The 130,962-nt window shown below is 42.8% G+C and overlaps 2 protein-coding genes across 3 annotated transcripts; one reads left to right on the top strand and one right to left on the bottom strand.

The window, feature by feature from the left end:
- Window positions 1-30,541: 30,541 nt before the first annotated feature.
- DHRS7 (dehydrogenase/reductase 7) lies at window positions 30,542-67,190 on the top strand. Its single transcript, XM_060754016.2, has 7 exons — window positions 30,542-30,752; window positions 46,122-46,274; window positions 55,844-55,950; window positions 57,044-57,283; window positions 59,665-59,787; window positions 61,040-61,255; window positions 63,943-67,190. Exons 1-7 carry the CDS (start codon window positions 30,623-30,625, stop codon window positions 63,976-63,978), a joined length of 1,005 nt encoding a protein of 334 aa, XP_060609999.2. The 5' UTR covers window positions 30,542-30,622; the 3' UTR covers window positions 63,979-67,190.
- On the bottom strand, window positions 67,182-102,713 carry PCNX4 (pecanex 4). Of its 2 annotated transcripts, XM_060753993.2 has the most exons (13): window positions 102,572-102,713; window positions 96,554-96,647; window positions 94,203-94,386; window positions 91,469-92,197; window positions 90,387-90,566; window positions 86,371-86,885; window positions 85,227-85,327; window positions 83,886-84,008; window positions 81,889-82,252; window positions 76,560-76,663; window positions 70,684-71,735; window positions 69,924-70,110; window positions 67,182-67,796 (listed from the first exon to the last, which is right to left on the bottom strand). In XM_060753993.2, the coding sequence occupies exons 4-13, from the start codon at window positions 92,158-92,160 to the stop codon at window positions 67,545-67,547; spliced, it is 3,570 nt and encodes a 1,189-aa protein (XP_060609976.2). In that variant the 5' UTR covers window positions 92,161-92,197; window positions 94,203-94,386; window positions 96,554-96,647; window positions 102,572-102,713; the 3' UTR covers window positions 67,182-67,544. The 2 variants fall into 2 exon arrangements, with proteins under 2 accessions (XP_060609976.2, XP_060609986.2); XM_060754003.2 differs by lacking the exon at window positions 96,554-96,647 and having other exon boundaries at window positions 102,572-102,638.
- Between the last annotated feature and the right edge of the window lie 28,249 nt (window positions 102,714-130,962).

Genomic DNA, 130,962 nt, shown 5'->3' on the forward strand with positions numbered 1-130,962 from the left:
TTCACAGTTTCTACGAAGGTCAAATCGTTTACAGGAGAAACAGGCCCAGGCTTCAAAGTCAAGGGGCGTTTCAAAGAATAGCTTCTTTGGTTTAAGGGGCCTCCTGCCGGGTGCCTCTTTAGATCAAGCAACGTTTGGGACTGTGGCTGTGCCTTGGCAGAATTCCTGTGTTCCATGGCCAGTAATCCCAGAGGCTTCTAGTTATCAAATTCATGGTCAGTAAAAGGCTAACAGGTTCCTGGTTCTTGTATTGTGGCTTTTGAAATTTTGCTCAAGTTCAGAGATTCTACTGACTGCTGTGTTTTTTCTGTGGCTTTTTGACTTTGCATTTACCTTTCTTTTGTAACCAATTTTTCATCAATAAACAAGGATTGCTTTTCCTACAGTCCAGTGTGATGGATTTAATCTTATGGTCTCGTTTCTTGATCTGGGATGCAACAATATAATATAAAGGAAGAAGGAGAAAAGAAAGAAGGGGATAATGGTTCAACCAGCAATTAAACCGGCGTCAACCGTAACATAACTAGTCAACAAACGTTGTTGTTCATTTGTTCAGTCGTCTCCGACTCTTCGTGACCTCATGGACCAGCCCATGCCAGAGCTCCCTGTCGACCGTCACCACCCCCAGCTCCTTCAAGATCAGTCCAGTCACTTCAAGGATGCCATCCATCCATCTTGCCCTTGGTCGGCCCCTCTTCCTTTTACCTTCCACTTTCCCCAGCATAATTATCTTCTCTAGGCTTTCCTGTCTCCTCAACAAACATACCAGTTGTATACCAGCTGTAATTATCTTTTGTAACAATCTGGAAAGGAAGAGGAAAGACAATGTTATTTTGCAATTGATAGATGCTTTTGAACTGTGGTGCTGGAGGAAAGTTCTGAGAGTGCCTTGGACAGCGAGAAGATCCAACTAGTCCATACTTCAGGAAAGAAAGCCTAACTGCTCACTGGAGGGAAGAATAGTAGAAGCCAATCTGAAGTACTTTGGCCACATCATGAGAAGGAAGGAAAGCTTAGAGAAGACAATGATGCTATGGCAGCATTAAGAGCAAACCCATCAGAGATTTGTGTTTCCTGAAAACAGTCCCAAGTTGCTAAGATGGTCAATAAAACATTATAAAAAGTCAGTCACAAAGTCTAGAAAGCATAAAGCCAAAAGACAAAACAATGTATACATGTATTGTATTGTCAAAGGCTTTCATGGTCGGGATCACTGGGTTGTTGTAAGTTTTCCCGGGCTATATGGCCATGTTCTGGAGGCAATTTTTCTCCTGATGTTTTGCCTGCATCTATGGCAAGCATCCTCAGAGGTAGTGAGGTATGTTGGAAGTAGGAAAAATGGGTTTATATATCTGTGGAATGACCAGGGTAATGTTTCACCTGATCACCTTGGTTTGCATTCAGTGGCCTGGAAGCGCCTGGGGGGGATCTCTTGTTGAGAGTGATTTTATGTGCCTGTAGGTTTCCCCTCTGTTGTTTTGCTGTTGTAATTTTTGAGTTTTTTAATACTTAATGTTTTATTGACCATTTTTCCTACTTCCAACAGACCTCACTACCTCTGAGGATGCTTGCCATAGATGCAGGCGAAACGTCAGGAGAAAAATTGCCTCCAGAACATGGCCATATATACATGTATTGTCAGAAGACAAAATACTAATAAGGGTTATAAACCCATTATCAACTAGTTTTATATATTATGGTGGAAAAGTGGATTTTAATGTCTCTAACCCCACCATTGTATGTGAGAAAGATTAGCAAACTGAAAAAATGCAAAATGAGCAAAAAGTATTGTCTTCCACCTTTTCGACTTATTAAAGATGAAACTGTGCAGCATCCAAGCTGGCAGTTTTGGAGACTCTGTTTCCAGCATACTTTAGTGGATGATGGGATTATCCTTTAGGTTGAGGTCCTATAGTCTTAAAGTCTTAAATTAATAAAGCCACTAATTCTTCCTTTTGTCCCAAATGCCCAAAGGCCACGGCACCTCAATACCAAACACGAGCCAATTAGACTGATGTTTCAAGTTGTAATGCCTGGTTGTTTCTGGTCGGGATTGTAGACTTGGAGCTCCTAAAATGTGTTCACAGGTCTGATGACATTTTGTATTTTTGATGACATTTTGCATTTCCGCATTTGATCACATAAGATTGCAGGACTGGCAAGTGATAGTTATAGTATGCCTTGCTAGTGATTGTTCTCCTAAAAGTGACACTATGCTTAAAATATTTACAGAGTTATATATACAGAGGAACAAATGATAAACCTGTTTCCTTCACAAGTCTGGTCTAATAAGAAATAACAATAGATTTCAGGCCACAGACTGAAGTCTGTGAAAATGAAATCCTTGCACACAGAAAACTAGTAACTGAGGAAATTGCTAGTCTAGGCTCCTTTTACCCAAACTCCAGTTTTGTATGCAGAGAAAAATGTTGTGTATAACAATGTCTGAAAATCAGATCAGTCTTGCTTAGGGCTATGCACCTAAAGAGGTTTAGCACCTTAATGTGAATGTGTTCTCAATTCCATCAGGCTGCAGGACAGGGAGAGAGAGAGCCAGGAAGCACGAGTTGGATTACTTAACTGGATTATCTGAGAGGTTTGAGAATTTTCCTGATTCATCCTTGTCACATCCCGTGTTCCAGCTACATCCATTGTGCAGCTTCAGTTTTTTTTTTCTTTCATTTCAGAGCGTATCAGCAGCTGAATGGTCTTTCATACTGACTCCCGTTACATCATTAGACCCAGCACTACTCATACTTGTCCTCTGCTCTTCTCATCTTCCAGCATTATCTGCTTCATTTTGGATGAGCTCATCATAGGGTTCTCAAGGTAAAAGCAATTCAGAGTGGCTTACAACTCCGCAATACTATCTCCTTTAGAGTAAGTTATGGTGCCGTTGCTGTTGTCTCCCAGAGATTGTCTAGCAGTTTCACACCAAGACAGACACATTTCGTCTGAGAAAGTCTGGAACTTTTTTTATTACGTTTTCATTGCAACAGTGATGGGGGGAAATGTCAATTGTGGAATTTATGAACTAGTAGAGAGTTACCAAAAGTAGTGTGTTATATAATATTGCTTATAGAGAGTAATGTTACATTAGATATTAAGGTTTGTATAATTATTTTCCTGATTGTTTGCTTGTTGGTTTGGTTTGTATGTGTGTGTTTTACTTTATGTTATGTGTAAATGGTAAATTTGTAGTTGTCAGTGGTAGGTAGATTGTAGGTGGGCAGTTTTAGTATTTATACACACACACACACACACACTATATATATATATATATATATATACACACACACACACACACACACACACATATACACACACACACACACACACACACACGATATTTATATGCCGCCCTTCTCACCCCGAAGGGGACTCAGAGCAGCTTACAAGGTATATATACATACAATATATTATTAGCATAGTATAATATCAGTTTTAAATATTGCTTTATTGTACTGTATCAATTATATTGTAATATTATTAGTAATATTACATGTAATATAAGTATATAATTATAATATATTATTATTATTATTATCATTATTAGTATTATATTGCATTACATTATAATATTATAAATATTCTATGTATGTACAATATATTATATATTATATTATTACAATACCACAGGAGACAAGATGGTGCTGATCCCTGGCCTCCCCTCTCTTCACTCTGGCCCAGAGTAAAATCATGCTTGTTTGTATTACTATTGCGTTCTTCTTTTCTCAAATAAAAAAATGCATTTTAAAAAGCCTTCCTGGCTTGAAAGGTTTTACCAGCAGCAGTGCTATCCCCACCACAGCTTCTTATTTCACTGGAGAATGAAGACCAATATGGGTGACAATATAAGGTAGGTTTAATTAATTGTTATTGTTGCATACCTTCAAGTTATTTCTGATCTATGATGACTCATAGGTGAGTGCATCACAGGGTTTTCAGGGCTAGATTTGTTCAGAAGAGGTTCACCTCTGAGGCTGTGGGAGTGTGACCCACCCAAAGTGATGCAATGGATTTTATGATTGAGTGTTGCACCCCAGCCAGAATTCACCTTGCACTCAACACCAGCCCGGAATCCAAAAGTAATAATAAAACAGTTTATTGAGAAATGTACATATAAAAAGGAAATGTCACCAAAGGAAATAAAAAAGGCAAAAACTAATAGGTAATGGGGAAAATAGTCAACAAGTAATAAGCCAAACCAAACTGGCAATAGGAAACACACTCCAAAGATGATAATCCAAATCTGTTCCATAAAACAAGGTACAAGAAAACCAGAATGAAAACATGAGCATAAATCCAGGTAAAGAAGAATCAAAACATGAACATGAATCCAAAAGCAAGACTATAGAAACTTCTCAAAACATGGATCCAAACTCTCAAGATCTTGGACTCAAAACATGAACTGGAAACAAGGTTCGAGATCCTCACTGCTTTGCAGCATTGCCTGATCTGAATTCTAAAGGGAACAATTCTCTGATTTGAGATACACAAGTCATGAAGTCATGCCTCTAACCTTGACTGCCTTGCCTGTGAAATTTTTCAGACTGCTATTTCTCATGGGGTCTCTGTGACTGTCTTCATTTGTTTACTTCTTCCCTAAGATAAAGTATGAGATTTCTCGCCCATCCAACTCCTTACCTGGGGTTGTTATGAGACAACTACCATATATTCTGACGTATAAGACTACTTTTTGACACAAGAAAATCTTCTCAAAAGTCAGGGGTCATCTTATACGCAGGGTCGTCTTATACACAGGAGTGGTCTTATACACGGGAGTAGACTTATACACGGGAGTAGTCTTATACGCGGGAGTAGTCTTATACACAGGAGTAGTCTTATACACAGGAGTAGTCTTCTAACGGCGCTCCATGCAGTCATGCCGGCCACATGACCTTAGAGGTGTCTACGGACAACGCTGGCTCTTCGGCTTATTTATTTATTTATTTATTTATTTGATGCACTTATTAACCGCCATTCTCAGCCCTTACGGGCGACTCATGGCGGTGTACAGTACACATAAAAAGACAGTTACAAAGGCCAGTATCAACAACATATAACTATACGACAAATACAAACTACATAAAAATCCGCTTCGTCTCTTAGTAGAATCATAGCCAGTCTCATCTTCCTTATACCATTCCAGTTCTCATTACCGGCTTAGAAATGGAGATGAGCACCACACCCCAGAATCAGACATGAATGGACATAACGTCAGGGGACTACCTTTACCTACCTTTACCTTAGTCTTCTATGCGGGAGTAGTCTTATACACTGGAGTGGTCTTATATGCGGGGATTAGTCTTATAGAATGGGAGTAGTCTTATACGCCGGGAGTTGTCTAGTAGAGCGGGTGCTGAAACTTCCAATCGGATTGGAGAATCTGTGGTTGTCGCATATGGTGGGGGGAGCTCAAAAATGGCAATGGCCACATCCCTGCCATATGCAGCTACTCTATGAAAGCATTGAGTGTAGCAGAAGAAAATCCATTTATCAGGATTTGTGGACTTAATGTGGTCCCGATGGTGAGGTGAAGGGACACCTCACCAGGAAGGTGTAAGTGAAGGGTGCAGCAAGCTGCAGGCGTCCGGGGCGCCCGGGGTATGGAAAAAAGAGATAGAGTGGCTCTGGGCCCAGAAAAACACAACTTTTTTACCTGTCTGGCGCACCCTTGTATCTTATTACCATACCTCCTCCTCTGTCTCTCCGATCTTGCTCCTGAAGACTGCAGTGAAGTGGTGCAGGTGCACAGGTGTGACATCTGAAAGCCAGGGAAGGAGGCACAGTAATAGGAAAATTACCATATTGAAATCAAATCTGATACTTTAAAAAAAATTATTTGGTGTGCATTGGAAGGGGGGTAGTCTTATATGTCGAATATATCCCAAACTCTATATTTTAACTGGAAAAGTTGGGGGTCGTCTTATACGCCCACTCCTCTTATATGCCAGAATATACGGTAGGCAAAAAGCCTTCAGCAACTGGTGCATCTCCCTATCTGCTGGACTCTGAGGCAGTTTCACTTTCAAGCCCATTCTTACAGACAGGATCTAAACTCCTCTCATTTCCCTTATTTCCCTCATTGAAAAACCTATCCACTCTCCCAGGCCCTGGAATAACAATCCCCTCATCATCATCAGCAGCTGGCAGAACCACGACACTGAGTGAGGAATTGAGTCGTGGTCCCTAGAGGTAATGCTTGGGACCAGAAGTGTTTGGGATTTGGGGGAGGGAAATGGATTTTGGAATGCCTGTATTTGCATTTACATACATAATGAGGTATCCTGGAGATAGGACCCAAATCTATATGTTAAATTCATTCATTTTCCATATACATCTTATACACATAAGCTATGGGTAATTTTATGCAATATTTCTAAATAATCTTGTGCATGACACCAGGTTTGTGGACCATCAAAAAGCAAAGGTATCACTCCTGTGGATAATTTTACAATTTTTGTGGGTTATTGTGGATTTGAGATTTAACATTTAACAGTAGGATTTTAAAACATTCACAGAGAGATAGATATGGCTACCATTCCACAGTTATATTAACTCTGAAATATTTTAATTTCCCCACTAATCTCAAATTATCAATGTTCTGTTTTGGAAATGGGTATAGTTCAGGCCTCTCCAAGAGTAATCCTTCTCAACCTTATCAAAGTACACAAGTATAACCTATCTCTTACTGAAGTCTGAGGGTGCATCTACACCAGTGGTTCCAAAACCTGTGGTCCGTGGACCACCAGTAGTCCACCAGAACTAAAATATGGTCCACAGCCTCACCATTACTACATTGTTGCAATGAGAGTGACTCTTAAATGGATGAGGCTTATTAAATATGGTTTTCTGTGGTGACTACTGAATGATATATATTCTGTATCAGAAACTAGAGCTGATGCAGTCTATCCAGTTCAATTTAAATGCAAGATACTCCACTTTGGCAGAAAAAAATGAAATGCAAAGATACAGAATGGGGGACAATGCCTGGCTCGAGAGCAGTACGTGTGAAAAAGATCTTGGAGTCCTCGTGGACAACAAGTTAAACATGAGCCAACAATGTGATGTGGCGGCAAAAAAAGCCAATGGGATTTTGGCCTGCATCAATAGGAGCATAGTGTCTAGATCTAGGGAAGTAATGCTACCCCTCTATTCTGCTTTGGTTAGACCACATCTGGAATATTGTGTCCAATTCTGGGCACCACAATTCAAGAGAGATATTGACAAGCTGGAATGTGTCCAGAGGAGGGCGACTAAAATGATCAAGGGTCTGGAGAACAAGCCCTATGAGGAGCGGCTTAGGGAACTGGGCATGTTTAGCCTGAAGAAGAGAAGGCTGAGAGGAGATATGATAGCCATGTATAAATATGTGAGAGGAAGCCACAGGGAGGAGGGAGCAAGCTTGTTTTCTGCTTCCTTGGAGACTAGGACACGGAACAATGGCTTCAAACTACAAGAGAGGAGATTCCATCTGAACATTAGGAAGAACTTCCTGACTGTGAGAGCCGTTCAGCAGTGGAACTCTCTGCCCCGGAGTGTGGTGGAGGCTCCTTCTTTGGAAGCTTTTAAGCAGAGGCTGGATGGCCATTTGTCAGGGGTGATTTGAATGCAATATTCCTGCTTCTTGGCAGAATGGGGTTGGACTGGATGGCCCATGAGATCTCTTCCAACTCTTTGATTCTATGATTCTATGATTCTAAATCAGCACCCCAAATAACCAAACCAAAACTAAAATTGACCAAAAGCTGATTTGTAACCCTTTTGGTACTAATGTTGGAAGTGGTCTCTGGTCAAAGTGGTCCCTGGTTTAAAAAAAAGTTGGGAACCACTGATCTACACTGTTGTATGAATGCAGTTTGATACCACTTTAACTTCCATGGAATCCTGGGAGTTGCGGTTTTACTAGGTCTTTAGCCATTTCTGCCAAAGAGTACTGGCATCCCAGAATTCCATTGCACTGAGCCATGGCAATTAAAGTGGTATCAAAGTACATAAACCTTTCAATGTAGATGGAAACTAAGTTAACTGAGGAAAATTCAGCAAACTAAGTTAACTGAGCCTTGCCTGTTGGGCTCATTCAAAGTACCAGGGAAGTTGGAGCCATTTAGTTGTGACATTGAGGACATGCAGAGTTCCCAGGTCTCAGGGCCTTGGCCCTTCTCCAGTCCTTAGGACAAAGAAGAGATCCACCCTTCAGTGCAATTGACCCTGAGCAATCATTAACAATAATTAATAATTGACCTGAGTAATTCTGGTCCTACAAGAAAAATACTGTTGCTATATCTACTACGTAAACTAGTGTGAGTATTTTTCTCAAGAAGTTAACTGCTACCGACATTTTGGATCCCCTTTATGGTTGTGGCAATGGGTAAAGGTTGCAATGAGTACTTCTGCTTCAAAATTTACCTTTACATCACTGTGAGAGATCCTTGTTAATGGCACTAAGACCACCCTCATAGTAGAACCGGAAATTGTTTCTCTGTCTAATTTAAGCCAGAATGGTAAGATTTTTTAACACATATTTAAGATTGCCACATTTCTTTTAACTGAGAGCCAGAAAACGTGTTCCTTGTCGGGCTGGAAGGTATCTCCTATTCTAAGGAATGTCCTCTATTTGAGATTTGGAATTATAGAACTGAAAGAGGTGACAAAAGCCATCCAGTTCAACTCCATTCTGCCAACTTTAGTACAACAGCGGCAGTAAATCTTGCCAAGCAAAAGGTTGACAGTTTGAAGCCAGGTCAGGGTGAGCTGCTGACCTTCAGCCCAATTCCCTGCCCACCTAGCAGATCGAGAACAGAAGTGTGAGTAGATGTATAGGAACCGCATTAAGCGAGGAGGTATTTCGGAGGAAGGTTTACACGCAAAGAAAGTTCTTCGGCAAGGAGATAGAGCAACAGCACCTCCCTGTGGCCAGAACCGAGCACAGCTTCCAACAAATGTTGAACGATGAGAAAAAGCCTATATCTACCTCTATTTGTTTTCATCTTGTCATTGTACAATCGGCATTGAATGTTTGCCATATATGTGTTCTGTGACCCACCCTGAGTCCCCTTTGAGATGAGAAGGGTAGAATATAAGTACTGTAAATAAAAAAATGTACGAATACCCTGTCAAAACACTCCTGAAAGATGGTCATCTAGCCTGTTTAAAAACCTCTAAAGAAGGAGACTCCATCACACTCCAAAACAGCATATTTCACAACTGAATAGCTTTTACCACCAGAAAGATTTTTCTAATGTTTAGGTGGAATCCCCTTTTCTGTAGCTTGAATCCATTGCTCTGTCCATGTTTCCGGAACAGCAGAAAACAAGGTTGCTCTATCTTCATTGTGACATCCTTTCAAATATTCAAACAGAGCTATAATATGTCCTTTCAGCCTTCTCTTCTCCAGGTTTAACATTCACAACTCCTTAAGCCACTCCTCATATAGGGACTCATGATTTCCGGACATTGCGTCATTTTGGTCGCCCTCCTCTTGAAACATCCCAGTTTGTCAATATCTTTATTGAATTATGACACCCAAAAGTGGGCAGAGTATTCCAGGTGATGTCTGATCAAATCAGAAAAGAGTGGGACTATTTGCTCTGTCGTGCGCTGGGCCTGTAACAGCTGTCTTTTCAATAGGACGTATACTTTAAGCCCAGCGGGAAGCCATTGCGCCTCAAAGAGAGGTTCTCAGGGATTTTTCTGAAGTAATGGTCTTTAGAGTCTTTAATGATACAACAAAGTCTTTATTATGGAACAAACAACAAATCTTAAATGGTTCAAACAACACTTCAAGGCTTTCTTAGTCTAGGGTTCAATGGACTGGTACCTGACTTTAATTAACTGTGCTTTCTCTGTAGGAAAAAACCCTATTTAACCTCTCCCAGGCTGTTTACTATCTATGCCTCATCGGTGTGGGTCCTACTACTGATTCCAAATGCATCTGGGTATCGAGTAGACCTACCAGCCGAAGATTGTAGACATTTCAGATGGAGTTCCGTGGATCTGTAGTGCTGTCCTCCTTCAGAGAAATCTTTGAAAACCTCAGGGTTGTTTTCCCTCTGATTGCTGTGAGGCTGAGAGGCTGTGAGCTCTCAGCCAGAGCCTTGGGACCTTTTCCCTGGAATTTCTGTTTCTGTTTCCCAGGATGTTCTTGAGAAAAGAAGCTTTTCTACGGGACAAGCTGGTCAATGTCCTATAGTTAGCTTTCTTATGTGAGACTAACCAAAAAAATGGCTCCTTTCCCTCCCAGAGCCCTGAACAAGGGGTGGAGCCAAAGCTTAATTATGATGGACAGGTGGCCTGCCCTATGACTGCAAACAGATAACGGAAAAAAAACAAAGTTGGAGCTCCTGGTACAGCCGTACCAGCACACTATTACTTCCCTCAATCTAGACACTATATTCCGATTGATGCAAAAAATGATGGCACTGGCTTTTTAAAGATGCTGCAAGCAACACACAGTCGGTGCATGTTCAGTTTGTATGCTACTAAGACTCCTAAATTCCTTGAGAGAAAAGCATTTCCTTTCGTATATATTGAACAAGATGCCAACTATTCATGTCATTTGGGTGTGGGCCCTTCCTAGAGACAGAAATAAATGCATCGTGTAATTTGTGAATGCAGACAATGTGTTCATTTCACAGAGACATACATGACTAGGCTGAAAGCAAAGCTTTCATTTGGTATTTAAGTAGAACACATTCTTGTTAAGAGCTACTTCCTGATTGTCAACTTTGCTTGTCATGTATTCTGACTCTCTTTTTGCTGTTTTGAAAACTTGTCAATTCCTAGTCCTAGGGGAACCTGTTGGTTAAGGTAAGACTTTATACTTCAATTCACACCTCAGTTCTTGTGTGGGGGAAAATGGCATGAAACAGGCATCAATGTGTGATAGGCTTCCATCAGAGGTTAATGTACACACTTTGCAAGGGAAAGTTGTGTGAGTGCCACTTTCACCTGGAAGTTGCAGTGCCGGCACTTTAAGGCTCCATCGACACTGTCTATTTTGAACTGCATTATAATGGTCAGCATAGACCACTTCTACACTGCCATATATCCCATGTTATCAAAGCAGATAATTCACATTATCTGCTTTGAACTGGATTATTTGAGTCTGCGCTACCATATTATTTATTTATTTATTTGCAGTCTATATATTCCACCCTTCTCGCCCCGCAGGGGACTCAGAGTGGATTACAATGCACATATACATGGTAAACATTCAATGCCATAGACACACAACATATATAGACAGAGACACAGAGGCTATTTAACTGTCCATCTTCATGAGGGCATGCTTTTTGGTGGAGCTGTCGCTTCAGCGTCCACTTGTGACACCAAGTCCTTGATGGATACTTCTTCATTTTTACGCACTCTGCTGAAAAGTTTTATGGTGTCATACATTAGTTAAATTAGCCTCGCCGCATAAAGCAGTGCCTTAATTTCCTACTTGAGAGATGCAACTGTCTTTCCAGCTGCATAGGTCAAGCTGGACAATTAATGGTCAGGAGCTTACTCCGATCTGGACTGGCTTTGAACTCATTACCTCTCTGTCAGTAGTGACTTAATGCAGCTGGCTATTAACTAGCTGTACCACAGTCCAGTTCAGTTCAAAGTAGATAATCTGGATTTTAGGAGCTGTGGTGGTGCAATGTGTTGAACCCTTGTGCCAGCTAAACTGCTGACCTGAAGGTTGGTGGTTCAAATCTGTGAGACGGGTGAGATCCCATCTGTCAGCTCTGCAAATGGCCAATTCTCTCACATGAGAAGCGACTTGCAATCTCTCAAGTCCCCTCTGACATGATAAAAAGTGGATCTGGATTTTATATGACAGTGCAGAGGGGGTTGTACTCATATCATGTAGATCGAACTGCATTGAACTGAATTATATGAGTGAGTTGTTGTAGGTTTTTTCGGGCTGTATGGCCATGGTCTAAAGGCATTCTCTCCTGACGTTTTGCCTGCATCTATGCATGCAGGCTAAATGTCAGGAGAGAATGCCTCTACTAGACCATGGCCATACAGCCCGAAAAAACCTACAACAACCCAGTGATTTTGGCCATGAAAGCCTTCGACAATACATTGAATTATATGAGTTTACACTGCCATATAATCCAGTTCAATGCAGTCAATCTGCATTCTGAAACTGGATTATATGGCGGTGTGGATGGAGCCACATTTGACCAAGGGTGCATCTACACTTTAGAATTAACTGCAGTTTGACACCATTTTAGCTGTGATGACACAATGCTACGAAATCCTGAGAGTTGTAATTTGGGAAGGCACCAATACTATTTAGCAGAGAATGCTAAAAACCTTGTAAAATTACAACTCCCAAGGTTATGAAGCATTGAATTATGGCAATTAAAATGATGTCAAACTTGCAATTAATTCTGCAGTGTAGATGTACCTTAAACAAGGCTTTCGTGGAAGTCTGAAAGTAGTAAAAGAACAGTCAAGGTGACTTCTCCCACTTGGTTCAGGTTCATCTTCACGCACAAGCATGAAGATTACTGTGCAGGTGACGCAAAATACCATTTACTCAGCTGTTTGTTATCTAAACAAAGGACTATCTTTTTTCTGTTTTTCCCAAACAAAACTCTGTTCTCACATCAAGAAGAAAAGGTTCTGTTTTCTTTCTCTTTTTCCTTCCTTTCTAGATGAATTATCCCACCAGTCATCAAAGTTTTCACCTTCCTGAGTTAAAATCTATACTTGTTTGTGTTGTTTCATTTAACACTGTCTAAAATGAATTGTAACTGAATTAAGAGGCATTATATTTATAATTACTGCATTTATTTCTGTATGTGAACCACTTTCAGTGTCCTAGGAAATGCACTGCACAAATAAAGGAACTACGTATGACTTAAAAATCTTTGAAACCATGCAAGGTCGCAATAACATGTTTCAAAAATGTTAAAAACATTTTTATAACCCAATTATAGAGTGAAATGTACAAGTATGATTACTAATTCAGGATCATTCCACTACCTGTAGTATCTGAGTCACGATCTGAAACTAGGGACAGCCTCTGGTAATGTCAATAAGCAATTTGTCTTAAATGCTAGACATTGATGTTTACATCTTGTCATTCAAACATGCTCTCAGATTGAGAGAAGCAGCATATTTTCCTGTTCGGGAGGTGCATGAATAGGACAAGAATGCTATATCGCCAAATTAACTGCTTTGAGTCCCTTTTGTGAATTCCAATGCACAAATCATCCTGTATTGTAATAAAAGCAGAAATGAATGCTTTAAACCACACAATTCTCAATAATAATAATAATAATTGTTATTATTATTCCAAATTCATACTGACAAAGTTTTGGAGCACAATACTCCTGACCTCACAATCGTGTTAAAAAACAAAGTATGGATCTAGGTTTTAGGATTTTTCGGGCTATATGACCGTGTTCTAGAGGCATTCTCTCCTGACGTTTCGCCTGCATCTATGGCAAGCATCCTCAGAATGGATCATCAATGTTGCAATCCCAGGTGACAGCAGGATTGAAGAGAAACAAATGGAAAAGCTGACATGATATGAGGATTTAAAGATCGAACTGCAAAGACTCTGGCACAAGCCAGTAAAGGTGGTCCCAATGGTGATCGGCACACTAAAGACCTTGGCCTGCACTTAAACATAATCGGCACTGACAAAATTACCATCTGCAGAAGGCCACCTTACTGGGATCTGCACGCATTATTCACCGATACATCACATATTCCTAGACACTTGGGAAGTGTACGACATGCAGAGGCGACCCTAGGTAATTTTCAACGGTAAGCAAACAGTATTTTGGCGCCTCCCCCCCCCCCCCCAACCAATCATTGATATATATTTTCTGTTTGTCGTGGGAGTTCTGTGTGCCATATTTGGTTCAATTCCATCATTGGTGGAGTTCAGAATGCTCTTTGATTGTAGGTGAACTATACATCCCAGTAACTACACTTGCCGCATTTGCTCCATTGCCTGGCCCGCTTTGGGTTCAGAGGCGTGCCTGAAGACCCTGGCGTGTGCACCAAAAATCACCTCTTCTCCTGACTTTCTCCTCAGCCATTGGGACCGAGAGAGAGAGAGAGAGAGAGAGAGGTGGAGATGCCCACCTTTCCTGAAGGCAGGCGCAAAAACAAAGGAGGGAGCGGAGGTGGGAGATACCTCCAGCCGGAAGGGCTCTCTCTCTCTCTCTCTCTCTCTCTCTCTCTTGGTCCCAATGGCTGAAGAGAAAGTCAGGAGAAGACGCGACTTTTGGTGCGCACGCTGGGGTCTTCAGACACGCCTCTGGACCCGAAGCAGGCCAGGCGCGGCAGCTCCGTCCCTTGGCCCACCCGCGGATTGGGGAGAGGAGAGGAGACAGGTGGAGCACCGGGAGATCGGGAAAGGGGAAGGGATCGAACGCGGAGAACGATTGAGCGCCGGCTCTGCTCACGCACCCGGTGGCCGGGTGGAGCAGGAACGAGAGGGGCTAGGCAAGGTTCAAGGGCCCGGCCCCTTTGGGAAGAGGATCGCCCGGCAGCGAGGCAAGAAAGCCGAGGCTCCCCCCGGACTGCTAGGGCTGTTGTGAGCTGAGGGGACGCTCCTCAAGTGGCGCTCGAGGGGCATTTACAGAGGTGCCTCTGCGCCCCTGGCAAAAAAAAGTGTTCTGCGATCGCTTACTTCGCGTAATGGATGAGCCGCCCCTGACGACATGTGATCCAGCCAGCAGAGTGATCTTGTCTGCTGTGGACTCATCTTGTTGTGTTAACACTAATAATAATAATAATTATAAAAAACCAAAGATGGAATTCAACCAAACTTGGCACACAGAACTCCCATGACCAACAGAAAATACTGGAAGGGTTTGGTGGACATTGACCTTGAGTTTTGGAGTTGTAGTTCACCTACATCCAGAGAGACTCGAACAATGATGGAACTGGACCAAGCTTGGCACGAATTCTCAATATGCCCAAATGTGAACACCAGTAGAGTTTGGGGAAAATAGACCTTGCCATATGGGAGTTGTAGTTGCTGGTATTTATAGTTCACCTACAATCAAAGAGCATTCTGAACCCCACCAATGATAGAATTGGGCCAAATTTCTCACATAGATCGCCCATGACCAATGGAAAATCCTATTTTCTGATGGTCTTTGTGAACCTCTCTGACACCCCTCTCATGCCCCCCCCCCAGGGGTCCTGACCCTCGGATTGAGAAACACTGGTCTAGATGCTATACTCCTATTGATTACTCTTTGAATCGCATTGGCTTTGTAAACTGCCACACCATATAGTTAATTCATGTTCAACTTGTGGTCTACTAAGGTCCCTTCTGCATTGCCATATAAAATCCAGATTATTTGGTTTGAACTGGATTATATGGCAATGTAAAAGGGACCTAAGACTCCTAGACACCTCTCACCCTGGTGGCGCAGTGGGCTAAACCCCTGTGCTGGCAGGACTGAAGACCCGACAGGTCGCTAGTTCGAATCCGGGGAGAACGCGGATGAACTCCCTCTGTCAGCTCCAGCTCCTCATGCGGGGACATGAGAGAAGCCTCCCACAAGGATGGTAAAACATCAAAAAAACAAACAAAACAAAACATCCAGGCGTCCCCTGAGCAACGTCCTTGCAGATGGCCAATTCTCTCACACCAGAAGCGACTTGCAGTTTCTGACACGACAAAAAACAAACAAAACAACCTCTCACATGGACTGTTTTCAAGCCAGGTGTCACCCATCTTCATTTTTTCTCACTGTAGTCCAAAATGTACTTTTCTGAAACTCTTATCAAAGACTAGGCAACAAGTGGTAGCTTGCTTTATTCCTCTTTTGCTTGCCTGCCTTCGGTCTCTTTTGGCATAGGAAACAGTGATAGCATGGGGTGCGTATGTATGTGTAGGAGACAGGATGCAATGAATTTTCACTTCTAGTGGTATTTGAAAGCAGGCATGTATTGCTTGCATTCCATCCGTGCTCCTCAACCCACATGTTGGCTGTTGCCCTTCCTGTTTTTGACTCATCTGTAAAATGTCCTAAGAATGGCCTCCAGATGTGAGTATAGCATTTCAAGAAATCTACTTACCTTGGAATTTTGGGCATGTGATCGCCTTCAGGTGAGTCAGTAGAGGGCGCAAAAGCTAACCAGTAAATCATGTTCCCTCAAACCAACAGGATGGCCTAAGGCTGGATCCATACCTCCCTATAATTCCAGTTCTAATCAGAAAATGTGTGATTTTATTCCGCTGTGAGGAAGGGGCCTAAGGATACATCTACACTGAAAAATAAATGCAGTTTGACATCACTTTAAATGCCAAGGCTCAATGCTGTGGAAAAATGGGAGTTGTGGTTTTACAAGCCTTCTAGAGCAGTGTTTCTCAACCTGGGGGTCGGGACCCCTGGGGGGGTCACAAGGGGGTGTCAGAGGGGTCGCCTTATACCATCAGAAAACACAGTATCATGGGGATCTGTTTGGGAAGTTTGGCCCAATTCTATCGTTGGTGGGGTTCAGAACACTCTTTGATTGTAGGTGAACTATAAATCCCAGCAACTACAACTCCCAAATGACAAGTCTATTTTCCCCAAACTCCACTAGTGTTCACATTTGTGCATATTGAGTATTTGTGCCAAGTTTGGTCCAGATCTATCATTGTTTGAGGCCACAGTGCTTTCTGGATGTAGGTAAACTATAACTTCCAAACTCAAGGTCAATGCCCACCAAACCCTTCCAGTATTTCTGTTGGTTATGCGAGTCCTGTGTGCCAAGTTTGGTTCAATTCCACCATTGGTGGAATTCAGAATGTTCTTTGATTGTAGGTGAACTATAAATCCCAAAAACTACAACTCCGAAATGACAAAATCACACACGCACACCCAAACCCACTAGTATATAAATTTGGGTGAATCAGGTATTTGTGCCAAATCTGAATTTATTTTTATTTTTTGGTCATGTCAGGAGCGACTTGAGAAACTGCAAGTCGCTTCTGGTGTGAGAGAATTGCCCGTCTGCAAGGACATTGCCCAGGGGACACCCGGATGGTTTGATGTTTTTATCATCCTTGTGGGAGGCTTCTCTCATGTCCCCGCATGAGAAGCTGGAGCTGATAGAGGGAGCTCATCCGCCTCTTCCCGGATTCAAACATGCGATCTGTTGGTCTTCAGTCCTGCCAGTACAGAGTTTAACCCACTGCACCGCCGGGGGCTCCTAAGTCTGAAATGACTTGAAAGCACACAACAACAACAACAACAACAACAACAATCCTATCTCCTAAGCCAAAAGCAGGCCCACACTTCCCATTGAAATATTAATAAGTTTATATTTGTTAAAAATGGTCTTAATTTTAATTATTGCATTGTTTTAAAGTGTTTTTTGCACTACAAATAAAGTATGTACACTGTGCATAGGAATTCATTCATGGTTTGTTTGTTTTTTTCAAATTATAATCCGGCCCTCCAACAGTTTGAGCGACTGTGACCTGGCCCTTTGTTTAAAAAGTTTGAGGATTCCTGGTGTAGATGAACCCTAAGAGAGCTTCTCTCCTGTAAATCAAAGCAAGACTGAAAAACAGAGCACTGCTTGCCTATTCTTAGCTGTAGATACAATATTTACATGTCAGTCGCAAAATGAAAAATAAACAGGAAATCTATATTTGTGTAATCTTCCAACAAAACCAAAGGGAGGCAATTCAGCACTGTAATGGTGGGTGTGGATGCTTATATAGTGCAATATTAGAGTGTTATAATGTATCACTTCCTGACTGTGAGAGCTGTTCAGCAGTGGAACTCTCTGCGCCGGGATGTGGTGGAGGCTCCTTTTATGGAGGTTTTTAAACAGAGGCTGGATGGCCATCTGTCTGGGGTGCTTTGAATGTGATTTTCCTGTTTCTTGGTGGGGGTTGGACTGGATGGCCCATGAGGTCTCTTCCAATTCTATGATTCTATGGTTCCAAGCAGCCATATAATACGGAATACCAGGGCAGATAATCCACAATAGTGGATTATGAGGTCTCTTCCAACTCTATGATTCTATGATCATAATGTTTTTGAACTGTTTGTTGAAAAATAAATGCCATCCTTTTCAAACAAATCAGCAGTAAATACATACAAGACAGGGAATTGCACTTTATGTCTCCTTCTACACTGCTATATAACCCAGATTATAAATGCAAATAATCTGCATTATCTACTTTGAACTGGATTATATGAGTCTACACTGCCATATAAGTGCGTCGCCCGAGGGCTGAGAAAAGTGGTGTATAAATATAGTAAATATGTTCTGTTGCCACTGGACCTGAAATGAAGTGCCTTTAAGAGAGGATGTATGGCTTGGATCCAGCGGGAAGCCAGGGCCCCTGAAAAGTAGCCTTAGGGAAATTTCCCTTATTAAACAGTCTTTATGAGGCTTGAGCTTAAATACAACAGTCTTTTATTGATGAACAAACAGGAATTGTAAAGCTTTCTTAACAGTCTCTTGGCTCTTGCAATCTTGTTCACAGGGAACAGGCACTATCTTCAAAAATCTTGTTCAAAGGAAAATTCCCCTTTCTAGCTCCTCCCAGGCTGCTGTGAACCTAAACCTGACTGATTTGAATCCACTACCGGCTGAACTGCATCTCAGAACCGAGCAGACGAACCAACAGGCCTGTAATCACTTAGCTGCTTTGATGGTTAGAGCTGTTATTCCCTCTGGAATTCCTCAGGGCTGTAAGACTGTTTCCCCAGAACCTTTGGGAATCTTTAGAGGCTCTCATAACTGTTCTCCCCCAGAAAGTCTTAAGAGACGAAGCCTTTGCACAGGAGGACGTCTGTATACATCCTCTGCATTGATTTCCTTTGCTGAGACTAACTGAAAGATGGTCCCTTCCCTCCAAAAAACCCAGAGAGGGGCGGGACCAGGGATCCTAACTATAATAGACAGGTGGCTTGCCCTATGATTGCAAACTATAACAGGAAGCCACCCTGCTAAAAAAACCCCAAGCCTGGGATTGCAAACCAACATTTAATTCAAAGCAAATAAAATTGGAGCTCCTGAAACAGCTGTTCCAGAACAAAATAAATAAATATAATCCAGTTCCAAGCAGATGATCTGGATTTTATATGGCAATGTAGAAGAGCCTGAGACATTTAAAAAGAATTGATGGGGATTGTCTCTCCAAAATTAGAGAGCAGTTAGAGAGTATGCAACATAGAGAGTATGTTTAATGCATCATGTTTAATTTTCAAGCCAACTCTTTCTGCCTCCATTCGCTCCCTTGATGGGAATGGAGTAGGAGTAGGAACACATATCTGCATTATTTTTGCATTTGTTGCAGAAGTAATTTAAATGCAGTTCGGATGAGAACAGCACAGGGCAAAATAGGCGAAAGATCCATCACATGTCATAACAATGTGTAATTTATTCCAAGGTCAGAGAAAAGTCTTGCCAAAAGAGTACTTCTTTGTACCTCTTTGTAGCCAAACATTACTGCCATTAACCTCTTAGGCTTCAAACTACAAGAAAGAAGATTACATCTGAACATTAGGAAGAACTTCCTGACTGGCTTGTTGTAGGTTTTTCGGACTATATGTCCATGTTATGGCATGACTGCATGGAATGGCGCTCCATGCAGTCATGCCGGCCATATGACCTTGGAGGTGTCTACGGACAACGCTGGCTCTTCGGCTTAGAAATGGAGATGAGCACCACATCCCAGAGTCAGACATGACTGGACTTAATGTCAGGGGACTACTTTTACCTTTACTTTTATGGCCATGTTCTAGAGGCATTCTCTCCTGACATTTCGTCTCACAACCTCTGAGGATGCTTGCCATAGATGCAGGTGAAATGTCAGGAGAGAATGCTTCTAAAACATGGCCATATACCCCGAAAAACCTACAACAGCCCATTGATTCCAGCCATGAAAGCCTTTGACAACTTCCTGACTGTGAGAGCTGTTCAGCAGTGGAACTCTCATAGATGCGGGTGAAATGTCAGGAGAGAATGCTTCTAGAACATGGCAATATAGCCTGAGAAACCTACAACAGCCCAGTGATTCCAGCCATGAAAGCCTTTGACAACTTCCTGCGAGAGCTGTTCAGCAGTGGAACTCTCTGCCCTGGAGTGTGGTGGAGGCTCTTTCTTTGGAGGCTTTTAAACAGAGGCTGGATGGCCATCTGTTGGGGGTGCTTTCAATGCAATTTTCCTGCTTCCTGGCCGAATGGGGTTGTACTGGATGGCCCATGAGGTCTCTTCCAAATCTATGAGTCTATGATTCTACAGTGGTTGTAGAGATATTGACAAGCTGGAACTTCCTGACTGTGAGAGCCGTTCAGCAGTGGAACTCTCTGCTCCAGAGTGTAGTGGAGGCTCCTTCTTTGGAAGTTTTGAAACAGAGTGTGGATGGCCATCTGTCGGGAGTGCTTTGAATGCAATATTCCTGCTTCTTGGCAAAATGGGCTTGGACTGTATTGCCCATGAGGTCTCTTCCAAATCTATGAGTCTATGATTCTACAGTGTTTGTAGAGATATTGACAAGCTGGAATGTGTCCAGAAGAGGGCGACTCAAATGATCAAGGGTTTGGAGAACAAGCCCTGTGAGGAGAGGCTTAAAGAGCTGGACATGTTTAGCCTGGAGAAGGCTGAGAAGAGACATGATAGCCATGTATAAATATGTGAGGGGAAGTCATAGGGAGGAGGGAGCAAGCTTGTTTTCTGCTGCCCTGGAAACTAGGACACAATGGAGCAATGGCTTCAAACTACAAGAAAGGAGATTCCATCTGCACATGAGGAAGAACTTCCTAACTGTGAAAGCTGTTCAGCAGTGGAACTCTCTGCTGGAGTGTGGTGGGGGCTCCTTCTTTGGAGGCTTTTAAACAGAGGCTGGATGGCCATCTGTCGGGGGTGCTTTGAATGCAATTTTCTTGCTTCTTGGCAGAATGGGGTTGGACTGGATGGCCCATGAGGTCTCTTCCAACTCTTATGATTCTATGATTCCAAACAGCCATATAATCCAGAATATCAGGGCAGATAATGCACAATATCTGCTTTGGACTGGGTTATCTGAGTCCAAACTGCCATATAATCCAGTTCAATTTTATACATCTGCGTGGAAGGGGCCATATATTTCAACAGAAATAAAATAAACTGGAGTGGGATAGAAAAGTAGTATTGAGACAGAGTTCCCCTTCCACCATTTCTTCCTATTCATTAACATTCCTTTTAATGAACTCCTGTGCACATATAAGGATATATACAGGGATTTCTCCATGCATGAGGCAATATAGGAAGTTGCTGTATGCTAGGTTAGGTTATTTGCTGAAGCTGGACCTTCTTTTTCTTCCCTCCTCTGCTTGCAAAATGTGTGCTCTGCTATTCAGGTTTTGCTGCTACAAGGCCAATGAAGCCTTTGGGTAAACTTTCTAATGCCAACACCCCTCAGCACAATCGGTTTGCATCTGTAAGGAACTTTTCCTTATCTGTGAAAGGCAGGCGACCAGACGCAAAGAGGCAGACGTTCTGTCTCATGATGTGTGTGTGTGTGTGTGTGTGTGTGTGTGTATAGTAAAGGTAAAGGTTTCCCCCTGACATTAAGTCCAGTCGTGTCCGACTCTGGGGTTGGTGCTCATCTCCATTTCTAAGCCGAAGAGCTGGCATTGTCCGTAGACACCACCAAGGTCATGTGGCCAGCATGATTGCAAAGAGTGCCATTACCTTCCTGCCAAAGCCGTACCTATTGATCTACTCACATTTGCAAGTTTTCGAACTGCTAGGTTGACAGAAGCTGGGGCTGACAGTGGAAGCTCATGCTGCTCCCTAGATTCAAACCTGCGACCTTTCGGTCAACAAGTTTAGCAGCTCAGCGGTTTAACCTACTGTGCCACTGGGGCTCCCATACAGATATATGTATAGCTTGTTGGAGCATGATAGGTGTGTGTGTCAACTGTAAAATAAGATGCATGAAGCTGATTGGTCGCAGAATGCCCGGGGAGCAGGCTGAGCCTGGGACTTGTGGATACTGTTACATTTTTGTTCAGGCTTGAGCTATGCAAGTGCAGGGAGAAGAAGAATAAAACAGAGAAAGACTGATTTTGGAGTGTGCTGTCACTTCATGAACTCCTGAAGGCAGGCATATAGCGGGGGGGGGGGGGGGGGGCTTCATGGTGGTCTGCGAGAAGGCCTTATTGGTGCATTATTTAAACTGTTCTGTTTATTCATATCATAATCTGATCACCATACTCAATATCCCATAAGCATGGGGGTATTGGGGTAATGATACAAAAGGTTTGCTATCCACATGGACAGAGAAAGACCATTTTAAATCCCTGATAAAAGGACATTATGTGAATTGATGCAACTGACCACATTGTTCATATGTTGCTCTGAACTACGAAGATCAAACTACTTGTTCTTTATTGTTCACCTGCGTGGCACATTTTCTTTCTCTGGGAAGATAGTGTGTGGACTGATCAAATGTGGTTTATTTTACATCACGCCGCAAAGGTGATGTACAAAGAAAAACAGGAAAATCAACAGGGTGATCTTAGAGAAGATTAATATTTCCACTTTTCTCTCAGCCTGACTTTCAGCACAGGTTTGTTGTTGCATGTGAAAAAGAAGCGGGTAAAGTATGCCACCTTAAGCTCATTGGCTGAAAGAAACAATATACATATAAGTAATAATAATCAGTATTTCATAAATAAATAATAGGTTCAGGGGCTCGGTGCTATTTGCTGGTCTTGGCTCTGCAAATGAATTGACAAGAAGGAGCAGAACAGAGAGCTCTCTGTTTTAGTCTTTCTTAGCAATCGGCAGGAATAGGTGAAAGGGTACGTTCCATCCCCAATGTCAATACCAGCCCTGTCATTAGGAAAAGTGAAGGGTTGCGTAATATTGCCTAATAATATTGCATAATACAGGTAAATCACAATTTTGTCTGGATAACTGCAATTTCTGTTCAGGCTTACAAGCGGATGCTGATGCTCTCTTATTGCCTTGTTTGAGACTGCTTTAAAACTATTACATTTACTAATACAAAAAGAAGCGATGCTCCTACGCCATCAACTTCGCTGGACTAGCCACATTGTCCGAATGCCCGATCACCGTCTCCCAAAGCAGTTACTATACTCAGGGGCGGCTCAAACCATTACTCAAAGTAACCATTTGCAGTATAGTTGATTTTGCCCAGGGGCACTCTTGGGGGGAAATAGACCTTGACATATGCGAGTTGTAGTTACTGGGATGTATAGTTCACCTACAATCAAAGAGCATTCTGAACTCCACCAATGATGGAATTGAACCAAATATGGCACAGAGAACTCCCACAACAAACAGTAAATATATATCAGTGATTGGTTGGTTGGGGGGAGGGGCGGGGGGACACACCAAAAATACTGTTTGCTTACTGTTGAAAATTACCTAGGGCCGTCTCTGAATATACTCCAAACTCAAAAACGGAAAACAGAATGTTAGAGGACAGGAAAAGAGATTTAAAGATGGGCTCCAAGTCAATTTTAAAAACTGTGGCATAGACACCGAGAACTGGGAAGCCCTGGCCCTTGAGCACTCTAACTAGAGGTCAGCTGTGACCAGCAGTGCTGCAGAATTCGAAGAGGCACGAAGGCAGGGCGAAAGGGAGAAACGTGCCAAGAGGAAGGTGTATCAAGCCAACCCTGACCGGGACTGCCTTCCACCTGGAAACCGATGTCCTCACTGTGGAAGAACATGCAGGTCAAGACTAGGGCTGTACAGTCACCTACATTTCTACGGCCAAGACACTACACTTGGAAGGCCATCATACTTGGACAATGATGGTGGCGCAGTGGGTTAAACCCCTGTGCCGGCAGGACTGAAGACCGACAGGTCGCAGGTTCGAATCCGGGGAGAAGCAGATGAGCTCCCTCTATCAGCTCCAGCTCCTCATGCGGGGACATGAGAGAAGCCTCCCATAAGGATGATAAAACATCAAATCATCCAGGCGTCCCCTGGGTAATGTCCTTGCAGATGGCCAATTCTCTCACACCAGAAGTGACTTGCGGATTCTCAAGTCTCTCCTGACATGACAAAAAAAAAAAAAAAAAAAAGAGGGATCACCTAAGTAAGTAAGTAAATAAGTATCAGAGAGGATCTGGTGCTTTAAGAGAAAGAAATTATTGAGCTAGGTAAAGTATATGGGGAAAGTATACGGAGCTACGCTATATACTCATTTATAACAGTTTGGAAGAGCTAGAAAGACAAACCAGTAATCTCGGGTCATTCCTCCACTCTCGAGGTTTTGGCTTTTGCAGATTTGACTAAAAATACTCTCTCTAGGAAGCTGTAGGTCCTTCTGTGTGACCCTATGGCCATCTTCCTCCATTATGCTGGAGGCCTGAGAGATTTCTAGAGAGAAGACCTCTTTAGGAATCTCTAGATCAGGCATGGGCAAACTTCGGCCCTCCAGGTGTTTTGGACTTCAACTCCCACAGGAATTGTGGGAGTTGAAGTTCAAAACACCTGGAGGGCCGAAGTTTGCCCATGCCTGCCCAAATCTTCCAATGTGATTCTATGTTCAGCTTCCAGCAGACATTGACCACAGAGTAATGGTGGGAGACCTTGGAATTCCTTGAGAGATGTTCTCTAAGGTAAACAAAATAGCAATTTATTTATTTGTGATTTTTCACTTTCATGTGCGACCTGTGACTCTAACTCTGGCAAATGTGAGGTGACTATAAATAATCAGACATGGATTGCACCCATATTATACAAGATGGTTTCAATGAGGCGGAAGAATAAGGTACATTTTAATCTCTGCACCATATGTCACCCAATTTGGCCTCTGGTATCTTTCTGTTACTTCTTTCATGATGCCCTTAATCCACCAGATTAAGTTTTAGTATTGGTTTCTAGAATAAAATACTCCTACACTTTTATATAATACTTATTTTGTGCAGTGGGGAAATAGGAAGAAATGCAAGTGTTGCAATAGTGGCCTTTCAAAAAGAATGGTGAAAATGCACGTAAATCTCTGCTGTTTCACAACTCCATTGTGGGATACATGAAAAAAGAATAGCTTTTAAAGTCAATTCTTAATTTAATGTTCCAGTGTTGTGTTTATCAGTGAAATGAGGAATGAGGAGGAATGTACATTTGCCTTGGGCAAAACAAAACAAAAACTGGTTGAACCTGAAACTGATCACATACAGTTATCGTGTGGCAGACCACAGGGAACCAAAGCCAAGACAATCATGATCCTTGGAGTAAAATACGAAGGGTGTTCATTAAAGATTTCCCCGACCCACTTCCTGTGGACTGAGAGTAATGAAACTTGGCAGAGTTATTAGTCCTTCTCTCCCTCGGTGCCACCTACAGACCCACACTTCTCCCATCTTTTTAAGCAACTGTATTTGGCCACATCATGAGGAGACAGCAAAGCCTAGAGAAGACAATTATGCTGGGGAAAGTGGAAGGTAAAAGGAAGAGGGGCCGACCAAGAGCAAGATGAATGGATGGCATCCTTGAAGTGACTGGACTGACCTTGAAGGAGCTGGGGGTGGTGACGGCCGACAGGGAGCTCTGGCGTGGGCTGGTCCATGAGACCACAAAGAGTCGGAGACGACTGAACGAATGAACAACAACAAACACCTCACTTGTAGAAGTCGACAGGTTGTTCCAAAAGCTTTGGAAATCAGAGTCCCGTCATCTGAAAAATGCTTGCCCTTCAAAAATAACTTCATCATTGGAAAGAGATGGAAGTCTGATGGTGCAAGGTCGGTGAGTAAGGGGGATGTGGTAGAATTTCCAAGCCACATGAGCATGCTTCCATTTGGGCAACATGTGAGTTGTGAATGGGTGCATTGTCTTGCAGAAGGCGGGCACCTTTGGTGAGCATGCCACGTCTCTTGGTTTTGATGGCCTCTCACAATGAAGCACAATATGCCCCAGTGATCATGGTACCCTTTGCTAGGAAATCCATCCATACTACTCTGTGCTGGTCCCAAAATACTGTGAGCATGGCCTTGCCTGCCGAGAGTTGGGCACGTGCCTTCTTTGGAGGCAGCAAGTCATGATGCTTCCATTGAATTGGATGGACTTGAGTCTCAGGATCATAGAGAAGGACTCAGTTTTCATCCTGTGTGATCAGTCTGTTGAAAAAGTCCTCCTGGTTTCCATGGTATATTGTCAAGAGAGCCTGAGTGCATTCAACTTTTTGCTGTAAAGATGTTAGTGAAAAATGCTGGAGATGTGAAAAACAAAAAGGAACATTTCACCATATGTGGTGGGGTTGTGAAGGAGCCAGTAAGTATTGGAAAGAAATACATAAGGCGGCACAAGAAATTCTCCAATCTAAGTTCCCAATTAAACCAGAGTACTTCTTGCTAGGGATTATAGATTTTAATCTGGACAAAAGCAAAGATATCCTTTTAGTTACATTTTATTTATTTATTTATTATTTAAACTTATATGCCACCACTCCCCTGGGGCTCGGAGCGGCTTACATAACATCTGCAGCCAGAATAGTCTTCGCCCGATATTGGAAGGGGAAAGAAATCCCAACTAGAAAAGAATGGTTAGTTAAACTGTTGGAAATCAGAAATATAGACAATCTGACACATCAACTTAGACACAAACAAATCAAAAGAACAGCAGATTGGAGTTTATTGATCAGATTTTTAGAAAAAGGGAAAATGTTAATTTGGATATAAATATTAAGAGGGGAAAATTATAATCATTTAATTGAACAAGAAAAAGAGGATCATACTAAGAAGGAGAGATAAAAGAAAATGAAACCTCCCAGGAATGAGAAGACGGGAAGTCAACAAACTTAACCTAACCCCTCTACCCTGAAACCTATCCGCCCCCTCAAACCCTAACCTACTTCCCATGCCCTCCCCTCCCATCCCCCATTCCTTACCTAGTTTCTCCCTCCCTGAAAATCCCCATTATTTTATGTAAACAGAAAATTTTTCAATAAAGAAATTAAAAAAAACCTCGTTGCTGTTTCTGGAAAGGTTTGAGCAGCCAGGAAACCCAGCGAGCGGATACTTTATGCATGGGAAGATGGTCTTGAATGATTTTTTCCACGGACCCCACACTAATATTGACATTTTGGACTAGGTGGCAAATACTTATGCGGCGATTTTCCAAAATGGCGACCTCCACTTGCGGGATAGTGTGTTCAACGGACCACCTTAATTACCATACAATGGGCTGACTGTGCCTATAGCAAACTTTTGTTGAGAGGTAATTAGATGTCCCTGCCTGCTTCCTCTCTGTTGTTTTGCTGTTGTAATTTTTGAGTTTTTAAATACTGGTAGCCAGATTTTGTTCATTTTCAGGGTTTCCTCCTTTCTGTTGAAATTGTCTACATGCTCACCCTGGTCATTCCACAGATATATAAACCCTTTTTCCTAGTTCCAACAGACCTCACTACCTCTGAGGATGCTTGCCATAGATGGAGGTGAAATGTCAGGAGAGAATGCCTCTAGACCATGGCCATACAGCCCAAAAAAACCTACAACAACCCAGTGATTCCGGTCATGAAAGCCTTCGACAATACATTCCAGCATGGTTAATTTCGTAATGGATGACTGGCCTCCAAACATCTACTAATGACAAGCAGCTGGCCCTAAAAAGTTAAAGATTAACATTTTTTTTCAGGGCAAATATTACTAATAGCTAGAAAAAGGGCGGAGAAGAAGTCATTCACCTTTTCTACTGAAAGTGCAGTGGTATGGTTTAGTACAAGCAGTCCCCAAGTTACAAACATCCGACTCAGAAATGGTTCATAGTCAAGAATGGGGGTGAGACAACAGGAAGAGAGGGAAATTCACTCCTGAATGAGTTATTATCATGGGGAAAAGATGTCTCCACTGAAGCTTTCTCACCTCCTTGTTTTCACAACAAACCAATTTTTTTCAAAATCTAATTATGACAGGGACAGAAAGTAGGTGAAATCTTCTGAAAAGGGGCACAGACACTACAGGGCTGTTAACCTTTCCCTGTGCTACCCATGCATGTGTCTATCTGTCTGTCTGTCTGTCTGTCTATCTATAGTTCCCAACCTGTGGTCCTGACTACTCATGAAGGATTACTACTACCACATCAACTCCAGATTTTTAAATATGGTTTTCTGTGGGCAAGCAGATGGTGACTACTGGATGGCATGTGTTCTGTATCAGAAACTAGAACTGATGTGGTTTATCCAATGCAATTTTCTGAATCAGCACCTCAAACAACCAAAGTTGACCAAAAACTGATTAGTAACCCTTTTAGTATTAATGTTGGAGAGTGGTCCCTGGTCAAAGTGATCCCTGCAGTTTGACACTACTTTAACTGCAATGGCTTAATACTGTAGAATAATGGGGTTTGTAGTATGGTGAGGCACCAACACTCTTTGACACATTCCCATAATCTATGGCTTTGAGCTGTAGCAATTAAAGTGGTCTCGAAACTGCATTCATTCTACAGTCTAGATCAGGGGTCCTCAAACTAAGGCCCGGGGGCCGGATGCGGCCCTCCAAGGTCATTTACCCGGCCCTCGCTCAGGGTCAACCTAAGTATGAAACTACTTGAAATGCACACAATAACAACAACAACCCTCTCTCATCAGCCAAAAGTAGGCCCACACTTTCCATTGAAATACTAATATATTTATATTTGTTAAAATTGTTCTTAATTTTAATTATTGTATTGTTTTAAAATGTTTTTGCACTATAAATAAGATATGTGCAGTGTGCATAGGAATTCATTCATTTATTTTTTTAATTCTAATCCAGCCCGCCAACAGTTTGAGGGACTGTGACCTGGCCCTCTGTTTAAAAAGTTTGTGGACCCCTGGTCTAGATGTACCCTTAGAGTCAAGATCTGTACCATGGTTAATCTTACATTGTATAAAAAGGCATGTTTTTGCATCCTTGCATGCAAAATGAGTACAGAAATATAGCATGATTTTGCTTTCAGACATGCCACATCTCTGCCAGAAGTCACAAAAATCATTGGTGGATGGAAAAATAAAGTCTCTTTGTGGAAGGAAACCTATACTCCAACTGGGGAAAATGCAAGGGGCTGTGTGTGTGTGTGTGTGTGCATGCGCAAGGAAAACCTGAATAATCCAGTCGTAATAAAAAAATGTAGAGACAGCAAACCAAGGGCTTTATCACATGAGGATGGTAAAACGCAATTACAGCAATGGATTAGATGACGCCATGTCTCTTCTGTCGCTGCTTTTGATTTCAATCATTAGTGGAACACACTTCAATGACTTGAAAAACACGTAAATGGCAATTGCTGCATTTTCATTATTGCCTCAGATGCAATGGGTTTCTTAGGCTGTTGTTCCAGTATTCTGGCAGTGACATAGTGTGAGTAAGGATGTGTATTCTCCTATTTCCAAGCAGGATGAGGTTGGTTTTACTCGGTTTTCTACCTTACTTTAATTTTTTTTATTGTGCCGGAATTGCATAATAATCAAAGTTGGGGTTAATAATAATAATAACAACAACAACTAAAGGACAACTCACCAAAGGACAACTTAGAACCCAAGTTTGCCCATGTCCAAAAAATTTGGGCATGGGCAAACTTGGGAGTTGAAGTCCAAAGCACCTGGAGGGAGGGCCCAAGTTTGCCCATGCCCGGGAAATGGCTCTGTGCATTGGAATTATATGAGTTGTGGTATGGCAAGAGAGATATTGACAAGCTGCAATGTGTCCAGAGGAGGGCGACTAAAATGATCAACAGTCTGAAGAACAAGCCCTATGAGGAGTGGCTTAAGGAGCTGGGCATGTTTAGCCTGAAAAAGAGAAGGCTGAGAAGAGATATGATAGCCATGTATAAATATGTGAGAGGAAGCCACAGGGAGGAGGGGGCAAGCTTGTTTTCTGCTTCCCTGGAGACTAGGACGCGGAACAATGGCTTCAAACTACAAGAGAGGAGATTCCATCTGAACATGAGGAAGAACTTCCTAACTGTGAGAGACGTTCAGCAGTGGAACTCTCTGCCCCGGAGTGTGGTGGAGGCTCCTTCTTTGGAAGCTTTTAAACAGAGGCTGGATGGCCATCTGTCAGGAGTTATTTGAATGCAATATTCCGGCTTCTTGGCAGGGGGTTGGACTGGATGGCCCATGAGGTCTCTTCCAACTCTTTGATTCTATGATTCTTAGCCTTCTCTGCTAAAGAGTGCTGGTGGGGCTTCACCAAAGGACAACTCTTAGAACCCAATAGCATACAGGAGTTGTAGTCCAGCATCAGGTGCAGGCATGGGCAAACTTTGGCGTTGAATCCAAAACACCTGGAGGGAGGGCCCAAGTTTGCCTATGCCCGAAAAATGGCTCTGTGCATCGGAATTATGGGAGTTGCAGTTTGTGAAGGCCTTCTTAGCCTTCTCTGCTAAAGAGTGCTGGTGGGGCTTCACCAAAGGGTAACTCCTTGAATTCCATAGCCTTGAGACAAGGCAGGTCGGGTGGGTGGGATTCCACTGCAGAGAGAAAGAGGGAGGAAGCTTTGGAGGCAGAGGCGGAGGCCAAGAGAGGGAGGGGAGGGGAGGAAAGGCTGGGGAAGGCAAGGGGAGGGGGTCCCAGGCTCCACCCCACCGCCTCCCTTCCTCCCTCCCTCCCTCCGACGAGGTGGGGCCAAGTCCGCCCCACTTTGCCAAGCGAAGGGGAAGAAAGAAAAGCCTCCGCCGGGCTCGCCTAGGTTTTGCCATGGCCTGCCTCCTCTGCCTGGCACTCGGGTTCCTCGCCTTGGTCATCATGGCCCTCCTGGTCAAGCGCTGGATCCGAGCAGATGCTGACTTGACCTTGCTGTGGGCCGAATGGAGGGGCAAGAAGCCCGGTAAGGAAAGCCCCCTTTCCCTCCTCCCCCTTTCCGCTCTCCACTGTGGACTTGGTGGGCACCCCTTTCTCTGCCACAATAAGATCTTGTTTCCAAAGCTTAGATACATATGTGTCGCCTTCTCTGAAGCATAGAAATCCCAGGAATCCAGAGCATGAAAGGGATTCTCAACTCAATCTGCATTATTTCCACTACAACCACTTCTGCTTTCCTTCTTTTCTCCTCCTCCTCCTTGGCATGAAACGTGGCGCTTCAACTTCCTATGGGGTGCATCTCCACTGGAGAATTGATGCAGTTTGACACTGCATTAACTGCCAGGTCTCAGTTCTATGGAAGCCCAGGAAAGGTAGTTTTGCAAGGTAGCCAACACAATGCCCAAGACCGCACAGCCTTGAGAAATGCTTCTAGTGTAGACCAGACATGGGGCAACTTGGGCCCTCCAGGTGTTTTGGACTTCAACTCCCACAATTCTATGAAAGCCCAGGAAATGTAGTTTTGCCAGGTATTTGTAGTTTTGCAAGGTGGTTTTGCAAGGCAGTAGGACACCCAAAAAGTGCATCTTCAAGGATGGATGGCATCCTTGAAGTGACTAGACTGACCTTGAAGGAGCTGGGGGTGGCGACGGCCAACAGGGAGCTCTGGCGTGGGCTGGTCCGTGAGGTCACAAAGAGTCGGAGACGACTGAACGAATGAACAACAACAACAGGACACCCAAAAGTGCATCTACACCAGGCTGTTAGGAAGTGTGGAAGTGGGGGGGGGGGGGTCCAAAACATCTGGAGGGCCCAAGTTGGTCTATGCCTGGTGTAGATGTACCCTTGGGCATCCTATTGCCTTGCAAAACTACAGATACCTTGCAAAACTATCTTTCCTGAACTTAGCCCTGGCAATTAATACAGTGGCAAACTGCATTCGTTCTAGTGTAGACCAGGCATGGGGCAACTTGGGCCCTCCAGGTGTTTTGGACTTCAACTCCCACAATTCTATGGAACCCCAGGAAAGGTAGTTTTGCTAGGTAGTTTTGCAAAGCAGTAGGACACCCAAGGGTGCATCTACACCATGCATGGACCAACTTGGGCCTTCAAGGTGTTTTGGACTCCCAACTCCCACAATTCCTAACAGCCTGGTGTAGATACACCTTTGGGTGTCCTACTGCCTTGCAAAACTACAGATACATACGGATACCTTTGCAATATATCTGTAGTTTTGCAAGGTAATAGGACATTTAAGGATGCATCTACACCATGCATGGGCCATCTGGGGCCCTCCAGGCGTTTTGGACTTCAGCTCCCACAATTCCAGACAGCCTGGTGTAGATACACCTTTGGGTGTCCTACTGCCTTGCAAAATTATAGATACCTTTGCAATGTATCGGTAGTTTTGCAAGGTAGTTTTGCAAGGCAGTAGGACACTCAAGGGTGCATCTACACCAGGCATGGGCCAGCTTGGGCCCTCCAGGTGTTTTGCACTCCAACTCCCATAATTCCTAACAGCCTGGTGTGGATACACCTTTGGGTGTCCTACTGCCTTGCAAAACCACCTTGCAAAACTATAGATACATACAGATACCTTTGCAATGTATCTGTAGTTTTGCAAGGTAGTTTTGCAAGGCAGTAGGACACCCCAGGGTGCATCTACACCAGGCATGGACCAGCTTGGGCCTTCAAGGTGTTTTGGACTCCCAACTCCTACAATTCCTAACAGCCTGGTGTAGAAGCACCTTTGGGTGTCCTACTGCCTTGCAAAACTACAGATACATACGGATACCTTTGCAATATATCTGTAGTTTTGCAAGGTAGTAGGACACTCAAGGGTGCATCTACAACATGCATGGGCCAGCTTGGGCCCTCCTGGTGTTTTGGACTCCAACTCCCATAATTCCTAACAGCCTGGTGTGGATACACCTTTGGGTGTCCTACTGCCTTGCAAAACCACCTTGCAAAACTATAGATACATACAGATACCTTTGCAATGTATCTGTAGTTTTGCAAGGTAGTTTTGCAAGGCAGTAGGACACCCAAGGATACATCTACACCAGGCATGGGCCTTTCAGGTGTTTTGCACTCCCAACTCCCACAATTCCTAACAGCCTGGTGTAGATGCGTCCTACTGCCTTGCACAACCACCTCACAAAACTACAGATACCTCGCAAAACTACCTTTCCTGGGCTTCCATAGAATTGTGGGAGTTGAAGTCCAAAACACCTGGAGGGCCCATGTTGCCCCATGTCTGGTCTGCACTAGAACGAATGCAGTTTGACACCGCATTAATTGCCAGGGCTGAGTTCGATGGAAGCCCAGGAAAGGTAGTTTTGCAAGGTATCTGTAGTTTTGCAAGGCAGTAGGACACCCAAGGGTGCATCTACACCAGGCATGGACCAACTTGGGCCCCCCTAGGTGCTTTGGACTCTCAACTACCACACTTCCTAACAGCCTGGTGTAGATGCACCTTTGGGTGTCCTACTACCTTGCAAAACCACCTCACAAAACTACAGATACCTTGCAAAACTACCTCTCCTGGGGTTCCATAGAATTGTAAGAGTTGAAGTCCAAAGCACCTGGAGGGACCAAGTTGCCCTGTCTACACTGTAGAATGAATGCCGTTTGACACCACTTTCACTACCATTTCTCAATGCTGTGCGGTCTTGGGAGTTGTGTTGTTTACAAGGTCTTTAGATTTCTCTACCAAAGAATGCTGGGATGTCACCAAACTATGACTCTCAGGATTCCCTAGCATTGAGCCATAGCAATGAAAGTGGTGTCAAACTGCATTCAGTCTACATCAGCGTTTCTCAACCTGGGGGTCGGGAGGGGTGTCAGAGGGGTTACCAAAGACCATCAGAAAACACAGTATTTTCTGTTGGTCATGAGGGTCCCATGTGGGAAGTTTGGTCCAATTCTATCATTGGTGGGGTTCAGAACGCTCTTTGATTGTAGGTGAACTATAAATCCAAGCAACTACAACTCCCAAATGTCAAGATCTATTTTTCCCAAACTCCGCCAGTGTACACATCTGGGCATATTGAGTATCCATGTGAAGTTTGGTCCAGATCCATCATTGTTTTGAGTCCACAGTGCTCTCTGGATGTAGGTGAACTACAACTCCAAAACTCAATATTAATGCCCACCAAACCCTTCCAATATTTTCTGTTGGTCATGGGAGTTTTGTGTGCCAAGTTTGCATCAATTCCTTTGTTGGTGGAGTTTGGAATGCTCTGGTTAACTATAAATCCCAGCAACTACAACTCCCAAATGTCAAGGTCTATTTTCCCCAAACTCCACCAGTGTTCACTTTTGGGCACATTGAGTATTTGTGCCAAATTTGGTCCAGCGAATGAAAATACATCCTGCATATCAGATATTTACATTACGATTCATAACAGTAGCAAAATGACAGTTATGAAGTAGCAACTAAAATAATGTTATGGTTGGGGGTCACCACAACATGAGGGACTGTATTAAGGGATTGCAGCATTAGGAAGGTCAAGAAACACTCTTCCACATGGAATTTACCTTTCTGCCTTCTTCTCAGGATTCCTGATGGGAGTCACAAGACTTCCAGGAATTTGAGGCAGCTGCTTCATTGGGGAGGGAGGATTGGAGGGGAAGAATGAAGGGGCCTCTCCATCTGCAGCCTGTGTGCTTATATTGAAGGATCACTGTTGATGGTTGAATTGAAGTTACAAACACTTAAAAATGTATACACTCAGGGCCCTTCCACACAGCCAGATAACCCAGAATGTAAAGGCAGAAAATCCCACAAGATCACTCTGTTGGCTGTTGTACTGGATCACACTTCAGACACTTGTGTGATGTATTGGCAAATAATACATGCAGATCCCAGTAAGGTGGCCTTCTGCAGCTGGCAGATGGTAATTTTGTCAATGCCGATCATGTTTAAGTGCAGGCCAAGGTCTTTAGGCACTACACCCAGTGTGCCGATCACCACTGGGACCACCTTGACTGGCTTGTGCCAGAGTCTATTATTATTATTATTATTATTATTATTATCATTATTATTTAATTCACTTCAAAGCAGATAATCTGGATTTTGTATGGCAGTGTAGGTCCCTTCTACTCAGCTGAATAACATCTCACATTTTCTGCTTTGAACTGAAATATATTTGAACCCAGTTCAAAGCAGATATTATGGGATTTTCTTCCTTGATTTTCTGGGTTATATGGCTGTGTGGAAGGGCCCGTACAAAGGGCCTCAATGTGCCTGTTGCTGTGTTATCTCCCGTCATTTATTTCCCCCAAGCACCTTGGGGGGGAAACAAATTGTGGGGACAACCGAATAAATCTGAGCAATTTTGATTGTGAAAAATGATTATCTTGGCTAATTTAGCGGTGAGGGAAGAGGTGTTATTCAACAGTGGAATTCAACTTCTGGAGGCATCTAAGAAATGCAATTAACTTTAACTGTATTTGGACCAGAAAATAGGATTGGTGGGTTGGGCACTTGAAAAACAGAGTTTTGGGTGGAGACGCATGTGAGCCCAGGCCTGTATTTTGCCCACATCTGTTTTATTGAATCATTAAAATGTCACAAGGAAAAACCTTGTATATATGTTCAGAGGGCAAAAGTTTGCCAAGGTCTGATATATATGTTCAGAGGCCTGATATATATGTTCAGGGGCAGTGGGCTGTATTTTAGAGGACTTGGAAGACACATACACACACGTACACGTAACAGCTGTGCAGCATGTTGGTTTTTCATCTTATTTTTATGGGCAGCAAGTGTCCCAGTGGATGCCAAAAACAGGCATTTAGAACTGGACAACTTACTTTACAGCTACAACTTTGCTAGTGCAACAAGGGTGTTGTTGTTTTTTGCAAGCCAAAGAAACATTTCCCAGATGTTCTGGAGCAGTCCTGATTTCTGTGTTGGAACTATAAAGTGGCCCCAGGCCATACACGTTTTTTGATCTGTGTTTTTGTCTATCTTGCCCTCTATAATCATAATCCTTATAGAAATCCCTCAATTATCTGACAAAATATTTCCAGACTTAGGCCCCTTCTACACTGCCATATAAAATCCTGATTATCTGCTTTAAACTGGATTCTGTGGCAGTGCAAATTCGTATAATCCAAAGTGGATAATGTGGATTATTTGGCAATGTAGAGAGTTGTTTTTATCAGAGCTCTAGCATTTGCTTTTATAACTGGTGGAGCACATATGTCAACAGACATGTGTAATCTCATGTTTCTCCTAAGTACTGTGCCAGGTGACTCATAGCAATAAGCTTAATCTCAGGTAATAAAGTCAAGCAATACAACCTGATTATTACTGTTGCTATAACAATGCTTTTAATTTATTTAAGCATTTTGTGGTTGTGTTTCATCATAATTGTTTCAAGAATTAGTTCGCAGTCAGCTCTCCCCATTTGTTTTGGCATAGCCCCCCTTCCATGAAAGTGAAAAAAAAACCATAGTAATAATATTAATATTTATTTATTTATTTACAGCATTTTTATCCCGCCTTTCTCAGCCCGAAGGCAACTCAAGGCAGCCTACAGCCGTGATGGTAAACCTATGACACGCGTGTCAGCACTGACATGCATGGCTATTTTTGATGACACACGGCCACATGTGGCCACATACAGAGAAGTACACCTTATAAGAGCCAATCTAATTCCATCCTTAAATTTGTAAAAGGCTCTACAGATTTAACATCTGCAAATTTGAGCATTGTTCACTCCATAACTCAGCATGGAATATACATTTTTCTTACTTAAACTATAAATATTGCAATATTATGGTTTTTTTTCTTGAAGTTGACACCCCACCCAAGTTATGCTCAGGTTTTTGGCAAATTCTGACACACCAAGCTCAAAAGGTTGCCCATCACTGGCCTACAGATTGGCAACAATTTGACACCACAACATACATACATACATATCAATTAAAAACATTTAATATAATAATCTATATAAATAAAAATGTAATGTTCGTTTGTGGGATTAACATAACTCCAAAACCACTGGAAGAATTGACATCAAATTTGGACACAATACACCTATCAGGCCAACAAGTGACCATCACTCATAAAAACACTGAAAAACACAGCAGAAGACACTTAAAAAGCCAAAAAATTCAAAATACATTACAATGCATTCACAAAACCACATATATATACCTATATACATATACAAAACACATATACACAGACTGGGCCACAGCAGTGCGTGGCAGGGGACGGCTAGTAATCGATATAAATAAAAATGTAATGATAGTTTGTGGGATTAACATAACTCAAAAACCACTGTTCGAATTGACACTGAATTTGGACACAAGACACCTATCAGGCCAACGAGTGACCACCACTCATAAAAACACTGAAAAACACAGCAGAAGAGACTTAAAAAGTCCAAAAACAAAAACAAAATACATTGCAACACATGGTCAAAACCACATATATACACAAACACATATATACACAAATAATATACACATATATACAAACACAAAACACATATACACAGACTGGGCCACAGCAACACGTGGCAGGGGACAGCTAGTATTAAATATAATACACTATATTTATATGCCGCTCTATCTCCTCAAAGGGATTTAGAGCGAATTACAGTATATACATATATAAGCAAACATTCAATGCCTTTTATACAGTAAACAACAACATGCAATACACAAACAAAGGCGAAGGTTTCCCATTCCATCTCCAGCGTCTTGGATGCGGTGCTCAACTTTGGCCATGGGGAGGTGCTCTTGTTCCATTTCCATGCCGAGGAGCCTTGTTGTCTGTAGACTCCTCTTTTGCCGGTATGGCTACATGGGCGCATTTTACCATCCGACTGAGGCGGTACCTATTGATCTACTCACATTACATGTTTTTGCACTGCTAGGTTAGAAGAAGCTAAGGCTTTGAGAAATGACCTCTCTGTGGGAATCTCTGTGGGAATCCAGTGCCAGCAATGTTCAAAGTCTTCATGTGAAACTTCTGGAGGATACCACATTGAGAATGCTTGAATTTACAGATCACTGTGGTTAATGATGCTGTGTGTCACGGTTTTGCCTCGGTGTCGCAAAACAGCAAGGATGTTGCCTCAGTGTAGCAGCCCAGAGTTGCACAAGTGGGATAAAGTCATAAGGGTTGGAACATGGAAGTAACATTGTATACCCAATCTGATCTGTGCTCAAAATGCCAAGGACATATCCTGCGTCTTCCCTGTTTCCACCTCCCCATGTCACAGACTTTGTATTTTTGCACAATGCGTGCCTAGTGGATGTTTGTGTTTGTGTTCTATAATAAGCTGCTTTGAGTCTCCTCGTGGAGAGAAAAAGCAGGCTATAAGTAAACATAATAATCTATATAAATAAAAATGTAATGTTCGTTTGTGGGATTAACATAACTCAAAAACCACTGGACGAATAGACACGAAATTTGGACACTACACCCCTAACGGACCAGTGAGTGACCATCACTCATAAGCCCCTCCCAAAATATAGCGGAAAGGACTTAAAACCCCCCAAAAGCTAAATGACAATACAGTGCATGTGTGGAAATGACAGTTTCCAGCATCCCCTAGACCAGGCCCTTTAGGGGAGGAGGATGCTTCGAATGCACTGCTTCCAAGCTGCAAGCTTGCTTCTCCTTGGATTTCTTTGAGAGCATTCCAATCCATACATATTTTCTATTTCCTATTCCTGGACTGCAACTCCCAGCAATCCTCCAGACAAATAAGATTTATAGATTAGGCAGAGATAGATAGTAGGTAGGTAGATCAATCAGGAGGACTGCTGGGAGTTACAGTCCAAGAATAGGTAGAGAAGGAAGAAAGGAGAGAAAGAAAAAGGGAGGAGAAGGAAGGAAAGAGAGAATGAAGAAAGGAAGGAGAGAAAGAAAGAAAAAAAGCGGAACGAAGGAAGGAAGGAAGGAAGGAAGGAAGGAAGGAAGGAAGGAAGGAAGGAGAGAAAGAGGGAGAGAAGGTTGGCCACAGCAACGCGTGACAGGTATAGCTAATAATAATAATAATAATAATAATAATAATAATAATAGTAATAATCCTAGTAATAATAATAATAATAGTCCTAGATGCTTGGGAAGTGTTTGACTTGTGATTTTGTGATATGAAATCCAGCATATAGATCTCGTTTGCTGTGACATGCTGTGTTTTTGTGTCAGTAAAATGATGATGATGATGATGATGATGATGATGATGATATAATAATAATAATAATAATAATAATAGACTCTGGCACAAGCCAATCAAGGTGGTCCCAGTGGTGATATGAAATCCAGCATATAGATCTCGTTTGCTGTGACATACTGTGCTTTTGTGTCAGTAAAATAATAATAATAATAAATTATTATTATAATAATAACAGCAACAATAACAACAACAACAACTGGTAACTGCAAGGACTCTGGCACAAACCAGTAAAGGTGGTCCCAGTGGTGATCGGCACACTGAGTGCAGTGCCTCAAGACCTTGGCCTGCACTTAAACACAATTGGCGCTGACAAAATTACCATCTATCAGCTGCAAAAGGCCACCCTACTGGGATCTGCACGCATTATTTGCAGATACATCACACAGTCCTAGACACTTGGGAAGTGTAATCCAATACAACAGCCAGCAGAGTGATCTTGTCTGCTGTGGACTTATCTTGTTGTGTTTATAATAATAATAATAATAATAATAATAATAATAATAATAATAATAGGTTGTTGTAAGTTTTTTCGGGCTATTTGGCCATGGTCTAGTGGCATTCTCTCCTGACATTTCACCTGCATCCATGGCAAGCATCCTCAGAAGTTGTGAGGTCTGATGGAACTAGGAAAAAGGGTTTATATATCTGTGGAATGACCAGGGTGAGACAAAGGGTGTTTTCTGCTTCCTTGGATACTAGGATGCAGAACAATGGCTTCAAACTACAAGAGAGGAGATTCCATCTGAACATGAGGAAGAACTTCCTGACTGTGAGAGCCGTTCAGCAGTGGAACTCTCTGCCCCGGAGTGTGGTGGAGGCTCCTTCTTTGGAAGCTTTTAAACAGAGGCCGTATGGCCATCTGTCAGGGGTGATTTGAATGCAATATTTCTGCTTCTTGGCAGAATGGGGTTGGACTGGATGGCCCATGAGGTCTCTTCCAACTCTTTGATTCTATGATTCTATGAAAGGGCTCTTGTCTGCTGGAGCTAGGTGTGAATGTTTCAACTGACCACCTTGATTAGCATATAATAGGGTTTGCGCACTCGGTTACTTTTGCATCCCTTTTAAATTAGGCCAAGATCAGACTATGAGAAGAGCAATTGTGCACCTACACTTCAGTTTGATACCTCTTGAATTGCAATTGCTCAATGTTATGGAATCGTGGGAATTGTAGTTTTGCAAAGTTTTTAAACAAATTCAATTTTGGGAAAATGCAAGGAAAAAGGAAGAGGGGCCGACCAAGGGCAAGATGGATGGATGGTATCCTTGAAGTGACTGGCTTGACTCTGAAGGAGCTGGGGGTGGTTACTGCCGACAGGGAGCTCTGGCGTGGGCAAGTTGTGTCGAATTGTATTAATTCCACTGTGTAGTCATTCAGTAAGAGTAATAGCTACTCTCGCCCTACTCTTTTTAAAGCCGTGGCCATTGTTAAATGAATTTTCAAAATTGGACGTAACCAGTAGCAACATAACAGAGTGTCCTTCCTCCCCCAAAAACTTGCTGACACAGAAAATAGAACATTTTCTGCTGACACAGAAAACAGAACATACAGTGCCGGACTTGGTACACAGTAGACTAGCCTGGGTTGGCACACTGTTCTCTAATTGTGTTGGGATACAAAGCTTATCATTGCGGTCAACATACTCAGTGGAGGTCCTGATTGTTAATCATGGAAGTTGTAGTCCAATGTCCCCAAGGGTGCAAAGTTGGGGGAAGTTGCTGTGGAGGATTATTAGTACTAGTGGATGAAAATTCTTCATGCTAAGGGAATTATAGAATTATAGAGTTGGAAGAGACCACAAGAGCCATCCAGTCCAACCCCCCTGCTATATAGGAACACCCAATCAAAGCACTCCCGGCAGATGGCCATCCAGGCTCTAATTAAAACTTCCAAAGGAGAGTCAATCATGCTCTCATGCAGCAACATATCCCATTGCAAAATAGCCCTTTACTATCTGGAAGTTCTTCCTAATGTTTAGGTGGAATATCCTTTCCTGTAATTTGAATCCATTGCTTCTGGCTTCATAGAATCATAGAATCAAAGAGTCGGAAGAGACCTCATGGGCCATCCAGTCCAACCCCATTCTGCCAAGAAGTAGGAATATTGCATTCAAATCACCCCTGACAGATGGCCATCCAGCCTCTGTTTAAAAGCTTCCAAAGAAGGAGCCTCCACCACACTCCGGGGCAGAGAGTTCCACTGCTGAACGGCTCTCACAGTCAGGAAGTTCTTCCTCATGTTCAGATGGAATCTCCTTTATTGTAGTTTGAAGACATTGTTTCGCGTCCTAGTCTCCAGGGAAGCAGAAAACAAGCTTGCTCCCTCCTCCCTGTGGCTTCCTCTCACATATTTATGCATGGCTATCATATCCCCTCTCAGCCTTCTCTTCTTCAGGCTAAACATGCCCAGCTCCTTAAGCCGCTCCTCATAGGGCTTGTTCTCCAGACCCTTTATCATTTTAGTCGCTCTCCTCTGGACACATTCCAGCTTGTCAATATCTCTCTTGAATTGTGGTGCCCAGAATTGGACACAATATTCCAGATGTGGTCTAACCAAAACAGAATAGAGCAGTAGCAAACAACATGATAGGTTGTTGTAGGATTTTGGGCTGTGTGGCCATGTTCTAGAGGCATTTTCTCCTGACGTTTCGCCTGCATCTATGGCAAGCATCCTCAGAGGTTGTGAGGTCTGTTGGAAATTAGGAAAATTGAGTTTACGTATATATCTGTGGAAAGTCCAGGGTGGGAGAAAGAACTCTTGTCTGTTGGACGTAGGTGTGAATGTTTCAATTGGCCACCTTGATTAGCATTTGATGGTCTGAAACATCAGGAGAAAATGCTTCTGGAACATAGCCATACAACCCAAAAAACCTACAGCAACCCAGTGATTCCGGCCATGAAAGCCTTTAACAGTCACGAATCACTGGGTTGTTGTAGGTTTTTTTGGGCTATATGGCCATGTTCTAGAAGCATTCTCTCCTGATGTTTCGCCTGCATCTATGGCAAGCATCCTCAGAGGTTGTGAGGTCTGTTGGAAATTAGGAAAATTGGGTTTATATATCTGTGGAATAATGTCCAGGGTGGGAGAAAGAGCTCTTGTGTGTTGGAAGTAGCTGTGAATATTTCAGCTGACCATCCTGATTAGCATTTGATGGCCTGACAGTTTTTAGATGTGACTTGTTACTGCCTGGGGGAATCCTTTGTTGAGAGGTGATTAGTTGTCCCGGATTGTTTCTTGTCTGGAGTTCCCCAGTGTTTGAGTGTTGTTCTTTATTTACAACCACTGAAATCCACAAGAAACATGTGGATAATTTCAACAGAAAGGAAGAAGCAATGAAAATGAACAAAGTATTGTCGAAGGCTTTCATGGCCGGAATCACTGGGTTGTTGTAGGTTTTTTTGGGCTATATGGCCATGTTCTAGAGGCATTCTCTCCTGATGTTTCGCCTGCATCTATGGCAAGCATCTTCAGAGGCAGTGAGGTCTGTTGGAACTAGGAAAATGAGTTTATATATCTGTGGAATGACCGGGGTGGGAAAAAGAACTCTTGTCTGTTGGAGCTAGATGTGAATGTTTCAACTGACCATCTTGATTAGCATTTGATCTGGCTATCAGTATTAAAAAAACTCTAAAATTACAACAGCAAAGCAGCAGAGGGGAAACAATCAGGGACATCTAATCGTTTCTCTACAAAAGATTGCCCCAGGCACTGCCAGGCCATCAAATGCTAATCAAGGTGGTCAGTTGAAACATTCACCCATAGCTCCAACAGGCAAGAGTTCTTTGTCCCACCCTGGTCATTCCACAGATATATAAATTCACTTTCCTAGTTCCAACAGACCTCACTACCTCTGAGAATGCTTGCCATAGATGCAGGCGAAACGACAGGTGAGAATGCCTCTAGAATCATAGAATCATAGAATCAAAGAGTTGGAAGACACCTCATGGGCCATCCAGTCCAACCCCCTGCCAAGAAGCAGGAATATTGCATTCAAATCACTCCTAACAGATGGCCATCCAGCCTCTGTTTAAAAGCTTCCAAAGAAGGAGCCTCCACCACACTCCGGGACAGAGAGTTCCACTGCTGAACGGCTCTCCCAGTCAGGAAGTTCTTCCTCATGTTCATATGGAATCTCCTTTCTTGTAGTTTGAAGCCATTGTTTCGTGTCCTAGTCTCCAGGAAAGCAAAAAACTGGAGAACATGGCCATATAGCCCGAAAAAACCTACAACAACCCAGAAAATGAACAAAGTCTGGTTACCAGTATTTTAAAACTTTAAAATTATAACTGTAAATAAAGAACAAAACTCAAACACAGAGGAACTCCAGACAAGAAACAATCAGGGACAGCTAATCTCTCAACAAAGGATTCCCTCAGGCAAAAACAAGCCACACCTACAAACTGTCAGGCAATTAAATGCTAATTGCCGTGGCCAATTGCAACATTCACACCTAGCTCCAACACACAAGAGTTCTTTCTCCCACCGTGGACATTATTCCACAGATATATAAACCCAATTTTCCTAGTTTCTAACAGACTTCACAACCTCTGAGGATGCTTGCCATAGATGCAGGTGAAACGTCAGAAGAGAATGCTTCTAGAACATGGCTATACAACCCGAAAAACTTACAACAACCCAGTGATTCCAGCTATGAAAAGGAGGATAGTCTAAAGCAGGCAATGGCAAACTTTGGCCCTCCAGGTGTTTTGGACTTCAACTCCCACAATGCCTAACAGCCTACCGGCTGTTAGGCATTGTGGGAGTTGAAGTCCAAAACACCTGGAGGGCCGAAGTTTGCCCATACCTGCTCTATAAGATATTGCACTCATTCAGCAATGATTCTTTGCTTTCCCTTGTTGTCTATAAATTCTGGAAACACATTGACTACAGAAATCTTTGTGTTTCTTTTTACACCACAAAGTCCTATGAGAGCCCAGTTTGCGCAAAACGCAGTTAAAGTTAACGGTTGGATTTCGGAGGTAAACATGAAGCAATCCCGCACCGTTCACTTGTGTACAGACTGAAGTTTGCTTTCTTTTTCTTGTCTAATGATCTACGTTTTGCCCTTGAAGCATCAAAACAATAAGGTGGATTTAAAAAGTAGTAAACTTGTAATAATTTTACTCTCCTGGAATTTTATGCTACAATAAATGTGCTATTTGTTCTTTGAAGATGCCTCAAAATTCTTTGTTGGTTTTGTGCAATTATTAACCAGGCTAAAAAGAGTCATTGCATGTCATCCGTTGCGTAAATACAGCTGACCTTCCACCTTTGTGGGTTTAACTTCTGCAGAATTGATTAATACGTTGTTTTTAGCTTTGGATAGGTTTTAATGGTTTTTAACTGGGATTTTTTTCAATACTGTTTACGTTTAATCCTGTCTCAATGTTTGCATATTTGCATATTTTGAATTGTAGGCTAATACAATTTAAAATATGCAAATATTAAGCAGCTTTGAGTCTCCTTTGGGAGAGATAAAGCGGGGTGTAAATAATAATAAGGGCTGCTGCTGGTGCACCAGCGGGGTAAACCGCTGAGCCTCTGAACTTGCTGACCGAAAGGTTGGCGGTTCGAATCCAAGGAGCAGGGTGAACTCCAGCTGTTAGTCCCAGCTTCTGCCAACCTAGCAGTGCAAAAACATGCAAATGTGAGTATATCAATAGGTACTGCTTCTACAGGAGGGTAGCGGCGCTCCATGCAGTCATGCTGGCCACATGACCTTGGAGGCGTCTATGGACAACGCCGGCTCTTCGACTTAGTAATGGAGATGAGCACCGCCCCCCCGCCCCCAAGCCTTTCTCTTTACTAAATAATAATAATGGGTTGCTGTGAGTTTTCCAGGCTGCATGGCCATGTTCCAGAAGCATTCTCTCCTCACGTTTTGCCCACATCTGTGGCAGGCATCCTCAGAGGTTGTGAGGTCTGTTGGAAACTAGGCAAAAATGGGTTTATATATCTGTGGAATAATGTCCAGGGTGGGAGAAAGAACTCTTGTTTGTTGGAGGCAAGTGTGAATGTTGCAATTGGCCAGCTTGATTAGTATTGAATAGCCTTGCAGCCCCAAAGCCCGACTGCTTTCTGCCTGGGGGAATATTGTGTCCAATTCTGGGCACCACAATTCAAGAGAGATATTGACAAGCTGGAATGTGTCCAGAAAAGGGCGACTAAAATGATCAAGGGTCTGGGGAACAAGCCCTATGAGGAGCGGCTTAAGGAGCTGGGCATGTTTAGCCTGAAGAAGAGAAGGCTGAGAGGAGATATGATAGCCATGTATAAATATGTGAGAGGAAGCCTCAGGGAGGAGGGAGCAAGCTTCCTTTCTGCTTCCCTGGAGACTAGGACGCAATGGAGCAATGGCTTCAAACTACAAGAAAGAAAATTCCATCTGAACATGAGGAAGAACTTCCTGACTGTGAGAGCCGTTCAGCAGTGGAACTCTCTGCCCCGGAGTGTGGTGGAGGCTCCTTCTTTGGAAGCTTTTAAGCAGAGGCTGGATGGCCATCTGTCGGGGGTGATTTGAATGCAATATTCCTGCTTCTTGTCAGGGGGTTGGACTGGATGGCCCATGAGGTCTCTTCCAACTCTTTGATTCTATGATTCAAGGTGGCCAATTGCAACATTCACACTTGCCTCCAACAGATAGTTCTTTCTCCCACCTTGGACATCATTCCACAGATATATAATCCCTACTTGCCTTGTTTCCAACCGACCTCACAACCTCTGAGGATGTCTGCCGTAGATGCAGGAGAAATGTCAGGAGAGAATGCTTCTGGAGCATGGCCAGACAGCCTGGAAATCTCACAGCAGCCCAGTGATTTCGACCATGAAAGTCTTCAACAACATAATAATAATAATCATCATGTCTAGATAAATAAAATAAATTATTATTATTATTATTATTATTATTATTATTATTATTCGACAGCATAATCATCATCATGTCTAGATATCTCTAGACCCTTCTTTAAGCATTGGTAGGTCCTCCATGGCCACTCTTATGGTCAGTTTCCAGGGTCTTGCTGGAGAATTTTGAGCTTCCTAGACTTCTAGAGAGACTTTTTGCTCAGGTTGTGGTGGTCCTTCAACTTAGGGACATATTGTAAAACCAGCCACAAAGTGTTCTGACATTTGTACACACAAATTACCTTTGAAAACAGATTTCTTTAACTGGTTCTTGTTTTCCATCTCCCAACAGAGAAGGTGCTCCCTGGGAAGGTGGTCTGGGTGACTGGTGCGTCCAGCGGCATCGGAGAAGAGCTGTCTTACCAGCTTGCCAAGATTGGGTCGCCGCTCGCCCTCTCGGCAAGAAGGGAGAACGAACTGGAGCGAGTGAAGACGAAGTGCCTGGGTAAAATATTATTTCTAAAGCTTGTCTTTAACATCTATCAAAACATCTATGTTATGTGTGTACATGTAGACAGAAACCCATATCTACCATCAATCCCATGTATCAGTCAACAAGTCGAAGGCAGGTTTGGGCCCTAAATCTTATGGATTTTGAGTCAAAAGGTCAATCTGTGGAGAGTGGAATAACAACAACAACAACAACAACAACATTTCTTATCTCCTCTCCTTGTGGCTTGAGATGCATTACCACATCGCTAAAAACACTTAATAATCTAAAAACATTGTATAAAATACACATATTTATTTGTCGTGTCAGGGCAACCAGTCAATTGTATTACATTTCTAACAGAACAAAATAAACAAACCGACAAAACACAAAGTTTGCAAGCTTGGTAGTTGATTAAATGTCCTTTGACCAGTATCTGGCCACGTGGAGTGCCTCTGGTGTTGCCGCAAGAAGGTCCTCCATTGTGCATGTGGGCTCAGGGTTCATTGCAGCAGTGGTCAGTGGTTTGCTCTTCTCCACACTCGCATGTTGAGGATTCCACCCTGTAGCCCCATTTCTTGAGGTTGGCTCTGCATCTTGTGGTGCCAGAGCACAATCTGTTCAGCGCCTTCCAAGTCGCCCAGTCTTCTGTGTGCCCAGGGGGGAGTCTCTCATTTGGTATCAGCCATTGGTTGAGGTTATGGATTTGAGCCTGCCATTTTTGGACTCTCGCTTGCTAAGGTGTTCCAGCGAGTGTCTCTTTAGCAAGCGAGAGTCCAAAAGTGGCAGGCTCAAACCCAGAACCTCAACCAATGGCTGATACCAATAGCTGATACACATAGTAAAGGATATTTCTCCAAGGTACATATTAAAATACACAGAAACATAAGATGCGGGTTTAAAATTTGTGATTAGAACTGGCCGTTTGGGCCTGCCGGAAGAGATAGGTCTTCAAATATGTTTTGAATTCCAACAGCTCATTTACACTTGAGTATTTACACTAATCAGTTGGGAGGTGAAACTGGATTTATATTAGGTTATAGATAGTTGTCTGTTTTTCCCAGTGTCCAGTGATGTCTTCGAATAATAGAATCATAGAGTGTCAAGAGACCTCATGGGTCATCCAGTCCAACCTCATTTTGCGAAGAAGCAGGAAAATTGCATTCAAAGCAACCCCGACAGATGATCATCCGGCCTCTGCTTAAAAGCCTCCAAAGAAGGAACCTCCAGGGGCAGAGAGTTCCACTGCTGAACAACTCTCACATAAAATAGTAATCATCATCATCATCACAGAATCATAGAGTTGGAAGAGACCTCATAGGCCATCCAATCCAACCTCATTCTGCCAAGAAGCAGGAAAATTGCATTCAAAGCAACCCTGGCAGATGACCATCCAGCCTCTGCTTAAAAGCCTCCAAAGAAGGAACTTCCAGGGGCAGAGAGTTCTACTGCTGAACAGCTCTCACATAAAATAGTAATCATCATCATCACAGAATCATAGAGTTGGAAGAGACCTCATGGGCCATCCAGTCCAACCTTATTCTGCCAAGAAGCAGGAAAATTGCATTCAAAGCACCCCCAACAGATGGCCATCCAGCCTCTGCTCAAAAGCCTCCAAAGAAGTAACCTCCAGGGGCAGAGAGTTCCACTGCTGAACAGCTCTCACAGTTAGGAAGTTCTTCCTCATGTTCACATCTTCTTTCCTGTAGTTTGAAGCCATTGTTCCATTGCATCCTAGTCTCCAGGGCAGCAGAAAACAAGTTTGCGCCCTCCTCCCTATGATTCATTTTGCTTTCTCATTCTGAAGTTGGAGAAAAAAAGGAATGTATACTGCCCTAAATCTCCATTTACAACTTAAATACCATATTGTCATCCCCCACCATTTCAATGGCTTAGAAATAGCAGAACCACAATGGGATTTGCAAAACCAGCCTTGGAAAAAAGCCAACTATTAGGCCTTGCTTAGCTGTTTATCCAGGTAGAGACCAGTGCTGATAATGGAACATAACTTGATTGGCCAATAGGACAAACTCCAAAGTCTGTATTAGGGCAGCACTCTTAATTATGCGAAGCAAAAATTGTGCAAAAGGGTGAGCAGGCTTTCAAGCAAGCAAACACTTCATCAGATCGTTTAGATCTGTTGAATAAATCAACCAAAAAAGAGATTAGTTAGATGTTCATGGAGACACGTTCAGGAATAACACATTAAAGCTTGTGCGCCAGCTGTGCCCGTACCTTGGGAACTCTGACTTGGCCACGGTGGTCCACGCTCTGGTTACATCACGTATTGACTACTGCAATGCTCTCTACGTGGGGTTGCCTCTGAAGACTGCCCGGAAGCTGCAATTAGTCCAACATTCGGCTGCCAGATTACTAACAGGAGCAGGGTACAGGGAGCACACAACTCCTTTGTTGCGCCAGCTCCACTGGGTGCCATTTAGCTTCTGAGCACAATTCAAAGTGCTGGTTTTAACCTACAAAACCCTATATAGTTCCGGCCCAGTTTACCTGTCCGAATGTATTCTCCCCTATGAACCATCAAGACAGTTAAGATCTTCTGGTGGGGCCCTGCTCTCGGTCCCACCACTTTCGCAATCGCGTCTGGCGAGAACGAGAGACAGGGCCTTTTCTGTGGTGGCCCCTCGGCTATGGAACTCTCTCCCGATTGAGATCAGATCTGCCCTTTCCCTCCTGTCCTTCAGGAGGCTGGTGAAATCCTGGCTATGGAAGGCAGCATTCCCAGAGTAATGGTTGAAACCGCTACAGAACAAAGTTATCGACTACACATACAGACTGAGTTGGACATGATTTTATCTTGGTGATTTGGCTTATTTGTAATTTTAATTGATATGCATTTTAACTCATTATTATATGATGTTTTTAGATTGTACTATTAGCATTGAATCCTTGCTGTAAGCCGGTCTGAGTCCCTCTACAGAGGTTGAGAAGATCGGGATATAAAAGTTATAAATAAATAAATAAATAACAATAGCTTTGCAAGGGGCAAACAACTTTGCTTTTAACCTAACTTGCTTTTGAACTTAATGTGATCATGATGAATTCACTATTTTATCATTGTTCTTGGTTAACTTGTGATTGGAATTAAGGAACTACCTGAAGCCTGGGCAGGTTTACCAGTGCGGTGAGCTCTCATTTGCAGCCTTGGAAGGTTTTGCATGGAACAGGGGCTCTTATTTGCAGGCTGCCTTTGGTTTCTTTACAAAGTCAACATAATTAACTCATTTCTTCAATTCGAAGATGCACACTAATTTTAGTATTACCAACAGAAAAAAGCTATGTACAGTATGTGTATCTGTAATTGGTTAACTGAACCAAACCCAAATGGTGATTCTCCCCAATGCTTCCTCTTCATCCTGGAAAGAAGTGATGCGGAGAGTGCCATCAACAGGGTTCCGTCCTGGGCCCGGTCCTGTTCAACATCTTTATTAATGACTTAGATGAAGGGTTAGAAGGCAGGATCATCAAGTTGCAGACGACACCAAATTGGGAGGGATAGCCAATACTCCAGAGGACAGGAGCAGGATTCAAAACGATCTTAACAGATTAGAGAGATGATTGGCCAAAACTAACAAAATGAAGTTCAACAGGGACAAATGCAAGGTACTCCACTTAGGCAGAAAAAACTTATACTTTCCCCAGTATAAGTGTCTTCTCTAGGCTTTGGTGTCTCCTCATGATGTGGCCAAAGTACTTCAACTTTGTCTCTAGTCCCCTTCCCTCCAGTGAGCAGTCGGGCTTTATTTCCTGGAGGATGGACTGGTTGGATCTTCTCGCAGTCCAAGGCACTCTCAGAACTTTCCTCCAACACCACAGCTCAAAAGCATCGATCTTCCTTCGCTCAGGCTTCCCTAAGGTCCAGCTCTCACATCCATAGGTGACTACAGGGAAGACCATGGCTTGGACTAGGCAATGGATCTTTGTTGCCAGTCTGATGTCTCTACTCTTTACTATTTTATTGAGATTGGACATTGCTCTCCTCCCAAGAAGTAAGCGTCTTGGGGAGATGGTAGCGGGGTACAAATAAAGTGCTATTATTATTATTATTATTATTATTATTATTATTATTAGATCCAGGGACGACGTCATGCTATCCCTCTATTCTGCCTTGGTCAGACCACTTTACCTGGAATCACGCTGTGTCCAATTCCACTCACCACAATTGAAGGGAGATGTTGACAAGCTGGAATGTGTCCAGAGGAGGGTCTGGAGAACAAGTCCTATGAGGAGTGGCTTAAGAAGCTGGGCATGTTTAGCCTGCAGAAGACAAGGCTGAGAGGAGACATGATGAGTGCCATGTATAAATATGTGAGAAGAAGTCATAGGGAGGAGGGAGGACGTTTGTTTTCTGCTGCTCTGGAGACTAGGATGCAATGGAACAATGGCTTCAAACTACAAGAGAGGAGATTCCATCTGAACATGAGGAAGAACTTCCTGACTGTGAGAGCCGTTCAGCAGTGGAACTCTCTGCCCCGGAGTGTGGTGGAGGCTCCTTCTTTGGAAGCTTCTAAACAGAGGCTGGATGGCCATCTGTCAGGGGTGATTTGAATGCCATTTTCCTGCTTCTTGGCAGGGAGTTGGACTGGTTGGCCATGAGGTCTCTTCCAACTCTTTGATTTTATGATTCTAAGAACGTCCTAACGGTAAGGAGAGTTGTTCAGCAGTGGAACTCTCTGCCCCGGAGTGTGGTGGAGGCTCCTTCTTTGGAGGCTTTTAAACAGGCTGGATGGCCATCTGTCAGGGATGCTTTGAATGCCATTTTCCTGTTTCTTGGCAGGGAGTTGGACTGGATGGCCCATGAGGTCTCTTCCAACTCTATGATTTTATGATCCCACCATTCTTCTGTCTATACTTTTCATTGTCAACCCAGTTATTTCATATTATAGGGTTAAAGAAATCCAGCCAAACAGTGGTATAGCACAGACAGACGTTCCTTTGACTTCTCACCCACTTTTCTGAAAGCCCTGCCAAGTGGGGCAGAGGGGAGAACAAAACGCAGCATGGGCAGTTTTGGCAACAAAGAAAATCTGGGCGGCTCTCTGTCCAAAGCCTGTGCGATAAAGCAAACGTCCTCCGTCATGTTTGCTCAACATCAGAAGCAAGCGGGATTTGTGTTTCTCTTATGGAAAGAGGCGTAATTATTAACTAATCCGCTATACGTTGTTCAGGAATGGTTTGTACTCAAAGTAAAGGGAAGGAAGGTCAGGGTCAGATGGATTGAATTTGCTTTGAAGACACGGCTGTAGTTTACTTAGGGAAAGAGAAACCCAAGGAAAACAAGACGATGTTGTAATTGGCACATTGTGATGTAGCATTAGGTTTTAGGGCTGTCGGTTATTCATTCACAGTTGATTTGGCTCTGTAGTTTAGTTGAATGCGTGTTACTAAGTTCAGTGGCAATACAAAATCCAGACCTCAGTGTGCTATGCAGGATGTATTTTCGTTCACTGGACCAAATTTGGCACAAATACCCAATACACCCAAATTTGAATACTGGTGGGAATGATTTTGTCATTTGGGAGTTGTAGTTGCTGGGATTTATAGTTCACCTACAATCAAAGAGTATTCTGAACTCCATCAACGATGGAATTGAACCAAACTTGGCACACAGAACTCCCATGACCAACAGTAAATACTGGAAGGGTTTGGTAGGCATTGACCTTGAGTTTTGGAGTTGTAGTTCACCTACATCCCGAGAGCACTGTGGACTCAAACAAGGATGGATCTGGACCAAGCTTAGCACAAATACTCAATACGCCCAAATGTCAACACTGGAGTAGTTTGGGGAAAATAGACCTTGACATTTGGGAGTTGTAGTTTCTGGGATTTATAGTTCACCTACAGTCAAAGCATTCTGAATTCTACCAACAATGGAATTGAACCAAACTTGGCACACAGAACTCCCATGTCCAACAGAAAATACTGGAAGGGTTTGGTGAGCATTAACATTGAGTTTTGGAGTTGTAGTTCACCTACATCCAGAGAGCACTGTAGACTCAAACAATGATGGATCTGGACCAAACTTGGCATGAGTACTCAATATGCCCAAATGTGAACACTGGTGGAGTTTGGGAAAATTGACCTTGAACTCCAGAAATGATGGAACTGATCCAAACTTCCAACACAGAAGGGTTTGGTAGACATTGATCTTGAGTTTTGGAGTTGTAGTTCACTTACTTCTAGATAGTACTGTGGACTCAAACAATGATGGATCTGGACCAAGCTTGGCACAAATCCTCAATATGTCCAAATGTGAAGAGTGGTGGAGTTTGGGGAAAATAGACCTTGACATTTGGGAGTTGTTGTTCCTGGGATTTAGAGGTCACCTACAATCAAAGAACACTCTGAACTTAGCCCACAATGGATCTGCACTAAACTGCCACACTACCTACATGGCCAAGATTGAATACTGGTGTGGTGGGGGGGGCTGTTTTTTAATTTTGGGAGTTGTAGTTCACCAACACCAAAAAGAAAGAGAAGGACAGGCAGAGATATCTTCAAAGGGGTTCCTAAGACCATTAGAAATATATGTTTTGTGATGGTCTTTGGTGACTCCTCTGAGACCCCCTTCGCGACCCCCTCAAGGGATCCCGACCCCCAGGTTTAGAAACACTGCTATATAGTATCTGATATTTATTTATAGTCACCTACCAATGAACAGGCTTACTATGGTTCACTTCCAAGATTAGATGGGATCTTGTCCTTCTGGAAATATATTACACACACACTTCTTTTGTGTTATTGTTAGTCCCGGCCTTGTTTGGTACACGACAAACTAACCTTGAATGTGTAGCATGGTGTCTCTTACACCCAGATAATGCCAATATTGTTCTGAATGTTCTTAACTCTTGTCATGGGACTTGATGAATCAGCCGGGGAAAATGTGACACGGCACAGCAGTTGGGTCTCCCTCCTTTTTTCCTGGCTTAGGCTGAAGTCCCAATTACGTATGGAAAAAGAAGTTCTGTCAGACTAATGGGGCTTAATTACACACAAACCTGGAATCATTTGGTAATCGAAATACATATTTTGTTCCTAATGACTTAACGGGCATCCTTGTGTAAGGAGATGTGATAGTGCATGTGATGTTGTACACTATGCTCCTTGTGATGGGACTTGTATATGGTCGTGATGATTTTAGATGTTGGTGTTCTTTATGAAGCTTGGCCTCCCACAACCCGGCCTCCTCCAGATGCTTCATACTACAATCCCCATCTTCCCTAGTTAGCAATAGCAATCCTAGCTGGAAATTATTGCAGTAGTAGTCTAAAATCTTGGGTTATATTAGGCTAAATACCTGGGAGTCACTCTGGACTGTGCTCTGACCTACAAGAAGCACTGCCTAAACATCAAGCAAAAAAAGTGGGTGCAAGAAACAATATCATACGAAAGCTGACTGGCACAACCTGGGGGTCACAACCAGACACAGTGAAGACATCTGCCCTTGCGCTATGCTACTCTGCTGCTGAGTACGCATGTCCAGTGTGGAACACATCTCACCACGCTAAAACAGTGGATGTGGCTCTCAATGAGACATTCCGCATTATCACGGGGTGCCTGCGCCCTACACCACTGGAGAAATTACACTGCTTACATTGCACCACCTGATATCCGCTGGGAAGTAGCAGCCAATAGTGAAAGGGCCAAGGCAGAAACATCTCCAGCTCATCCCCTGTTTGGGTATCAGCCAGCACATCAACAACTTAAATCTAGAAATAGTTTTCTAAGATCTACAGAGACACTCGCTGGAACACCTCAGCAAGCGAGAGTCCAAAAGTGGCAGGCTCAAACCCAGAACCTCAACCAATGGCTGATACCAGATGAGAGACTCCCCCCTGGGCACACAGAGGACTGGGCGACCTGGAAGGCACTGAACAGACTGCGCTCTGGCACCACGAGATGCAGAGCCAACCTCAAGAAATGGGGCTACAAAGTGGAATCCTCGACATGCGAGTGTGGAGAAGAGCAAACCACAGACCACCTGCTGCAATGCTCCCTGAGCCCCGCTACATGCACAACAGAGGACCTTCTTCCAGCAACACCAGAGGCACTCCAAGTGGCCAGCTTCTGGTCAAAGGACATTTAACCAACTACCAGACTCACAAGTTTTGTATTTTGTCTGTTTGTTTGCTTTGTTCTGTTAGAAATGTAATATAATGGACTGGTTGCTCTGACATGACAAATAAATGCCCAAAATCAATCAATCAATCAATAAATAGGTAGTGTTATACTACACCTTCCATTGGTGACCAAGGTGAACTTTTCACAGGGTTTCTGAGGCTGAGAGTGTGTGACTTGCTGAAGGTCAAGGGCTAGATGGCACATGGTGGATCTTCTGCTACTCTGAAAGATACAAACCTGAACTAGTGTTTTCAAATTATAAGGAAATAATAAATAAATAAATAAATAATAATTATTATTCAGTTCTTGTGGGTTTTTTCGGGCTATATGGCCATGTTCTAGAGGCATTTCTCATGTTCTAGAGGCATTTCTCTAGAGGTCCTCACCTCTGAGGAAGCTTGCCATAGATGCAGGCGAAACGTCAGGAGAAATGCCTCTAGAACATGGCCATATAGCCCGAAAAAACCCACAAGAACTGAGTGATTCCGGCCATGAAAGCCTTCGACAATATATTATTATTATTATTATTATTATTATTATTATTATTATTACAGAGATTCTGGCATACTGGGTGCAGTGCCTAAAGACCTTGGCCTGCACTTAAACACAATCTGCACTAACAAAATTACCATCTGCCAGCTGCAAAAGGCGACCTTACTGGGATCTGCGCGCATTATTCACCAATCCAGCACACAGTCCTAGACACTTGGGAAGTGTCTGACGTGTGATCCAATACAACATCCAGCAGAGTGCCAGCCAGCCAGCCAGCCTCTGTGTATGTCTGTATATGTTGTATGTCAAATTGGCATTGAATGTTTGCCATATATGTGTACACTGTAATCCGCCCTGAGTCCCCTGCGGGCTGAGAAGGGCGGAATATAAATACTGTAACTAACTAAATAAATAAATCCACCACTTGAGAACACAGAAATGCTGGACCACTCCAACAACCACCATGTCAGACTACACAGAGAAGCCATTGAAATCCACAAGCATGTGGACAATTTCAACAGAAAGGAGGAGACCATGAAAATGAACAAAATCTGGCTACCAGTATTAAAAAACTCTAAAATTACAACAGCAAAACAACAGAGGGGAAACAACCAGGCACATCTTAACACCTCTCAACAAAACATTTTCCCAGGCTCAGCCAGGCCTTCAAATGCTAATGAAGGTGGTCAGCTGAAACGTTCACACCTAGCTCCAGCAGAGAGCTCTTTGCCCCACCCCAGTCATTCCACAGATATATAAACCCATTTTCCTGCTTCCAACAGACCTCACTACCTCTGAGGATGCTTGCCATAGATGCAGGCGAAACGTCAGGAAAAATGCCTCTAGAACATGGCCATATAGCCTGAAAAAACCCACAAGAACCTAGTGATTCCAGCCATGAAAGCCTGCGAAAATACATTAAATCCACCACTGTTTGTTTTTTTTTAATTTAGAGATCAGCAGCCTAAGTGACAAAGATATCCTCATTGTGCCGCTGGATTTGACAAATAGGAGCACCCACGAATCTGCAACACAAAGTGTTCTGAAGCATTTTGGAAAGGTAAGTGGGGGACCAGTATTCTTGGGTTTGAGCTCTAAGGGACTGGACATGAGGGTGGGGTAGCCAAAGTCCTATGTTGTATAGACATCTTGAAATAATAGCACGTTATACAATCTGGTATTTTTCAAGATGGCAAATGAAATATCTATTGTGGCTTAGTAGCCCTCCAGGACATACTAGAAGCTGAATCATAGAATCAAAGAATCAAAGAGTTGGAAGAGACCTCATGGGCCATCCAGTCCAACCCCCTGCCAAGAAGCAGGAATATTGCATTCAAATCACCCCTGACAGATGGCCATCCAGCCTCTGTTTAAAAGCTTCCAAAGAAGGGGCCTCCACCACACTCCGGTGCAGAGAGTTCCGCTGCTGAACGGCTCTCACAGACAGGAAGGTCTTCCTCATGTTCAGATGGAAGCTCCTCTCTTGTAGTTTGAAGCCATTGTTCCGCGTCCTAGTCTCCAAGGAAGCAGAAAACAAGCTTGCTCCCTCCTCCCTGTGGCTTCCTCTCACATATTTACACATGGCTAACATATCCTCTTAGCCTTCTCTTCTTCAGGCTAAACATGCCCAGCTCCTTAAGCCGCTCCTCATAGGGCTTGTTCTCCAGACCTTTTATCATTTTAGTCGCTCTCCTCTGGACACATTCCAGCTTGTCAATATCTCTCTTGAATTGTGGTGCCCAGAATTGGACACAATATTCCAGATGTGGTCTAACCAAAGCAGAATAGAGGGGTAACATTACTTCCCTAGATCTAGACACTATGCTCCTATTGATGCAGGCCAAAATCCCATTGGCTTTTTTTGCCGCCACATCACATTGTTGGCTCATGTTTAACTTGTTGTCCACGAGGACTCCAAGATCTTTTTCACACGTACTGCTCTCGAGCCAGGCATGGAACCCCGGAATCAAAAGCTGTTTGTGAAACAGGTCATGAAACTGCTGGTTGCAGTTGGGCTTTCCTTGCATTCCTTGCCCCCTGTGTTTACAGCTTCATGAGCATTTTAGTTGCCCATTGCTATTTCTTCCCCAAATGTTTTTAAAATCTTCAATAGCAATGTCACCGTTGTCTTTTCCTTCCCTCGCTTGCCAAAGATTGATATCTTGGTGAACAACGGCGGACGTTCCCAGCGCTCCCTCTTTGTGGATACGAGCATCGATGTCTACAACGCTATCATGGAACTCAACTACCTGGGCACCATCTCCCTTACGAAGTATGTCCTGGACCATATGATTCAGAGGAAGACAGGGAAGATTGTCACTATGAACAGCGTGATGGGCATCATGGGAGCTCCCTTGGCTACTGGCTATTGTGCCAGCAAGCATGCTCTGCAGGTAAGGGATTGGTTTTCTAGCTTGCTATTTCCTAGCCTTAGAGCGGTGAGATGGTGATCCTACTGTGCCCGGTGTTGAGTGAGACTGTTCTGGTATGGCTGTACCAGGAGCTCCAGCTCCTTTTTCTTTCTTTGAGTGTTTGCATGTATTTCAAAGTTCCATGCATTTTGCAATAAGGTGGCTTCCCTTGGTTTGCAATTATAGGGCCAATGACCCATCAATCATCATTAGGTTCTTTAGTTCTGCCCCTTTTTCTGAGTTTAGGAGGGGAAAAGGGGACCTCTATTTCAGTTCTCACAGAGAAGCCTTTCGTACAGGACGTGAGTCAGTTCCACCTGTAGAAAGCGTCGTCTTTTACAGCTTTTGCTGGGGGGAATTCAGTCCCACAGCTCTACAGAGAAGCATAGCTTTTGCTGTGGAAATCCAGTCCCACAGCTTTACAGCCAGGTCTTTGCTGGGAATTGAAGACCTTCTTTCCTCTTGGAAATCTACAAAAGGACTCTGTTTGGTAAGGACCACTCGCGGGAGCCATAACACAATTTGGACCAGGTGTAGGGGCCCACGCCAGCAGAGCCTAAGACAGATTGCCCAGGTAGAGGTCACGGATTTCCCTGATAGAGAAGAAACAGTTTATGAAGATAGTTGCCTGTCCCTTGTGGACAAGATTAAGAAAGGCACCAGTTGATTCAAAGCCTTGAAGTATTTGTTTGATTTATTGGAGACCTAAGCACTAATAAAGAACTTTGTTAAACTTTCCAAGTTTCTAAAGACTTTGTTTAGGGAAATCCAAAAGGCCTCTAATCCAAGGCACCCCCGGCATCCCGTTGGGCATACAGAGCACGTCCTGTCTACAGACCCTTTCACAGGCCCAGCATGTGACAGCACAGAGACAAACTTACACTAATTCCAATTTCTCTCTCAATTTTCTTTCCAATATCTAGTGGGTTTTTTTTAGTAAGATGATTTTCTGGAACCCTAGGGCTCTGCAGAACATGGTTTGGGAATCACTGCCATAGGCATATGTACCCTGATGGGATCTTCCATTGCATCCAGTGGGGTTCAGTAGATGATACCATGATAGTCTGTATCTGGCTGTGAAACATAACCAGGCACACTCTCCACCAGTCAAAGTATTAGTTGCTGGAATAAGAAGCCAGAGGTTGCTATTGAATCTGTATCCTTCTGTGTGTCTTCCCAGGAACATACAATCACACAATTTCACTCCCACAGGCCACTGCGACCCTCACAAATGACGGACCAGAACCAAACTTGGCACACAGACCCCCCTTCCCCATATCCCATTTTGTGTCCTGGTGCAGTTTGGGTGAAAGATGGGCCATGGATGATGGGATTTGCACTACTTTCTCCTGATTCAGTTCCCATAAAGCATTGCAACCAACACGAATGACAGACCTGGACCAAACTTGGCATACATAACACCCATGACCCACTTTATGTCCTGGTGTAGTTTGGGGGAAGATGGGCCATAGATGATGAGATTTGAAATACCTTCATTCACTCCCAGAGATCACTGCGACCCCCATGAATGACGGATCTGAAATAAACTTGCCGCATAGACCCCCTCCTCATGACCCACTTTACATTTTGGTGTGGTTTGGGAGAGGATGGACTATGGATGATGGGATTTGATATACCTTCATTCACTCCCAGAGGCCACTGTGGCCTCCATGAATGATGGGTCTGAAATAAACTTGGCACATTCATGGGGGTTGCAGTGGTCTCTGGGAGTGAATGAAGGTATATTCCCATCATCCATAGTCCATCCTCTCCCAAACCACACCAAAACGTAAAGTGGGTCATGGGAGTGAATGAAGGTATATCAAATCCCATCATCCATAGTCCATCCTCTCCCAAACCACACCAAAACGTAAAGTGGGTCATGGGAGTGAATGAAGGTATATCAAATCCCATCATCCATAGTCCATCCTCTCCCAAACCACACCAAAACGTAAAGTGGGTCATGGGAGTGAATGAAGGTATATCAAATCCCATCATCCATAGTCCATCCTCTCCCAAACCACACCAAAACGTAAAGTGGGTCATGGGAGTGAATGAAGGTATATCAAATCCCATCATCCATAGTCCATCCTCTCCCAAACCACACCAAAACGTAAAGTGGGTCATGGGAGTGAATGAAGGTATATCAAATCCCATCATCCATAGTCCATTCTCTCCCAAACTACACCAAAACGTAAAGTGGGTCATGCAACCCAGTGATTCCGGCCATGAAAGCCTTCGACAATGACTTGAAGGCACACAACGACAACAATAGAGATTAGTTCCTCTTGGATGTCTAGTAAAGAAACTACGACCGAAGTGTGCTCTGTTGCTTTTTAACTGATGGCTTCCTTTCTTTCCAGGGTTTCTTTAATTCTCTTCGGCCTGAGGTTGCAGAGTATCCTGAAATAAGTATAATTAACCTCTGCCCGGGGCCGGTCCAATCCCAGATCATACAAAATGTCTTCACTGAAGACATCTCAAAGGTAAGGATGGTTGAAAAGATGCAAAGAACAAAATAAACTAAAGTTATACAAATGCTAAATGAATAAAATGTAATACAGATAAGTTCCATCATTGCTTTTGCCATTTGTTTTGATAGTGGCAATCATAGAGTTGGAAGAGACCTCGTGGGCCATCCAGTCCAACGCCCTGCCAAGTTGGAAAATCACATTCAAAGCACCCCAGACAGATGGTCATTCAGCCTCTGTTTAAAAGCCTCCATAGGAGGAACCTCCACCACACTTTGGAGCAGAGAGTTCCACTGCTGAATGGCTCTCACAGTTAGGAAGTCCTTCCTAATGTTCAGGTGGAATCTACTTTCCTGTAGTTTGAAGCTATTGCTCCATGTCTTAGTTTCCAAGGCATCGGAAAACAAGTTTGCTCCCTCCTCTCTATGACTTCTCACATATTTATACATGGCCATCATGTCTTCTTTCAGACTTCTCTTCTGCAGGCTAAACATGCTCAGCTCTTTAAGCCGCTCCTCATAGGGCTTGTTCTCCAGAACTGTGATTATTTTAGTCGCCCTCCTCTGGACACATTCCAGCTTGTCAATATCTCTCTTCAATTGTGGTGCCTCCAGTGGCGCAGTGGGTTAAACCCCTGTGCCAGCAGGACTGAAGACCGACAGGTCGCAAGTTCGAATCCAGAGAGAGGCGGATGAGCTCCCTCTATCAGCTCCAGCTCCTCATGCGGGGACATGAGAGAAGCCTCCAACAAGGATGATAAAATCATCAAATCGTCCAGGCATCCCCTGTCTTTGCAGACGGCCAATTCTCTCATACCAGAAGTGACTTGCAGTTTCTCAGGTCACTCCTGACACAACAAAAAAAATTGTGGTGCCCAGAACTGGACACAATATTCCAGGTGTGGTCTAACCAAGGCAGAATAGAGGCGAAGCATAACTTCCCTGGATTTAGACACTATACTCCTATTTATGCACGCCAAAATCCCATTAGCTTTGTTAGCTGCAGCATCACAATGTTGCCTCATGTTTAACTTGTTGTCCACGAGGACTCAAATTCCCATTGTTGGTTTCCCCCCTTCATGGAAAAGTCATCTAGTTGTGATTCCCTGCATGTAGTAAACCAGCATGTTGCGAAAAAGCCTTTATCTATGACGTCTAATTCTTTTGTGTACACTAAAGCAATATAACCCAGACACAGGTGTATCCGTATCTGTACTGCACAAAGTTCGCTTTGCTGCACACTCTCACATTTTTTCCCCTTCATGTAGGTGAATGCCAACATTGGGGATCAGTCTCACAAAATGGCAACTGACCGCTGTGTTCGGCTAGGTCTGGTTAGCATGGCAAACGATATAAAGGAAGCCTGGATCAGTGACAACCCATACCTGGCAGTATGTTACCTCTGGCAGTACGCTCCTACCTGGGCCTGGTGGCTGCTGAACCGCATTGGAAAGACCAGGATAAAGAATTTTAAGAGCGGAGTGGTATGTAATTTACCTACTGAATTGGGAGATAATGTGTGTACTCGATTAGCTACGACCATACTTCCCCACTTACCAAATCTATTTTATTGAGGACTAGCCGTCCCCTGCCACGCATTGCTGTGGCCCAGTCTGTGTATATGTGTTTTGTGTGTGTATGTATGTGTATATGTGCATATATGTGGTTTTGCAAATGCATTGTAATGTATTTTTTATTATTTTGGCTTTTTAAGTCCCTTCCGCTGTGTTTTTCAGTGTTTTTATGAGTAATGGTCACTCATTGGCCTGATAGGTGTAGTGTCTAAATTTGATGTCATTTCGCCCAGTGGTTTTTGAGTTCTGTTAATCCTACAAACGAACATTACATTTTCATTTATATAGATGAGTTGCATGATGAGGAGGCCCGTTCTGCCAGTGATAGGTGGGATGATGTTTTCATCAGGTTCTTTTGATAAGGGATCAGGTTAGAAGGGTTAATTAATGATTGTTGTTGTTGTTGTTCATTCGTTCAGTCGTTTCCAACTCTTCGTGACTTCATGGACCAGTCCACGCCAGAGCTCCCTGTCGGCCGTCACCACCCCCAGCTCCTTCAAGGTCAATCCAGTCACTTCAAGGATACCATCCATCCATCTTGCCCTTGGTCGGCTCCTCTTCCTTTTTCCTTCCATTTTCCCCACCATCATTGTCTTCTATAAGCTTTCCTTTCTTCTCATGATGTGGCCAAAGTACTTCATCTTGGCCTCTACTATTCTTCCCTCCAATGAGCAGTCAGGCTTTATTTCTTGAAGTATGGAGTGGTCTTCTCGCGGTCCAAGGCACTCTCAGCACTTTCCTCCAGCACAACAGTTCAAAAGCATCTCTCTTCCTTCGCTCAGCCTTCCGTATGGTCCAGTTCTCACATCCGTAGGTGACTATGGGGAATACCATTGCTTTAACTATGCGGATCTTGGTTGCCAGTGTGATGTCTCTACTCTTCACTATCTTATCAAGATTGGTCCTTGCTCTCCTCCCAAGAATTAAGCGTCTCCCGATTTCCTGGCTGCAGTCATCTTTGCACCTAGAAATACAAAGTCTGTCACGGCCTCCACATTTTCTCCCTCTATTTCCCAGTTGTCAATCATTCTTGTTGCCATAATCTTGGTTTTTTTGATGTTTAACTGCAACCCTGCTTTTTTCACCTTGATTAGAAGGCTCCTCAGCTCCTCCTCGCTTTCGGCCATCAAAGTAGTGTCATCTGCATATCTAAGGTTGTTAATGTTTCTTCCAGCAGTTTTCACTCTAGCCTTGCATTTGTCAAGCCCTGCACATCGCATCATGTGTTCTGCATACAAGTTGAATAGGTTGGGGGAGAGTAGACAACCCTACCGTGTGCCTTTCCCAATCTTGAACCAGTCTATTGTTCCATAGTCAGTTCTGACTGTTGCCATTTGGTCCTTATACAGATTCCTCAGGAGAGATAAGGCCAATTGGTATGCCCATCCCACCAAGAACATGCCACAATTCATTATGATCTACACAGTCAAAGGCTTTAGAATAGTCAATAAAACAGAAATAGATGTTTTTCTGAAACTCCCTGCTTTCTCCATTATCCAGCACATATTGGCAATTTGGTCTCTCATTCCTCCGCCTTTTCTAAACCCAGCTTGTACATCTGGTAACTCCCTTTTCATGTATTGTTGGAGTCTTCATTGCAGGATCTTGAGCATTACCTTACTGGTATTAGAAATAAGGGCCACTGTACGGAAGTTTGAGCAGTCTTTAGCATTTCCCTTTTTTGGTATGGGAATATAAATTGATATTTTCCAGTCTGATGGCCATTCTTGTGTTTTCCATATTTGCTGGCATATGGCATGTATCACCTTGACAGTTTAGCTGGGATCCCGTCATCTCCTGCTGCCTTGTTGTTAGCAATGCTTCTTAAGGCCCATTCAACCTCACTCCACAGGATGTCTGGTTCTAATTCATTCACCACACCGTCAAAACTATCCTCGTTATTATTATCCTATATTATAAAGATCTTCTGTATAGTCTCGCCACCTTCTGTTGATCTTTTCAGCTTCTGTTGGGTCCCTGCCATCTTAATGATTATATTCAGCTAAGTACCTGATACAGGACACCAGGGTTTATTTGTAGGGTTCGTTTGATTTACAAATGAGCAACTTGATGGTAGGGAATTAGGGAATGATGGAGTCCTTTCATAGAAACATTGAACTGGAAGAGACCTCGTAGGCCATCCAGTCCAATCCCCTACCAAAAAGCAGGAAAATCGCATTCAAAGCACCCCCGACAGATAGCCATCCAGCCTCTGTATAAAAGCTTCCAAAGAAGGAGCCTCCACCACACTCCAGGGCAGAGAGTTCCACTGCTAAACAACTTTCTCTTTCAGGAAGTTCTTCCTTCCTCTGCTCTAGATTAATTTCTTTAAGAGGAAATAATAAAATATGAATTTAGTTTGGGATGGGTGGGTAAATCCGAGTCAAGATTGTGTGGCCAAATGCAATAGTCCATGGAATTTAATGATGTTCCATGACTCCACGCTGTCTGCTCTTGACTAGTTTCTAAACCTAGAGTTTGTATTTTATTTATTTGCTATATTTATATACCGCCCTTCTCAGCCCGCAGGTGATTTTCCATCTGAGGGTTAAGTAAGGAAAATTCACTGACTAAATTTTGTGTTTTGTTCGTTGCAGGATGCTGACGTTTCTTATTACAAAAAGTCTTCCTAAGAAGATGCGTGTTTTTAACCTTTCTTCACAACTATGCCTGCAAATGGAAGGAATCAGAGAAGATTGAATTATGGTGTTTTTAAATAGCTACTTAAACTGTAACGTAGAACCTGAGTTAATTTCTGTGACTCAAAAAGACATTAGCCGCAAGCGTAGAAATGTATTACTTTCACATGGTGCTATATTCTATTGCTTATGTTAATATTAGGATGACTATTATTTCCCCCCCAGCATCTTTTTACAATGCCTTAAAGCCTTTAGACCAGGCGTTGGCAAACTTTGGCCCTCCAGGTGTTTTGGACTTCAACTCCCACAATGCCTAACAGCCTACCGGCTGTTAGGCATTGTGGGAGTTGAAGTCCAAAACACCTGGAGGGCCAAAGTTTGCCAATGCCTGCTTTAGACTATCCTTTCCTAGAACCCACTGAATTCAATGGGGCTTGCTTCTGAGTAGACGCATATTCTCACTATCTACCTTGCTCTATCTGGAGCTCTCAGGGCAGTTTTTATTACTATTTGTAGGAGACGCACGCTTACATCTACTACCTCTAGAAGGATTATTCTGTGACACCGTGAGAGTACCATTGATGCCTTCTTACCAGCCTCAAGTGGGAACGTTCTCCTATGTGTTGACAAGAGTAAAACCTCCAAACTTTCGTTCTGTGTCAGGGATCTGAAATGTAACCCACAGATCCCAGCCATTTCAGAGGTCCATGGGCTTTTCTTGGGCTTACTTACTTAGGCGATCCCTCGTTGGCCGAGTAGGATAGTCTTCCAAGATCAGAATTCTTGTAGGTGCCCTATTCTTGACCTGCATCTTCTCCCACAGTGAGGGCATTGGTTTCCAGGTGGAAGGCGATCCCACTCGGGGTTGGCTTGACGTGCCTTCCTCTTGGCACGTTTCTCTCTTTTACCCTCCATTCGTGCCTCTTCAAATTCTGCAGCACTGCTGGTCACAGCTGACCTCCAGCTGGAGCGCTCAAGGGCCAGGGTCCCAGTTCTCAGTGTCTTTGCCAGAGTTTTTAAGGTTGGCTTTGAGCCCATCTTTAAATCTCTTTTCCTGCCCACCGACATTCCATTTTCCGTTCTTGAGTTCGGAGTAGAGCAACTGCTTTGGGAGATGGTGGTCAGGCATCTGGACAACGTAGCCGGTCCAGTGGAGGTGATGGCGGAGGACCATCGCTTCAATGCTGGTGGTCTTTGCTTCTTCCAGCACGCTGACATTTGTCCGCCTGTCTTCCCAAGAGATTTGCAGGATTTTCTTGGGCACCTACTCATTATCAGGTCAAGTTTATGTGTGTGTGAGTTTTGAGGGGGAGAGGATCAATTGCCATTACAGGAAGCCTCCAAAAGTAGAGATCTGGCCAGAAAACAAATCCCAAAATATTCAAAGATAGATCAGCATGTAAAACAGTCTATGTGACGTCTTTGAGATAAAGAAGATGGTAGTCTGAGCTTTCACAGACTTAAGTCCCCTTCCTCAAAAGACAAGGGGAGTGAGGGGTTGGGGTCTTAGAATTATAGAATTGGGTTGGAAGAGACCTCGTGGACCACCCAGTCCAACCCTCGCCAAGAAGCAGGAAAATTGCATTTAAAATAGCAGCCTTAAACAAGTCTATCAGTCTCAAAGGTACTTTAAGATCCCTCTGCTTATTCCAAACTGAACAGAAAGCGAACTTCCAGCTTTGGGTTTCCCCCATTTTTCAATTTTTCCAGGCATAGTGCAGTCTAGGTGGGTCCTCAGAGCCCAAAATTGGAGTGTTGCTTAGCATTTTTCTGTGTGGAAAATAGTAAAGGGACAAGCGATTCTAATACCTCCATCCCTTTAGCCTGCTCTACCAAACAGTAGGAAATTTCTCAAATCACAGTGTTATATATCCCAAATTTGTTTTACAAACATTACTTTTATGTCAAAGGCTTTCATGGCCGGAATCACTGGATTGTTGTAGGTTTTTTTGGGCTATATGGCTATGTTCTAGAGGCATTTTCTCCTGACGTTTCACCTCCATCTATGGCAAGAACCCTCAGAGGTAGTGAGGTCTGTTGGAACTAGGAAAATGGGTTTATATATCTGTGGAATGAACAGGGTGGGACAAAGAAATCTTGTCTGTTGGAGCTAGGTGTGAATGTTTCAACTGACCACCTTGATTAGCATTTGATGCCCTGGCAGTTGTTTGGTGTGGCTTGTTGGTGCCTGGGGCAATCTTTTGTTAAGAGGTGATTAGGTGTGCCTCTGTTGTTTTGCTGTTGTAATTTTAGAGTTTTTTAATACTGGTAGCCAGATTTTGTTCATTTTCATGGTTTCAGCTTTGGTTTTCATGGTTTCCTCTTTTCTGTTGAAATTGTCCACATGCTTGTGGATTTCAATGGCCACAAGCATATATCTCATTCCACAGATATATAAACCAATTTTCCTAGTTCCAACAGACCTCACTACCTCTGAGGATGCTTGCCATAGATGCAGGCGAAACGTCAGGAGAAAATGCCTCTAGAACATGGCAACATGTTCTACAACAACTCATTACTTTTATGCCTCTAATGAAAACACATTTGCCTTCATTACTTGTAAATAGGACACCTAGCGAATATTATTTGATTGGCATCTAATTGGAAGGTTGAGATGGCAAAATACTGGAAGCTATAGACAGTTTAGTGTCGAAGGCTTTTATGGCCGGAATTCACTGGGTTGTTGTAGGTTTTTCGGGCTATATGACCATGTTCTAGAAGCATTCTCTCCTGATGTTTCACCTGCATCTATGGCAGGCATCCTCACAACCTCTGAGGATGCCTGACATAGATGCAGGCGAAATGTCAGGAGAGAATACTTCTAGAACATGGTCATATAGCCCGAAAAAACTACAACAACCTATAGACAGTTTGATTAACAAACTGGTAATAATGAAATGCTTTCCCAGAGATTCTTTCAGCAAATCCAAGGGAGAAATAACAAATGATTTTTTTCCCTCCAGAAAAAAGTAAACACATTCTACATATGGGAATTGAAATCCCAATCTGAATTTTACCTCTAAACAGCACAATTGTGCAACAAACTTTTCCACTTGTCAACCTTACTGTACTAGATAGACTGCTTTTCCCAAACTACTAGCGTCCAGTTTGCTGTATTTAATAAAAAATCTGTTTTTATAATCTGTTTGTTAAAGTATTCCTTTGACAGCGCAAAATAAAGTACACAGTGGAACAAGTGAAAAAAATGTCTGTTGTATCAAAATCTTGCATATCATATATACATTATGTAGCAATCTGTGGTTTAAAATATACAAGCTGTGACCAACATCCTGGTGCAAGTCACCTGTCAAAATGCAGTTTTTTTCAGGATTTTTCAAAAAATGAAAACATTATTGAGCTTATTGCCTGCATTACATCTTCTCCCAGTGTGTAGTGTCTCTGATTAGCAGCTTTGCAGGATCTGAAAGTTGTAGTACTGAAAGAGACGTATTCGAGGATTCGTACCAGAACCTGGCCTTCATAGCCATCATCTTCCAGTTGACTGGTTCAACAACGAGAAGGAAAAAGCCTCATTTTCCTGCCCAGGAAATGGCCCAGTACTAGAGCAAAGGCACATGGAGAGGTTCAGAGGAATAAACCGGATAGCCCAAGGGAGGGTCTGCTGCTTGTATGGTCAGGTTCCTCAAGAGGACAGGATGGGCTTGGATGCTGTAGCGTTCCTCGTCGTCGTTTGTGGCATAAAGCAGCTCCCATGAGAGATTTGCCCACTGTCCTCTGACAGCTTCGCCATTCAGTTTTCCCACCTGCACCAGGAAATCCTGGAGGGTAAGGACTCTGCTCGTATAAACTCCCTGGAAGGTGTAAAACACATACAGAAAGGTCAGCATGTATTAGAGCACTATGCAGGGCAAGTTCAATTAATTCACTGGTGCTGTATTGAGAAAGAAGCACCATGAGGCCTCTCTCTGCCTCAAGAGGCCTGACACATGAATGTCAGAATTAGGGGCTCTTCTATCAAACTTGGGTAACTTTCTTTTGCCTATCTCCTCTTTTATCTTTTATCTTAAAAATTAACTAGGAATTTTTAATTACAAAAATGTGAGTCATTTTTGTAATTAAAAATAGGCTAAATGGGTGCAATGACTCAGAAAAAGCTGTAGTTCTATATACACAGGTGTAATTGTAGCTTAGTAGGCCTCAGTGCTCTGACCTACAAGAAGCACTGCCTGAACATCAAGCAAAAAGTGGGCACTAGAAACAATATCATACAAAAGCTGACTGGCACAACCTGGGGATCACAACCAGACATAGTGAAGACATCTGCCCTTGCGCTGTGCTACTCTGCTGCTGAGTACGCATGCCCAGTGTGGAGCACATCTCACCACACTAAAGCAGTGGATGTGGCTCTTAATGAGACATGCCGCATTATCACAGGGTGTCTGCGCCCTACACCATTGGAGAAATTTCACTGCTTAGCTGGCATTGCACCACCTGACATCCGCCGGGAAGTAGCAGCCAATAGTGAAAGGAGCAAGGCAGTGACATCTCCAGCTTATCCCTTGTTTGGGTATCAGCCAGCACGTCAACGACTTAAATCAAGAAATAGTTTTCTAAGATCTATAGAGACACTCGCTGGAACACCTAAGCAAGCGAGAGTCCAAAAGTGGCAGGCTCAAACCCAGCACCTCAATCCGTGGGTGATACCAGATGAGAGACTCCCCCTGGGCACACAGAAGACTGGGCGACTTGGAAGACATTGAACAGACTGCGCTCTGGCACCACGAGATGCAGAGCCAACCTCAAGAAATGGGGCCACAAAGTTGAATCCACGACATGCGAGTGCGGAGAAGAGCAAACCACAGACCACCTACTTCAATGCAACCTGAGCCCTGCTACATGCACAATGGAGGACCTTCTTGCGGCAACACCAGAGGCACTCCAAGTAACCAGATACTGGTCAAAGGACATTTAATCAACTATCAAGTTTGCAAAATTTGTGCTTTTTTAATCTGTTTGTTTGTTTTGTTCTGTTAGAAATGTAATACAATGGTATGGTTGCTGATGACACGATAAATAAAAAATACCCTATACAAAAATGTGCGTTAAGCACTGAAAGGGTTAAATAGGTGCAATGACTCAAAAAATGATGTAGTTCACTATACGCAGGGGTGCCTGTAGCTTAGTAGGCCTCAATGTGAGAGAGGTGTCAGTCTGAGAGAGCCCTCAGTGGGAGAAATGCCTCAGTGTGAGGACCTCAGTCTTAGTAGGCCTCAATGTGAGGTAGGCCTCAGTGTTAGTTTGTCTCAGTGTGACAGAAGATCCAGGTTGAAGGCCTTGTGTGTGCAGCTCCTGTGTGCAAAAAGCTACTATGTGAAGTGCCTGTGTAAGGCTGGTATGAGAAGAGGCTGTGTGAGAGTTAAGCTGTTTGTCTGCATGAGTAAGAAGCCCAGCGTTGAAGCAAAAAAGAAAGTATAAAGAACTTTATTTGTGTTATGGAAACCTTGTTCTTGTAAATAGTGCAACCATACTACTTTGCTATAAAGACAAGCCTAAGGAAGATATAACATTAGTCTTTATGTTTTTGTTCTTTTTATCACTTGTGGCTATTATTTATTTGTTTAATTTATTTATATACCGCTTTTCTCAGCCCTCAGGCGACTATTGGTGCTGGATGATGTTGCTGCTAATAAGTTACTCTGCTATACATTCATGGAGAGGGTATTTTGCTAATAAGCCTACTCGCCTAGCATATGCTACATTCTACTCGGTTATAATGCCAAATATTCCTACATCTTTAAACCTCCAAAAATTCACCAGGCGCAACCAGAAATTGCACTGAATTCCATTTGGCATTTTTAGCTACAAACTTAGCTATGTGCCTTCCTGCAGGGACTAAACCCTCTCACACTCATGAATGTTGCTATGAGAGATCTAGAAAATCAGTGACATCAACTTTATTTGTGTTTCTTGTCACTTACCATATTAGGGTCGTGCCCCAAAGAAAAAAGATACGGCTTTTCTTGGAGAACAGCTTGCTGCCATTCCTTTTCACACACGAGTCCAACGTACCAGTCGTTATGGTATTCTTCAAGACAGTTTAGCAGCTCTTTAAAATTTTCAGTTGGACCCAGGCTTGCTTTATCAACCATAAGCTTAACTGAGTACCTGAAAGATGCACGGCAAAAGAATAAACACCTATGGGTTAACGTAGGTAAAAAGGTAAAGGTAGTCCTCTGACATTAAGTCCAGTCATGTCTGACTCTGGGGTGTGGTGCTCATCTCCATTTCTAAGCCGAAGAGCCAGCGTTGTCCGTAGACACCTCCAAAGTCATGTGGCCGGCATGACTGTATGGAGCGCCGTTATCTTCCCGCCGGAGCGGTACCTATTGATCTACTCACATTTGCATGTTTTCGAACTGCTAGGTTGGCAGAAGCTAGGGCTGACAGCGGAAGCTCACGCCACTCCCCGGAATCGAACCTGCGACCTTTCGATCAACAAGCTCAGCAGCTCAGTGCTTTAACCCACTGCGCCACCGGGGGCTCCTTTGGGTTAACGTAACAAATCATATTTCTAATAAAGCCACCCTGGAGATACTCAAACCCAAACTTCTTTTATACCACAAACCATGTAGGAATGTTTGTGGTACAAACAAACCAACATACATACATATTTTGATTTTTATATACAAGTATATACAGCGTATCTTCATTGTGTCTAGAATACTACTTATCAGTTACCTGAATGCTTGGAGGACAAGTTGAAATAGCTCTTGCTTTGCTGTCAGCCAGTCCAAACAGACAGACCAAGGGAGGCCTCCATTGTAAGCCCTGAATATGTGACCAGGAGAAGGAACCGTGTCCTCTATTCCAAAGATTGAAACGCAACAAGGCAAGATACCCTGGATGTACAAGTCCTTCAAAGCAGAGTCTTTCACAAGGTCTCCGTGCAGGCTTGGAGGCTTTCCTTTCAAATGAAAGAAATCTAATTGGTGGAGTACAAAGTGATACCAGTCTTCTGGAAACCTCTGCTTCATGTCACGGAGTCTGGTTACTGGCAAGGGAGCCGTTCTCCACTCTTCAGGAAGGCTTAGCAGCTCAGAATAGGGGTTACTGAATTTCACGGGGGGCAAATCCATCTGTCCCCATTGCTTCCCCGTATCTACAGCAGGAAGACCAAGAACAACAGTTTTATAGAGTTTATTCACACTGGCTGCCTCTGGTAGCTCGGTTTCCGTAGTGTGTATTTCAACTGAGCCTGGAAGAGAAAAGAAGGGCCTTGGTGTTACTCCCTGTGCAGTGATTTCTTTTGGTTTGGGTAGTTTTTTGCAGAGTTCATCATCAAAAAGACTGCTATCATCAGTCCAATCTTCCACCGACTGCACACTTAAACCATCGTCATCCTTCCAGGAGCTTCTTTCCACTACTTTCTCAAAAATCTCAGGTAGTTCTACAGGAGGCGACTCCGGCATAGATTTGGGTCTCCTTTCAAGCAATCTTTGCGTTTTTGACTTGTCATAGCTGTACTGAATTAGCACCCATATGAGGATTTTTATGAAGTCGTCCTTCAACTGCTTCCTATTGTCGGGAGAATCAATTATTCCAGACAAGATGCTTCTGGCATCGGAATAGAGTTTCACTGGGAGAACGGCACAAGGTGTTAAAATATTTCCAAAGTGATGGTTGAAAGAAATAACATGACTATGTTCGTCCTGTTCAAAGGCTGTCTCAAAGATTTCATCAACTCTGTGGGCTTCAGCAGTGTGGCAGGAGGTTTCCTGCAGTTCTAACCCCTGGAAAACAGTAAAAAGCATCAGATGAAATGTTCCTAGTGTTTACACAGAGCTCAGTTCAGATAACTTTACAAATCAGAGTTAATAAATTTGCTTCAAACTGTGGTTTAGGAAGGTAGCACCAATGATATTTTCACAACGTGAACGTAACAGAAAAATTATTTATTTATTATTTGGGTTGTTGTAGGTTTTTTCGGGCTATATGGCCATGGTCTAGAGCAGAGGTTCTCAACTTTCCTAATGCCGCGACCCCTTAATACAATGCCTCATGTTGCGGTGACCCCCAACCATAAATTTTTTTTTGTTGCTACTTCATAATTGTAATGTTACTACTGTTATGAATCATAATGTAAATATCTGATACGCAGGATGTACTTTCATTCACTGGATGAAATTTGGCACAAATACCCAATACACCCAAATTTGAATACTGGTGGGGTTGAGTGGGATTGACTTTGTCATTTGGGAGTTGTAGTTGCAGGGATTTATAGTTCATTTACAATCAAAGAGTAATTCCGCCAACAATGGAATTGAACCAAACTTAGCACACAGAATGCCCATGACCAACAGAAAATACTGGAAGGGTTTGGTGGGCATTGACCTTGAGTTTGGGAGTTATAGTTCACCTACATCTAGAGAACACTGTGGACTTCAACAATGATAAGTCTGGACCAAACTTGGCACGAATCCTCAATGTGCCCAAATGTGAACACTAGTGGAGTTTAGGGAAAATAGACCTTGACATTTGGGAGTTGTAGTTGCTGGGATTTATAGTTCACCTACAATCAAAGAGCATTCTGAACCCCACCAATGATGTAATTGGACCAACTTCCCACACAGAACCCCCATGACCAGCAGAAAATACTGTGTTTTCTAATGGTCTTTGGTGACCCCTCTGACAACCCCTCGTGACCCCCCCAGGGGTCCCGACCCCCAGGTTGAGAAACACTGGTCTAGAGGCATTATAGCCCGAAAAAACCTACAACAACCCAGTGATTCCGGCCATGAAAGCCTTCGACAATATTTTTTATTTATTTGGGGCTTTTATATCCTGTCCTATCTCAACCTCCGAAAAGGGACTCAGGTTAGTATAGACATAGAACAATTAGGATGTGTTACAGAGGGTAAGTGTGCAAAGGAAGGTGAAGCATATGCTTGATCCTCCAGACCATAGTTACAAATACTGAACTTCTAAATGGAAGTACTGTATATACTCAAGTATAAGCCAACCAGAATATAAACCGAGACACTTAATTTTACCATAAAAAACTGGGAAATTTTATTATTTATTTATTATTTATTTACTTCATTTATATACTGCTTTTTCTCAGCCCTCAGGAGACTCAAAGCGGTTAACAACAGCAAAATTCAATGCAAAAGCATCACAGAACGAATATGGGACAGTTAAAAACAGTCAAGTCGGATGATATTGACTTGAGTATAAGACGAGGGTGGGAAACGCAGCAGTTACTGGTAAATTTCAAAATAAAAATAGATAACAATAATAAAATTACATTCATTAAGGCATCAGTAGGTTAATTTTTTTGAATATTTACATAAAACTGTAATTTAAGATAAGATTGCCCAACTGATTACACCATTATTCTCACCTTCTTCATTGTAAATGTACTTATGTATCCTCCCAATAATAATAGAGTAAAATAATGGAAATGTAATAATAACAGTAATAATAGAGTAAAATAATAAATTTAATCATAATAATAATAGAGTAATCTAATAAATGTAATAACAATAAAGTAAAATAATGTAAATGTAATAATAACAATAATATAGTAAAATAATAAATGTAATAATAATAGGGGAAAATAATAAATGTAATAATAATAAATAGAGAAAAATAATGTAAATGTAATAATAATAATAATAATAATAATAATAATAATAATAATAATAATAATTTTTGTGTCAGGAGTGACTTGAGAAACTGCAAGTCGCTTCTGGTGTGAGAGAATTGGCCATCTGTAAGGACGTTGCCCAGGGGATGGCTGGATGTTTTGATGTTTTACCATCCTTGTGGGAGGCTTCTCTCATGTCCCTGCATAGGGAGCTGGAGCTGACAGAGGGAGCTAATAATAATAATAGCTTAAAATAATAAATACCCTTGACTCAAATATAAGATTAGGGGGGCTTTTCAACATTAAAAAAGACCCCAGCTTATACTTGAGTATATAAGATATTTGGTTTGGAGCTCCCAAATAATAATCCTAGCCTAGTCTAGGATCCTTATTTACTAAATTTATATATTTATTATTTATTTCCAGAGGCAACTCCGAGCGGTTCACAAATTGGCAACAATTCGATGCTTCAATAATTATAACAACTAAAAACAATCAATAAATTCTGTTTAAAAAAATAGTATACGATATAAAAAATATAAAAAACCGTGCAAAGCCTTAAAACATTATCGTGAGCGTCTCCATGTCAAATCGTTGCTTCATTGCGTTATCCTTGGCTCCACTGGCACCTCTCTGTTCAATATGTCTTGTAAAATAACTGGGGGTTTTAGACCATTGAAGTGTGTGTGTGTGTGTGTATACACTCCTTCCAGCCATCTGTCAACTTTTAAATTTCATGGGTTCTTTCTTAGTCAAGGAATGCTCAAGAGACGGTTTGCTTGTTCCTTCCACTGATTAAAACATATAGTCACAGATGTGTGTGAGGACACATGCTTATAACACGCACACTATACACAGATGATACATACATGTATTAAAGAGCAATGAGAAACTATGGTTTCCTGCTACAAGAATGAGCCGTGAGCTTTCATAACACTCCTTTCACTATTTTTCAGATATGAAGAAAAACTGGGGACATCTGCTTGTGTTTTTATACAAGCTGTGAATTCTGTCATTTAATCTGTCTGCTAATTACACTTTAAGTAAACCACAGTACTCCCATGTTTGGACAAAATTGCAAACGGGTTTGTTTAAAAAAGCAAAAACAGACTTTCAGCTAAAAAAAGGAAAAGCAAAGTGGAGGCATGCAAGCCTGAGTATTTTGCAGGTTTTCCATCACATTAGAACTGGGCCATGTAGTGATCTTGAATCAAGGGAATTCTTCCAATTATACATGTGCCTTTCATCTCAAGAACAGAGAAGCATCCCGAGCTCTGAAGATCACCTGGGAAGGAATCCCACTGGAGCATTGCAGCGCACCCAAATACCTGGGAGTCACTCTGGACCGTGCTCTGACCTACAAGAAGCACTGCCTGAACATCAAGCAAAAAGTGGGTGCTAGAAACAATATCATACGAAAGCTGACTGGCACAACCTGGGGATCACAACCAGATACAGTGAAGACATCTGCCCTTGTGCTGTGCTACTCTGCTGCTGAGTATGCATGCCCATCTCACCACACTAAAACAGTGGATGTGGCTCATAATGAGACATGCCGCATTATCATGGGACATCTGCGCCCTACACCACTGGAGAAATTACACTGCTTAGCCGGTATTGCACCACCTCACATCCGCCGGGAAGTAGCAGCCAATAGTGAAAGGACCAAGGCAGAGACATCTCCAGCTCATCCCCTGTTTGGGTATCAGCCAGCACGTCAACGACTTAAATCTAGACATAATTTTCTAAGATCTACAGAGAGGCTCGCTGGAACACCTCAGCAAGCGAGAGTCCAAAAGTGGCAGGCTCAAACCCAGAACCTCAACCAATGGCTGATACCAAATGAGAGACTCCTCCCTGGGCACACGGAAGACTGGGCGACTTGGAAGGCACTGAACAGACTGCGCTCTGGCACCACAAGATGCAGAGCCAACCTTCAGAAATAGGGCCACAAAGTGGAATCCTCGACATGCGAATGTGGACAGGAGCAAACCACTGACCAACTGCTGCAATGCAACCTGAGCCCTGCCACATGCACAATGGAGGACCTTCTTGCAGCAACACCAGAAGCACTCCAAGTGGCCAGATACTGGTCAAAGGACATTTAATCAACTACCAAATTTTGTATTTTGTCTATTTGTTTGCTTTGCTCTGTTAGAAATGTAATATAATTGACTGGTTGCCCTGACATGACAAATAAAATAAATATTCCAATTATACAGAACTCATAACTTTATTTTTAGCCCATTACTTTTCTAAAATGGTGGGATTTCCTTCACTGTAACCTCTGAGTTTCCGAGCCATTTTTCCTGCTTTCAAATTGAATCCTATCTTATTCCAAAGGCATATGCTAGTGTTGTCAGCCACCTTGTATACTTGGGAATGATGCAATTATTTTGCTGAGGACACCACTTTCAAAATACCTAACAGTGGCCCAGATCCAACATTGCCAATTTAATTACAGGATACTAACTTAGTTACAGGATATTTAGCCACAGAATAGTGCTAGCAATCGCTAACTGCCTGTCCTGCTCAGATCCCACAGCACTAGTAAACTGTTACTTACACACACACACACGAAATGGCAAAATAAATAAAAAAGTTGCCTTCACTTGCATTTAGGAACATGGCATTTTCAGTATTGTACCCAAATATGCTCTCCCAGGGTAGTCCATTCCTTTCCCCCTCCTATCCAGTTCTCTCTTATTCCAACCTGGGCAAAGGGTTACTATTCTGAATCCACTGAGTATGACCATCTTCACCAGCTGGAAAACACAGTAATCTTTTAAACTGAGGATAGCAAAAATGGTCAACTCATCATGAAAAACAGCCATGTTGCAGGAAGAAATGAAATAAAGCCATTCTCTTGCTACCATAATGCTAGAAAGTAGGTTTAGCAATAGTCCCTATATCAGGAAAAAGATAGGACAAAAAGAAAGAAAATGAATAAAAGTAAATAAATCGTCACCTTGATATTAAGACAGCAGTACGTGAAGCCTCTTTCTAACACAAGGATCCATACTAGTCTGTCTTGAAATCGACACAAGTAGTGAGACCCAGGTGAACAGAGACCTAAAAGAACCAAGACGAAAACATTAATTTTTGCTGCAGCATTAAATGTTATTGACCATTTTTTATGCTATCCTAAAACTAATTAAGATAAGGAACTGAATAGGAAAAGTGGATCAAAATATACTTGACTGCATTAAGGGAACAATTCTGAAATCATTTATTTTGAAAGCATGAAGACCTTTGTAGTGTCAGAAATACATCTGGCAGGGAAGAGAGACAGGGCCTTATTGGCTGTGGCCCCCCACCTGTGGAACTCGCTTCCCACGGAGGTAAGATCGGCCCTGTTCTTGTGTCATTTAGGAAGAAATTGAAGTAATGGTTCTGGAACCAGGCTTTTGGACAACAGACATAGATAGCACTTTGGACATGGTATTGGATATGGAATTGACTGGAATTATGATACGGCTATTAATACTGTTTTTTTACTGTTTTAATCAATCTTTTATTGTTTTAATTTTTATTCTATTGTTCTGTTATATGTAGTGGCATCGAATTGCTGCCAAATGTAAGCCATCCTGAGTCCTCCTTCGGGGGTTGAGAAGGAACGGGATAGAAATACCAGAAATAAATATTAAAATAAATAGCTATATGTATATGCGTATATGGCATTGCATGCAAGCCGAACTCAAGAACAGAAAACGGAATGTTGGTGGACAGGAAAAGAGATTTAAAGATGGGCTCAAAGCCAACCTTAAAAACTCTGGCATAGACACTGAGAACTGGGAAGCCCTGGCCCTTGACTGCTCCAGCTGGAGGTCAGCTGTGACCAGCAGTGCTGCAGAATTTGAAGAGGCACGAATGGAGAGCGAAAGGGAGAAGTGTGCCAAGAGGAAGGTGCGTCAAGCCAACCCTGACTGAGACCGCATTCCACCTGGAAACCAATGCCCTCACTGCAGAAGAAGATGCAGAGCAAGAATAGGGCTCCACAGCCACATACGGACCCACAAGAACACTGGAAGACAATCGTCCTCGGAAAACGAGGGATCGCCTAAGTAAGTAAAGTAAGTAAGTAAGTAAGTAATATGGCATTGAATTTTGCCTTTGTGAGGCCACCCTGAGTCCCCTTCAGGGTGAGAAGGGTAGGGTACAAGTGTGGTAAATAAATAAATAAATAAATAAATAATAGCTACTGCCTTGGCAAAACAGCCAAAAACAAGAGCACACTATAGGATTCTCATTTGACTTTCAAAAAACAAAGCAAAAAGAGAAATGTTGTAGGTTTTTTTGGGGTATATGACCATGTTCTAGAGGCATTTCTCCTAATGTTTCGCCTGCATCTATGGCAAGCATCCTCAGAGGTAATGATGCTTGCCATAGATGCAGGCGAAACGTCAGGAGAAATTCCTCTAGAACATGGCCATATAGCCTGAAAAAACCTACAACAACCCAGTGATTCTGGCCATGAAAGCCTTCGACAATATAAAAAGAGAAAACAAAAAAATCCTAGATGTGTGAAAATTTAATCTAAATGGCAATTTAATCAAAATAATGCAAAGAAATAAAAACCAATTTGAAAATCGCAGTGATTTGGGTGGGCTTAGGAGAAAAAGATGCTAGACACACATGCTGATCTCCGTTACTTCAAAGCAAACAACACTGCTTGAGCTTTTGCATTTAAAACATGAAAGAGACAACTCCGATTTCTTGGACACACAAATAAAATCTCTTGCAGGATCATTCCTTCTATTTCAATCACTAAATAGACTAGCAACAATTGAATTATGAAAATAGCAATGTTCATGTCTGCAGAGCAGGGATTCCCCAATAAAAATGGATAAATTTAGTGTTTCATTAATCTCAATATGAAAAAGAAAGCAGACTGCAACTTCCTCGGCACTAATATTAACTGCGGCATATTGTTAAAAAAGAATTCTCAGTCCTCCTAATGAATTGAAGAAATATATATTGTCAGGAAACCAGTTCCCCTCCCCTGATATATCTACAGTTTGAAAAATGTTGACTAGCTGAATGTCACTTATTAGTAAATCTTCCGTCATGCCCAAATTATCTCAACTGGCACAGCTGAAAACTTCAAAGTCCTAGAATAATGTAAGTGCAATCCAAGGAGCCTACCATTATATTAGTTAAATTTTAAAATAGCCTTTTCTATCCTGCTGAGCTAATGGAGTGGATTCTCTTGCTAACATCTTTGTAACAATTTTCTTAATTGTGCTTAGCTGCCAAAGCCAATAAAAGGCACCTTAATCTTAAAACATAAAGTGATATCCTGCTAAGACATGTCTAGTCAAGGCCTCTCCCATTAAATGGCAGGTAATTTTTTTTTCTTGAAGATTAATTTTTAAAATTATTTAAATCCCCAAGGCAAACATGCCCTAGGACTGCACTTTCCAATGTGAGCTGAAGAAGGTTCATGGCTGTATTTTGCCTCTTGGCTTAAGAGGGAGCAAATGACCTACATAACTCCCTGGCTGCCCCCACTCCCCAAAATCAAGAGCACTAGAATCAAATCCATCAACAGTACAGTATAAGAAAACTATTTTGCTACCTTCACCTGTCATTTAAAAACAAACAAATTCCAAATGAAGGACAGCTCTACCTAGAGATTAGGGAAAACTAAATGGCCATCTCTCAAGAGTATTTTTTCTGCCTATATTTAGGCAGAAAAAATGAAATTCAGGTATAAGATGGGTGGCCCTTGGCTTGAAAACAGTACATGTGAAAGAGACCCAGGAATCTTGGTAGGCCACAAGCTGAACATGAGTCAACATGTGATGCAGTAGCCAGAAAACCCAATGTACTTCTAGATTGCCTCAATAGGCTTCTAGTGTCCAGATAATAGGAAGTCACTCTATTATGCTTTGGTCAGACCTCACCTGGAACAATTATTTACTGCATTTATTATTTACTGTATTTATACCCCACCTTCTCACCCCAAAGGGGACTCGAGAGCGGTCTCACAACAGGCAACAATTTTATGCCACATAAAACAGACATATACTACTACTACTACTACTAATAATAATAATAATAATAATAAACCTTTATTTGTACCCCGCTACCATCTCCCGAAGGAATTGGTGCGGCTTACAAGAGGCCGAGCCAAAAATACAATAGTAAAAACAATAACAACAACAGCAAAGTAACTCAAAAAACAAAGCAATAACATTAACAACACACAATGACGCAATTAAAATCAATGGCAGGGCAAAATGTAATAATTAAAAAGTGCTGGGCGTGACCAGGTGGAGTGTTTGGAGAGGGGTGGGCATGCAGATATCCTAGATCTCTGATAAAGTGCGTTGGGACATAATGCTAGGAGTTTCCTTATTCTGGAAAGGCACACTGGAACAACCACGTTTTCAAGCTCCTCCTAAAGATTGCTAGCGACGGGGCCTGCCTGATGTCCTTAGGGAGAAAGTTCCAGAGTCGAGGGGCCACCACCGAGAAGGCCCTATCCCTCGTCCCGACCAATCACGCTTGCGATGCAGGTGGGATCGTGAGCAGGGCCTCTCCAGATGAACGAAGAGAAGAGGGTTCGTACACAGAGATGCAGTCACGCAGGTAGGTGGGTCCCAATAATAAAATAAACATACTTATAATATACTTATGATTTCAGTTTTTAATTGATTTTGCTAAGATGTTATATTTTATGTTTATGTTTTAAAATGTTTTATGCTGTTGTTGGCATTAAATTGTTGCCTTTGTTAACCGCCCTGAGTCACCTGCAGGTTGAGAGGGGCGGTATATAAATATAGTAAGTAAGTAAATAAATAAACATATAAATTAGGAACATAAAATTAAAACGCAGGTAAACGTTAAAACTAATTATTAAAAACCACACAATCCAAAATCAATCCTGTGTCCAGTTATGGGCACCACAATTCAAGAGGGATATTGACAAGCTGTCCAGAGAAGAGTGATCAAAATGGTTTGGAAGGCTTAGGCTTAGGGAGTTGGTTATGTTTAGTTTTGAGGACACAAAGCAGTGAATATAAATACCAGGAAAAAAGTTTATGCCTAAACATTAGGAAGAACTTCTTGATGTGAAGAACTGTTTGACAGCAAAATTTGCTGCCTCAGAGTATTATGGAGTCTTCTTCTCTGGAGGTTTTTCAGAAGACTGGATGGCCATCTTTTGAGAGTGCCTTGATTGTGTATTTCTGCATGGTAGAATGGGGTTGGAGTAGACTGCCCTTTTGGTCTCTTCCCCATGACCAACAGAAAATACTTAAGGCCATCCAGTACAACTCCCCTCACCAGGGCAAGAAAACGTAATCAAAGCCCTCCTGACAAAGAGCCATCCAGCCATAGATATAGATATAGATATAGATAATAATAATAATAATAATAATTTATTTATACCCCGCTACCATCTCCCAAGGGACTCGGTGCGGCTTACATGAGGCCGAGCCCACAATACATCAATACATGCAATAACAACCACAATACAAAGCAAAATACAAATACTAATACAAAGCAATTAAAAATAAAACTCATACATAAATAGCATAAACATTGAACAATAGCACAAAACACATTTAAAAACTATGGCTGGGGCAAATGTAATTAAAATTAAAAAATAATGCTGGGCATGAACAAGATAGAGGAGGTAGGGCATTGGTGGAAACGTACAAGCAATCCTAAATCAGTATAAAGTGCTTTTAGAGGAAATAATGCTAAGGGTTCATTATTCTGGGAAGGCACACTGGAACAACAACCATCTCCACATCAACACTGACAAGAAAACAACAAGAAATACTGTTTACACACAAGCATAAAGAAATGCTTGTCTGTATATATGATATAGATATATATGATTCACACACACACTCAAATATCGTATCATAGATTTGAAATGGACCCCTAAAGAAGGACAATTATATGTTGCATATCCCAGAGTAAGCAAACCAGACAATCCCCACATCAACACTGACAAAGAAACAACAAGAAATACTGTTTATACACAAGCATCAAGAAATTACATATATTAGAAACCAACACTTTCTCATTACTTTATTTTCCAGATCACCATACTGGGCCACAGCAACGCATGGCAGGAGACGGCTAGTACCAATATAAAGAAGCTAAAGTAGATCCAAGACACCATGCAGCCTCTTGCATGGGATGAAATGGCTGATAAAGTTGAGTTTTGGCCCTTAGTTTACTTAAGTGAATGGAAAAGGTTGATGGGGCAGACAAGTCTATTAACACATGTAAAAGCTACAGAAATTATTAAGATACAACAAATGCCTAAATATACTTACCCAAGCTACCAACTGAGAATGCTGACTGCAACGCAGCGGTCAAACTTGGAATCATTTGCTGATAATATATAGTATCAGGACACATGCAGGCCGTCACGCCCACAGGTCCTGGCCAACTTCTGATGGGTCTTGGAAAGCCAATTAGAAATATTGGTAGACTGAAAAGAGGTAACAAGGGGGAAGAGAGCAGTGCAGACAGGGCTACAAGAACCAAGACGATGGGAAAGAAGGCAATGTTGAGGGTAATCAAGGTAGCAGTGGATTTCCGGCGTTGCTTTTTCTCCGTCCATGATGTCAAGAGAACAGTTAACACAAACCTCAGTTTTGAAACAAACTGAAATAATCTGTTCCGGATGATTCCAACCTAGTGGGACAGAAATAGTGATTTTTTGCCATAAATTAAACAGCATTTTATAGACTTTCACTTCACTAAAGTCTTTAGCATATCTATAAGAAGAAGGGAATAGAAAAATGATGAAGGGGATAGAAAAATGTATGCTTCATTTTTTTGTCAGATGATGACAATAAAATGGAGCTGCCTTTGAATTTGGAAATTTCACATAAACCGGATGCAGGCGGCATGTTAACTGAGGCAGGCAGTTCAACCCATGCATTACACTGGCCTACCACTATCACAAATACAGTTGATGTGGATTCAAGACAGGGGATTCCTAGGGGTTAGTCTCCTTCTCATGGAGACTAGAATCAGCCCCTCCTTGTGTCTCCAACGTTTTAAATTTAGGCACACTTTTAAAACAGAATGTTTAAAAATTTTGGGTTAGGGAGTACTATCTTATTTTAAGCTGCAGTATTTTTAATAGTTTTTAAAATGTTTTTAAATTGCACATTATTATTTTAACTTGATACCGTGTTTTGATACTGTAAATATTTCAATTCTATTTTAATGTTTTACATATGTGGGTTGCTGTGAGTTTTCCGGGCTGTATGGCCATGTTCCAGAAGCATCCTCTCCTGATGTTTCGCCCACATCTATGGCAGTCATCCTCAGAGGCTGTGAGGTTTGTTGGAAACTAGGCAAGTGGGGTTTATATATCTGTGGAATGTCCAGGGTAGGATAAAGAACTCTTGTCTGTTGGAGGCAAGTGTGAGTGTTACAACTGACATCCATGAGGGCCAGCTATCACCTCCTAACAAAGGATTTCCCCAGGGGGGAAGCAACCAGGCTTTGAAGCTGCAAGGCTATTCAGTGTTAATCAATGTGGCCAATTGCAACATTCACGCTTCCCGTCAACAGACAAGATATATAAACCCCTTTTGCCTAGTTTCCAACAGATCCATCAACCTCTGAGGATGCCTGCCATAGATGTAGGTGAAACATCAGGAGGGAATGCTTCTGGAAAATGGCCATACAGCCTGGAAACTCACAGCAACCCAGTGATTCTGGCCATGAAAGCCTTTGACACCACTTTTAAATATGTGTTCATCTTTTAACTTCTAATAAGTTCTGAGTCCCAATTTGGGAGGAAAAGTCGGATACACATAAATAGGGTTCAAAGCCCTGCTCAGCCACATACATTTATTGGATGAGCTCGGGCACGTCATAGGCAAACCCTCTATGGATAATTTTTGCTAACAAAAACCCATAATATGGTCACCTTAGGATTGTGTAAGTCGGAAATGACTTGAAGGAATATAACAACAAACAGCTCCCCTATGGCTTGTAGGAGCTGGTAAATCAGGATTGGGGGACTTTCACAATCCTTACCACTATTGACAACATTGGGACTGTGAATGTGACTACAATACAGATACACAACTCCAGATTATGCATTTGTGACTGAATTCCTGCCAAAGTTTTTAACTGCTGCAACTTTCAAGCCAGCTGATTTGTCTTTTTGTAACTTTGTTTTTTAATCTAATACTATTTCATACAGCTACACATTATTTTCTGTATAGTACTTTATCACCTTGGCTATATTTTTATAGAAAGGCAGGGCAGAAATGATAAGAAGAAAGTATTATAAATAAATGGTTACCAGCAAGAGCCTGATTCCAGTATCAATGCTTCTGTTCCACCACAGATCAGTATTGAGCAACAACAATTGGACTGTAGATACCACAACCATATCTAACAGAGCATACTCCGTATTTTGCCATACCTGGAACAGAGATTCGTTGGTTTATTTTCACATATTGTATCAAATAAATATAAATCAGTTTGAAAAAAAAACTCTATAGCTGGCATTCTGTTCAGTAGTTACGAGATTCTTATATGAACTTCCAATCTTGTAACTGCTGAAGAATCACATTTTTGGTCAAACAAAGATGACACTAAAACTTTACCTCTGCATCCTCATGGCACCCCAATGGAAGCATTGGAAATTGGGGTGCTGGGAAATTATGCTTACAGTGCTCTCCTAACTGTCATGTGCATTGAGACAAGCACTTGTGACAGGACCCCAAGGGATCTTTCCAGTTGTTTGTTTTGATCTGCCCATTTGAAACTGGCATCAAGCACAACAACCCAGAATTCATGTAGGGTAGCAACAGCAATGCTGGATCCAAGACTACTCTCAAGATATGCATCTGCTCTCTCAGTGGAGCCAACATCATCCAGAACAGATTGTTTACTCAATTAAACCACCAATCTACAGAACCACTATCTAACTGGGATTCAGTTTCAGGTTACTGGTTCTTACGCAGCTCATTATAATATCCAGGAGATAGTACAATGCTTACACAAGTTTTCAGACTCTTAACAACAAGGAAAAGTAGAGCTGAGCATCATCAGTATACTTTTGTTGTTGTTCATTCGTCTCCGACTCTTCGTGACCTCATGGACCAGCCCACGCCAGAGCTCCCTGTCGGCCGTCACCACCCCCAGCTCCTTCAAGGTCAGTCTAGTCACTTCAAGGATGCCATCCATCCATCTTGCCCTTGGTTGGCCCCTCTTCCTTTTACCTTCCACTCTCCCCAGCATAATTGTCTTCTCTAATTGTCAGTATACTAATGACATGAAATTCCAAAGTACCTAATAACTTTACCAACAGCTTCACAGAGATATTCAAGATCATAGGAGGCAACATGAAACCTTAAGGCGTTCCACAGATTAAAAGTCTGAAAATGAATTCCAAATCTATTCTCTATAATACATGTTGCCTTCGTTGCCACTGAATTACACAGATCCAAGAAATTATCCTTCATTCACATAACATTTATTGTGCTGAACTTTATATGAATCCTTCATTATATTAAACATCCTTTCATTAACTGGAAAATGAAAATCCCCCCCCCCCCCAACTTGTTCAATATTCACTAGGAATAAATGCTTTTTCTACACAATGCCCCACTATTATAACAAAAAACTTGACATTTACCATTCTAAAGCTTCTTGAGAATCCAATGGAAATAAATATAGATGGGAGATGGTGCAGAGAACTGTCTAAAGAAAGAAATGCTATCATAGCAAATGGAGACACTGAAATTACAAGAGAAAAAAAGAACAATGTTTTTTCTCATACATGCAAGTATGCAAGTATACATGCAAGACAACTGTACAAATATGCCTATATTAGAAACCCTTGTTAGGCTGGGGCATATATATTTATGGTCCTCTGCCATCAACTCCGCTGGACCGGCCACGTTGTCCCGATGCCTGACCACCGTCTCCCAAAGGAGTTGGTCTACTCTGAACTTAAGAACGGAAAACAGAATGTTGGTGGACAGGAAAAGAGATTTAAAGATGGCCTCAAAGGCAACCTTAAAAACTCTGGTATAGACACTGAGAACTGGGAAGCCCTGGCCCTTGACCGCTCCAGCTGGAGGTCAGCTGTGACCAGCAGTGCTGCAGAATTTGAGGAGACATGAGTGGAGGGTGAAAGAGAGAAACGTGCCAGGAGGAAGGCGCGTCAAGCCAACCCCGACCGGGACCGCCTTCCACCTGGAAACCAATGCCTTCACTGTGGGAGAAGATGTGGGTCACGAATAGGGCTCCACAGCCACCTACAAACCCACAAAAATAGTCATCAAGGAAGACCATCTTACTCGTCCAACAAGGGATTGCCTAAGTAATATATTTATCCTTCTGTCAGATAAACTACAAATCCCAGGATTCCATAGGACAGAGCAATGGCAGTTGAAGTGGTGTCAAACGACTATAATTTTGCAGTGTGGATGGGAGGTCAGATTCTAATGATCCTGCACACTGTACAGGATGTAACAGCTACAATAATATAATATAATATTATTATTATTAATGTAGTATGAAATAATGTAGTATGTTGTATGTACATATGACTTGTAAGCCGCTCTGAGTCCCCTTTGGGTGAGAAAGGCAGCATATAAATGTCATAAATAAATAAATAAGATAAAATTCCAACTTAGTAAATTGCTAAAATACTTTTTAAGCCTCACAGACAATGTCTAATTATGTTCATTATACATTTTGAAGTCATGTGGAATATTTTTGTGATTTTCTTTCAACATCAGCTTATACATAGTAAACAGAGTGATCTCTCTTACCTAAAGTTACTAAAATCCTTCTGAGCACACCAAGTCTCTTGAGAATCTTTTGCTTCTTCATAAATACATTCACCATCATAACATCCTTTGGGTAAAAGGGATTTCGGAACAGTCCCAGCAAGTATACTGTTTGAATCTCTCCAAGAACCCATGTAGTGAGAAGCAATGCTATCAGCACATAACCCATGATGGCCTGAAGACTGGACTTCGAAAATGCCTGAGAACCGAGGAAGGAATGCAACAGACTCGCTTCCAAGAGAGCAACAGCCAATGCAGTCAAATAGAACATCAATTCCCTCCATCCAAACTGTGTCTTACAATAAGCAGATCTGTTCTTAAACTTGCTGGAAGACAGGTTCTTGACCACGGTGTGACTGAAAGCAAACCCAATTTCATTCAGGTTAAGACTCAGTGCAAATCCAAATCCAGTCATGAAAAGGACTGCGCCAAGAGTACTAGGGATGAAGTAAGAGGCAATCACTGTTCCCACAGAAATGAGAAACATTGCTAGCAGCCTGTAAAAGGGAGGAGAAGATAAAGAAAATGGTTTGTTTGGAGCCAAACAAACGAATCAACTGGATAACAGAAACAAACTGAAGCTTAATGTATACAACATAAAGCAGTATTTCTCAACCTTCCTAATGCCGTGACCCCTTAATACAGTTCCTCATGTTGTGGTGACCCCCCCAACCATACAATTATTTTCGTTGCTACTCCGTAACTAATTTTGCAACTGTCACGAATTGTAATGTGAATATCTGTGTGCAGGATGCATTTTCATTCACTGGACCAAATTTGAGACAAATAACTGATATACCCAAATGTGAACACCGGTGGAGATTGGGGAAAATACACCTTGTCATTTGGAAGTTGTAGTTACTGGGATTTATAGTTTACCTAAAATCAAATAGCATTCTGAACTCCACCAACGACGGAATTGAACCAAACTTGGCAAACACAACTCCCATGACCAACAGAAAAAACTGGAAGGGTTTGGTAGACATTGACCTTGAGTTTTGGAGTTATAGTTCACCTACATCCAGAGAGTATTGTGGACTCAAACAATGATGGATCTGGACCAAACTTGGCAGAAATACTCAGTATGCCCAAATGTGAACACTGGCGGAGTTTGGGGAAAATAGACCTTGACATTTGGGAGTTGTAGTTACTGGGATCTGTAGTTCACCTACAATCAAAGAGCATTCTGTACCCCACCAACAATCGAATTGGGCCAAACTTTCCACACAGAAACCCCATGACCACCAGGAAATACTATGTTTCCTGATGGTCTTTGGTGACCCCTCTGACACCCCCTCACGACCCTGCCAGGGGTCTCGACCCCCAGGTTGAGAAACACTGACATAAAGGTATTCCCAGTCTAAAGTCACCTTAGGGAACAGGGACTCAGCTAGTGCTGGATGGGTAATGTTTCCCCTGAAATCTGAAGTTCTAGGCATGCTTTGGGATTCAGCTTTCAACATGGAGGGCTGTGTTTTGGTGATGGCCAGGAGTGCATTTGCACAATAAAAACTAGTGCTCAGCTATGCCTAGTCACTGAGTTGTCCAACCTGGCCACAAGCACACATGCCTTTATTAAAAGCCATTCGAATTTTGGGGGGAGAAAGGCAGGGTATAAATATAGGGAATAAATAAATAAATAAATAATCCACTTTGGTGAGTCACACACACTCAGGCCTTGGAAACCCTGTAATTTGTCTGCCTTAAAGCTGTTGTTAAGTCAGAAACATCTTAAAGACACAGCAACAATAACTTCAGAAGGTTCAAAATATTCCAGCCAGACTGCTGGCCAAGGCTAATTACAGGGCACACATAACACCCATATTTCAACACCTTCCTTGGATGTCTGTTTCCAGGCACAATTACAAGTGCTAGTCAAGTCTTATGCGACATGGGTCAAGATTATTTGAAAGTCTCTTATCTCTATACATATGAACAAGCCCAAGCCTTATGATCTTTGGGCAGAGGGCTTTCTTTGCCTCATTATCTCACAGGCACATCTGGATATGGAAACAGTTATTGCACCGGGATTGTGGCGCAGCTGGCTGAGTGTCAGCTGCATTAAGATCACTCTGACCAAAAGGCCATGAGTTCGAAGCCAGCCTGGGTTGGAGTGGGTTTCCAACCAATTGTGTGTAGCCTGTTGTTGACCTCTGCAACCCGAAAGACAGTTGCATCTGCCAAGTAGGAAAATAAGGTACCACCTTAAAGTGTGGGGAGGCTAAATTAACTGATTTATGAGGCCATAAAGAAGACTCCAGCAAAGCATTCCAGCGGGGAAGCATGCGGGGAATGCGGAAGTGCTTCATCAGTGTCGCAGATGGACGATGTAAGCGACAGCTCCCCTGGCGGCCAGAAAAAATTAAATAGCCTCTGTCTATGTCTGTATATGTTGTATGTCAAAATTGGCATTGAATGTTTGCCATATATGTGTACACTGCAATCCGCCCTGAGTCCCCTGCGGGGTGAGAAGGGCGGAATATAAAAGCTGTAAATAAATAAATAAGTAAATAAATAAATATTGTTCCTAAGCTATAATACTCTCTTTCAAAGGAGGTTCATTTGGTCCCTTCTCTGTCCTATTTTCAAAGAACTTCTTATTTAAACAGGCTTTCAGCTTTTAACTGATTGAGAAAATATGATGTGCTTTGTGCTCTTTTTAAATAAGTATTATATTAATGTAATTTTAAATCATTTTAATTGGATTGTTCTTCAATGTTTTTCAAAATATTTGTATAGTATAGTCAACTTTTCATATCCAGAGTTTCAACCACCCATAGCATGAAAAGATTTAAAAACACATATTCCAAATTAAAAAAAATCTTAATTTTGCCATTTTATACAAGGAACACCATTTTACTACACAATTCTAAACAAACATACATGGATTTTGGTATCTTTGGGGGCTCCTGGAATAAAACTCCAGAAGATACCAAGCCCCCACTGTACTGCATATTGGTTTAGCCATTTTATTTTAACATACAGTCCAAGCTAATTTAGGACTCATCCTGGGCCAAGAACAATGAAATGAATAGATAAATTATAAGATACATGGTTAGTGCCAATTCATCAGGAAATCTGGGCCTGTTTTGACTCATTTCCTTCCTATCACAAACAAACCTGAGGGTCAGATTTCCTGCCTGCTCATATTTTTAACAAGAAATGTGGTCTGTTGTATTATATTATATTATATTATATTATATTATATTATATTATATTATATTATATTATATTATATTATATTATATTATGGTGTCATCATGGAATACTGAAGGTGCAGGTTGGATATTAAATGTTTCCAGAGCCATAGTTGACTTCGAAGGTCTCAAGTTTGCAAATTACCCCAAGGACTCACTAAGCAAGAATGGAAATCCTTTCTTTAAGAGAATTTCAGAAATTAGTTGCCACTGAACTATGAAAGTATTTTCTAAAGAGTATCTTTCTACCCAATTTATTATGGTAACACTGCATGTACTGATGAAGTTATGTACACATGTTAAGTTGGTATGTGCTCAGGAATTAGAGATAAGGTAACCAATGAAATCATACAAAAATGAAAATACTAGTCATTTGATGTATTGTCGAAGGCTTTCATGGCTGGAATCACTCAGTTCTTGTGGGTTTTTTCGGGCTATATGGCCATGTTCTAGAAGCATTTCTCCTGACGTTTCGCCTGCATCTATGGCAAGCTTCCTCAGAGGTGAGGTCACCTCTGAGGAAGCTTGCCATAGATGCAGGCGAAACGTCAGGAGAAATGCTTCTAGAACATGGCCATATAGCCCGAAAAAACCCACAAGAACTGACTAGTCATTTGTCTTTAACCTGAAGTTTTTGAAGTTCTAAAAACAAACATACACACATTGCTATCTTTGGACAACAGCCAACAAAAACGAATGCTATAATAAATGAATTAGTCTATTATTATTTTTTCTGCAAGACAGCAAACACGGCTACTAGACCTCTGAAATATTTTATACTGGTGCAAAACAGTGGGTTACCTTAAGTTACTTGACATAGGCGAACCTCCTAAACCAAGCTCCAACACTTGTTCCATTCCCCAGAGAAAAAGTGCATCCAGTGGGGGGAGAATCCCCAGAGTCCACAAGAGAGGCAAACACAAAAACACAATGTGCAAGATCTGGTTTGCCAGGGTTAAAGCTGGTATATCAGCAAGGAACCTGGACAAAAATAGAAACGAACATTATTCCTGGGATGAAGAAATTATCTCCATATGCAGTGAAACTCTGGTCTACCCTTTCCTGTAATTTCTAACTTCTTTTATGATTTCAGTCAACATTAACTAAGAACAAGTGTTAATGTATATCTAGAACATAAGGCAGACTAATGAAATGAAAGTGGAGGACATACTGAATAATCTTGCAAAAATGGGGGAAAACTTTTTTTTTTACCTGAGAAAACAATGACTTAGTCATGCTGGAAGACCTAGACCAGTGATTTTCAACGTGTGGGTCACCAGATGTTTTGACCTTTAACTCCAAGAAATCCTAACAGCGGTTTACAATAGCAAAACAACAGAGAGGAAACAATCTGGGACATCTAATCACCTCTCAACAAAAGATTGCCCCAGGCACTAACAAGCCACACCAAACAACTGCCAGGCCATCAAATGCTAATCAAGGCGGTCAGCTGAAATATTCACACCTAGCTCCAGCAGACAAGAGTCCTTTGTCCCACCCTGGTCATTCCACAGATATATAAACCCTTTTGCCTAGTTCCAACAGACCTCACTACCTCTGAGGATGCTTGCCATAGATGCAGGTGAAACGTCAGGAGAGAATGCCTCTAGAACATGGCCATATAGCCCGAAAAAACCTACAACAACCCAGCTGATAAACTGGCTGGAATTTCTGGGAGTTGTAGGCCAAAAAATCTGGAGACCCACAGGTTGAGAACTATGGACCTAGAGAATCTTAAAGAAAATAAACTACTCAAATCCACAAATAATGAAACCCACAAAAGTTAAACCCACACATGTGGAGGACCAAGTAAATCCTGCTTTGCACAACATAAAATCTTTCAAAGTAATTACTATTTTTCACACAACTGTGTAAGTTTTTACCTGTGAGCAAGATCCACTGCAATGAAGATAAAAATGTAAAAAGGTCTCATAAGAGGGACGATTTCATAAGTGTCCAGTGCCTGGTAAGTAGCCGTCTCTGAAGCAGTGCTGATGATCAACGAGTATTCCCCTATGCAGATGGTCACCCATCCAAATATGAAGATCATAACAGTTCCTCCAATATTACCTTCGTACAATGATGCAATTCTATTTGGCAGCAAGTACCAGGTCCCTAAGCCACAGAGAACCCCAGCCAGAACTGAGTGAAAGATGACATTAACCATGTATTTTTTGCCTGAAATAATAAATCTGACTGTCTCTGACCCTACGCAGCTAGAGAATTCCCACTCATCTTCATCCGTTAGGGTACTGTGGACACGCACTCTTTCCACTGATGCAGTTTTCTGTCTTGCAAACATGTTTGTTGCCTGAACAATGATGGCTGCAGCTAGCATTAGTCCTCCAGAAACTGCAGCTGTGTAAAAATCCTGGAGAACATTTAATTGGTACAGAAGCGTTCCGATTCCTCCGAAAACCCATGGTATCAGAAAGAGAATGATTTGATTCACGTAGATGTAAAGAGGTGCGCAGTGTCCTAATTTAAACCGAGGGCCACCCAAAACGGTCTGTGGAAACCGCTTCAAGAGGAATTCTTGTTTGTGGTCATTCAGCAGAGGCACATCTGGGCCCATTCTTATTTACATGAATGTTGGCTGAAGCTCATTTTTTCTGATGAAAAGGGACAAAAAAAGCAGATTAAAGTATACCCAAATAAATCTAGCAAAATGAATTTTCTCAAAACTGCATGAAACTACACATCAACACCAGACGTCACATTTTCCATTACTAAATCCTCAAAGGGAATATATTCAACATTTGTGCGGTTTCTTTCCCAAAATGAGCCTTCTTTTTATTTCCCTAGCACTTTTTTACTGCATCACCCTACCATTCAAGGCTCTAACGGAGAAATTTATAAAACTGATAGGTTTTTATTTAATTCATATGAATTCATTATACACCAGATATATTAAATATAATTAATTCATTATACACCAGAGATATTAACAAAATAAAGGAAAATCTAACCAGACCGAGAAAGGTAGCATATGACTGTTGGCAAAAATGGCAAAAACTATGAGCATATAAAATATCAGGAAAGACTCCAATTAAGAGCATGAGACTCCCCGAAAGGTTGGCAAATAACTTAGAAGAAAAGGGATTAAAGAGGGTAAAAGATATGTGGAAACAAGATGGAGAGATAATTAATTGGCCAGAATTTTTGGAAAAGAGGGGAAAAGAAAATTGGTTAAAACTAAGAGGGATTTGGGAAAAAGTAAGAAAAGAGGGTGCACAGCCCATTGAAGAACTAAAGGTAGATAAATTGCTAAATGCAAGAGAAAAAACAAGTAAAGGAATAGTGGCAAAAATACATAATTTAATGGTAGAAGATAAAGAGTTTATGATTAGAGCAATAAGTAACAAATGGAATGGAGTTAAATCATTACAGACACATGAAATAGAAGAAATTATTAGGAACATGAATAAAATAAAAACAGAAAAATATAATGAATTAGAAAAAAATATGATATTAAGATGGTATAGAACTCCTGAACAATTGGCTTATATGTTAAAAGGAAAGAATTCGAAGTGTTGGCATTGTAATAAAGAAAAAGGTACTTATTCACACATGTGGTGGGAGAGTTCTGAAATAAAAAAAATCTGGCAAATGATACAAGGAAAAATTCAGGAGATATCCCAGATAAAAATTCAAATTAATAATGATTTGCTACTTTGGGGAGTGTTGGATCATCTGAATATAATAAGTAATTGCCAGGAGTTATTTAAGGTAACAATAAGAGCAGCCCATGTGGTGATTGCTAGAGGATGGAAAGACAAATCGAAATGGATGTTAAGTAATTGGAATGATTATATGTATGACCAAGTGTAGTTAGATATTACGGGAATTATGACTAACCAATTATGATGGCCACATCATGAGGAGACAGGAAAGCCTAGAGAAGACAATTATGCTGGGGAAACTGGAAGGCAAAAGGAAGAGGGGCCGACCAAGGGCAAGATGGATGGATGGCATCCTTGAAGTGACTGGACTGACCTTGAAGGAGCTGGGGGTGGTGACGGCCGACAGGGAGCTCTGGCGTGGGCTGGTCCATGAGGTCACGAAGAGTCGGAGACGACTGAACGAATGAACAACAACAACAACAACAACAACAACATGACTAACCAAGCACCAAGAATGGATAAAGAAAAGATCATTATAAATAGATGGAAGGTCTACTTCAACTGGGTGAAAAATGGAGGAGCCAACGATCACATCGAAGAAAAAATACAAAGACTCTACAAGTGGCTGGATCTGCAAGATTAGTAGAAATATACTGTGGTTGAGGAGGGAGGGAGAGGGAGGGAAGGTGGAGATAATGAAATATACACCAGTGTAAATTAGCATTATGTCTTTAATATTTGCTGAATTACTCAGGATTTATATGTGTAACACTTGAAATTTAGCTTATTGATTTGTGTTTATAACATAATAAAATATGTTAAAAAAATAATTAGTGAATGGAATTTAATATCTTGTTATGGTTCCATATTTTGCAACTCAAACACGTTTGTATTCAGAAAGCACTTTATGTATTCAGTGAACAGTTTCATACAATGATTCCTCCTTATAAACAACCTTTTGTGCACTGAAAGACACATCTTAGATATTACTAACCGACAAGCCATGAAATAGTTGAGAAACGACAGCAAGCGTAGAGCAATCAAAGTAGGAACAAGCAGGAGTGCGAATCAAGACACCATTATCTTATATAGAGGTCAGTTTCTTCCACAAAGTGTCTCTCTGTATTAGTTCATTCATGGCCACCTTGCAATATGGCATCTGCCTCTTCTTCTGGTATCTGAGGATGAAACAAGAAGCATTCAGAGACAGCGCTTAAACCCTGTCTACTTTCCCTCAGATAAGTGTATTCATTTATAATTATCTTTGTTACACATATAGCTGGAAAAAAAATGAAATGACTTCTCAAACCTTCCTACTAGAATATTTAATACCTCTAAGTGCCAGCATTCATTACATTCTGCTTGGGAACCAACAAGGAACCCATGGATGTATGTTAGAAAGTACAGACATAAAAGTACAGGATGCCCCCAGTTATATGACAGGTCAGGGACTGAGGGTGGAATTAGTTGGAAAGTAGAAACTAGGTTTTAAATTTGCAAATTTAGTCTGCCTAATGAAAAACGTAAACAGCAACACTATATATAACTTTTGAATGCCTGATAATGCTAAAAGAAGAAGTGATTCAAGAAAGGATCTGCTTTTTCCATAGGCAAGCCTTAGGACCATGAACTTGCATGCAAACAATCCATAGTGAGCCTGGTAGACAAATGAAAGAGAACAGATGAAAGAGTGAATCCTCATCAAAGGCACCAGAAAGTGAAGTGTCAAAAGTGGAGGGAAAGCCTGTACCTGATTCAATGCTCCAGAGATTATTGCCCTTCGTGTCCAGGGATGTCAGCTTAGAATGGTCAATAATAAAATCATAAAATCATGGATCATAGACACATAGAGCTTAAAGAGACCACAAGGGCCATCTAATCAAACCTCCTGTCAAGCAAGAAAACATTTGATGCCTCAAATGATAGTTCTGCTTCTGAGTATATTTGACCTGCTAATTCCAAAACGGGCACCGGTTTTGTCCTATCAGGCCTAGTTTTTGAGATACAGTACATATGCCATATGCTTCATCTATTCACTCATAGAAACCTACGACAATCATATCTAAGAAACTAGAACTGATGCACTCTATCCAATGCAATTTTCTCAATCAGCACCCTAAATAATCCCAGGAAAAGGCCTGAAAACCAAGACACCAAGAAATATGTATTTGGTTCAACTTTCCAAAGCCAAGTACAGCATTTTCAAATTTGCAGTAAATCAATTTGCAATGTTTTAAAACCAACTGTTATGCAAAATATGATATTTCATGTACTTATGCGCATTTTTCTGGAGAATAGACAGCACAGCTTTGTGTTGTCAAATGCTTTCATGGCAGGAATCACTGGGCTGCTGTAAGTTTTTGGGCTGTATGGCCATGTTCCTTCCCTTTTCCCTAGCATCATTGTCTTTTCTAAGCTTTCCTGTCTTCTCATGATGTGGCCAAAGTACTTCATCTTGGCCTCTAATATCCTTCCCTCCAGTGTGCAGTCGGGCTTTATTTCCTGGAGGATGGACTGGTTGGATCTTCTCGCAGTCCAAGGCACTCTCAGAACTTTCCTCCAGCACCACAGTTCGAAAGCATCTCTCTTCCTTCGCTCAGCCTTCCTTATGGTCCAGCTCTCACATCCGTAGGTGACTACGGGGAATTCTATGCGGATCTTTGTTGCCAGTGTGATGTCTCTACTCTTCACTATTTTATCAAGATTGGTCATTGGGGATAGCATAGTCATGTACAAATATTTGAAAAGACCATATCGAAGAGGGAGCAAGCTTGTTTTCTGCTTCTCTGGAGACTAGGACGTGGATCAAAGGATTCAAATTGAAGGAAATAAATTCCACCTAAACATTAGAAAGAATTTTCTGATGGTAAGAGCTGTTTGGAAGTGGAATATGCTTTCTCTGAGTGTAGTAAGAGTCTCCTTCTGTGAAGGTTTCTATACAGGTGGAATGTCTATCTGTCAGGAGTGCTTTGATTATATTTTCCTACATGGCAGAATGGGCTTGGACTAGATGGCTCTTGTTGTCTCTTCCAATTCTGACTGTCTATTCCAGAATCACATAAGCTATATTTGTCACCCTAACATTGAACATCGAAAACATGCAAATGTGAGTAGATGAATAGGTACCGCTCCGGCGGGAAGGTAACGGCGCTCCATGCAGTCATGCCGGCCACATGACCTTGGAGGTGTCTACGGACAACGCTGGCTCTTCGGCTTAGAAATGGAGATGAGCACCACACCCCAGAGTCAGACATGACCGGACTTAATGTCAGGGGACTACCTTTTAACATTGAACTAAAGTTACCTGTACAGGAGAAAATTAAATAATCACAGAAAGCTACTTACCAATGGCTCCATCTCAAGAGGAAGGATACTACAACCTAGTGCCTGGCTGGTTTTCAAGCTTGCGACCCGACCCTGCTAAAAGGCAAATCTAGGCCTAAAAACCAAAAGATATATAAAAAAGGAAAGCGGTTAAGACTGAATTCTTACGAGCTCCACTCATCCATAATCCCCTGGCAACCCACAGAAGCAGCAACAAACAAAGAGTCTCCCGCCTCTCTTCTCATCCTGATTAAAATACATACATATATACATACACTGGTTTCTATAGAAATGTGTCAACTAACTCAATGCCAGGGCCAGCCGCCAAACACCAGAGGGTTGAACAGGAGCCAAACCCTGACAGATTGTGCTTTTAGTGGAGTTTACTGATGTACATTAGTTTTGATCTACACATATATAAATAATTCAGAGTGAAAACTGCATACTGCTACTGTATCTATAGCAATTGTGTAGAAGACGGATTTCAGCTTGTCACACAACCAGATATGAAGCAACACCTCCTACGAAGATCTCTTCCACACAATCCTTTTTAAGGAATACGAGTAATATACAAAGACATAAGTGCTGGACGGGGTTACATTCCCCCTGAAGACACAGGTCCGCAGTTTGGGTGTCCTCTTGGACTCTTCACTTACGCTTGAAGCTCAGGCGTCGGCGGTGGTGGCCGGGAGGGCCTTTGCACAATTGAGACTCCTGCGCCAACTGCGACCGTACCTCGTGAAGGCGGATCTGACCAGGGTGGTCCATGCCTTAGTCACTTCTAGATTGGACTACTGTAATGCACTCTACGTGGGCCTGCCCTTGAAAACGACCCGGAAATTCCAACTGGTCGAACGGGCGGCGGCCAGGTTGTTAACTGGTACTCCTTACAGAGAGAGGTCAACCCTCCTGTTTAGGGAGCTCCACTGGCTGCCATTCATTTTCCGGGAGGTGCTTACCTACAAAGCCCTAAATGGTTTGGGACCCGCCTACCTTCGTGATCACATCTCCGTATATGAACCCACACGATCTCACTGATCAACTGGAGAAACCCTGCTCACGATCCCACCTGCGTCGCAAGTGTGCTTGGTGGGGACGAGGGACAGGGCCTTCTCCGTGGTGGCCTCCCGACTCTGGAACTCTCTCCCCAAGGACATCAGACAAGCCCCAATATTGGCAGTCTTTAGGAAGAGCTTGAAGACGTGGTTGTTCCAGTGTGCCTTCCCAGAATAGGAAACTCCAAGCATCATGTCCCAATTGCACTTTATTAAAGATTTAAGATTGTCTGCACATTGCACCTATCTCCAAAAACCTATCTATTTCACCTGTCATGCCCAGCATTTTAATTTTTTTTAATTATTACATTGGCCTGGCCTAAGTTTTAAATGTGTCATGGTGTTATCATCTAATGTTAATTGTTGTTGTTCATTCGTTCAGTCGTCTCCGACTCTTCATGACCTCATGGACCAGTCCACGCCAGAGCTCCGTCGGCCGTCACCACCCCCAGCTCCTTCAAGGTCAGTCCAGTCACTTCAAGGATGCCATCCATCCATCTTGCCCTTGGTCGGCCCCTCTTCCTTTTGCCTTCCACTTTCCCCAGCATAATTGTCTTCTCTAGGCTTTGCTGTCTCCTCATGATGTGGCCAAAGTACTTCAACTTTGTCTCTAGTCTCCTTCCCTCCAATGAGTAGTCGGGCTTTATTTCCTGGAGGATGGACTGGTTGGATCTTCTCACAGTCCAAGGCACTCTCAGAACTTTCCTCCAACACCACAGTTCAAAAGCATCCAAAGCCATGGTATTCCCTGTAGTAATGTTAATTGCTATTGTTTTAATGTTTACTGCTTGTTTTATGAGTTATTTATTGTTGTATTTGTTATGCTGTTGTTTTTTGTTATGTTGGGCCTCGGCCTCTTGTAAGCCACACCGAGTCCTTTGGGAGATGTTAGCGGGGTATAAATAAAGGTTTATTATAATATTATTATTATATTATAAATATTTGAAAATGAAATAATAATAAATATTATAGCGGGGCTCAACTTTATATCAAAACCAGTTGCTTCAGAAAATTATTATTTTGATTATATATAGACCTCTTTATCCCCCAAAGGGGACTCAAAGCAGCTAAAGGACAAGTGGCTAAAGCCAGCACTTTGAATTGTACTCGATAACAAATTTGCAGCCAGTGGAGCAGACTCAACAGGGTGGTTGTATGTCCCCTGCACGCCACTCTGGCTGCCACCCATTGGAGTACTTGGAGCTTTCAAACAGTCTTCAAAGGCAACGCCACATAGAGCACATTACAGTAGTCTATTCGAGATGTAACAAGAACGTGGACTACCGTGGCCAAGTCTGGCTTCTCATGGTGTGGGTGCAGCTGGTGCACAAGTTTCAACTGTGCAAAAGCTCCCCTGACCACCGCCGAGACCATAGAACCATAGAATCAAAGAGTTGGAAGAGACCTCATGGGCCATCCAGTCCAACCCCCTGCCAAGAAACAGGAAATTGCATTCAAAGCACCCCCAACAGATGGTCATCCAGCCTCTGTTTGGTCATATATTATGTTAACTCTGGTTGGCCATATATTATGTTAACTATGAAGGTTAATTTCCTCAATGATGAATCCAGGACTCCCAAACTGCTTATTTATTTATGCAATACTTTTGACACTAAATAAATAAATAAATAAATAAATAAATAGAGTCTCACTTATCTAACATAAACGGGCCAGCAGAACGTTGGATAAGCGAAAATGTTGGATAATAAGGAGGGATTAAAGAAAAGCCTATTAAACATCAAATTACTTTATATAAATAAAAATGTAATGTTCGTTTGTGGGATTAACATAATTCAAATACCACTAGATGAATTGACACCAAATTTGGACACAATACACCTATCAAGCCAAGTGACCGTCACTCATAAAAACACTGAAAAACACAGAAGAGACTTTAAAAGCAAACAAAAGTGTGGTGTGGAGTGTGGTGGAGGCTCCTTCTTTGGAAGCTTTTAAACAGAGGCTGGATAGCCATCTGTCAGGGGTGATTTGAATGCAATATTCCTGCTTCTTGGCAGGGGGTTGGACTGGATGGCCCATGAGGTCTCTTCCAACTCTTTGATTCTATGATTCTATGAAAAATACACCAATTCTGGGCACCACAATTGAAGAGGGATGTTGATAAGCTGGAATGTGTCCAGAGGAGGGCGACTAAAATGATCAAGGGTCTGGAGAACAAGCCCTATGAGGAGCGGCTTAAGGAGCTGGGCATGTTTAGCCTGAAGAAGAGAAGGCTGAGAGGAGATATGATAGCCGTGTATAAATATTTTTGAGGAAGCCACAGGGAGGAGGGAGCAAGCTTGTTTTCTGCTTCCCTGGAAACTAGGACGCAGAACAATGGCTTCAAACTACAAGAGAGGAGATTCCATCTGAACATGAGGAAGAACTTCTTGACTGTGAGAGCCGTTCAGCAGTGGAATTCTCTGCCCCGGAGCGTGGTGGAGGCTCCTTCTTTGGAGGCTGGATGGCCATCTGTCAGGGGTGATCTGAATGCAATACACCTGCTTCTTGGCAGGGGGTTGCACTGGATGGCCCATGAGGTCTCTTCCAACTCTTTGATTCTATGATTCTACTATAACGCATGCACAAAATCACATATATACACATATACACAAATATACTCGCACACACAGATGTATATATGCACACAAAACACATATACACAGACTGGGTCACAGCAACGTGTGGCAGGGGACGGCTAGTGATTTTATAAATTAAGCACCAAAACATCATGTTTCACAACAAATTGACAGAATAAGCAGTTCAATACACAGTGAGGTTATGTAATTACTGTATTTAGGAATTTAGCACCCAGAGACAAGGGTTCTCTCTTTTTCCCACCCTGAACATTATTCCGGGCGGAAAGCGTTGGATAATACAGAACTTTGGATAAGCAAAGGTTGGATAAGTGAGAATAAATTACTATTACATGTAAAATCTTGTCCATTTGTATCCACAATTAAAACATCTTGTGATGCAATTTGTGCCTTTTGGCACATCTTCTGGCATATATGTATATATGTCTAGAGGCGAAATTGGGCCCTCCTTCCAGGTGTTATAGGAATCGTGGGAGCTGACGTCCAAAACACCTGGAGGGATAGAGCTCCAGTATTCAACTTTGATAAAGTAAAGGATGACAGGTATACAGGTAACAAAAAGGATGTTGGAGACAGTCAAGACTGACAAAAACACCTGGAGAGAGGACCTAAGTTGGCCCAGGCCTGCTCTAGACATATATATACACACCTGGAGGGAGGGGCTCAGTTGGCCCAGGCCTGCTCTAGACATATATATATATACACACTTGGAAGGAGGACCTAAGTTGGACCATGTCTGCTCTAGACATATATATATATATATATATATATATATATATATATATATACACACACACACACACACACACACACCTGGAAGGAGGGCCTAAGTTGGCCCAGGCCTGCTCTAGACATATACACACACCTGGAGGGAGGGCCTAAGTTGGCCCTGGCCTGCTCTAGACATATATATACACACCTGGAGGGAGGGCCTAAGTTGGCCCAGGCCTGCTCTATACATATATATACACATCTGGAAGGAGGGCCTAAGTTGGACCAGGCCTGCTCTAGACATATATATACACACACTTGGAGGGAGGGCCTAAGTTGGCCCAGGCCTGCTCTAGACATATATATATACACACACTTGGAGGGAGGGCCTAAGTTGGCCCAGGCCTGCTCTAGACATATATAACACCTGGAGGGAGGGCCTAAGTTGGCCCAGGTCTGCTCTAGACATATATATACACACACTTGGAGGGAGGGCCTAAGTTGGCCCAGGCCTGCTCTAGACATATATAACACCTGGAGGGAGGGCCTAAGTTGGCCCAGGCCTGCTCTAGACATATATATACACACCTGGATGGAGGGCCTAAGTTGGCCCAGGCCTGCTCTAGACATATATAACACCTGGAGGGAGGGCCTAAGTTGGCCCAGGTCTGCTCTAGACATATATATACACACACTTGGAGGGAGGGCCTAAGTTGGCCCAGGCCTGCTCTAGACATATATAACACCTGGAGGGAGGGCCTAAGTTGGCCCAGGCCTGCTCTAGACATATATATACACACCTGGATGGAGGGCCTAAGTTGGCCCAGGCCTGCTCTAGACATACATATACACACCTGGAAGGAGGGCCTAAGTTGGCCCAGGTTTGCTCTAGACATATATATATACACCCGGAGGGAGGGCCTAAGTTGGCCCAGGTCTGTTCTAGACATATATATATATACACACACACTTGGAAGGAGGGCCTAAGTTGGCCCAGGTCTGCTCTAGACATATATATACACACCTGGAGGGAGGGCCCAAGTTGGACCAGACCTGCCCTTGACATATATATATATATACACACCTGGAAGGAGGGCCTAAGTTGGACCAGGCCTGCTCTAGACATATATATATATACACACCTGGAAGGGGGGCCTAAGTTGGCCCAGGCCTGCTCTAGACATATATATACACACCTGGAGGGAGGGCCTAAGTTGGTTCAGGCCTGGTGTGGTGTGATTTAAGTTCTAAGAAACCCACATCATTGCAAGGCGTTGAGGGGAAGCCATAATCCACCGCCATCCTTCTTCTCTCTCCTTCCTTTCTTCCCCCCATCCTATATATACTTTGGATAGACCTCTGATGATTAAGGGGGAGAGAAGATGGATGGAGGAAACGGTGAGAAAACAACAACATCGCCGCCATCTTTGTCTCACCCCCCTCTCCTCTCCTCCCTCCCCCTTTTTCTCGATTCTGGGAAGGAAAGCGAGCTGTGGAAGGAGAGGAGGGGGTTGGGAAGAGAAAGAGGGGGGTCCCTCCTTTGGGGCGACGCCATCACAACCCCCGGGCGCTTCTCCCCTATCTGCTGCCCCCCATCTCTCTCTCTGTCTGCCTTTCCTCAGAGGGAAGAAAAAGAAGAAGAGCCGTTCCCCGGCTCCTCTGCAGGCAAAACTCACCCGCCAGAGGCTGAGCCCGCCTGGTCCCCGCCTCTTGCGGGAAGGAAGGAGGAGGAGCAGATTAGGAAGAGGGAGAGGGAGAGGCAGGCAGGGCCCTCTTCCCAAAATGAAAGCGGCATCCAAACAATGTATACGTTTCCATGCAGGGAGTCTCCTGAAAATGGAAACACACACATTTATTTTATACTAGCTTGGGGACCCGGCGCTGCCCGGGTTATTAGAGAAAGGAATTGTATATCAAGGTTGGTCTTTATTTATATGGCTCGCAGTGGTCTCAGGAAGTTAGTGAAGGTACTGTGAGACCCATCATCTGTGGTCCATCGTCTTCCAAACTGCACCAGGATGGAGAGAGGGTCATGGGGGCTCTGTGTGCCAAGTTTGGTCTTTATCAGCCATTGGATGAGGGTGGCAGTGGTTTCAATAAGTGAGTGAAGGTACTGCAAGTCCCATCATCCAAAGTCCATCCTTCAAACCGCAGCAGGATGTAGAGTGGGTCATGGGGGCTCTGTGTGCTAAGTTTGATCTTGATCAGTCATTGGATTAGGGTCGTAGTGGTTTCAGTAAGTGAGTAAACGTACTGCAAGTCCCATCATCCATGGTCAACCCTCCTCCAAACTGCAGTAGGATGTCGAGTGGGTCATGGGGGCTCTGTGTGCCAAGTGTGGTCTGTATTCGTAATTGTTTGACTCCGCCCCCTCTGGCCATTTCCTTTCCTCTCTTTGTCATCTCGGAATCTTGGAATTGAGGCTGGCCAATCAGAGACCATATGCAAATTTCCTTCTCTCATGTCTCCCTTTCTGTCATGAACCCTTTTCTCCACCAGGGGCTCCTGTAAAGCTGGCCAATCAGAGACCATATGCAAATAGCACCACAGCGGCAGCCAATCCGAATCTTGGAACTTTCAGGCTGGCCAATGAGAATGCTGGCACATACACCACCACACCACCACATTTTTGTCCTCCGCATACAAACTTTGACTTTTATTATATATATAGATATAGATAGATACAGGGAGCCCCTTCAAATATGTCGACACACATCTCCCATTGATTGGCATTCCTAAATGTTTCTATGCAAGGAATCTCCTCAAACTCTGCACACTCTTAGCATCTATCTATCTATCTTCATTTATATACAGAGCCGCATCTCTTCACACAACATTTATAGGCAATTATCTTCCAGAAAATTAGAAACATTGGAGGTAAATTTCAGGCAAAAATGGGTATGATAAGAAACAAAGATGGCAGGGACCTAACAGAAGCTGAAGAGATCAAGAGAAGGTGGCGAGACTATTTATTTATTTACTTTTGCTTGCATACCGCAATTTCTCAGCCTTGTAGGCGACTCAACGCGGTTTACAACAAGAGCAAAAGTCAATCCAACAGCATACAACATTTAAAAACCATTAACAGCAAATATACAAAATGACAATAACAACACATTAACGTCTCGTAACTAGAATCGTGATCCAATTCGTCTTCCATAATTCCGTTTCCTATATTCATCGTGTACATTGCATTGTCGTCTGTACGCATTCAGAAGAAGATCTACAAGCCACTCTAAACACCTTCGCAGAAGCATACGAGAAGCTCGGCCTGTCATTGAACATTGAAAAAACCAAGGTGCTTTTCCAGCAGTCACCAGCCAACCCCTCTCCAATGCCAGTGATACAGCTTAATGGTGTAACATTATAAAATGTTGACCATTTCCGCTCCCTTGGCAGCCACCTCTCCACCAAAGTCAACATCGACACCGAAATACAACACCGCCTGAGCTCTGCAAGTGCAGCATTTTCCAGAATGAAGCAGAGAGTGTTTGAGGACCGGGACATCCGTAGGGAGACCAAGGTGCTTGTCTATAAAGCTATTGTCCTCCCAACCCTGCTATATGCCTGTGAGACGTGGACTGTCTACAGACGTCACATGCAACTCCTGGAACGATTCCATCAGCGCTGCCTCCGGAAAATCCTGCAAATCTCCTGGGAAGACAAGCGGACAAACGTCAGTGTGCTGGAAGAAGCAAAGACCACCAACATTGAAGCGATGGTCCTCCAACATCAACTCCGCTGGGCCGGCCACGTTGTCCGGATGCCTGACCACCGTCTCCCAAAGCAGTTGCTCTACTCCGAACTTAAAAGCGGAAAACGGAACGTTGGTGGACAGGAAAAGAGATTTAAAGACGGGCTCAAAGCCAACCTTAAAAACTCTGGCATAGACACTGAGAACTGGGAAGCCCTGGCCCTTGAGCGCTCCAGCTGGAGGACAGCTGTGACCAGCAGTGCTGCAGAATTTGAGGAGGCACGAGTGGAGGGTGAAAGAGTGAAACGTGCCAGGAGGAAGGCGCGTCAAGCCAACCCCGACCGGGACCGCCTTCCACCTGGAAACCAATGCCCTCACTGTGGAAGAAGATGCGGAGCAAGAATAGGGCTCCACAGCCACATACGGACCCACAAGGAAATCCATAATGGAAGACCATCTTACTCGTCCAACAAGGGATCGCCTAAGTAAGTAAGTGCATTGTTTAACTGAACGCCTGTTCGAACAGCCAGGTTTTTAGTTTTCTTCGAAACACCATTAACGAAGGGGCTGATCTAATGTCCATGGGAAGGGCGTTCCACAGCCGAGGGGCCACCACAAAAAAGGCCCTGTCCCTCGTCCCCGCCAGCCGTGCCTGTGATGCAGGCGGGATCGAGAGCAGGGCCTCCCCAGAAGATCTTGGAGTCCTGGTGGGTTCATAAGCAGAGATACGTTCGGATAGGTAGTTTGGGCCAGAACCGTTTAGGGCTTTAAAGGCCAACGCCAGCACTTTCAATTGAGCCCGGTAGCAAATCGGCAGCCAGTGGAGCTGGTGCAGAAGATCTGTAAAGGAAGGATAATAATATTGAGGATAGTTTTGACGGTGTGGTGAATGAATTAGAACCAGACATCCTGAGGAGTGAGGTTGAATGGGCCTTAAGAAGCATTGCTAACAACAAGGCAGCAGGAGATGACGGGATCCCAGCTGAACTGTTTAAAATCTTAAAAGATGATGCTGTCAAGGTGATGCATGCCATATGCCAGCAAATATGGAAAACACAAGAATGGCTATCAGACTGGAAAAAATCAACTTATATCCCCATACCAAAAAAGGGAAATGCGAAAGACTGCTCCAACTTCCGTACAGTGGCCCTTATTTCTCATGCCAGTAAGGTAATGCTCAAGATCCTGCAAGGAAGACTCCAGCAATACATGGAGCGAGAGTTGCCAGATGTTCAAGCTGGGTTTAGAAAAGGCAGAGGAACCAGAGACCAGATTGCCAATATCCGCTGGATAATGCAGAAAGGCAGGGAGTTTCAGAAAAACATCTATTTCTGCTTCATTGACTATTCTAAAGCCTTTGACTGTGTGGATCATAATAAATGGTGGCATGTTCTTGGTGGGATGGGCATCCCAAGCCACCTTCCCTCTCTCCTGAGGAATCTGTACAAGGACCAAGGAGCAACAGTCAGAACTGACCACGGACAACAGACTGGTTCAAGATTGGGAAAGGCGTACGGCAAGGCTGCATACTCTCACCCAACCTTTTTAACTTGTATGCAGAACACATCATGCGAGGATGTGCGGGGCTTGAGGAATGCAAAGCTGGGGTGAAAATTGCCGGAAGAAACATTAACAACCTCAGATATGCAGATGACACCATGTCAATCATTCTTGTTGACCGAAAGCGAGGAGGAGCTGAGGAGCTTTCTAATCAAGGTGAAAGAAGAAAGCGCAAAAGCTGGGTTGCAGCTAAACATCAAAAAAACCAAGATTATGGCAACAAGAATGATTGACAACTGGAAAATAGAGGGAGAAAATGTGGAGGCCGTGACAGACTTTGTATTTCCAGGTTCAAAGATGACTGCAGATGCAGACTGTGGCCAGGAAATCAGAAGACGCTTACTTCTTGGGAGGAGAGCAATGTCCAATCTCGATAAAATAATAAAGAGTAGAGACATCAGACTGGCAACAAAGATCCGCCTAGTCAAAGCCATGGTATTCCCTGTAGTCACCTACGGATGTGAGAGCTGGACCACAAGGAAGGCTGAGCGAAGGAAGATCGATGCTTTTGAGCTGTGGTGTTGGAGGAAAGTGCTGAGAGTGCCTTGGACTGCGAGAAGGTTCAACCAGTCCATCCTCCAGGAAATAAAGCCCGACTGCGCACTGGAGGGAAGGATATTAGAGACAAAGTGGAAGTCCTTTGGCCACATCATGAGGAGACAGCAAAGCCTAGAGAAGGCAATTATGCTGGGGAAAGTGGAAGGTAAAAGGAAGAGGGGCCGACCAAGGGCAAGATGGATGGATGGCATCCTTGAAGTGACTGGACTGACCTTGAAGGCGCTGGGGGTGGTGACGGCCGACAGGGAGCTCTGGCGTGGGCTGGTCCATGAGGTCACGAAGAGTCGGAGACGACTGAACGAATGAACAACAATCCAAACAATGTATTCGTGTCCATGCAGGGAGTCTCCTGAGAATGGAAACACACACATTTCTTTTGTATACAGGGAGCCCCTTCAAATATGTCGACACACATCTCACATTGATAGGCAGTTCTCAATGTTTCTATGCAGGGAATCTCCTCAAACTGTGTACACTCTAAGCATCTATCTATCTTATCTATCTATCTGGGTTGTTGTAGGTTTTTTCAGGCTGTATGGCCATGGTCTAGAGGCATTCTCTCCTGACGTTTCGCCTGCATCTATGGCAAGCATCCTCAGAGGTAGTGAGGTCTGTTGGAACTAGGAAAAGGGGGTTTATATATCTGTGAAATGACCAGGGTAGGACAAAGGACTCTTGTCTGCTGGAGCTAGGTGTGAATGTTTCAGCTGACCATCTTGATTAGCATTTGATTGCCTGACTGTGCCTGGAGCAATCTTTTGTTGAGAGGTGATTAGATGTCCTTGTTTGTTTCCCCTCTATTGTTGTGCTGTTGTAATTTTAGAGTTTTTTTTTAATACTGGTAGCCAGATTTTGTTCATTTTCATGGTTTCCTCATTTCTGTTGAAATTTTTCTATTCCCCCCCCCCCCCAAGAATTCTGTTATTATGTTTGTTGTTTACTATGCATTTTAGTGACAAAAAAACTGATGGTATTAGGAAAAACATAAAGTTAATAAATACTGCATTACTGAATACGGAAAATATTGAATATAGCTATACATACAAAACAATATTAATTGTTTACAGTTAAAAAAAACTGTAGTAGTACTACTGGGAATAAACTATTGATTACAAACAAAAAGAAAAATTATTATGAAAATCCTGCATCCCTTTGATGTAGCACCATGTGTCACAATAGGTGAAAACTGCTGATACAATATAAGTAGCATAGGTGGGGAACATGAGGTCCTCAAATTATTGGTGGATTATAGCTTCCTTCTGCCTTAATCCAGAACACAGAAAGTTTTCTTTAGAAAGTTGCATGCTATATCAAACCATTTGTTCTGGAAGAAGCAAAGACCACCAGCATTGAAGGCATGATCCTCCGCTATCCATTTTGCTGGGCCAAATGCCATAGGGATTGTCTATGCTGCTGCTGCTGATCATGATTAAGCAAATTATTATAATAATCTATATAAATAAAAATGTAATGTTCGTTTGTGGGGTTAACAGAACTCAAAAACCCCTGGATGAATTGACACCAAATTTGGACACAAGACACCTAACAACCCAATGTATGTCCTTCACTCAAAAAAATTGATTTTGTCATTTGGGAGTTGTAGTTGCTGGGATTTATAGTTCACCTACAATTAAAGAGCATTCTGAACCCCACTAACGATGGAATTGAACCAAACTTGTCGCACAGTTCTCCCATGACCAACAGAAAATACTGGAAGGGTTGGGTGGGCAGTGTCCTTTGGTTTTGGAGTTGTAGTTCACCTACATCCAGAGATCACTGTGGACTCAAACAAGGATGGATCTAGACCAAACTTGGCATAAATACTCAATATGCCCAAATGTCAACACTGGAGGAGTTTGGGGGAAATAGATCTGGACCAAATTTGGCACAAATACTCAATATGCCCAAATAGACCTTGACATTTGGGAGATGTAGTTGCTGGGATTTATAGTTCACCTACAATCACAGAGCATTCTGAACCCCACCAACGAAAGAATTGGGCCAAACCTCCCCCATGACCACCAGAGTGGGCCACAGCAACGCGTGGCAGGGGACGCCTAGTCTATATAAATAAAAATGTAATGTTCGTTTGTGGGATTAACAAAACTCAAAAACCACTGGATGAATTGACACGAACTCTACACGAAAACTCAGTATGCCCAGATGTGAACACTGGTGGAGTTTGGGGAAAATAGAATCTTGACATTTGGGAGTTGTAGTTGCTGGGATTTATAGTTCACCTACAATCACAGAGCTTTCTGAACCCCACCAACGATTGAATGTAGCCAAACCTCCCACACAGAACCCCCATGTGGGCCACAGCAACGCCTTCCTGTCCCTCCCTCCTTCCTTCCCTTCCTTCTCCTTCCTTTCCTTCTTTCCCTCCTTCCCTTCCTTCCTATCCCTTCTTCCTTTCCTTCCTCCCTTCCTTTCCTCCTTCTTTCCCTTTTTTCATTTCCTTCCCCTTACTTTCCTTCCCTCCCTCCTTTCTTCATCCCCCTCCTTCCTTTCCCTCTTCCTTCTCCTTCCTTTCCTTCCTTCCTTTTTCCTTCCTTCATGTCCCTCCTTCTTTCCTTCCCTTCGTTCCCTCCTCCCCTCCGTCCCTCCCTTTTTCCTTCCTTCCTTCTTTCTATGTAAGATATAAATACAGTATATTATATATTGTTATATAGATTACTATATAATATGTTACTATTATATATTACTACATAATACAAATTAAATAGATTCTTGTGGGGGGTTTTTGGGGCTATATGGCCATGTTCTAGAGGCATTTTCTCCTGACTTTTCGCCTGCATCAATGGCAAGCATCCTCAGAGGTAATGAGGTCTGTTGGAATAGGAAAATGGGTTTTATATATCTATGGAATGGCTGGGGTGGGGCAAAGAGGTCTTCTCTGCTGGAGCTAGGTGTGAATGTTTCAACTGACCACCTTCATTAGCATTTGAAGGCCTGGCTGAGCCTGGGGGAATTTTTTGTTGAGAGGTGTTAAGATGTGCCTGGTTGTTTCCTCTCTGCTGTTTTGCTCTTGTAATTTTAGAGTTTTTTAATACTGGTAGCCAGATTTTGTTCATTTTCATGGTCTCCTCCTTTCTGTTGAAATTGTCCACATGCTTGTGGATTTCAATGTGGACATCTTAACACCTCTCAACAAAAGATTCCCCCAGGCTCAGCCAGGCCTTCAAATGCTAATGAAGGTGGTCAGTTGAAACATTCACACCTAGCTCCAGCAGAGAAGTGCTCTTTGCCCCACCCCAGTCATTCCACAGATATATAAAACTCATTTTCCTATTCCAACAGACCTCACTACCTCTGAGGATGCTTGCCATAGATGCAGGCGAAACGTCAGGAGAAAATGCCTCTAGAACATGGCCCTATAGCTCGAAAAAACCCACAAGAACCTAGTGATTCCAGCCATGAAAGCCTTCGACAATACATCAAATTAAATAGACTTACAGAATAGAGTTGGAAGGGACAGTCAAGAAGTAAGGAGAGAAGGAGGGAAAGAGGGAAGGAATGAAGGCGGGAAAGGGGGAAAGAGAGAAGGAGGGAGGGAAAGAAGGAAAGAAAGAAATAAAGAAAGAAAGAAAGAAAGAAAGGTAGAGAAGCAAGAAAGGAGAGAAGGAAATAAAAAAGTGAAAGGAAAAATACAGGGAAGGAAGGATGTAACCAAAGAGCAAACAAAAGGAGGAAAGAAACAGGTAGAGATGGGAGGAAGAAGAAGCTAAATAGGAAGGGAAAGAAAAAGAGGAAAGCAAGGATAGAAAGAGGGAGGGAAGGTTGGCCACAGGAACGCGTGGCGGGTACAGCTAGTAATAATAATATTTTCTGAATTCTCATTTACCTGATAGCGGGCATCACATCAGAAATGGACTTGAAAGCAGGGGGAAAAGTTTTCCAGCTCTTCGATGTTTAATGGCAACTTAATTTGCAAATTTCGACCCAATCCTGTTCTTGGGAAAAGCAGAAAACAAGCCTGCTGTATCTTGTACATAGCAACCTTTTAGCTGTTTGAAAACTATTTGCATTTTCTCCTCTGAATCTTCTCTTCTCGAGATCAAACATTGCAGTATATTCAGCTATTTATTGTGTATATTTCCAGATTCCCTCACAGATTGGTTTCCCTTCGACAGACGCACTCCAGTTTGTCAGTGCTCACAATTGGACAAGTATTCCAGATACAGCTGACCACTAGAGACTTCTATATGTGGTAGATCTGGCTGAACTTAATGAGGCCGCTTCTGACAAAACATGCATAGTGTTGTATAGCAGCAATGCCTTGAGTTTTAATTGCATTTTAAAATGTGCTCCTTGCCCATCCAGATTTTCCAGAACCATGATTTATTCATTTGAGTACAGAGATTCCATTGCATTAATTTGTGGCATTTCATATGCTGAATATATAAATAGATTAAATTCCTATAATACCTCCTCCCCCAAATTTAATTGGGCCAATCTATTGTATTTCAGCATAGGCTGCGATTCATTCTTTTAACTGCGTCCTAAAACACAGACATTGAGAGTTTCTCATCGTTGTCATCCAAGCAAGCTTTTAAACAGGCCTTCATTATTTTAGTCCCCAACTTCACTTAATATGTTTGGACAGATTCTCACAGTTTCCGTTGCTAATATGATTCCCTGCAAATAGAGCAGAAGGTTCAGCTGAACAAAAGAAACGATCTAATTTTAGTAATGGCGCAAGCTATGCCTGTATAATCCTGCACTCTTTTCCTTCCGCTTGTGAATGTCAAAGACTTTTTCCTCCCCCAGTGTAAGCTGAATTCTCATTTGTATCAAGAGCATGCAGGATTCGGTAAATATTCTTCTTTCCTACGATGCATTATACTGTACTGCCAAAACATAGGGTCTTTGGGATATTGCTGTCACAATTCTAGAATCTCACTCCAGCAGTTCTGTGCAAATGAGGCAATCACACAAAGAATCCTTTCTGATCAACAGGAGAGAATCAATGTCAAGTTCCATTTCAGGTTTTTTCTCTATTCATCTGTTTGTTGTACAATCAGTGAAAACTATTCACTTACAGTTTAACCAAAAACAGACTCCTACACCAATAAGCTAACCATCTCAAATTATGATAAGACCACAAAAAAGTAAATAGCTGGGGAAGACGAGGAGCAGAAAGAGCAAAATGAAGTTACACACATGGACGGATATCCAATTAACCTTTCCTACCAAAAGAATTGGGAATGGGGAAGGAGCATTCTCTCCCACTTAAGCTGGCTGCCCTTTGCACACTAAAAAAAGGACAGTCTCTAGCACAGAAAGGGCCGGCTTTAGCCCACAGGTTAATCACACGGGACTGTGGCACAGCTGGTTGGGAGTCAGCTACATTAAGATCACTACTGACCAAAAGGTCATAAGTTTGAAGCCAGCCTGGGTCGGAGTGAGCTTCCGACCAATTTGTGTAGCTTGCTGTCGACATTTGCAGCCTGAAAGACAGTTGCATTTGTCAAGTAGGAAATTTAGGTACTGCTTATGCTTATGAAGTTCAACAGTGACAAATGCAAGATACTCCACTTTGGCAGGAAAAACGAAATGCAAAGATACAGAATTGGGGACAATGCCTGGCTCGAGAGCAGTACGTGTGAAAAAGATCTTGGAGTCCTCAAGGACAACAAGTTAAACATGAGCCAACAATGTGATGTGGCGGCAAAAAAAGCCAATGGGATTTTGGCCTGCATCCATATTTATTTATCGTGTCATCAGCAACCATTGTATTACAATTCTAACAGAGCAAAACAAACACAGAGATTAAAAAGAAAAAGAAAAAAAGAAAGAAAAAAACCACACAGATTTTGCAAATTTGGTATTTGGTTAAATGTCCTTTGACCAGTATCTGGCCACTTGGAGTACCTCTGGGGTTGCCGCAAGAAGGTCCTCCATCGTGCATGTGGCAGGGCTCAGGGTGCATTGCAGCAGGAGGTCAGTGGTTTGTTCTTCTCCGCACTCGCATGCTGAGGATTCCACCCTGTAGCCCCATTTCTTAAGATTGGCTCTGCATCTCGTGGTGCCAGAGCGCAATCTGTTCAGTGCCTTCCAAGTCGCTCAGTCTTCTGTGTGCCCAGGGGGGAGTCTCTCATCTGGTATCACCCATGAATTGAGGTGCTGGATTTGGGCCTGCCACTTTTGGACTCTCGCTTGCTGGGGTGTTCCAGCGAGTGTCTCTGTAGATCTAAGAAAACTATGTCTTGATTTAAGTCGTTGACGTGCTGGCAGATACCCAAACGGGATGAACTGGAGATGTCTCTGCCTTGGTCCTTTCACTATTGGCTGCTACTTCCCGGCGGATGTGAGGTGGTGCAATACCGGCTAAGCAGTGTAATTTCTCCAGTGGTGTGGGGCGCAGACACCCTGTGATAATGCGGCATGTCTCATTAAGAGCCACATCTACTGTTTTAGTGTGGTGAGGTGTGTTCCACACTGGGCATGCATACTCAGCAGCAGAGTAGCATAGCGCAAGGGCAGATGTCTTCACTGTGTCTAGTTGTGATCCCCAGGTTGTGCCAGTCAGCTTTCGTATGATGTTGTTTCTAGCGCCCACTTTTTGTTTGATGTTCAGGCAGTGCTTCTTGTAGGTCAGAGCACGGTCCAAAGTGACTCCCAGGTATTTGGGTGTGCTGCAATGCTCCAGTGGGATTCCTTCCCAGGTAATCCTCAGAGCTCGGGATGCTTGTCTGTTCTTAAGGTGAAAGGCGCATGTCTGTGTTTTAGATGGATTAGGGATCAGTTGGTTTTCCCTGTAATAGGCAGTGAGAGCACCTAGAGCTTTGGAGAGCTTCTGTTCTACCATCTCAAAGCTTCCTGCTTGAGCAGTAATGGCACGATCATCAGCATAGATGAAACTCTCTGTCCCTTCTGGCAGTGGCTGGTCATTTGTGTAGATGTTGAACATGGATGGAGCAAGCACGCTCCCCTGAGGCAGGCCATTCTTCTATTTCCGCCATCTGCTTCTCTGGTCCTGGAACTCAACAAAAAAGCTCCTGTTTTGTAGTAGGTTTCCTATGAGGCGGGTGAGGTGGTAGTCCTTTATGATATGATACATTTTTCTCAGGAGGAGGCGGTGGTTCACAGTATCATAGGCTGCTGACAAATCTATGAAGACAGCTCCTGTGATCTGCTGCCTTTCAAAGCCATCTTCTATGTGCTGAGTCAGGTTCAGCACTTGCGATGTGCAGCTTTTGCCTTTTCTGAAGCCAGCTTGCTGTGGGATCAGACAGGGGTCTATATTTTCCATAATTCTATGCAAAATAAGTCTCTCCAGAACTTTGTAGAGGTGGCACAACAGGGAGATTGGTCTGTAGCTTTTTGGGTCATTACGGTCTTTGCCTGGCTTCAAGATGGCGATGACTCTTGCTTTCCTCCAGATTTTGGGGATCTGACAGGATGCAGTGCAGTTGTTCATCAGTTCCAGCAGCCAGCGCCTTGCTTTGGGACCAAAGTTCTTGATTTGTTCCATCCGTAGATCATCCAAGCCAGCTGCTTTGCCATTCTTACATTTGTTGAGAGCCATGTCCAATTCAGTAGACGTAAAAGGTTAATGGAGGTTGTTGTTCTCAATCTCTGGTTGTCTGGCTATTGGTTTCTTTCCTACTTTGGTGGCAAGGTTGGCCTGCATCCATAGGAGCCTAGTGTCTAGATCTAGGGAAGTCATGCTCCCCATGCTCTATTCTGCCTTGGTTAGACCACACCTGGAATATTATGTCCAATTTTGGGCACCACAATTCAAGAGAGATATTGACAAGTTGGAATGTGTCCAGAGGAGGGTGACTAAAATGATCAAGGGTCTGGAGAACAAGCTCTATGAGGAGCGGCTTAAGGAGCTGGGCATGTTTAGCCTGAAGAAGAGAAGGGTGAGAGGAGATATGATAGCCATGTATAAATACGTGAGAGGAAGCCACAGGGAGGAGGAAGCAAGCTTGTTTTCTGCTTCCTTGGAGACTAGGACACGGAACAATGGCTTCAAACTACAAGAGAGGAGATTCCATCTGAACACGAGGAAGAACTTCCTGACTGTGAGAGCCGTTCAACAGTGGAACTCTCTGCCCCGGAGTGAGATGGAGGCTCCTTCTTTGGAAGCTTTTAAACAGAGGCTGGATGGCCATCTGTCAGGGGTGATTTGAATGCCACATTCCTGCTTCTTGGCAGAATGGGGTTGGACTGGATGGCCCATGAGGTCTCTTCCAACTCTTTGATTCTATGATTCTATGAGGCTAATTTATGACACTATGAGGCTAATTTATGACACCAAGCATGCAAAGAATGAGGAAGTACTTCATCAGTGTCACAAATGGATGGTGAAGCAACAGATCCTCTGGTGGCCAGAATACCCTCATGAAAAAGCTGGAATGTTAAATAGCCTCTGTGTATCTGTTTGTCTATGTGTGTCTATGTGTGTCTATGGCATTGAATGTTTGCCATGCATATGTACATTGTAATCCGCCCTGAGTCCCCTGCGGGGTGAGAAGGGCTGAATATAAATACTGTAAATAAATGAATGAATAAATAAATCACCAGCTTCAGTAAATCTTGCCAACCAAAAAAGTGACAGTTTGAAGCTGCGTCAGGGTGAGCTCCTGACCTTCAGCCCAGCTTCCTGCCCACCTAGCGGATCGAAAACAGCAACATGAGTATATGAATAGGATCTGCATTAACCGGAGAGGTATTTTAGGCACAGTGTTTTGGAGGAGAGATTACAAACAAAGTTCTCTGGCAATGAGATGGAGCGACAGCACCCCCCTGTGGCCAGAAATGAGCACAGCCTCCAAACATGACGAATGATGAGAAAAAAAGCCTATATATACCTCTATCTGTTGTCTGTCGTGTCATTGTATAATTGAAATTGAATGTTTGCCGTATATGTGTTCTGTGATCTGCCCTGAGTCCCCTTTGGGGTGAGAAAGGCAGAATATAAGTACTATAAATAAATAAACAAACAAACAAACAAATAAATAAATAAAGGCAAGATTTCAACTTGCATTTTATTGTAAATGAAGTGCAACCATGAAACCAAATATCTCGGTGTCCCCTTAGATCAAACACTAGCATATAGGAAACACTAATTGGCTCTCTATCATTTAAAAATGAGGGGAAAGTTTATTAAATATCCTGCAGCACATTTTGCTATAGTTTTTCAATTAGTATCTCATAGAACAGTGTTTCTCAACCTGGGGGTTGGGACCCCTGAGGGAGGTCATGAGCATGGTTTCAGAGAGGTCGCCAAAGACCATCAGAAAACACTGCATCTTCTGTTGGTCATGGGGGGGTGGGAAGTTTGGCCCAATTATATCCTTGGTGGGGTTCAGAATGCTCTTTGATTGTAGGTGAACTATAAATTCCAGCAACTACAACTCCCAAATGTCAATGTTTATTTTCCCCAAACTCCACCAGTGTTCACATTTGGCCATATTGAGTATTTGGGTCAAGTTTGGTCCAGATCCATCATTTTTTGAGTTCACAGTGCTCTCTGGATGTAGATGAACTCCCAAACTCAAGGTCAATACCCACCAAACCCTTCCAGTATTTTCTGTTGGTCGTGGGAGTTCTGTGTGCCAAGTTTGGTTCAATACCATCGTTGGTGGAGTTCAGAAAGTTCTTTGATTGTAGGTGAACTATAAGTCCCAGCAACAACACCTTCCAAATGACAAAATCAATCCCCCTCCAACCCTACCAGTATTCAAATTTGGGCATATCAGGTATTTGTGCCAAATTTGGTTCAGTGAAAGGAAATACATCCTGCATATCGGATATTTACATTACGATTCATAACAATAGCAAAATTACAAATTTGAAGTAACAACGAAAATAATGTTATGGTTGGGGGTCACCACAACATGAGGGACTGTATTAACGGGTCGCGGCATTAGGAAGGTTGAGAACTACTGTCATAGAGTCTCAACTAATTCAACCACAAAAACAAACTACTTTCAAAGTAAGCACTTCACGATTAAACAGGAAATCACACTTTGAAACCAGGGACACACTTTCTTTTCACATTTTGTTACATAATGTTATCAAAAGAGAGAAAATATATCACACACAGTGAGGACAACACAGATTTACACATCCTAATTTCTAGATAGCACTGGAAAATAATAGATCAGTGTTGTTGCCATTATTTTTATTTGGCAACAAGTCAGCTTCATTTTAGGACGATTTTATGAGCTTCAATCATATTGTAAACACAATCCTTGCGAACGCAGGACCATTGTGCTCTTAATTGAATTGTTCTACCTGTAGCGTGGCCTCCATCTTTCTTCTTGTCTTCCACTTTACCAAGCATTGTCATCTTTTTCAATGAATCACATTGTCTCATGGTAAGTATGACAGCCAAAGTCATTTTTATACTATCAATAGTGGAGAAGAATGGGGGGAAAGCCATCGGTGTGCTGTTCACTCTGCTGTCCAAGTGCGAACTAACTGCTGATGGGAAAATTCAAGGTCTCTCCGTTCAAAGGTTCATTGTCTGGACTTGGACTGAATGAGGCACTCAGACAAGAGGTTACCTTCAAACTGGGGACTAACCTCTCTGAAATGTCGCACATAGTTGCTTTAGATTTACGTCTCAGAAAACATGAAGACTAGACACACCATTAGGCAGAGTAGGAATGTTGCTTTGGGACACTATGCATTTTCCTGGAACAGGAAAGCTTATGACCAGGGCCCATTCACACTGCACAATTATAGTGCTATTATTCTAACCATCATAGTGCCATCCTACAGTTTGTTGTTTGGTCCGGCCAATTCCTTGCTGGACACTCGACATAGGAGTTATAGTGCATAGAAAAACAACAAAGTTAAAAACCTGGCATTATACTAAATTTCTTTTGACCAGAAGCTGGAGACTTTGAGTGCCTCTGGTGTACTGTAAAGCATCGCTTCTTCCTGGAAAAAATATTATTATTATTATTATTATTATTATTATTATTATTATTATTATTTGATTGATTGATTGATTGGTTGGTTGATTGATTGATTCTATCTACCTGGAATGTGGTCTTCCTCTTTTCCAACTGCCCAGCACCTTTCCAAGCAGTATCGCTTTTCCATGCAGTGAGCCGTGCCTTCTCATGAAATGGCCAAAGTACTAGTGTCATCTTGCCACTTGCAAATGCTAGATATTTTATGATTGGATGGAAATTTCACTTGGGGAGTGTTCTGTCATGCGCTGGGCCTGTAAAGAATTTCGTTTAGAACAGGACGTGCAACCTTTGCCCAGCGGGAAGCCCAAGGAGAAGTACTCAGAGGTTTTCCACCACAAATGACCTTTAGATGGCTTGTGAAGTATAACAAAGTCCTTGATTAATGAACTATCAAACATAAACTTCTCTTGTCTTCAGAAAGTTAAACAAATGATTCCAGGCTTTTATGCAACTGGTGGCTTCCTAGACTTGCCCACGAAGGACAGGCAGCTGTCTTCAATAACTTCTTCTTTACTTTAAAGGAAAATCTCCCTTTTTAACTTCTCCCAGGATGACTGTAATCTAATCCTTACTGATGTGGTCTCCGCTACCGGGTCGAACTGCTTCTCAAACGCCGAGTGGACCTACCAGTAAAGGCTTAGATGTTCTCCAGCTGGAGTTCTTTGGTCTTTAGGGCTGTTTCCCTGGAAATCTTTGGAGACTCTTAAGACTGTTCTTCCCCGGAAAGTCTTAAGGGTTGAAGCTTTTGTACAGGGGAAGCTTGCACACGTCCTGTACATTAGCTTTTCTTGCTGAGACTAACTAAAAAAATGGCTCCCTTCCCTTCCTAATTGCCCTGAGCAAGGGGCGGGACCAAAACTTAACGATGATGGATAGGTGACTTGCCCTATGACTGCAACCAAAGGAAGTCACCTATCTGCAGAGTCCCTGAAACCTTGGACTGCAAGCAAACATTTAATACAAAGCAAATAAAGTTGGAGCTCCTGGTACAGCCATACCAGCACAGGGAGAAAAATTCTCAATGGGGCAATGACCTAACCTGGTACACCCTATAGCTGCACTCTTGACATAAGAAGATAAATAGGTTGGCCTTCTTTGTATGGAAAACCCAGCATGTAATGGGCCACAGAACTCTCTCTAGCACACACCCAAACATGAAATTGTATGCTTTTGTGTGGAACAAACATGCAAGATACATTTAATACTGTCTTTGTAGGTACTGACATTCCAAACAGTCATGTTAATCTGTTTTAGAACAAAAAGTATAGTTCAGTGGTTCTCAACCTTCCTATTGCTGCAACCCCTTAATACAGTTCTTCATGTTGTGGTGACCCCCAAGCATAAAATTATTTCTGTTGCTACTTCAAAACTGTAATTTTGCTACTGTTATGAATCATAATGTAAATATATGATATGCAGGATGTATTTTCATTCACTGGACGAAATTTGGCACAAATACCCGATATGCCTGAATTTGAATACTAGTGGGGTTGGGGGGGAGGGATTGATTTTGTCACTTGGGAGTTGTAGTTGCTGGGATTTATAGTTCACCTACAAGCAAAGAGCATTCTGAACTCCACCAACAATGGAATTTAATCAAACTTGGCACACAGAACTCCCATGACCATCAGAAAATATTGGAAGGGTTTGGTGGGCATTGACCTTGAGTTTGGGAGTTGTAGCTCACCTTCATCCAGAGAGCTGTGGACTCAAACAATGATAGATCCGGACCAAACTTGGAATGAATGCTCAATACGCCCAAATGTGAACACTGGTGGAGTTTGGGGAAAATAGACCTTGACATTTGGGAGTGTAGTTGCTGGGATTTATGGTTCATCTACAATCAAATAGCATTCTGAACCCCACCAAGGATAGAATTGGGCCAAACTTCCCACACAAAGCCCCCATGACCAAAAGAAAAATATTGTGTTTTTTAATTGTCTTTGGCGTCCCCTCTGACACCCCCTCATGACCCCCCCCAAGTGTCATGACCCCAGGTTGAGAAACACTGGCATAGAGGAATCCAGCAATGTTTTTGAGACAAACTAGGCAATACTTTCACAGACAGGCTGCACCTGATGAACTGGACGCAAATCCGCAAAAGCTTATACTAGAATTAAACTACTTAGTCCCAAAGGTGCCACTGGATATTTAATGCCTTTTCAGCTCTGCTTGTAATTTGTTTTCCAAATCCACAGAACACTGGAACCAATTTTTCATTTGTCCTCTCATTTCCGCCATCCTCCGCTTGACCTATTGATGCGGCAGCAAAATGCCGTATCCTCCGTTAACCTGTCTCCAAGGAAAGCTGGCATGAAAGAAATCTCAAAGGGAATTAAGAAGACACAACCAAGATAATGTGTTTTAATCTTATGGTATGTTCTTAAAGGCAAAAACAGATTTTTTTTTAATTGCACAGAAATGCAGCTGTTGTCATTAGGAGGGCAGAGAAAGCGGAGAGAAGAGCCTGTTGCCATGGGATTGCTTCTAATGACTATTGTCACAGAAACTCTTCTTAGACCAAGCTGTTGGCAGGCACAGCTGGGAAGCGCCAGAAGCTCAATATAAACTGCCTTACATTGCCCTCTTGAGGCCAAAGGCTTTTACGTTCACAGCTTCTCTGTGAGCAAGAAAAGCAATGTTTTCGTTTTCTTTTGTTGTCAACATTATGATTGTTCTCTCACACATTTCCCCAGACAGTGCCTGAAATGCTACCTTGGGATTTCACAGCATAAATCTGCATGTGGAATTACACCTAAACTTCCGGAAGAACTTCCAATACACTGTCTTGGACTGTAGCAGAGTCTGCTTTTTTGGAGGTTTTTAAACAGAGGTTGAATGGCCATCTATCAGGGTTGTTTTGAGTGTGCCTTCCTGCATGGCACAATAGGATTGGACTGGATGTTCCTTGTGATTTCCTCCAATTAATTGATTTTATTGTTGTATTCGTTCAGTTGCTTCCGACTCTTCGTAACCTCCTGGACCACCCCATGCCAGAGCTCCCTGTTGGCCACCCCCAGCTCCTTCAAGGTCATTTCAAGGACACTGTGCTGGTACGGCTGTACCAGAAGCTCCAACTTCCTTTTCTTTCTTTGAGTGTTTGCATGTATTCCAAAGTTCCATGCATTTTGCAATAAGGTGGCTTCCCTTGGTTTGCAATTATAGGGCCAATGACCCATCAATCATTGTTAAGTTTTGGTTCCACCCCTTTCCCCAGGGCTCTGGGAGGAGAGGGAGCCATTTTAGGTCAGTCTTGCATTGGAAAGCTTAGCTACAGGATGTGGATTAGCTCCACCTGTAGAGAAGCTTCGTTTCTCACAGTATCCGGGGGAAATTCCGGGGAGAAACAGTTCCAAAGGACTCCAGCTGGAGAATCTACAAAGCCTTGACTGGTAGGTCTACTCAAGACCCAAGAAGCAGTTTGGAGCCAGGAGTAGAGTCCACACCAGCAAAGTTTAGAAAGTAGATTGCCCAAGGAGGGGTTAAAAAGGATTTGTTTCTTAAAGAAAAGAAACAGTTCACGAAGCCAGTTGCCTGTCCCTTGTGGACAAGATTAAGAAGCCACCAGTTGAGTCAAAGCCTTGAAGCATTTGTTTAATTTGTTGAAGATCTAAGAAGTATTTGATAGTTTGTTGAAGGACTTTATTAAACCTTTCAAGCTTCTAAAGACTCTGTATAGGAAAATCCTTAGAGCCTCTCACTCGAGGCACCCCGGCTTCCCACTGGGCACAAATAGCACGTCCTGTTCAAAAACCAACTGTTATAGGCCCAGCGCGTGAGAGCACAGACACCATCCATCTCGCCCTTGGTTGGCCCCTCTTCCTTTTTCCTTCCATTTTCCCCAGCATCATTGTCTTCTCCAAGCTTTTCCGTCTTCTCATTATGTGGCCAAAGTATTTCATCTTTGCCTCTAATATCCTTCCCTCCAGTGAGCAGCCAGGCATTATTTCTTGGAGTTACTTCCAACTCTTCGTAACTTCATGGTCCAGCCCACGCCAGAGCTATCTGTCAGCCGTGGGCACCTCCAGCTCCTTCAAAGTCAAGCCAGTCACTTCAAGGATGCTATCCATCCATCTTGCTCTAGGTCGGCCCCTCTTCCTTTTCCCCTTCCATTTTCCCCAGCATCATTGTCTTCTCCAAGCTTTTCCGTCTTCTCATTATGTGGCCAAAGTACTTCATCTTGGCCTCTACTATCCTTCCTTCCAATGAGCAGCCAGGCATTATTTCTTGGAGATACTTCCTCATGGACCAGCCCACGCCAGAGCTACCTGTCAGCCATGGGCACCTCCAGCTCCTTCAAAGTCAAGCCAGTCACTTCAAGGATGCTATCCCTCCATCTTGCTCTAGGTCGGCCCATTTTCCTTTTTCCCTTCCATTTTCCCCCGCATCATTGTCTTCTCCAAGCTTTTCCGTCTTCTCATTATGTGGCCAAAGTACTTCATCTTGGCCTCTACTATCCTTCCCTCCAGTGAGCAGTGGGGCTTTCTTTCCTGGAGTATGGACTGGTTGGATCATCTTGTGGTCCACAGCACTCTCAGAATTTTCCTCCAACACCACAGTTCTAAAGCGTCTATCTTCCTTCACTCAGCCTTCCTTATGATAATTGTTGCTCATTCATTAAGTTACTTCTGACTCTTTGTGACCTCATGGACCAGCCCACGCCAGAGCTCCCTGTGTGCCGTGGCCACCCCCAGATCCTTCAAAGTCAAGCCAGTCACTTCAAGGATGCCATCCATCCATCTTGCCCTTGGTTGGCCCCTCTTCCTTTTTCCTTCCATTTTTCCCAGCATCAATCTGTTCTCCAAGCTTTCCTGTCTTCTCATGATGTGGCCAAAGTACTTCATCTTTGCCTCTAATATCCTCCCTCCAGTGAGCAGCCGAGCATTATTTCTTGAAGTATGGACTGGTTGGATCTTCTTGCGGTCCAAGGCACTCTTAGAATTTTCCTCCAGCACCACAGTTCAAAAGCATCTATCTTCCTTTGATCAGCCTTCCTTATGATAGTTGTTATTCATTCATTAAGTTGCTTCCAACTCTTCGTGACCTCATGAATCAACCCACGCCAGAGCTCCCTGTTGGCCCTCACCACCTCCAGCTCCCTCAAGGTCAAGCTAGTTGCTTCAAGGATATTATCCATCCATCTTGCCCTTAGTCATCCCCCCTTCCTTTTTCCTTCCATTTTCCCCAGCATCATTGTCTTCTCTAAGCTTTCCTTTCTTCTCATGATGTGGCCAAAGTACTTCATCTTTGCCTGTAATATCCTTCCCTCCAGTGAGCAGCCAGGCATTATTTCCTGGAGTATGGACTGGTTTGATCTTCATGCGGTCCAAGACACTCTCAGAATTTTCCTCCAGTGCCACAGTTCAAAAGTGTCTATCTTCCTTCGCTCAGCCTTCCTTGTGGTCCATCTCTCGCATCCATAGGTCACTACAGGGAATGCCATTGCTTTAGCTATGCGAATCTTTGTTGGCAACATTGTGCAATTGTAGCCCGCCCACCCCCCCAAATGCATGCACACAACTACCGAAGGGGCATTTATATGCACATCTGTGTATGTACCTGCTTCCACAAAGGCATCACATGCCCAACTCAACATCCTCATAAGATAAAAGTATCCATCCACCTCATCTAGGAAACTTACATATGTAGAAGACATCAACAGGATTGCTGATCTCATACAGAAAAAGCATGCGTGTATATTAACCAATATCATTCCTCTTCTTTTACACCATTCTTATACTAATATCTTATTGGAACCAGGCAAATATAATTTTATCTCCCTTTTTTGTGTGTGTGCATTATTATTATTATTATTATTATTATTATTATTATTAGTTTGATTTTTGCCCATCTGTTTTGTTCTGATTATTTGGTTTTATTTATTTTTGTTTGATTCCATTTGCTCTTTTAAGATTAATCTTAAGTGGCAGATATTGTCTGGTGAATTTATTATTGTGTCACAACTTGTGATACAATAAACTTAATTAACAATTATTTTGGGCTGCAGCCAACAAAAATCTTATGCCAAATCAAATTTTCATGTCTTTTAGAAGCAGCAATATTCTTGCTATTGTTTTTTCTGCAGTAGGCAAGCACAGCTAGCTCCCTAGATGGTCACAGTGATGATATTACTATTGGATTGTTGTAGGTTTTTTCGGGCTATATGGCCATGGTCTAGAGGCATTCTCTCCTGACGTTTCGCCTGCATCTATGGCAAGCATCCTCAGAGGTAGTGAGGTCCTACATCACTACCTCTGAGGATGCTTGCCATAGATGCAGGCGAAACGTCAGGAGAGAATGCCTCTAGACCATGGCCATATAGCCCAAAAAAACCTACAACAACCCAGTGATTCCGGCCATGAAAGCCTTCAACGACATTACTATTGTTTATGAATTTACTTATTCAGCCCTATCAGTGTTCAAGTAAAAGAACAACAGCAACAACATCGCCCAGCTTTGCCAAAGGCATACAATTCAACACTTACACAAAGGAGAAGAAAGGAGTGATTCCAATATAAAACTTTGCAATATAATTGTTGAGCCATTTGCCAGAAATGGAAAAGAAAAGCACAGGGTTGTATATTTTGGCAAAATATAGATTTGCATGAAGCCCAAAGGAGTGGATCAACGACAAATTGGATAGAATAGAATTGTAAAGGCAGCACAATTTAATATGCAGTGAACTGGCAAACACAGATAATCAAAACATGCAAGATTAAAAATAAATATTTAACTAAAATCCAAATTCTTTGGAAAACAGGAAGCTTTTTACTAAAGATATGAAAAAACGAGAGAAGGAGCAGTTCAAACATGGTCAAGGAAACAATTCCAAGAGTATGGAGCAGCAAGTGAAAAAGGACGGAGCTGAGCTAAAGAAGAGGAAAGCTTTGCTTGGATGAGAAGCCTACTGTTCTTTTACAGATTGCAAATACTGAGTCTTGCAGTGGGTTGATGGAAAAATGGAAACTTCGAGGCTGTCTTCGAGGATATCCCTGTGTAACAGCAATGCAGTAGTCCAATCTGTGGGCGATGGGAGTATGAATAACAAGAGCAGCAATAAATAATAGGTGGATCTGAGACAATATACATCTCCTAAAGCAGCGTTTCTCAACCTGGGAGTTCGGACCCCTGAGCGGGAGGGTTGCGAGGAGGGTGTCAGAGGGGTCACCAAAGACCATTTATTATTTAATTTATTTATTTACAGTATTTATATTCGGCACTTCTCACCCCGCAGGGGACTCAGGGCTGATTACAATGTACATATACATGGCAAACATTCAATGCCATAGACACAAAACATATATAGACAGACACACAGAGACTATTTAACATTCCAGCTTTTTCATGAGGGTATTCTGACCACCAGGGGAGCTGTCACTTCACCGGCCATTTGTGACACTGATGAAGTACTTCCTCATTCTTTGCATGCTTGCTGGAGATTTTTATGGCATCGTAAATTAGCCTCCCAGCATAAGTGGTACCTAAATTTCCTACTTGACAAATGCGACTGTCTTTCGGGCTGCAAAGGTCGACAGCAAGCTACACAAATTGGTCGGAAGCTCACTCCGACCTGGGCTGGCTTCAAACTCATGACCTTTCGGTCAATAGTGATCTTAATGCAGCTGATTCCCAGCCAGCTGTGCCACATCCCCGGTTTTATTTTCTGTTGGTTATGGGGTTCCGTGTTAGAAGTTTGGCCCAATTCTATCGTTGGTGGGGTTCAGAATGCTCTTTGGTAGTAGGTGAACTATAAATCTTGATAAAAACAACTCCCAAATGTCAAGGTCTATTTCCCCCAAACTCCACCAGTGTTCACATTTGGACATATTGAGTATTCATGCCCAGTTTGATCCAGATCTATCGTTGTTTGAGTCCACAGTGCTCTCTGGAGGAAGGTGAACTACAATTCCAAAACTCAAGGGCAATGCCCACCAAACCCTTTCAAGTATTTTCTGTTGGTCATGGGAGTTCTGTGTGCCAAGTTTGCTTCAATTCCATCGTTCGTGGAGTTCGGAATGCTCTTTGGTTGTAGGTGAACTATAAATCCCAGCAACTACAACTCCCAAGTGACAAAATAATTTATTTATTTATTTATTTATTTATTTATTTACTTTGCTTCTATACCGCTGTTCTCAGCCCGAAGGCGACTCACAGCGGTTAATTTTAGGGTTGGGGGTCACCACAACATGAGGAACTGTATTAAGAGGTTGCGGCATTAGGATGATTGAGAACCACTGTCCTAAAGCCTATTATAATGGCCTTTGACCCATCTTATTTCTGTCCTGAAAAAACTAATGCTATAATAACAATTTAACTGAAGTTACACATGCTCCCTAGTAGTTCAATGTGCCCAAACTTTGGGCCCTTCCACACAGCCCTATATCCATAGGCGGCCCTAGGTAATTTTCAATGGTAAGCAAACAGTATTTTGCCCCCCCCCCCCAACCAATCACGGATATATATTTTCTGTTCGACATGGGAGTTCTGTGTGCCATATTTGGTTCAATTCCATCATTGGTGGAGTTCAGAATGCTCTTTGTAGGTGAACTATACTTCCCAGTAACTACAACTTGCATATGTCAAGGTCTATTTTCCCCCAAGAGAGCCTCAAGAGCGCCCCTGGGCAAAATCAACTATACTGCAAAAGCTTACTTTGCGTAATGGGTTGAGCCGCCCCTGCCTATATCCCAGAATATCAAGGCAGAAAATCCCACATTATCTGAGTGTGGACTCAGATACCCCAGTTCAAAGCTCTTATATTATCTTAGGTGATTCCTCATTGTCCGAGTAGGATAGTCTTCCAAGATCGGTGTAGTGGCAGTGGGTCCGTAGGTGACTGTAGAGCCCTATTCTTGATCTGAATGTTCTCCCACAGTGAGGGAATTGGTTTCCAGGTGGAAGGCAGTCCCGGTTGGGGTTGGCTTGACGCGCCCTCCTCTTGGCACGTTTCTCTCTTTCACCCTCCATTCATGCCTCTTCAAATTCTACAGCACTGCTGATCACAGTTGATCTCCAGCTGGAGCGCTCAAGGGCCAGGGCTTCCCAGTTCTCAGTGTCTATGCCAGAGTTTTTAAGGTTGGCTTTGAGCTCACCTTTAAATGTCTTTTCCTGTCCACCAACATTACGTTTTCCATTCTTGAGTTTGAAGTGGAGCAACTGCTTTGGGAGACGGTGATCAGGCATCTGGACAACGTGGCCGGTCCAGCAGAGTTGATGGCGGAGGACCATCACTTCAATGCTGGTGGTCTTTGCTTCTTCCAGCACACTGACATTTGTCTGCTTGTCTTCCCAAGAGATTTGCAGGATTTTCCGGAAGCAGCGCGGATGGAATTGTTCTAGGAGTTGCATGTGATGTCTGTAGATAGTCCACGTCTTGCAGGCGTATAGCAGGGTTGGGAGGACAATAGCTTTATAAACAAGCACTTTGGTATCCCTGCAGATGTCCAGATCCTCAAACACTTTGTGCTTCATTCGTAAAAATGCTGCACTCGCAGAGCTCTGATGGTGTTGTATTTCAGTGTCAATGCTGACTTTTGTGAAGAGGTGGCTGCCAAGGGAGCGGAAATGGTCAACATTGTCTAATGTTACACCATTAAGCTGTTTTTCTGGCATTGCAGAGGGATTGGCTGGTGACTGCTGGAAGAGCTCTTTGGTTTTCTCGATGTTCAGTGACGGGCCGAGCTTCTCGTATGCTTCTGCGAAGGTGTTTAGAGTGGCTTGTAGGTCTTCTTCTGAATGGGCACAGACGACGTTGTTCAAAGCAGATATTGTGGGATTTTCTGCAGTGATATTCTGGGATATAGGGCTGTGTGGAAGGGCCCAGAGATACTCATCAGACTCTTTCAGGACTGGAAAATTGGCACCCCACTTCCCAAAAGTCATTGCAGAGAAACAACTGAGAGAGGCATATTAACTGCCAGGTTAAGAATATGACATTAGGGTTGTTGCAGGTTTTTTCGTGCTATATGGCCATGGTCTAGAGGCATTCTCTCCTGACGTTTTGCCTGCATCTATAGCAAGCATCCTCAGAGGTAGTGAGGATGCTTCCTCACTACCTCTGAGGATGCTTGCCATAGATGCAGGCGAAACATCAGGAGAGAATGCCTCTAGACCATGGTCATATAGCCCGAAAAAACCTGCAACAACCCAGTGATTCCGGCCATGAAAGCCTTCAACAATAATAAGACATTAATCACCCTCGCGTTGGCAGTGCCACTGTAGAACCTCTCTTTTCCCCCAGCTGTTATTTAAATGCTCTTTAAGGTAAATTAAATAAACCTGATTTTAAAGGCCAAATGATACAGAAAACCCTCCTGCTGTTTTAATGGTCAAATGATTTGCTGTTTGAACACACACGCACAAACAGTCAGGGGGAGAGGCTGGTGGTACCCTTGAAGGTGATTTTCAGTCCCGAAGTGAAAGGGCTACACAAACAGCAATCAGAAACAATTAAGAGGACTGGAACAAGTGCCTCATTCTTTTTCCCCAACCACCCCACATGGGAAATTGGACTTGCCATTTCTCAGGCTCATTGCATTTCAAATAAGACTCCCAGCCAAGTCGTGGCAGGTTTTTTCCCCCCTCCCGCCCTCCAACTCGCCTCTCCAAGTCCAACTCCAATCAAAAGGTATTGCTTAAAATCTTCCTATATTGCAGCCAGAGTGAAAGCGGTGATTGTCTATGCTGATGAGTGCCGAAGATTGGCTCGGAAAGGACCGGGCAGGTTTTTCTTTTTTTGTTTGTATGAAGCAGACCCATTATAATGTTATTACAAGCCCTGTAGAAGATTGTTAAAAAAGAAAAAAAGAGGGGGGGCAGGGGAGGGAGAGAAACAGAAAGAGAAAAATAAAGATAGGAAGAGGATTGAATAGCAAGATGTATGTTTTAATGCTGCTGTGCTCCGTTGTGCTGGGAAGAAATTCTCCAGTAAAGTTAAGCAAAGACCAACCTTAGAATTGGAGGCTCCTTTTGTGGCCCCCGGTTCACCTGCAGACACATATCTAGCCCAATATTTGGGAAGAAAGCTGAGATCTATCTAAAAATCCACTTGCAAGTCATAGAGGTTCTTGGAGAACTCAATTCCACTCTTTTTCTGGCCAAAAGAGGAGTACGTGTGAATTGTTTCTCCTGGAAACCTTCAGAAATAGCAACCCAGATTTGAACACGTCAAACATATCCATAAGTATTGTTGAAGGCTTTCATGGCTGGAATTACTGGGTTGTTGTAGGTTTTTTGGGCTATATGGCCATGTTCTAGAAGCATTCTCTCCTGACGTTTTGCCCGCATCTATGGCAGGCATCCTCAGAGGTTGTGAGGTCGGAGACCTCACAACCTCTGAGGATGCCTGCCATAGATGCGGGCAAAACATCAGGAGAGAATGCTTCTAGAACAGCGTTTTTCAACCTGGGGGTCGGGACCCCTGTGGGGGTCGCGAGGGGGTGTCACAGGGGTCGCCCAAGACCATCAAAAAACATAGTATTTTCTGTTGGTCATGGGTGTTCTGTGTGGAAAGTTTGGTCCAATTCTATCGTCGGTGGGGTTCAGAACACTATTTCATTGTGGGTGAACTATGTTGTTGTTGTTCATTCATTCAGTCGTCTCCGACTCTTCGTGACCTCATGGACCAGCCCACGCCAGAGCTCCCTGTCGGCCGTCACCACCCCCAGCTCCTTCAAGGTCAGTCCAGTCACTTCAAGGATGCCATCCATCCATCTTGCCCTTGGTCGGCCCCTCTTCCTTTTGCCTTCCACTTTCCCCAGCATAATTGTCTTCTCTAGGCTTTGCTGTCTCCTCATGATGTGGCCAAAGTACTTCAACTTTGTCTCTAGTCTTCTTCCCTCCAATGAGCAGTCGGGCTTTATTTCCTGGAGGATGGACTGGTTGGATCTTCTCGCAGTCCAAGGCACTCTCAGAACTTTCCTCCAACACCACAGTTCAAAAGCATCTCTCTTCCTTCGCTCAGCCTTCCCTAAGGTCCAGCTCTCACATCCGTAGGTTACTACAGGGAATACCATTGCTTTCACCTTGATTAGAAGGCTCCTCAGCTCCTCCTCGCTTTTGGCCATCAGAGTGGTGTCATCTGCATATCTGAGGTTGTTAATGTTTCTTCCAGCAATTTTCACCCCAACTTTGCATTCATCAAGCCCCGCGCATTGCATGATGTGTTCTGCATACAAGATAAAAAGGTTGGGTGAGAGGATGCAGCCTTGCCGTACGCCTTTCCCAATCTTGAACCAGTCTGTTGTTCCATGAACTATAAATACCAACAACTACAACTCCCAAATGGCATGGTCTATTTTCTCCAAACTCTACCAGTGTTCACATTTGGGCATATTGAGTGTTTGTGCCAAGTTTGATCCAGATCCATCATTGCTTGAGTCCACAGTGTTCTCTGGATGTAAGTGAACTACAACTCCAAAAACTCAAGGTCAACGTCCATCAGACCTTCCCAGTGTTTTCTCTTGGTCATGGGAATTCTGTGTGCCAAGTTTGATTCAATTCCATCATTGGTGGAATTCAGAATGCTCCTTGATTGTAGAGTAACTATAAATCCCAGCAACTACAACTCCAAAGTGACAAAAGCTATTTCCCCCCAACCCAACCAGTTTCAGATTTGGGTGTATCGGGTATTTGTGCCAAATTTGATCCAGTGACTGAAAATTCATCCTGCATATCAGATATTTACATTACGATTCCTAATAATAGCAAAATTACAGAATTTTGAAGTAGCAACGAAAATAACATTATGGTTGGTGGTCACCACAACATGAGGACCTGTATTAAGGGGTCGCGGAGTTAGGAATGTTGAGAACCACTGTCATAGAGCTTCTTGGAGAAGTCAGTTTCACCCTTTTTCTGGCCAAAAGAGGAGCATGTATGAATTGTTTCTCCTGGAAACCTTCAGAAATAGCGACTCACGATTTGAACACGTCAAACATATCCACAGTATTGTCGAAGGCTTTCATGGCTGGAATCGCTGGGTTGTTGTAGGTTTTTTGGGCTATATGGCCATGTTCTAGAAGCATTTTCCCCTGACGTTTCATCTGCATCTATGGCAAGCATCCTCAGAGGTAGTGAGGTCTGTTGGAAGTAGGAAAATGGGTTTATATATCTGTGGAATGAGATATATGCTTGTGGCCAGAAAGGAGGAAACCATGAAAATGAACAAAATCCGGCTACCAGTATTTTAAAACTCTAATATTACAACAGCAAAACAACAGAGAGGAAACAATCAGGCACACCTAATCACCTCTCAACAAAAGACTGCCCCAGGCACCAACAAGCCACACCAAACAACTGCCAGGGCATCAAATGC

The sequence above is a fragment of the Anolis sagrei genome, chromosome 1, assembly GCF_037176765.1.
Source record: "Anolis sagrei isolate rAnoSag1 chromosome 1, rAnoSag1.mat, whole genome shotgun sequence".
Taxonomy (NCBI): domain Eukaryota; kingdom Metazoa; phylum Chordata; class Lepidosauria; order Squamata; family Dactyloidae; genus Anolis; species Anolis sagrei.

Coding starts and splice junctions, on each gene's coding strand:
- PCNX4 (XM_060753993.2), bottom strand. CDS start 92,160: ATGGGCCCAGATGTGCCTCTGCTGAATGACCACAAACAAGAATTCCTC. Junction 70,111..70,683: donor CTTGTCCTCCAAGCATTCAG/GTAACTGATAAG, acceptor TGCATCTTTCAG/GTACTCAGTTAAGCTTATGG. Junction 67,797..69,923: donor TGGGGCACGACCCTAATATG/GTAAGTGACAAG, acceptor TACACCTTCCAG/GGAGTTTATACGAGCAGAGT.
- DHRS7 (XM_060754016.2), top strand. CDS start 30,623: ATGGCCTGCCTCCTCTGCCTGGCACTCGGGTTCCTCGCCTTGGTCATC. Junction 55,951..57,043: donor TTCTGAAGCATTTTGGAAAG/GTAAGTGGGGGA, acceptor CGCTTGCCAAAG/ATTGATATCTTGGTGAACAA. Junction 57,284..59,664: donor CCAGCAAGCATGCTCTGCAG/GTAAGGGATTGG, acceptor CTTTCTTTCCAG/GGTTTCTTTAATTCTCTTCG.